Source organism: Pleurodeles waltl, chromosome 8 (genome assembly GCF_031143425.1).
Source record: "Pleurodeles waltl isolate 20211129_DDA chromosome 8, aPleWal1.hap1.20221129, whole genome shotgun sequence".
NCBI classification, from domain to species: Eukaryota; Metazoa; Chordata; class Amphibia; order Caudata; family Salamandridae; genus Pleurodeles; species Pleurodeles waltl.
The window spans coordinates 65,353,295-65,497,473 of NC_090447.1; the positions used below are offsets into that span (position 1 = coordinate 65,353,295).

The 144,179-nt window shown below is 45.8% G+C and overlaps 1 protein-coding gene and 1 pseudogene across 1 annotated transcript; both read right to left on the bottom strand.

Moving 5' to 3' along the window:
- Positions 1-5,070: 5,070 nt before the first annotated feature.
- LOC138249463 (olfactory receptor 52K1-like) lies at positions 5,071-6,021 on the bottom strand. Its single transcript, XM_069203422.1, has one exon. It carries the CDS (start codon positions 6,019-6,021, stop codon positions 5,071-5,073), a length of 951 nt encoding a protein of 316 aa, XP_069059523.1.
- Positions 6,022-6,211: 190 nt separating this feature from the next.
- LOC138249464 (olfactory receptor 52K1-like) lies at positions 6,212-85,880 on the bottom strand (annotated as a pseudogene).
- Between the last annotated feature and the right edge of the window lie 58,299 nt (positions 85,881-144,179).

Here is a 144,179-nt window from a genome sequence, read left to right on the forward strand (position 1 = left end):
ATCCCCGGGTACCACCACCTCCCTGGGGTTGAACATATTCTGTGTGCGGGGGCTGTGAGGCACTCCACAGCCCCGCGGACCACCACCTCCCTGGGCTTTAAAAAAAATGGATGCAGCCCCCCACAGCCTTAGGGACTACCACCTCCCTGTTGCAAAACATATTCTGTGTGCGGGGATCACCAACTCATAAAGGCTAGATTATGTTGGACGGGGTGCTGTGCGACTGCAGGGCCCTTGAGGCTTCCCTCATGGTCCTGTCACTCTCTCTCTCACTCTCTCTTCCATGCCATAAAGGGATGGAAGAGAGAGAGAGATTGTCATTACAATGGTCTCTCCATACAATGACTTCAAAGACTAAGACCAGCAAGATGTTTGGTACTAATGTTGTAGTTATGTTTGAATGCAGAGCAGAACAGAGTCACTTCTGGCCTCATAGTTGAGGTCTTCTACTATCACTCAGTAGGCTGAAGGTCCAAATCCTAGTATTGTTTGGCAGCATGTTTGTTTGTTTACTAGTGTTTTGACTGTTAAACCATCCTAGTGATGGAACATTCACTTTTCTTTCCAATCACATGTGTGGATTGACTGTCATAGGTATGTCTGGAAGTATCACAGTGAGGACTCATCTATGGCCTAAAGCTTAAGGTCACAGACTCTCACAATGAAAGTTGATGGTTCTCATCCATGTGTATCCGTAGTCATTATTTCTTCATCAATTTCTTTTAAACTTCAAAAGTTTAAGGTGCATACTGAAAGGTAATTTCACTCTTTTTAATTGACAAACACATTTTTCTTTTCAATTTGTCCAGAAATATCTCATTCTAAGTATATCATTCATCAACGCCTAAAAAGCTCTCTGTCTCTCGCCTTCTCACTCAATTTCTTTTTTTCAATCACTTTCTCCCAATCACACGCCCACTCAGACCCTTATGCATCTAAATACAGACCCACTCAGTCACACACCCACGTACAGACCCACTCAGATCTTTGTGCAGCCACACACAGCCCCACTAATACAGCTACTCACACATCCACTTACTCTTCCCATGCAGACACCCATATACCCAGTGACTAACCAATACAGCTACTCACACATCCACTCACTCTCCCATGAAGTCATGCTTAAACCCACTGATACATCCACTCACTCACCCGTACACTCACAGACTCACCCACTCACTCACTGATACAGTCATAAACACACTCCCTCAACGACCGATATAAGCACACACGCACACCCATACCCACTCACCTATACAACCACTCACTCTCCCACTCACACATCCATATAACCACTTATACTCACTGGAATTATGTAATCAGTGATGTCATTTGAGATGTCACCAGTGATGTCATCAGTGATGTCACCGACCATGTCATCAGTGATGTCACCGACCATGTCATGAGTGATGTAATATATGAGGTCATAAGCAGAGCATTACAGGGGCGCAAATTATAGTTAGGTGAGGTAACCATAAGTGCTGAATTTCACTGGTTTTGTGCGTGTGAAATGTGAGCCTAATTATAACGTACCTGTAACCTTTTGTTTTTTCAGTGAATATAGATGTAGATATAGTGCATATCTGTATCTAAATTCACTATCTATATATATCTGTGTGTGTGTATAAATAGATATATACATATATACTTACATATACATATATACATACATGCAAGGACTGTCAAAAACGCATTTCGGCACTCCCTGCGCCTTTGCCACAACATCGATGTTAGCCACAGACGTGATATTTAAACAAAACTCATTATTGCACTATATAACAAACATAAACAATGGACAAAAGCAAAATATAATACAGGCAGCCTTTGATAAAGACTCTCCCATCATAAATTAGAGACACTTTGGTGGAGGATTTGGTGAGACAGATATATTTATTCAAGTGCAATTACATATTGGTGTTCCCATATATATGTCTCCAAGTGATCCCTGTGATTATCTCACATGCAGTAGGAAAAGTGTGTAAGCAGTACATAGTGTGAGTTTCCATCACAGTTACTTTCATTCAAAGCTTCTCTAATAATTATTTATTTATGTATTTATTTATTTGTTTATTTATTTATTTTGATCATGTATTTATTTATCTTTTTGGGTGACTACAGGATAATAGTACATAGCTAAGCAGGCTCCAGGCCAGATCTAAAAATGGACAGGGAAGCAATGAATATCTTATCTAGACAAATGGACAATGAAGGACATATTAATGCAAGGGGTCTAATATAGGCCCTGCGGTGCAGGGGGACATCCCACCCTCCAATAGGCCCCCAAACATTCAGGGAGACCCCATTCAGCCCTAGGCCTATGTATGTCTGGGAGATATGGGAAACTTAGGGCCCCTGGTAACATTTTGCAGGATGGCCCATTTTGTTTTGTGTAATGCCACTGATTGATGCTTTATACCTGTGGTACCATTATCTGTGCAGCTTCAACACATCCCATGTTCTCTGCTTGCTCTTATAGTCTCGCCTACTCTAGGCCAAACTATCACAGCTCTTCACCGACTTGTTCCATTTTTTCCTGTAAATAAGATGACATTTCCCCCTACCTGCATGTGCTCGTGTAATGATGCAGCTATCAGCATCCACATCTCAGAATGAATGTGTAGAGGAGAGGTAGATAGCCCTTTGGCTCCTGCTTCTCCCTAAACCAGAGAGGGACACCAAGCAAGAATTTCATTGGGGCACGGTTGAATCTTTTAGAGAAGCTCTTATGATTCTTCTTCTGATAGAAAGTGTGATACATGTTTTAGGTATCTTGTCTCAGAGTCACTACAAAGCCTGTGTTGCTGGTGTTAAACTGGAATCTATGGAATGGGTCACTGGAAAAAAATATGAAAATGTATTGTGTTATACTACACTCCAGCATTTCTATGGTACTTTCCTATCCATGAAAGGTTCATAAACCACTTTCTGGCTGATCAAGTAATTAGTTACTCTACCTATTGTGCATGGTTGTTTAAGGCTGTTAGTTATGGTGTCCTCTATGAGCATGAGTGTTGGTGTTATGCATCGAGGTGTACTACACACTTGGTGCAGCATATGTAGCAGAGATTTGCCCGTGAAGCTGTATATGCAGGAAACCTGCAGGATAACTTCCATTAACAGTGCAACCTGTTGTCTCTGAGCTAGTTGAGTCCTACTTTCAGGAACAGCCAGGTTAGTATGATTTTCCTGAATTCACACCAGCTAATGCTGATCTCTCCTCGATTTGGGAAGTCTTGTACATCTGGGCAAAAGAGAACCTACCACTAATGGATGTTTGTGGAGATCAATTGAAAGGGTCTGTCAGGTCCCCAGAAATTACGGTATGGGAGACACAACTTAGGGGACATTATTGAGCTACCAAAATGCAAGGTTGCAGTTAACATGGGCCTCCTGGAATCACAGAAACAAGTTGACTCCTTTCCCTTCCCAACAATAGTTTTATATCTTACAATTGGCATGCCCTCCCTGCCACCACCAAATGATGGGCTTGCAAAAAGCAGCTGACCTATGTTTCAAAGAATAATCATCAATAAAGGGGAGTTTTCACAGTCCATAGAGGGCTTCTTAGCTCCTGATGTGCCCTTTGGGGAGTGAGATTCAAAGGCAGTGCTCACAAGCATAAAATACAATATTGCCTTTCTTTGTAGAGGAGATTTATGAGGAACTAGGGACATATTTGAGAGCCTCTAGTGTCACCAGAGCAACACTTTTAGTGATGTTCCTGTGCACTATGCACTGCACCATATTCACAAGGGGGCGTTAAGCCACTTTTTGTGGCTTAACTCCACTTTGCAAATACAGCTCCTTCACACGCAGCACTTTGCGTGGAAGGGGCGTGCAATGGATGTTGCGGTGTGCCACAGCAACACCCATTGCATTTTGATGCTGCCTCAGATTTACGAATTTTCGTAAACCTGAGGTGGCGCCAATATCTAACACCACCCCAGGGGGTGGCGTTAGCAGGGCTCAACGAGGAGAAATGCTTAAATTTCTCATCGTTTTTTGCTCGTTCTATGTGTGCTGCATTCTGCAGCATACATAGAAAGAGTAAATTGCCATTTAAGATTGTTTTCAGGCAGGAGGGTGTTCCTTACTGCACAAAAACAATCTCCCCCTCAACACACCCATCCTGCACAATGGTTCAAGCTGTTTGGAGCGCAGCAGCAAATTCAGCACCCATGCAGGGGGGATACACAGGGCTGCACCGCATTTGATTAAATACGATGTATCCCTGCGCTGTGTAATTGGCGGTGCACGACGCTGCCAAATTTGGCGCAGGACAGCGTCATTTTCCCTTAAATCTGGCCCTTAGTTTTTTTTGTTCAAGAAGTAACTCTGGATGAGTATGTATCTATGTATGTAGCATTTGTATTATTGGAACCTAGATGAGAGGTAGCATTGAACTATACAAGGCCAAAAGCAAATATACAGACACACTAACCCTTGGGTGCTAGTGTGGCTTTATATGAAAACAAAATTGTCGAGTGCACTAACTTTTGAGCAACACAAATTGTGCTCAACAATATTTGTCACTGTTTTCCAACCTAGACTAGATTCATTTGGATATGTCTTTACTTTTAAGTCTTTATTCTGTTGCTCTTCCAGGTCCCAGCATACAGGATACATACATATATACAAACAAATACATACATATCTAGATAGATAGATAGATAGATAGATGGATAGATAGATGGATAGATAGATGGATAGATAGATAGATAGATAGATAGATAGATAGATAGATAGATAGATAGATAGATAGATAGATAGATAGATAGATAGATAGATAGATAGATAGATAGATAGATAGATAGATAGATAGATAGATAGATAGATAGATAGATAGATAGATACACTCTGAATGTGGCACATCAGGTTTATAGCAATTTCGTACATGTCAGCAAGAGGATACAGGACAATTGTTTTTATTAATAGACAATTGCAATGAGATTCTGACATGTCTGCCAAAAAACTAGGAGTTACTCTCTTTCTCATAGGTATGATTTTTCAGCATCAACTATGTACATTTCAGATGTGGGTCTCATAGCAGCATATCAATAGAAGCAGGTGCTAGCAAAACTTCCTATTGCAATGGAACAACTTCAGCACACATATCCGTATCTGCTTTGTTTTGACCCCATAAATGATTGGATTGACCATGGATGGTCCCATAAGATAACAGTTAGCCAGCAATATGTGAATATGAAGAGGTACATTGTGACCAAACCTGTGTACTACAGATGTAAGTGACACTGGTACATAAAACGTTAAAATAGCACCAATATGTGCAGCACAAGTGCCAATCGCTAGCATGCGTTCTTCCCTAGATGCCAGGCTGAAGACAGCCCGAAGGATCATAATGTAGGACAGAATGATGAACAACAAGTCCAAACCAACTATAAGAGAGACTAGAGTCATGCCATAGATGTTATTGAAAGTAGTGTCAGCACAGGCTAGCTTTACCACAGCCATGTGTTCACAGTACGCATGGTGGATAAGGTTGGATCTGCAGAAAGGCATCTTCTTGAGAAGAAATGGAAGAGGAGATATAAAGGCCACAGGTCTAATTATAACAGCTAGACCTATTTTACAAATAAGAAGGTTGGTAAGAATTGATGTGTATCTCAACGGATTGCATATGGCAATATAGCGGTCAAAGGCCATGGCCAAAAGCACTGACGACTCCATGATGGCGAAGGAATGGAGAAAGAACATCTGGATAAGACAGGCATCAAAATAAATTTCTTTTGAGTTGAACCAAAGGATGCCCAGCATCTTTGGTATGGTAGATGTGGCCAGAACCAGATCAATGATGGACAGCATGCAGAGGAAGAAGTACATGGGCTCATGGAGGCTGCGCTCTACTTTAATAATGTAGAGTAGGGTGATATTTCCCACAAGTGCAATAGTGTATACTGAGCAGAAAGGAATGGCAATCCAGGGGTAGAACTCTTCAAGGCCTGGTATACCCATAAGAATAAACATGGAAGGTCTTACGATGCTGATGTTGGTGTCTGCCATGATCCCCTGCAGAAATCCTTTGTTTTGGTTGATTTCCAAAAGTAATGTTTCGTATTAAAATGAATCAGAAAAATACAATTAGTACATTTACAGACTTATCTATGACTAGGATGCTGTTAAATACTTAGGTAGTCATGGAAAAAGGACAACCTAATAGGATCCATACCAGTGAGATGTCTTTCATGTTGATTTATTCACTAAAGCTCCATTCAGATTTTTTTCTCCCAATTAGTATTTGGTGATTCTTCAACTTGATGATTGATTCATTAAGGCTATAGACAACATAGATCATACCTTTTACTGAGTGAGCTATCTTTGCTATTTCTATAAATTCATGATGGGTCAGCTTTGTATTTCCAATTTATGTTGGTTGTCCTGAGGATGGTCTTGTGGACTAGGAACAGTGGAGATCGAAATGTCGATGCCAAGTCCAGCTCCTTTCACGACGATCTACTGGATCTTCACCATTTTATTGTTTGCTCTCTGATGGTGTAAAAACAATGATATCAATCAGAATGGACTTTATAGACATTAATCTTTGTTCTCATCATTCAGGCATGGAACTTGATCTGACATACAAGGTAATGTATGTGTGGAATTGTATGATTTGTATCCCTAAATCAAATATATTGATAATAAGGAGTTATCCAATGTTTGTTTGTGCCTTTTCTTCAGAATTACTTCTTTTTGTTAATTATATACAGTGTTTGGTTGTGAGTTAGTCTCCACTGTCATTGTTATGCTAGACAATTTAAGAAAATGATCTCTAAATACTTTTTCTTAAATGATTCCCTTTTAGGCCCTCGATCTTTACTCATAATAAACGAATAGGGCTGTTTTATCAATATTTCATGCAACGCAATGCAGCAAGACAACTTGCTGCTCTGTGTTAAAGGGAGTGGGCCGGAATGGACCATGTTTACCCATACGTGGGACAGTCCTGCTCTCTGCCTGTCCGACCCACAATCTACTGCCTAATGCCAACACAGGTATCCTTGTGCAGTGGTGCAAGGGTGCCTGTGTTGTAGGCAGGATTGCTTTTGTGCAAAAAGGTTGACCTTTCTGGAAAACCCAATCCTTAGAGGATTCCTCTTCTTTCTAAGTGTGCTACAGATGCAGCACACTTAGTAAAAATACAAACAAGGAATAATAAAGATGTTTCTCCCCGTTTTGCCTCCCCTAGGGAGGCATAGCATTTTGATGCATTCCCAGCAAGTAAGTAAACAAGTAAGTAAGTTACTCTACGTGGGCTTACCATCCTCTGAGGGGTTGGACTCAGGGTTGATTAATGTGCAAGGTGTAGGGTTGGTGTTACGTATGACAATAAACAAATTATTTTCATTTCTAAAAAAAAACTAGAAATTCATTGAAAAAGCCTAGAGTTAAAGTGACATTATACTTAGGTATGTTAGTAATATCTTACTTTCCATGAAAAAAGATCTTAGAAATTCAGTGAAATAGCCAAAGGTTAAAGGGACGTTATAGTTATAGTTAGGTGGAAATGTCAGTTACAGCATACCATTTTAAATAAATGTTATTTAACACTTTTATGCATATTTATTTTTTAATTTAATGTTTAGTTTACTTTTTATTGTATTATTCTGTTATAATATATATCAATATACTTCACCACCCCTAACATTTGTTTAAACTTCAGTTATATTTTGAATTTCATCTTACAGAGAATCTTCTTCCGGTCCCCTCCTTGTATGCTGGGAGAGGCCCTGTCAATAACAAAAAATGTTTTAAAAAACTCACTTTTTCCATGTAATTCCACAAAAGATCTTACTACACTATTCTCAGTATCAATAGATTTTTTTTGCATGCATGTGTTCCATAACCCTCTTATGGACGGGAACCATGGTGCTGCCAATATACTATAACTTACTTGATCACTCAAAAATTTAAACCCAGAAATCTGAAATGCATTTAATCCCACAATTAACATTTGTTGTGCAAATGTTACAATGATTCATCTGGTGAAAACCTCCAAAGGTTGCAACCAAATATTATCTCAGTCATTGTATAGTTGTGAACCAATATTTAACAGACATCTGGTGTACTAATTTCGCTTCTGATTACATGATCGGCTTTGAGTATGTTTTGGCATTATGGTCCTCATTACAGCCCTGGTGGTAAATCCTGCTTCCCACCGTGCTGACGGCTGCCAAAATACCGCGGGTTCGGCGGAAATGCTCTACAGGTATTAGAACCCACATCTCGTAATCCGATACAATACAGACACCCACACCAAAGGTCAGTGATAAACTGGCGATAGTAAAACCTACACCATCACGCCAACAGGAATACGCCCACAGTATCACGACCCACGAATCTATGTGGCGGTCACTCAACTGCGGTAAACCATTGGCGGTACACACCGCTGCGCTCAAAATACACACACATTTACAAAACACAACCACATTGGACAATTCAAAATACACACACCTGATACACATACACACACTACACCCACACACCCACACCACTAGAAAACACACACCCACATTACCCACAACCCCTTACAAAGACATTTTTGGAAGAAGCAGAGAGAGAGAGAATAGCATAAACAACACCAGCATCCACAGGCACACAACACCATCACTCATACAACATCCACGTACCTCAAAGAACACACCCCAACACAACACATCACACAGCACAAAAAACATCACCTCACACATCACCCACTCCACATTATGGCACCTCAAAGACACCCCAGGTTTTCTGAGAAGGAGCTCAGGGTCATGGTGGAGGAAATCCTCTGGGTAGAGCCACAGCTATTCGGATCACAGGCCCAGCACACATCCATTGCAAGGAAGATGGAGCTATGGCGGAGAATTGTCGACAGGGTCAACGCAGTGGGACAGCATCCAAGAGCACGGGATGACATCAGGAAGAGGTGGAACGGCCCACGGGGGAAGGTGCGTTCCGTATTATCCAGACACCAGGTAGGCGTACAGAGGACTGGCAATGGGCCCCCACCTCCTCCCCCACAACTAACAACATGGGAGGAGTAAGTCTTGGAGATAATGCATCCTGAGGGCCTCGCAGGAGTAGCAGGAGGACTGGACTCTGGTAAGGCAAATCTTTACTACTTTACCCTTCCTGCATGCCAGCACAAACTCCTACCCCTTCCCTCACACCCATCACCCCAACACCTCACAGATACCCCACTAGCACAACCCACACATCCCAATACCAAGCCCTGCATGTAACACCAATGCATGGACACCCATCACAGACCTGCATGGACACCCATCACCAAAGCATGTCCAGTAGAGAGACTCACCCAGGCCACAAAATCACCACTCACACGAGGGCCAAGGCAATAATGCAAGCACAGGAGTAGAGGGAAACTCACAAATTGCACAGGATGGCACACACAGATACAATAACTATGCATTTACACCCCAACAGGACCCCTACCCAATGTCACCGGACAGGAGGTGCCAGGCATATCCAGTCCCCCCACAGAAGAGGCCTACAGTGACAACAGCAGCTCTGCACGCATGGATCAAGATGACCAGCCCGGCCCATTAGGGACTTCGGGACAGTCGGTTACCCTGCCACAGTCCCAAACCACCACTGAACCTCTCTCCTCAGGAAACACCACCACAGCACCCACCCAGCGGGCCCATGCCACTGTCCCCAGGACACGTCAATCAGGAGTGTGTCCACCACTACAGGGGCCCCAGGCAAACCCACAAACACAGGACGATCAGGGACCTTGGGTCAGTGGCAGTGGGCACATGGTTCAGGGGACAGAGGCACAGGACAACAGGGAAGCTGGGAGGACTGCTGTGCGACAGGGGGAGGACAGGCCCAGGGAACCCACTCTCCACGAGGCACTCTCCAACATCATGGGAGCATACCACCATTCCCAGGAGACCATGGGCACGGTACTGACCAAGTTTCAGGAGACCCAGTGGCTGCAGGAGGAACAGTACCTGGGGATCAGGGAGGACTTGAAGGCCATTAACACCACCCTGGTCACCATTGCAGGGGGGCTGGCAGACATGACCAACACCATAAGGGAGACAGTGGCACACCAACGGGCCCCTGACACTAGCCCGAACGATGAACAGCCCTCCACGTCCGCCGGCTCTAGTGGACAGGAGGTCCCGCCACAGGAACAACAGGCCACCAGCACCCCACCCCTTGCAGAAGGAGACCACCCCACAAATGGTCCCTGCGATCCAGGCACAAGACAGAGAACATTGCCAAGACCCCTGCCAGGAAATAAGGCTCTCCTGATTGTCACCGTCCTGACACACACTATGTCACCCTGACCACCTTGAACTGCCATTGCTCCACTTCCTATGCCCCCTTGGACAATGCACCTGTGATACAAACAGACTGGACTCTACCATGGACATTCCTCCACAATCACCCGAGCCCATTGCACATCACCCTCCACTGATTAGCACTTAAATTAACACCCTTGAATCACAAAACAATCTGGAGTCAGTCTGTACTTTCACAAATGTGTTATTACAACCTCTCTGACAAATATCAATGCCAATGTTCATTTGCACATGCCAATGTATGACAGTTGTTGGGCAGCAGTAAATATAGCAGAAGGCAGAATATGGTACCCAGATCTGTGAAAAGGAAAGCCAAAGTTAATTGTCAGGGTCCATGCACAGAGGTAAAAAGGCAGAATCATGCAATGTCCCACAGCAGTCTGATATGAGAGGAGCAGTGCCAGTCTCTTACCTGTGCCTCACTGGAAGTATTGCATGATGATGTTGTTTCGGTTGTCAATATCTTCTGCTTCTGCCTCCTCTTCTTCACTGTCCACAGGCTCCACAGCTGCCACAAGACCAAGATCAGTCCCATCCTCCTGCAGAAAAGGCACCTGGTGTCGCAAAGCCAGGTTGTGCAACATACAGCATGCCACAATGATCTGGCATGCCTTCTTCGGTGAGTAGTATAGGGAGCCACCTGTCAGATGGAGGCACAGGGAACCTGGCGTTCAGGAGGCTGAAAGTGCGCTCTATAATCCTCCTTGTACACCCATGTGCCTCATAGTAGCATTCCTACAATGAGGCACATTGTGGCTCGATCAAGTCTGTAGGTGATAATGATGTGTCTGTCTTCCATTGTCGACAGGTCCACCAGGGGTCTGTACACTGGAAGATGACGCCATCTCATCATCTGCCCCAGCGGATGTGCCCTAGGAGGAGAAAGGTGAGCAGAGGGTCATATACCACATAGGTTGCACAAGGGTGTTTTGCACTATTGTGATTTAATCGGTGTGTGGCGCTGTCTGTCCGTATTCCTGCCCACAAGTTCTGTGACGCAGTTAGGTGCCCTGCCATGTGCCCTGCCATGTGCCCCCCTGAAATGGCAGCTGCCTGACCTGTAAGGAGGAACAAGGGGAAATGAGGTAACTGCGCTAGCGTTGTGCAGTGGCGCGGTAGGCGTCGAAGACCGCTGCGCAATTTAGCATTGGTTATCATTGGGCCCTATGGGTTCCAGGAGCCAATGACGATGTACGCTGGCAGTGACGGTACTCACCGCTGCGGACGTGACCGTCATTTTCTATCTCTTCACTCACTTGATACCTGACCTTCAACAGGAGAGGACCTACACTGCAAGTGCTGCTGTGACCTGAGTCTGGAAGCGACAATGGCTACAGTGTCTGGGGAAAGGGCCCAGCCCTTCACCGCGGAGGAGTTGGACAACCTGGTGGATGGGGTCCTCCCCAGTACACTCTACTCTACGGTCCTCCAGACAAACAGGTGAGTACACAGTGTGCATGGTGGATGGGACATTAATGTATGGAGTGGCATGGATGGAAGATACATGGGGGGGCGGGGCTGTGCCCTGCATGTGAAGATGGTCAGTGTATGTGTTTCAGGGAATGGGTGGCAAGTTGGGGCCAATGAGTAAGAATAACCCGACGGGGAGTAAAATCCATTCTTACTTTACCTTTCCTGTAGGTCAGCGCCCACCAGAAGAAGGGTATTCGGTGTGCCATTGCCAAGGAAGTGCAGACCCTGGGGGTCTATCAGAGACGTAGCACCCAATGCCGCAAGAGATGGGAGGACCTGCGCCACTGGACCAAGAAGATGGCAGAGGCCCACCTGGGGATGGCCTCCCAACCTGGAAGGGGTGCCCATCACACCATGACCACCCTGATGTTCTGGATCCTGGCGGTGGCATATTCAGAGTTGGATGGGCGCTTGAGGGCATCACAGCAGCCACAAGGGGGTGAGTACAGTCTCATTCAGCAGGCTCTGCGCACTTTAGGAGGTGTCTGGGTGGGGGAAGAGGGCTGTGGGTTCCCCTAGGCCGGGGCGAACCTGCTAGCGTAGGTCCCTTGTTAGGCAGGCTCTGTGGCACTCCAACCCCAATAGTGGTAGTGGCCATCTACACCTAGTCAGGCTCCTGTGGGTTCCAGATGTGCAGCAAATGGGCTTAGGCATCATCACCCATGGGCAGGTGATTTTCCTAATAATTGTTAGTACATGGGCTAGTGCATAGGGCTGCTCCCTGTGTGTTGTGTCCGTCAACTGTGGTGTTGTTGCTGGCATTGACCATGTGTATCCTCTGTCTCCCCCCCTTTTTGTTTTGTCACCCTGTCCTTGTGTGCATTAGCATCATCTGGCGCAGGAGCAGTGGCACCGGAGCAGGAGGGAGCTGCAACACACATGGCCCAGGAGGGTGAATGTATGGAGTCTGAAGGCACCACTGGGACGGAGGCCGAGGGGAGCTCCACGACGGGGACAGGAGGGGACACCAGCGACAGCGACTCCTCCTCTGATGGGAGCTTCCTTGCGGTGGTGGGCCCCTCTGTACCCACCCCAACAACAGGTACAGCCGCCACCCCCCCTACCAGCACTGCCCTCCCAGCAGCCCCTCAGCGTGTTTCCTGTGCCCGCTCACCTAGGAGGGTGGGCATCTCCTTTGCCCAGGGCACCTCAGGCCCTGCCCCAGTCAACCCTGCTGCCCGCAATGAGGAGGCTATTGACCTCCTGAGATTCCTCACTGTTGGGAGGTCAACCACACTGAATGCCATCCAGGGTGTCGAGAGGCATTTGCAACAAACAAATGCATACCTGGAGGGCATTCATTCTGGCGTGGCGGCCCAACAGAGAGCATTTCAGGCTCTGGCCTCAGCACTGATGCCAGCCATTGTCCCTGTGTCCAGCCTCCCCCTTCCAACCTCCACTACCCCGACCCAATCCCCTCTACCTCAGCCTATCCCAAGCACATCATCAGACTAGCATGCACACTAATCAACACACAGTGTGCTACCTAGTGAGGCCAAGGACCACCCTATTCCGCCACCCGCCAAGGTAAAGAAGGGGCCTGCATGCCAAAGAGAAAAGCTGCACCAACCCCCCAGCAAGGCCTCTTCCAGAACCAAAGAGGACAGTGCCAAGGTCCCAGCAGCGACTTCCAAGGTGGGGAAGGGACCCAAGGGCAAAGGGAAGTCAGCTCAAGGCACGGAGCCTCCGGGTGAGGGACTGGTGTCACCCCTTCTGCAAGACAAACCAGCAACCTGTACGGCGGTGGGCACCGCCGCAACAACCGCCACCTACACCGCCACCTGCACGTCTGCTGTCTCTACTACAGTCAACAGCATCATCCCCAGTGGGCAGCCTTTCGAGACTGCAGGAGACGGCTTGGTGTCTCCCGCCACAAGTGAAGACACCTGCACCACCGGCAGCATCTCCGCCGCAGATACCGCTGCAGCCACTGCCACCTGCCCCGCGACATGCCCAGCCACTGCCACCACAGCGGACATTAGCAGCATCCCCAGTGGGCAGAGGTCCGAGGCTGCAGGAGACGTCCTGGACCCGGCACACACTACATGAGGCACCACAACCAGCACTGGCACTACCAGGAGTTTGCAGGCTAAGTCGCCGCAGGGTGGAGTGTGGCTCTGCCTCCATGGAGTATCATGCTACCTGTTCCCTAGAAATCTCGTAGTTCAGACACCCAGGTGAGGGAATGGGAACTGCCACACCCCAGGTGCTGCATCACGGGACACAATGCCCCCTCCAGAACCACTGGAGAACAGCATCCACTACCCCAGTCCTTGGCAGGATGAAGCACTCTGGGCACAAAGCCCCCTCCAGAACCAGTGGAGAAAGGCATCCATTTTGGAGAATGTGGCCTTGCACCCCCCAGGACCAAGCAGTGGGCAAACCACCCACTTGAGAGACTTGAGAGACTGTGGCTTTGCACTCCCCAGGATTGAACAGTGGGCAACTCCTCCACTTGTGAGACTTGAGAGACTGTGGCTTTGCACTCCCCAGGATTGAACAGTGGGCAACCCACCCACTTGTGAGACTTGAGAGACTGTGGCTTTGCACTCCCCAGGATTGAACAGTGGGAATGTGGCCCCCTCATGGATTTGATGTTGTGCACTCAAGCGGCTGAGGTGCCCCCCCTTTCCCTCCTCCTGACGTGCCTGTTTTGTTGCTCTCTGATGCCCCTGCAGTGTTCTCTCTGTCATGGTCGGGGATCTTGTGTGGGGCTCGCCCATACCGTGTGGTCCCAGTGTTCCACGGACTTTCTTTGTGCAGTACCTGGACTACTATGCCTGGTATTTCTTTTGTACATGGTGTATATATATATTTCTGCCTACTTGTTTTTAATATATTCCGATGGTTACACTTCATTTTCTTCTGGGGGGATTGGGGGGTGTAACTGTGATGTATTGACTTTGGGTGAAGGTGCATGCGCTGGAGGCTGTCGTGAGGTGGATGGCTGTTGGGTGGGTGTGTGCCTGCATTTGTGTATCTTGGGAGGGGGCTCACAGACACCCTGGGAGAGGACACAGGGGACGTTTGAATGGCAGTGGGGGTGGTGACTGCACGTGAGCGGGGTGTGCTGGGGGTATGCTGGTGAGGGACGTAGTGGCTGTAGAGGTAGTGCATGCAGGTGTGAGTGTAGACGAGACTGGGAGGGAGGAGGGAGACAATGAGGAGGGGGACACAGTGAAGGCAGTGGATGTTGGTTTGTCTGCATGTGTGTGTTGCTTGCGTGAGTGCCTGTGGGATGTGTGGTGCTAATGTTTGCCTGAGCTTCCCTTGTGTGTTGAGGTGTGTGCAGGCTGGTCTGATGGTGTGCTTGGGATAGGCAGAGGTACAGGGGATTGTGTCTGGGTGGAGGAAGTTGGAGGGGGAAGGCTAGAGACGGGGACAATGGCTGCCATCAGTGCTGAGGCCAGAGTCTGAAAAGCTCGCTGAAGGGCTGCCTGAGCAGAATGAATGCCCTCCAGGAATGCATTTGTTTGTTGCAACTGCCTTTCTACACCCTGGATGGCATTCAAAATGGTAGACTGCCCAATAGTGAAGGACCTGAGGAGGCCAATGGCCTCCTCACTGAGGGCAGCAGGGGTGACTGGGGCAGGGCCTGAGGTGCCTGGGGTGAAGGTGATGCCCACCCTCCTGGGTGAGCGGGCACAGGGCGAAGGCTGAGGGGCTGCTGGGAGGGCGGTGCTGGTAGAGGGGGTGGCGGCTGTACCTGTAGATGCGGGGGGCACAGATGTTGCCACAAGGGAGCTCCCATCAGAGGACGAGTCCGTGTCACTGGTGTCAGCTCCTGTTCCCGCCGTGGAGCTCCCCTCGCCCTCCGTCACACTGGTGAATTCCGAGTCCGTAGTCTTGCCCTCCAGGGCCATGTGGGATGCAGCTCCCTCGTGCTCCGGTGCCACTGCTCCTCCGCCTGATGATGCTAATGCACACAAGAACAGGGAGACCACAAAAAGGGGGGAGACGACAGAAGAAAGACATGTTGGGTGCATGGATTACCGCTACCGTTGGCGGACACGATAGACACAGAAGCCCCCTGCACTACGCCGCGCTCTTGGGCTCCACTGTTCAATTTCTGGGAAATGGCCTACAAGGCTATGTACAACATCTGCACACATAGATGACACAGGGGCATGAATAGCTGTACTTGGCACTCTACAGAGGTGGGCTGGGGTGCCACATGGCCTGCCTTACGGAGGGGCCTTGCTTACGGAACTCGCCCTGGCCTAGGGAAACCCACATCCCTCCTCCCCCCCCAGACAACTCCACTGCGCGCAAAGTCAGCAGAATGAGAGTGTACTCACCACATTGTGTCTGCTGTGATGCCCTCAAGTGCCCATCCAACTCCGGGTAGGCCACTGCCAGGATCTTAACCCTCAGGGGGGTCATTGTGCGACGGGCACCCCTCCAATGTTGGGAGGCCATCCCCCTCTGAGCCTCCGCCGTCTTCTTGCTCCAGCGGCGAATGTCCTCCCATCTTTTCCGGCAGTGGGTGCTCCGTCTGTGGTAGACCCCCAGGGTCCGGACGTCCTTGGCGATGGCACGCCAAATAACTTTCTTCTGGTGGGCGCTGACCTACATGAAATGTACAGGGGAAGAAGAGAAGTCATTACCAACTGCATCATCAAAGTGATTGGCCCCCATCCCTACCCTTGCCATGTGGCACATGCATTCAACGTCTTTCATGCACGCAGCACTCTGCCCTCTTCCTTCTCACATCCATCCCTCTCCACACAGGCATAGCCCATACAACATGCTCCCTGGGTACTTACCTGTTTGTCTGGAGGACCGTAGACTAAGTTGTACTGGGGGAGGGCCCCATCCACGAGTTTCTCCAACTCCTCCGATGTGAAGGCAGGGGCCCTTTCCCCAGACGCACAAGCCATTGTCTCTTCCAGACCGAGGTCACAGCAGCAATTGCAGTGTAGGTCCTCTCCTGTCGAAGATCAGGTATCGAGTGATTGAACAGATAGAAAAAAGCGGTCACATCCGCGGCGGTGCGTACCGTCACCGCCGGCGTACATCGTCATTGGCTCCTGGGACCCATAGGGTCCAATGTTAACCAATGCAGCATTGCGCCGCGATCTTCGACCGCCTACCGCGACGTTGTACAACGCCAGCGCAGTTACCTCACATCCCATTGTCCCACTTTAGAGGTCAGGCAGCCGTCATTTCAGGGGCCCACATGGCTTCATTTTCAAGTGCAACACACATACCTAGGCCTAGACTCAACACACATACAGGCCACCTTTTGTGTATGGATGGTGTTCTGTGTAAACTGTGGGTACGTACCTCTGAGTTGTTTGACTCTGTGCTCGCTGTTGTCCTTCATAGGCACCGTCCACTGGGACATGTGAGGAGATGGCGGCATCCTCCGGTGTACCGACCATTGGTGGACCTGTCGACAATGGAGAAGCGACATTTGATAATCACCTACAGGCTTGACCGTGCCACAATCCAGGAACTGTGTACCCAGTTGGAGCCAGACCTGATGTCAGCAATCCGCCATCCCACAGGAATCCCCCCTCAAGTGCAGGTGCTGTCAGTGCTCCATTTCCTTGCAAGTGGCTCTTTTCAAACAACTGTGGCCATGGCATCAGGGATGTCCCAGCCTATGTTTTCCAACGTATTGTCCAGAGTGTTTTCTGCCCTTCTGAAACATATGCAGAGCTACATCGTTTTCCCTCAGGTGGAGGATTTGCCTACAGTGAAAGGTGATTTCTATGCCCAGGGACATATCCCCAACATCATAGGTGCCATTGATGGGACCTGTTAGAAATGGGGTCTTTGGTTGACAGTCAGGTTACCCCCTGTTCAAGCAAGGACCCTCACTCTAGTTAGGATAAAAGAGAATCACCCTCAGCTAACCCCTGCTTACCCCCTTGGTAGCTTGGCAGAGCAGTAGGCTTAACCTCAGAGTGCTGGGCGTAAAGTATTTGTACCAACACACACAGTAACTTAATGAAAACACTACAAAATGACACAACACCAGTTTAGAAAAATAGGAAATATTTATCTAGACAAAACAAGACCAAAACGACAAAAATCCAACATACACAAGTCAAGTTATGATTTTTTAAAGGTTTAAAATAAAAAGAGTCTTTAGGTAGTTGTAACAACACACTAGCGCTGCTAGCGTGAAAATGTACCTGGTTTGCGGCAAAAATAACCCCGCACGGGCGGTGTGCGTCGAAAATAACCCTGCACGGGTATATGCGTCGAAAACAGCTCGGCACGGCGAGGCGCGTCGAAAAAGCCAGCCACGCGACGGTCCGAAAGTCCCGCGGCGCTGGTTGCGATCTCTCAGCCTTCGTCAGCGATGCTGCGCGTCGTTTCTCCTGCTCCGGGCGTCGATTCTCCGGTCGCGTTTCCTGCGGCGTCGTTTCTCAGCTGCGGAGCCGGCGTCGCGTCGTTTTCTCAGCCGCGATCGGGTTCGCGTCGATCTTTTCTCCGCACGGTGCTCGGTGCGTGTATTTTTGTCCTTAGGCTGCCAGCCTCTCCTTTCAGGGTCCCAGGAACTGGAAGGGCACCACAGAGCAGAGTAGGGGTCTCTCCAGAGACTCCAGGTGCTGGCAGGAAGAAGTCTTTGCTATCCCTGAGACTTCAACAACAGGAGGCAAGCTCTACATCAAGCCCTTGGAGATTTCTTCTTCAAGATGGAAGGCACACAAAGTCCAGTCTTTGCCCTCTTGCTCAGGCAGAAGCAGCACTGCAGGAAAGCTCCACAAAGCACAGTCACAGGCAGGGCAGCACTTGTTCCTCAGCGATCAGCTCTTCTCCAGGCAGAGGTTCCTCTTGGTTCCAGAAGTGTTTCTAAAGTTTGTAAGTTTGGGTGCCCTTTTTATACCCATTTTAGTCTTTGAAGTCACCTTTCTTCAAAGGGGACTCACACCTTCTTGTGAAATCCTGCCTTGCCCAGGCAAGGCCTCAGACACACACCAGGGGGCTGGAGACAGCATTGTCAGAGGCAGGCACAGTCCTTTCAGATGAGAGTGACCACTCCACCCCTCCCTCCTAGCAGAGATGGCTAATCAGGAAATGCAGATCACACCCCAGCTCCCTTTGTGTCACTGTCTGGTGTGAGGTGAAAAACAACCCAACTGTCAAACTGACCCAGACAGGGAATCCACAAACCAGGCAGAGTCACAGAATGGTTTAAGCAAGAAAATGCTCACTTTCTAAAAGTGGCATTTCCAAACTCACAATCTTAAAATCAACTTTACTAAAAGATGTATTTTTAAATTGTGAGTTCAGGGATCCCAAACTCCACATGTCCATCTACTCTCTAGGGGAATCTACACTTTAATCATATTTAAAGGTAGCCCCCATATTATCCTATGAGAGAGAGACAGACCTTGCAACAGTGAAAACGAAATTGGCAGTATTTCACTGTCAGGACATATAAACCACATTACTATATGTCCTACCTTATCCATACACTGCACCCTGCCCTTGGGGCTACCTAGGGCCTACCTTAGGGGTGCCTTACATGTAAGGAAAGGGAAGGTTTAGGCCTGGCAAGTGGGTACACTTGCCAAGTCGAATTTACAGTGTAAAAATACACATACAGACACTGCAGGGGCAGGTCTGAGACATGATTACAGAGCTACTTATGTGGGTGGCACAACCAGTGCTGCAGGCCCATTAGTAGCATTTGATTTACAGGCCCTGGCACCTCTAGTGCACCTTACTAGGGACTTACTAGTAAATCAAATATGCCAATCATGGATAAACCACTTACATACAATTTAAACAGGAGAGCATATGCACTTTAGCACTGGTTAGCAGTGGTAAAGTGCTCAGAGTTGAAAAGCCAACAGCAACATGTCAGAAAAAAATAGGAGGCAGGAGGCGAAAAAAGACTGGGGATGACCCTGCATAAGCAAAAGTCCAACACGACCCCCTACCAGCCTAAAGCCAGGGGAGAACAATCAATACCTTGATGTACTTCCCTGATTGGGGCGATAGAACAGGGACCCAGGCCCACAACAGCAGGGGCATGTTCCAGTTCTACGCCTTCCTGACTCCAGTTGGATCCCTCTGTCCATACTCTCAGGGCCCGCTAAGCTAACCCATGGGGAACCCTTCTCCACATCTACAGACACCATCTGTACAACACCTAACTTTACTTTGCTCACAGATGTATTGCAATGGGCAGATAGTACCACCAGGGCCAACACAGTGGTGTTGCCCACTCCACCCCCGGGGTGTGACTCTCGTCCTCCCCCCCCCAGGGGCAACTCTGTCCACCAGGACAGCAAGCCACAGTGGCCCCAGACAACTGTCAGGGATGAGAGCCCGACCTCAGGCCTCTCTAACCACTGTGACTGTGGAGAGGGGGGGGTGGTAGCCCCAGGTGCCTGGCACCCTTTGACCACTCTCTCTTCCACCAGGTCAGGGATGTTAACCTGACCCTGGTCCTCCCCTCTGGGGCTCTGTACCCTCCCCGCAGAAGCGGCACTCCCAGAGTCAAAAACTGTCAGGGTGCTTGTAGAAGCAGTCCTGCACAATTCTTCCATCAGTGCAGGGATGTTAACCTGCAACTGAGCCTCCAACCTGGGGTCTGTACCTTCAGGTTGGACCAGGGCCAGGGGTGAGGCTTCCCTCCCCCTGCCCTCTCTTCTGGGGTCCTGAACCACCCAACTAGGAGTGACCCCCCCAGAAGACAACATGGTAGGGGCACTGTTAGCAGTAGCCCCTTCCTCCAGGTCAGGGGGGACACCCTTAACCTGGCCTCCCAATCCAGGGTCTGTACCCACAGACTGGATCACTGCCTGGCAAACCAGGGCTTCCTGGGGGGCATACCTACCCCCTACCAGGTCAGAGTTTACCCTCTGAACCTGGTCATCCAACCCAGGGTCACCACCCTGCGGTTGAACCATTGCCTGGCACACCAGGACTTCCTTGGGAGCACACTTACCCCCCATCAGGTCAGAGTTTACCCCCTGAACCTGATCATTCAACCCAGAGTCACCACCCTGCGGTTGAACCATTGCCTGGCACACCAGGACTTCCAGGGGGGCACACTTACCCCCCTCAAGGGACACACTGTCCCGAAGGGCCACACAAGAGTCTGGCTGGCGCAGGTCTCCTGACCTCTGCCCATCTGACAGAGTCTGGATTCCCCCCAACCCAGAAATGGTCTCACCAGGGTCATTCATGGGGGCTCTGCTCTCAGAGCTGACCCCTGACCCTCCAGGTTCTCCACTGGGGTCCGCAACCCCCTCTCAACCCTCTGTCTGGACTTCTGCAACCCCTCACTAGGAGTGGTACGGCCAGACACCAGAACTGGTGGGACGCTGGCTACAGCCGCCCCCCCAAGTTCTCCTGACACTGTGGGGTCTCCCTCAACAGATGGCCCTATGGTACAGGCTAGGCTCCCCTCCTGGTGTTCCCGCAGGGAACCCTCCAGGACCTGGGACCGGATCTCGGGCACCTTGGGCCTCAACCAATCCCCATTCCCTCTCCTCTGAGACTGGACATGGGGTCCCTCACCCATCCCACTACACTGGGACCTACCTGGGACGCTACAATCCTTCCCTACCTCACCTGGTTGGGAACTACCTAGACCACTCCTCTCAGGAGCACCCCCAAATGCCTCTTCAGACTCTCTGGTACTCACCCAGAAGTCTGCCTCCATTGTAAGCTCCCTGGGGTCAGAGAACTCACACTCCACCTGGTGTTGGCATAGCTCTGGAAAATAAGGACTAGACATATGCTCTCCAGCAATTACATCACTCAGCCCCTCACATGAATTAACCAAAGTACCCTTCACCCAACCATCCAGTGACTCTGCTTTGACAAAGCACCCCACATCACCCTCCTGAGACTGGTGAGACAGTACCTGACTGTCCCTGACACTCAACCCACACTCTTCTGGGATGTCTTCACACTCCATAACCAGGACTTCTACCTGGGGGGAACCCCTCTCCCTGTCACTCTCAACTAGAGTCAGTAGAGTGTCCCTCCCACCAGTAGGAATATGACTCCCCATGCCAGTTCCCCAATCCACCTCAGGGACCCTGTGCATCACTGGAGCTACCTCATACCCCTGAACCTCCTGGCGTGTGTTAACTCCCTCCTTCAAGTAGGGCACCACCTCTCTGGGCATGTGCACTTCTGCAGCATCACTGGATATACAATTGTTGCTGCCACCATTCCAGCTGGACTCAGCCCTCATGACTTCCAGCTCTTTCAATTTAAGCTCGTAAGCATAAATCATTTTTTTAATCTCTAAGTCCCTCCTCCTTTCTTCCAGGACTAAGGCTCTCTTCTCCTCAGCCCTCTTAAGCTCTGCATCTAGCTCTTCCAGACTCCGGATTCGAGCTAGGAGCCAATCATCTCTTTCTGTTCCCTCCTCAGGGCCACTGCCCTCCTCTTTGGAGTAGTCCTCCTCCTCAGAGTAGTTATCCTCCTCAGACTCATTTGGTGGTGTTGCCTGACAACGTTTCAATTCATACTGAAACAGGGCTGACTCAAGATCCTCCCTTCTGGATTTCTTGTTCACAGCCAGTCCCCTTTCCATGCAGAATGCTTTAAGCTGCCACTTTTTATACATAAATAGGTGCCAGAAATTGACTTCCATTCTGCAAAGGCTTCACAACCAAAAAACAAAGTCCAAAAATATTAGCAATACTTCCAGGAGGACATCAGAGAACAAAAAGCAGAATCACAAGACAAGTAGTATGTGGTCACGTAGTGGTCTGAGCTCAAAACAGTAGTGTACACTTAATTACTGTATGTCAAGTACAAATACAAGTCCAAATCCCGACCGCTGGTCACCAATGTTAGAAATGGGGTCTTTGGTTGACAGTCAGGTTACCCCCTGTTCAAGCAAGGACCCTCACTCTAGTTAGGATAAAAGAGAATCACCCTCAGCTAACCCCTGCTTACCCCCTTGGTAGCTTGGCAGAGCAGTAGGCTTAACCTCAGAGTGCTGGGCGTAAAGTATTTGTACCAACACACACAGTAACTTAATGAAAACACTACAAAATGACACAACACCAGTTTAGAAAAATAGGAAATATTTATCTAGACAAAACAAGACCAAAACGACAAAAATCCAACATACACAAGTCAAGTTATGATTTTTTAAAGGTTTAAAATAAAAAGAGTCTTTAGGTAGTTGTAACAACACACTAGCGCTGCTAGCGTGAAAATGTACCTGGTTTGCGGCAAAAATAACCCCGCACGGGCGGTGTGCGTCGAAAATAACCCTGCACGGGTATATGCGTCGAAAACAGCTCGGCACGGCGAGGCGCGTCGAAAAAGCCAGCCACGCGACGGTCCGAAAGTCCCGCGGCGCTGGTTGCGATCTCTCAGCCTTCGTCAGCGATGCTGCGCGTCGTTTCTCCTGCTCCGGGCGTCGATTCTCCGGTCGCGTTTCCTGCGGCGTCGTTTCTCAGCTGCGGAGCCGGCGTCGCGTCGTTTTCTCAGCCGCGATCGGGTTCGCGTCGATCTTTTCTCCGCACGGTGCTCGGTGCGTGTATTTTTGTCCTTAGGCTGCCAGCCTCTCCTTTCAGGGTCCCAGGAACTGGAAGGGCACCACAGAGCAGAGTAGGGGTCTCTCCAGAGACTCCAGGTGCTGGCAGGAAGAAGTCTTTGCTATCCCTGAGACTTCAACAACAGGAGGCAAGCTCTACATCAAGCCCTTGGAGATTTCTTCTTCAAGATGGAAGGCACACAAAGTCCAGTCTTTGCCCTCTTGCTCAGGCAGAAGCAGCACTGCAGGAAAGCTCCACAAAGCACAGTCACAGGCAGGGCAGCACTTGTTCCTCAGCGATCAGCTCTTCTCCAGGCAGAGGTTCCTCTTGGTTCCAGAAGTGTTTCTAAAGTTTGTAAGTTTGGGTGCCCTTTTTATACCCATTTTAGTCTTTGAAGTCACCTTTCTTCAAAGGGGACTCACACCTTCTTGTGAAATCCTGCCTTGCCCAGGCAAGGCCTCAGACACACACCAGGGGGCTGGAGACAGCATTGTCAGAGGCAGGCACAGTCCTTTCAGATGAGAGTGACCACTCCACCCCTCCCTCCTAGCAGAGATGGCTAATCAGGAAATGCAGATCACACCCCAGCTCCCTTTGTGTCACTGTCTGGTGTGAGGTGAAAAACAACCCAACTGTCAAACTGACCCAGACAGGGAATCCACAAACCAGGCAGAGTCACAGAATGGTTTAAGCAAGAAAATGCTCACTTTCTAAAAGTGGCATTTCCAAACTCACAATCTTAAAATCAACTTTACTAAAAGATGTATTTTTAAATTGTGAGTTCAGGGATCCCAAACTCCACATGTCCATCTACTCTCTAGGGGAATCTACACTTTAATCATATTTAAAGGTAGCCCCCATATTATCCTATGAGAGAGAGACAGACCTTGCAACAGTGAAAACGAAATTGGCAGTATTTCACTGTCAGGACATATAAACCACATTACTATATGTCCTACCTTATCCATACACTGCACCCTGCCCTTGGGGCTACCTAGGGCCTACCTTAGGGGTGCCTTACATGTAAGGAAAGGGAAGGTTTAGGCCTGGCAAGTGGGTACACTTGCCAAGTCGAATTTACAGTGTAAAAATACACATACAGACACTGCAGGGGCAGGTCTGAGACATGATTACAGAGCTACTTATGTGGGTGGCACAACCAGTGCTGCAGGCCCATTAGTAGCATTTGATTTACAGGCCCTGGCACCTCTAGTGCACCTTACTAGGGACTTACTAGTAAATCAAATATGCCAATCATGGATAAACCACTTACATACAATTTAAACAGGAGAGCATATGCACTTTAGCACTGGTTAGCAGTGGTAAAGTGCTCAGAGTTGAAAAGCCAACAGCAACATGTCAGAAAAAAATAGGAGGCAGGAGGCGAAAAAAGACTGGGGATGACCCTGCATAAGCAAAAGTCCAACAGGACCCATGTGGCTTTGGTCCCCCCCACAGGAGTGAACAGGTGTACAGAAACCGGAAGAGTTACCATTCTATGAATGTACAGATGGTATGTTTGGCAGACCAGTACATCTCCCATGTGAATGCCATGTTCCCTGGCTCAGTGCATGACGCCTAAATCCTGCGGAATAGCAGCATCCCTTATGTGATGGGTCAACTCCAGAGGCACTGTGTGTGGCTATTAGGTGAGCACCTGGAAGCAAGTCATTGGGAATGGTTGTCTAGGTCTGGGGTTATCCCTACAGGTTAGTGTGTGTCTAACAGTTGTCCCTCGCCATTTGCAGGTGACTCTGGTTACCCCAACCTGTCATGGCTACTGACCCCAGTGAGGAATCCCAGGACCAGGGCAGAGGAACGCTACAATGAGGCCCATGGGCGAACTAGGAGGGTGATCGAGCGGACCTTCGGCCTCCTGAAGGCCAGGTTCAGGTACTTCCATATGACAGGTGGATCCCTATTTTACTCACCAAAGAAGGTATGCCAGATCATAGTGGCCTGCTGTATGCTTCACAACTTGGCTTTGCGACGCCAGGTGCCTTTTCTGCAGGAGGATGGTCCAGATGGCGGTGTTGTGGCAGCTGTGGAGCCTGTGGACAGCGATGAGGAGGAAGCAGAGGAAGAAGACATGCACAACAGGGACTCAGTGATCCTGCAATATTTCCAGTGAGACACAGGCAGGAATCCAAACCTGCCTACTACATGTACTTTGACACTACTACCTCTCTCCTGTCTGTCGTTTTCACCCAGTGTATGGTCACTGAGTTGTCACTTTTTCTTACGATTTCACAGATGTGGGTCCCACTGTGTGACAGCTGCTTAGATTCCTCATGGACTAGAGCTGTGTGACATAGGTATGTTGACATTACTATTTAAAAAACATTTTAGCACTGTAATTGCTAATACACTATTTCGAAATCACAGACAGACTCCAGATCGTTTTCTGCTTTAGGTGTGTTTATTTAAATGCTCACTATTGGAGGGGGTAGTTAAATGGTGAGGGGTGATGGCGGAGGAGTGTCCATGGCAGAGTCCAGTCTATTAGTCTCACAGGTGCATTGCCCATATGGGCATAGGAAGTGGAGCTGGGGCAGTTTAATTATGGACAGGGTGACAAAGTGGGACAGTAGGATGACAATCAGGGTTGTCTCATTTCTTGGCGGGGGTCTTGGCACCATGCTCTGTCTTTGTCCTGGATCTCAGGGACAGTTTGCGGGGTGGTTCTCTGTCTGCAGGGGGTGGGGTGCTGGTGTGGTGGTCCTGTGGCGGGGCGTCCTGTCCACTAGCGCCGGCGGAGGTGGTGGGCAGTTCATCGTCCATGCTAGTGTCAGGGGCCCCTTGTAGTGACACAGTGTTGAGTCGTTCCTTCAGCACCCCTACGATGGTGCCCAGGGTGGAGCTGATGGTTCTGAGTTCCTCCCTGAAGCCCATATACTGTTCCTCCTGCATGCGCTGGGTCTCCTGAAACTTGGCCAGTACCCTTGCCATCGTCTCCTGGGAGTGGTGGTAAGCTCCCATGATGGAGGAGAGGGCCACGTGGAGAGTGGGTTTCCTTGGCCTGTCCGCCCCCTGTCACACAGCAGCCCTCCCAGTTCCCCTGTGTTCCTGGGCCTCCGTCCCCTGGACCGTGTGCCCACTACCACTGCCCCCAGGTCCCTGTTGTTCTTGGGGTAGTGGGTTATCCTGGGTTCCCTGTAGTGGTGGACACACTGCTGATTGACGTGTCCTGGGGACAGAGGTATGGGCCCGCTGGGTGGGTGCTGTGCTGGTGTTTCCAGAGGGGGGAAGGTCTGTAGTGGCCTGTGCCTGTGTGAGGGGAACCGATGGTCCAGACGTCCCCGATGGTCCGGGCTGGTCATCTAGATCCAGTTGGACAGAGGTGCTGTCATCACTGTGGGCCTCTTCTGTTGGTGGTGTGGACCCTCCTGTCCGGTGACGTTGGGTAGGGGTCCTGCATGTGTATAAAAGGATGTTTATTAAATCTGTGTGTGTAATGGTGTGCAATGGGTGGGTGACCGTGTACCCCAGTGCTAGCATTCCTGTGTGGGAGCTTGTGTGATGATGTTTTCGGGGGGTGTATGGGTATGTGCAGTGGCCATGCATTGGTGATGAGTGTCCATGCTTTGTTGTTGCATGCAGGGCTTGGTGTTGGGATGTGTGGTTTGTGATTTTGGGACATATGTGAGGAGTTGGGGTGCTGGGGGTGAGGGTGAGAGTGGGGGTATGTGATAGCATGCAGGTAGGGTGGGGGATGTAATAGTAAAGGTTTGACTTACCAGAGCCCATTCCTCCACCTACTCCTGCGAGGCCCTCAGGATGCAGAATCGCCAAGACCTGGTCCTCCCATGTTGTTAGTTGTGGGGGAGGAGGTGGGGGTCCGCCACCAGTCCGATGAACCGCCAGGTGGTGTCTTAAGACCACGGAACGCACCTTCCCCCGTAGGTCGTTCCACCGCTTCATGATGTCCTCCGGATTTCTTGGGTGCTGTCCCACTGCGTTGACCCTGTCCACTATTCTTCGCCATAGCTCCATCTTCCTAGCTATGGAGGTGTGCTGCACCTGTGATCCGAATAGCTGTGGCTCTACCCGGACGATTTCCTCCACCATGACCCTCAGCTCCTCCTCCAAGAACCTGGGGTGTCTTTGCAGTGCCGTGGGGTGTTGTAGGCGATGTGTGGGGTGGAGTGTGTAGTGATAAGTGTGGTGATATGTAGTGGTGTGTTGTGTGAGGTGCGTGGATGTTGTGTGGGTGATGGTGTTGTGTGCCTGTGGATGCTGTTGTTCTTGCTGGTGGTGTCTCTCTCTGGCCTTCTTTCGGAATTTTTTGTCGTGGGGGTTTGTGGGTGATGTGGGTGTGTGTTTTATATAGTAATGGGTGTGTGGGAGTGGTGTGTGTATGTGTATCAGGTGTGTGTATTTTGAATTGTCCAATGTGGCTGTGTTTTGTAAGAGTGTGTGTATTTTGAGCGTGGAGGTGTGTACCGCCAATGGAATATGCGGATGAAAGACCACCGCGTGGATTCGTGTGTCGTGATAGTGTGGGCGTATTTCTGTTGGCGTGACGGTGGAGGTTTTGGTTTCGCCAGTTTATCATTGACCTTTGGAGTGGCGGACTTGTGTGGATGTCTGACTTTTGGCGGATTCCGAGATGTGGGTCATAATAGCTGTGGCGGATTTCCGCGGCCGCGGCGGTGTGTTGGCGGTCTTCTGCACGGCGGTAAGCGGCTTTTACTGCCAATGTTGTAATGACCGCCTTAGTGTTATTGATGTAGGATTACTATTGTGAGAGCAGGATGTTTGGCTCCAGCTGATGTAATGAATCGTTATTAGTTTGGATATTCAGCTTTGTTTAATGACATTTCCCTTTTTCCCATGGTGTCAGGGTTGTGGAGGGTCAACCGCTAAATGGCACAGTCTATTTTGGCTATGCATGGTTTGTAACAATTAGCTCAGATTAGGTCAAAAGCTTGTTACCTACAAGTTTATGACACCAATACACTGTGAGTTACATTTTGAATGTTTGAATGATACACATAAACACATATGACACGTCTAATTTCTCTTGTTGTCACTATATTATAAAAACAGATGGTGGAAGGAAGACATGAAAAAGAAAATACTACAATAAATGCAAAAACTGTCTTTGACAATGTGTTATTTTTATGTATTTTTATGTAAAATGAACTAATACCTCCCGCTCAGCCCTGCCCCCCCGCTCCCATTCGTCTCCCGCCTCCCGCCCCCAGCTGACCCCTCATCCCTCTTATGACGGCTGCTGCGCGGCAGAGTCAGCTACCCTTGACCCTAGGGTAGGTCGCTTCCCCTGCCGCTGCAGCTCCACCTGCCCAGGCTCCTGACACCTCCCAGCAAGACCAGCTAAACCGTAAGTACTCCCCCCGCCCAGCCCCTCGCTACTCACCTCTCTTTCCCTGAACTTCTGCCTTCTGCCTTCCGCTCTCTCCTCCAACCTTTCTCCGCACCACTGCTGTCCATTTCCCTTCGCTTTCTGCCCCTCCCTCTGGTAGCCATCTTCCTCCGCTCTCTGCTCCTCTTCTGCAGCCCACTTGCTGCGTGTTCTGATCTTCTCCTGTGTCCTTCTCTTCCTCCTCACCGCACTTTCCTCGTGTTCTGCCCTTCCTCTGTGTCCCGCTCCTCTTCCTCACCGCATTTTCTTCCTGCTCTGCTCGTCCTCTGTGGTCTTCTCTTCTTTTCTCTTCTTCCTCACCGCATTTTCTTCCTGCTCGGCTCTTCCTCTGTGTTCTTCTCCTCCTCTGCACCCCGTCCTGCGTGTTCTTTTCTTCTTCTGTGTTCTTCTGTGCTCTTCTCCTCTGCACCCGTCCTGCTTGTTCTTTTCTTCTTCTTCTTCTGTGTTCTTCTGTGCTCTTCTCCTCCTCTGCACCCCGTCCTGCGTGTTCTTTTCTTCTTCTGTACTCTTCTCTGCGTGTTCCTTCTCTTCTTCTGTACTCTACTCTGCGTGTTCCTTCTCTTCTTCTGTACTCTACTCTGCGTGTTCCTTCTCTTCTTCTGTACTCTTCTCTGCGTGTTCCTTCTCTTCTTCTGTGGCCTTCTCCTCATCTTCTGGACTCTTCCCTCCTCTGCTTCTCTGGTCTCTCCTCTTCTTCTGGACTCGTCTCTCCTCCTCTTCTGTGGTCTCGCCTCTTCTTCATGATTCTTCTCTCCTCCTCTTCTGTGGTCTTCTCTCCTTCCTCTTCTACTCCTCTCTTCTTTTCTTCCTGACTCCTCTCCTCCTCTGTAATCTCCCCTTCCCTATCTTTTTTCCCTTCCCCTCTATCCCCTCTATCTGACCCCCCTGCCCTATGCTTTCCCGCCGCCACCTCCCGCTCGGCCCCGCCCTCCCTGCTCCCATTTGTCAACCCGCCTCCCGCCACCAGCTGACCCCTCCTCCCCCCCTCCTCCCTCTTATGGCGGCCGCTGTGCCCGTCCGCGCCTGGACCGCGCCCAGCGCCACGACCCCTGGCCCCCAGCACTCCCAAACCCCACAGCACCGCTACGACCCCATCTCCCTCCACGCTCTCAACCCGGGACGCTCCAGAACCTGCTTCTAAGCCAACCCTAAACGCACCCATGGACCCTTCAGTTGCCTCACCTGCAAACACACCTTCCACCGCGACTGCCCCCCGCCCACCAGCCCAAGCGCCAATAACCACCTCAAATGCATCCTCATCAGCGCACGCTCCGTCCACAAGCACGCCATTGAACTATGGGACCTCCTGGACTCCACCGCACTGGACGTCGCCTTCATCACTGAGACCTGGATGAACGCCTCCTCGGCCCCCGACATCGCCATAGCCATCCCCGACGGCTACAAGATCACCAGGAGAGACCGCACCAACCAAGTCGGTGGAGGAATCGCCATCGTTTTCAAGGACTCGATCAACGTCACCCCCTCCACCGAAGACAACCCCCTCGCCGCAGAACACATACATTTCCAGATCCACACCGACCCCAGGACCACCCTCAGAGGAACTCTCATCTACAGACACCCTGGACCACGCGCCCTCTTCAGCGAATCCATCTCCCCGCACGCCCTAGCCTCGCCGGACTACATCCTCCTCGGAGACCTCAACTTCCACCTGGAGCAGAACAACGACCCCAACACCACCACCCTACTCGACAACCTCGCCAACCTCGGTCTCAAGCAACTGGTGAACACCCCCACCCACATCGCCGGACACACGCTCGACCCCATCTTCTCCGCCAGCAACCACATATCCTTCAGCCACTCCTCCGTAATACACTGGACCGACCACAGATGTGTCCACTTTACCTTCAGACGCAAGACTCCCCACCTCCACACACAACCCATCCCACGCAGACATTGGAACAAAATCCCCACGGAACAGCTTCTCTCCACTCTCAGCGACAACCAACCCACCTTCTCCACCGACCCCAACAACGCAGCCCTCAGCCTCACTCATTGGATCACCAACTGCGCGGACAACCTCGCACCCCTCAGACGCCTCCCAAGACAGACCAGCACCAGGAAACCTCAATGGTTCACAGACACCCTCAAGGAATCCAAAAAAAACTGCCGTACCCTCGAGAAAGCCTGGCGCAAAGACCACACAGCAGAAACCATGTCTGCCCTCAAAAACGCCACCCGCGAACACCATCAGCTGATCCGTACCACCAATAGAACTTCCTTCACAGACAGACTGGACAAGAACACTCACAACAGCAAAGAACTCTTCAACATCGTCAAAGAGCTCTCCAATCCTAACGCCAACTCCATTACGCCCTCACAAGACCTCTGCAACTCCCTCGCTACCTTCTTCCATCGTAAGATCACCGACCTACATGAAAGCTTCGGACACCAGACCCAGCCAACCACCACAGAACCTACAACCCCAGCCATCACCCTCAACGCCTGGACTCACATCAGCGCAGAGGAGATCAAAGCTACCATGAACTCCATCCACTCCGGTGCCCCCTCGGACCCCTGCCCACACTTCATCTTCAACAAAGCCGACGACATCATCGCCCCTCATCTCCAGACCATCATCAACAGCTCGCTTGCTTCTGCCACCTTCCCCGAGAGCTGGAAACACGCAGAAGTCAACCCCTCCTGAAGAAACCTACGGCGGACCCCTGCGACCTGAAGAACTTCCGCCCCATCTCGCTCCTTCCCTGCCAAAGTCATCGAGAAGACTGTCAACAAGCAACTGACCAACTTCCTTGAAGACAACAACCTACTCGACCCCACCCAGTCCAGATTCCGAGCCAACCACAGCACAGAAACCGCCCTCATCTCAGTCACAGACGACATCAGAACTCTGATGGACAACGGAGAAACAGTCGCCCTCATCCTCCTCGACCTCTTGGCTGCCTTCAACACCGTCTGCCACCGAACCCTAATATCCCGCCTGCGCTCCACCGGTATGCAAGGACTGGCCCTGGACTGGATCACTTCTTTCCTCTCTAACTGCTCCCAAAGAGTCTACCTCCCTCCGTTCCGCTCAGACCCCACCAAGATCATCTGCGGCGTCCCTCAAGGCTCCTCGCTCAGCCCGACTCTCTTCAATGTCTACATGAGCCCCCTCGCCGACATCGTACGCAAACACAACATCAACATCACCTCCTACGCCGACGACACTCAGCTGATACTTTCCCTCACCAAGGACCCCACCAGCGCCAAGACCAACCTGCAAGATGGAATGAAAGACGTCGCAGAATGGATGAAACTCAGCCGTCTGAAACTGAACTCAGAAAAAACGGAAGTCCTCATCCTCGGAAACACCCCGTCCGCCTGGGCCGACTCTTGGTGGCCCACGGCCCTTGGCACCGCAACAACCCCCTCAGACCACACACGCAACCTCAGATTCATCCTGGACCCAATTCTCACCATGACCAAACAAGTCAACGTCGTATCATCTTCCTGCTTCCTCACTCTTTGCATGCTCCGAAAGATCTTCCACTGGATCCCCGCCGACACCAGAAAAACTGTGACCCACACCCTCGTCACAAGCCGCCTGGACTACGGAAACACCCTATACGCAGGAACCACCGCTAAACTCCAGAAACATCTTCAGCGAATACAAACACCTCCGCCCGCCTCGTCCTCGACATACCCCGCAACAGCCACATCTCCGCTCACCTGAGACACCTGCACTGGCTTCCCGTCAACAAAAGGATCACCTTCCGGCTCCTCACCCACGCACACAAAGCCCTCCACAACAAGGAACCCGAATACCTCAACCGTCGCCTCAGTTTCTACACGCCCACCCGTCAACTTCGCTCCGCCAACCTCGCACTCGTCGCAGTCCCTCGCATACGCCGCACCACGGCAGGGGGGAAATCCTTCTCCTACCTGGTGGCCAAGACATGGAACTCCCTCCCCCCAACCTCAGGACCACCCTGCATTCCGGAGGCAGCTCAAAACCTGGCTCTTCGAGCAGCAGTAACCCCCTTCCCCTAGCGCCTTGAGACCCTCACGGGTGAGTAGCGCGCTTTATAAATGTTTTTGATTTGATTTTATTTGATTTTAAAATAAAACCAAGGAAACAAACTCATCTATCATGATGGGGGGCACAGGTGGAGGGACTGGAGTGGGTCGAGCACCCACCTGTTGTAGCAGGACCTCCCTGTCTGTGGCTGAGGTTGGTGTATTTGGTCCTGATGTTGAAGGACCACAGACAGGGGTTGATGGCCCAGGAAAAGCCCTGCACATATAGTGGTATAGGTCATACATCACCCCACTCAAGGAAAACAAATTGGAGTTCAGATTCTCCATTTGTACATTGTGCTCCCTCTGCGCCTGCTTAATGTCCCAGTGCTCTGTTTCTACATGGCTCATCACGTCTTGGGAGTTTGGAGTCCCCCAAGACTTGATCAATGGTGATATGGGTGACAGTGACACCAGAGGCCTTACTTTGGTGGCCCAAAGATTTCCTTCCATGACCCCTACTCCCACTACCCTGCGCTTTGGGGCAGTGTGGCCCATTCTACTGGGTCCTGGCAGAGCTAAAGGTAGTTTTGGTATTGTCTCAACAGCAGCCAGGAATGGGGGCCACAAGATTGTTGTTGTGTTCCTCTGGACACAGGATGTGGAGGTATCCTGAGGCTGAGATGCTGTTGCAGCTGGGATGGGAAGTGTAGATGTAGGCTGAGTGTGACCTACTGGAGCTGTCTGTCCAGACAGACCACATGATCCAGGCGCCTCCCCATCATCCGGACTTGTAGGAGTGGTGTCTTCCTTGAAGGTTTGATCCTGGTCTGGTGGTGGCTTCACTTGCAGATGGTGGTCCACTGGCTCGGGATGTTGACCATGAAATGAATTACAGACAATATGAAATTAAATGTCTTGATTGTAACTTAAATGTGTCTTCAGATACAAATGAGGTAACCCAAAATTACTAATTCACATTAGTAGTGATTTTCATTATTTTACACGTGTAGGCTTATTTACAAAGATGTAAACTCTAGTAATGATGTTGCAGAGCTGTTCTGAAATGGAAAATGTTCTTTATAATGTGTACATCACATGTACCAGACATTCAACCCAACACTGTAGTGACGAGAATTTAACACTAATCCATGCCAAGGCCTAGCAGACTGAAAAAAACAAAAAATATAGTACAACTTACTGGAAATAATGGGATTGGTGATCTTAAGGACACCGCAAAGTAAATTGTGTATCAGTACTACTTCTATTCAGCATGACACAAAACATTATATCAAATCTTGGGTTCAACAGACTATGCATTATGTGAGAAATTAAATCAATTCAATGTAGTAAAACGAATCTGTCAATATGCTTGATCAACACAACAAATTACATTGTCATACATAGCATCATAGCATTACATGGTGACTGAAAAACGCACAACATTTTGACATGTGTGCATATATGGGAGCCGAGGGACGTACAGCAACATTGCACTATTGTTTTACAGAGACAAAAACAGGACATCATGTAATTTGTAGTCATCTGTTCACACCATTGCCATTACTTGTTAGAAAGTGAGCTATATATACCTATTTCAATGACTATAGTGGAGCTGGAAACATATTTTTTATGTGTACACATGTGTATAATGTGAATAGGTGAAAATACCACTTACAAGCACTACACTTTCATGTGCAAATAGATGGAGTTTTTAGCCTATTTTTGGAGGAAAACAGCACACATTAAGAGAAAGCAGGGAGTTTGCAAGTGTAAGACATGCTACACAGGGAACACCACACATTCTGACAAAACATATTGCTCATTGTTAAAAAGAGAGATATAATTATGATGCTAATACTTGGGATAAAACAAGATATTTTGTGGACTAAAATTTGCATTTATATGTTGTGAAAAGGGTCTTGAAACATTCTAAATAGCTTTAACCAGCAGGATGCCTTGGACGAGATGATCTCGTCCAAGGCACCGGTTCCCGGGTGCCTTGGACGAGATCACCTCGTCCTGCACCCGGCCCACGGGGGGAGTGCTAGCGCTCCCTCTGTGGGCCCCCCACCCACACCCCCAGTCGTGGATGGAAGGGGAATCCCTTCCCTTTCTACCACCGACCCCCCCCCCCTCGGCAATCCGATGACGTCAGCGCGCTCACAGTGCGCCGACGTCATCAAATATTGCCGAAGGACGCACTACAAGCCATTTGCCTCCAGCGTGTCGGCGAGAGAGGACTCTCAGGTGAGTCCTTCCCTCTTTGGATGTTTGGGGGGGAACAGACACAGGGGGAAAGGAAAGAGTTTTTTATTTCCCCGTGCCTGTTTTCAGTGGATTCCTGCTCCACGATCTCGGGCGGGCCCGCAATCGTGGAACTGGAATCCCCACTAGGCAGCAGGGATTTTTTTTTGTTTGTTAGTTTTGGGAGAGACCCCTTGGGAAAGGGTTGCTCCCTTTGGGGGCTATTATCATCCTATTTCTGCCCCCGGGGGGCCGAAAAACCACTGAATTCCAGGGAAATTATATTTGGCATTTTTTTGGGACCGACCCCTTGGGCAAGGGTCGCTCCCATTGGGGGCTATTTTTTTCCCCTATTTCTGCCCCCCCCGGCGGCAGATTGGCTGATTTTTCGGCTGATCTGCACCTCGGGTGGGGAACAAAAACCACTAGACACCAGGGAAATTATTTTCTTTAATTTTCGGGCAGCGACCCCTTAGGCAAGGGTCGCTGCCCCGGGGGCAATAATTTTTCTTATATGTTTCTGCCCCCCCGGGGCTGTTCGGCCATGTTTTTGGCCGATCTGGCCCCCGGGGGGGCCGAAACCCACTAGGCGCCAGGGATTGTGTGGTGTGTGTGTGTTTTGTGTGTTTGGGGGCAACCCTTGGGCAAGGGTCGCCCCCCCAAAGGGGGGAAATTTCGTATTGGCCATCTCTGCCCCCTTTGGGGTCAGATGGGCCTATTTTTGTAGCCCATCTGCCCCCAAGGAGGGCAGAAACCACCAATACAGCAGGGACTTTTTTTTTGGTTCCCCTTTTTTTGTTTAGTGCTGGGGGTGCCACCTTTTGCCCCCTTTGGTAAGGGTTCCCCCCTAAAGGGGGCACAGAGCTGTTGGCCATTTTGGCCAATTTTGTTTATGACCATCTGCCCTCAAGGGGGGCAGAATCCACTTAGGCACCAGGGATCCTGTGTGTGTTTTGTGTGGGGGGGGCAGCACCTTTGGCAAGGGTCAACCCCCAAAGGGGACACGTTAGTGATGGACATTTCTGCTCACCTTGGAGGCAGATCAGCCTATTTCTTTTAGGCCCATCTGCCCCAAGGGGGGCAGAAGGCACCAAGCTGTCAGAGATTTTTTTTTTTGGTTCCCTTTGGTTTTTTTTGTGCTGGGGGCACACCCATTCACCCCCTTTGGCAAGGGCCGCCCTCCCAAACAGGGTACAGAGCTGTTGGCCATTTCTGCCCCACTTGGGGGCAGATCAGCCTATTTTTTTTTAGGCCCATCTGCCTCCTAGTGGGGCAGAAGCCACTTAGGCACCAGAGACAATTTCTATGTTCTTGGTGGCGGGGTGTTTGTCAACTGGCAAAGTATTTGTATTTGTGATTATAACAGTTTATTTCTTCTTTTTGTTCTAGTTCAAAGCTTTTGCTTCCTTTGCTGTGGATCCTTGCGGTTTTGGCAGTAGTTGTCCTGCGGTTTGCATAGTTGCATGTTTTAGGTAAGTGAAAGCAATTTACTCCAAAGGAGTATTGTTGACATGCACGAATGACATGTTTGTAGGTGGTGTACTAAATGCAGTATTGTGTGTGAAATTGTCCTTAGATTTGAGCACAATGATATTTTTGTTGTCATATGTCTAATTTGCTTTTTTGTTTTTTCTTTTTAGTGGGATATCATTGGTGATTGCTGTGTCTGTGCAGAGTAGTTGCTGGTGAGTAGCTTTTTCAGGCAAGTGAGTGGTATAGTTTTTTAGTACATAACTCTTTGTGATAAAGCTACACTTTATTACTTATTTTAGTTCTATTTGTTGTTGGCAATCCTTTTGTTGTTAGTGAGGATCATGGCTAGCCGCCGAGTGACCGCTCAGCAGGTTGTTCGCATGCTCTTTGAGTCGTCTTCAGACCATGATTACGAGACTGAATCTGCATCTGAGGCAGAGGAGGAAGTGAGAGATTCTGGCAGTGTGTTTTCTGTCCGAGAGTATTCCTCTGTTGAGGAAACTACTCTCAGTGCAGATGAAGGGCCTGTTTTAGAGGAGGACATTGATGTGCCAAGAGTGCAGCAGCCTGGGGCTGAAGGGTTTCCCATTAGAAGACCTGACACCTGGATTGCCCCAAACATGGAGCAGCCACAGTTACCTCTATTTACTGGTCTCCCAATGTGTAGAGTCAATACAGAAACCTTTTTGCCTGTCCATTTCTTTCACTTGTTTATGGACGATGTAATTTTGGAAGAGATTGTGGAGCAGACTAATTTGTATGCAGAGCACTATTTGAGGGGCAACGCTGCCAGACTTAGGCCTCAGTCTAGAGCTACTCAGTGGGTTCCCACATATCTGGAAGCGATGAAAAGGTTTTTAGGTTTGACTTTTTTGATGGGGTTGATCAGGAAGCCGCCACTGGCTTCTTATTGGCCTACTAGTCCCTTGATGGCAACAGCTATATTTCCTGCAATTATGACATGTAATCTCTATTTGCTTCTTCTTCGTATGCTGCATTTTGTAGACAATGCTTTAGCCTTGCTACGAGATCATCCTGATTGTGACCGTCTTTTTAAGATTAGGCCTGTCCTTGATCATTTTGTAGATCGGTTTTCAGAGTTCTATGTTCCAGGCAAAGAGATAAGTGTGGACGAGTCTTTGGGCCTTTTCAAGGGGCGTTTCGTTTTTCAGCAGTACATTCCTAGTAAGAGGGCACGGTATGGGTTTAAATTGTATATGCTGTCAGAAAGCAGAACAGGATATGTGTATATTTTCCGGGTCTACGCTGGTAGGGATTCAGTATTGACCATCCTGGTTGTCCGGCCACTTTTGGAGTCAGCGAAATAATTGTGTGGGAACTTGGTAGACGACTGTTTAACAAAGGTCACCATTTGTACGTGGATAATTTCTACACTGGAGTGCAGTTGTTCAAGGAGTTGTTTAGAGTGGACACTGTTGCTTGTGGCACAATCCCTTCTAACCGGAAAGGCTATCCGAGGGAGCTTGTCTGTAAACAAACTTGAGAGGGGACAGTGCAGTGCCTTGCGGAATAATGAGCTGCTAGCTCTGAAATTTCAGACAGGAGGGATGTGTACATGCTTCTACCATCCATGATGAGAGTACTTCCCCTGTGACTGTTTGGGGTCAGGTTGCGGAAGTGCGCAAACCTGCGTGCATTTTGGACTACAATAGGCACATGGGTGGTGTTGATATTATGTGCCCGGAGAGCAATCCGGAGGGAGAGCCGGATGTACTGCCCCGAATGCCTGGGCTGTGTGTGCCCGGCTGTTTTAGAAGTTAACACACTAGGAAAACATTTTGGGAAATACCGTGAGCGTAAACTGCCTGTTTTACATTTTCATATGTTCAGTTTTACGGTTGGCATTACTGTCATGTATTTAGTTAGAGCTTTTGTGTTGGTAGTTTTGTACTTATTTTATAATTAGTTAGTGGTTTCTTTGTTGTTTATAAAGAAGAAAAAAAGTGATGGCGGTGTGCGTGGGGTGGCGCTTGGTTGGCAGTGTGCGTGGGGTGGCACTTTGCTGGCGGTGTGCGTGGGGTGGCCCTTGGCTGGCGGTGTGCTTGGGGTGGCGCTTGGCTGGTGGTGTGCATGGGGTGGCGCTTGGCTGGCGGTGTGCGTGGGATGGCGCTTGACTGCCGGTGTGCATGGGGTGGCGCTTGGCTGGCGGTGTGCATGGGGTGGTGCTTGGCTGGCAGTGTGCTTGGGGTGGCACTTGGCTGGCGGTGTGCGTGGGGTGGCGCTTGGCTGGCGGAGTGCGTGGGGTGGTGCTTGGCTTGCAGTGTGCGTGGGGTGGCGTTTGGGTGGCGGTGTGTGTGGGGTGGCGCTTGGCTGGCGGTATGGGTGGGGTGGCGCTTGGCTAGCAGTGCCAGCCAAACGCCAGTCCACACACTCATCAGCTGGTGTGATTGCTGTATCAGGCATGTGGGCGTATGAAAGTGGTGGGACCTTGACTGGCGCTGTCTGTCGATGCAAGTGTTGTAATGTGCTGGGCCCGTGGCTGGCAGTGTGAATGGTCTTGTGCATGTCATGTATGAAAGGTGTGTGAATGGACTGTAAAGCGGTTGGTGCCTTGCCGTGGCTTTACAGCTCACGAGCTGTGAGTCATTGGTTCAGTTTTTTGGCCTTTCTTTTGGCCTTTATTACCAGTGCATTTCACTTTTGTGAAATCTCTTTTTAATAAAATTTGATCTACTGAACCATCACTCACCCTTGTGCCAAATCCAACCAGTATGTGTGGTAAAAATTAAAAAACCTGCTCTGCTGTAATCAGGTGTCGCAGCACACTTGTGACACGCTAAGTGTCTCAGGTGGGAACACGATGATGAAGCATGCCACCAACTTGGTTGGTGGGTGAGGGGTCTTTTTCACATAACCTAAGTGCGTTTCTTTTTACAATTTTAGTGTTTGGCACATCACAGACGTATGTGGACACATCAAAATGATATATTACAAAACTACCTGTGTTTGGGGGGGAGGAAGCACCTATGTTTTTGGTCCATGGTGCGGCCTTCATCTAGGGAAATCTACCAAACCCAGAATTTTTTTTAAACTAGACACCCCAACGAGTCCAGGGAGGTGTGGCTTGCGTGGATCCCCCAACATTTTCTTACCCAAACTCCTCTGCAAACCTCAAAATTTGCTTGAAAAAGCATATTTTCCTGACTTTCGTTTGTACGATCACCGCTCCAGCACAAAATTCCTACTCTCCATCGTTCCCCTCAGTCTCCCAAGTAAAATGACACCTCACTTGTGTGGGTCCCCAAAGCAGAGTCAGCCTAATGATGTATAAAAGAAGAATATGTGCTTATCAACTCGCTGTGCTATCCCCATAATCTCTACAAGTTTGTGGCCTTTTTCTGTTGCAGCACCTGGCCCACCAACACAAGTGAGGTATCATTTGTATCGGGAAACTTGGGGGAATGCTGGGTGGAAGGTAATTTGTGGCTCCTCTCAGATTTCAGAACTTTCTGTCACTGAAATTTGAGGAAAACTTGCTTTTTTAGCCAAATTTTGAGGTTTGCAAAGGATTCTGGGTAACAGAACCTGATCAAAGCCCCACAAGTCACCCAATCTTGGATTCCCCTAGGTCTCTAGTTTTAAAAAATGCACAGGTTTGGTGGGTTTCCCTAGGTGCCGGCTGAGCTAGAGGCCAAAATCTACAGGTAGGCACTTTGCAAAAAACACCTCTGTTTTCTTTCAAAAAATGGGATGTGTCCATGTTGTGTTTTGGGGCATTTCCTGTTGTGGGCGCTAGGCCTACCCACACAAGTGAGGTATCATTTTTATCTGGAGACTTGGGGGAATGCTGGGTGGAAGGAAATTTATGGCTCCTCTCAGATTCCAGAACTTTCTGTCACTGAAATTTGAGGAAAACTTGTTTTTTTAGCCAAATTTTGAGGTTTGCAAAGGATTCTGGTAAGAGAACCTGGTCACAGCCCCACAAGTCACCCCATCTTGGATTCCCCTAGGTCTCTAGTTTTAAAAAATGCACAGGTTTGGTAGGTTTCCCTAGGTGCCGGCTGAGCTAGAGGCCAAAATCTACAGGTTGGCACTTTGCAAAAAACACCTCTGTTTTCTGTCAAAAAATGGGAAGTGTCCACGTTGTGTATTGGGGCATTTCCTGTCATGGGCACTAGGCCTACCCACACAAGTGAGGTATCATTTTTATCGGGAGACTTGGGGGAATGCTGGGTGGAAGGAAATTTTTGGCTCCTCTCAGATTCCAGAACTTTCTGGCACTGAAATTTGAGGAAAACTTGCTTTTTTAGCCAAATTTTGAGGTTTGCAAAGGATTCTGGGTAACATAACCTGGTCAAAGCCCCACAAGTCACCCCATCTTGGATTCCCCTAGGTCTCTAGTTTAAGAAAATGCACAGGTCTGGTAGGTTTTCCTAGGTGCCGGCTGAGCTAGAGGCCAAAATCTACAGGTAGGCACTTTGCAAAAAACACCTCTGTTTTCTGTCAAAAAATGGGATGTGTCCACGTTTTGTTTTGGGGCATTTCCTGCCGCTGGCGCTAGGCCTACCCACACAAGTGAGGTATCATTTTTATCAGGAGACTTGGGGGAACATAGAATAGCAAAACAAGTGTTATTGCCCCTTGTCTTTCGCTACATTTTTTCCTTTCAAAATATAAGAGAGTGTGTAAAAAAGACGTCTATTTGAGAAATGCCCTGTGATTCACATGCTATTATGGGCACCCCGGAATTCAGAGATGTGCAAATAACCACTGCTCCTCAACACCTTATCCTGTGCCCATTTTGGAAATACAAAGGTTTTCTTGATAGCAATTTTTCACTCTTTATATTTCAGCAAATGAATTGCTGTATACCCGGTATAGAATGAAAACCCACTGCAGGGTGCAGCTCATTTATTGGCTCTGGGTACCTAGGGTTCTATATATCCCCGCAACCAGAAGAGTTCAGCAGACGTAACGGTATAGTGATTTCAAAAATCTGACATTGCAGGAAAAAGTTACAGAGTAAAACGTAGAGAAAAATTGCTGTTTTTTTACCTCAATTTCACTTTTTTTTTTTCAGTTGTTATTTTCTGTAGGAAACCCTTGTAGGATGTTACCCCTTGCTGAATTCAGAATTTTGTCTACTTTTCAGAAATGTTTAGGTTTCTGGGATCCAGCATTGGTTTCATGCCCATTTCTGTCACTGACTGGAAGGAGGATGAAAGCACAAAAAATCGTAAAAATGTGGTGTGTCCCAGTAAAATGCCAAAATTGTGTTGTAAAATTGGGTTTTCTGATTCAAGTCTGCCTGTTCCTGAAAGCTGGGAAAACGGTGATTTTAGCACTGCAAACCCTTTGTTGATGCCATTTTCAGGGAAAAAACCACAAGCCTTCTTCTGCAGCCTCTTTTTCCCATTTTTTGAACAAAAATACATTTTCACTGTATTTTGGCTAATTTCTTGGCCTAATTCAGGGGAACCTACAAAGTCTGGGTGCCTCTAGAATCCCTAGGATGTTGGAAAAAAGGACGCAAATTTGGCGTGGGTAGCTTATTTGGACAAAAAGTTATGAGGGCCTAAGCAAGAACTATTCTAATAGGCAAAAAAGGCCTAGAACAGGAGGGGGAAAAGGCCTGGCAGCGAAGGGGTTAATACTTAGGGGCTAGAACACCTTTTGTGACTATTGAGACATTGCTAATTACAATTTACCAGTCTCCAATCCACGAGGGATTGCTGTCAAGCCTTCAGAATGTAGGATCTGTAAGACCTTCTCCTCCTAGGTTAATAGTTGTAAGGGGGTCCTGGAAGAACAACCACTGGTCTTCTGGGCCTCTAGGTGACACTGGGAGGTTTAGGGAATGCACTCTCCCCTGCAGGTCAAACCACCTCTTCCTAATTTCTTCCTGTGTGCGCAGGTTGTTAGCTACAACATTCATTCTGTTGACTATTGTGGTCCACATTACTCTTTTCTGAGATATGTTTGTGTTTTCTACCTGTGCTCGAAACAAGTGTGGCTGTACTCTAATAATTTCTTCCACCATAACTTCCAATTATCCCTTTGTGAAATGTGGAATCCTCCTCCCTGCCATAGTGAATTAGTGAAAAATACATCTAGTGAACAAAAAAGTAAATGGAAAGTCAAAAAATAAAGGTAACAAATTGAACAGAGGGAGAATAATACAGAAAAAACACCTGGGGCCAGATGTAGGTAGGTTTAAAATTGCGACTTGAAATTTGCGATTCCGTGTGACTCGCAAATTGCAAGTCGCAATTTGCTATGCAGAAAGGTATCTCAGACACCTTCTGCAACTCGCAATGGGGTCGGAAAGACCCACCTCATTAATATTAATGAGGTGGGTCGCAGTTTGCGACCCCATTGCGAGTATGGGCACTCACGGGGATGGTGGCCTGCTGGAGACAGCAGACCACCATGTCTGTGACTGCTTTTTAATAAAGCAGTTTTTTTTTTCTATCTGCAGCCCGTTTTCCATGAAGGAAAACGAGCTGCACTTAGAAAAAAATACCGAAACCTTTAGTTTCGTTTTTTTTCAGAGCAGGCAGTGGTCCATTGGACCACTGCCTGCTCTGAAAAAATATTTTTGTATCCATTCACAAAGGGGAAGGGGTCCCATGGGGACCCCTTCCCGTTTGCGACTGGGTTACCATCCACTTCAAGTGGATGGTAACTGCGATTTCATTTGCGACCGCTTTCGCGGTCGCAAATGAAATTGCATAGCATTGCGAGTCGCAAATAGGAAGGGAACACCCCTTCCTATTTGCGAGTCGGAAATGCACTTTGCGAGTCGGATCCGACTCACAAAATGCATTTCTGCATAGCAGAGAGGCTTTTGCGCCTCGCAAACGGCGTTTTTTGACGTTTGTGAGTCGCAAAACCCTTCTTACATCTGGCCCCTGATTCCTTGTGTGGCAATTGCAGCTGGAAAATTATGTTCTGCAGTGGAATGGCAAAGGATCATGGTCTGAAAAGGGCTGTGTTTTATAGTGTGTTTTGCAGGTGTTTACAATTGTCCAATATACATCAGGTGTGGGCTGCTAGCATCCAACCAATAGCCACAGTCATAGTATAATGCTGAAAGGGAGGGTTCCGTGAAGGACTCCCGCTGTCATTGGACCACCACTGATACAGGACCAGCATGGTGGAATCCTGCTGTCTCGATGGCAAAGGAGTAATATTCACCAGGATTGGAGTCCGCCACATCGTCTGCAAGACACAGCTTGCCCAACAGAGTACACTACATTGACGCTGATGGAGGCTGAATCGCCATAAATATAAATATGGTGAGTAGACTGCCATCAGTTTGGTGGAGTACTTGGGACTGCTGCAGCAGATTGGCGATCATACCATCAAGATCTGAATCAGGCCCCAAGTCTTAAGGTTGAAAACTTTACTGGGGGAAGAAGCCAAAAGCATCTGACCAGCAGCAGGACTTACTTGAGCACAAAATATGAATTTCTCTCACTCTGAACTTCCTTAGGATCTCATCCGATGCTTATATGATGTTATGGAGCCCTCTTTTGATCCAGCTAGGTGACTTGCCCCACTGAAGGATTCTGTCTTCCAGAAAAAAGACTAAGTTCAAAGTAAAACCTCCAACCAGTCGAACCTTGTTGGCCTATTCAACCCACACTTCATCGCAGTTGGCCTGAAATCGCACATATATCCTACTATGACCATTGACAACCATTGGCACTTTGTGCTTTTTGGTTCTCTTCTTTTGTTTTTACAAATTTATATCTCGATTCCCATTATGGACTTTTGTAATGTTGGCGTCATTTTGCTAATTAAATTATTCTCTATTTTTATTGGCTTGTATTTTCAACTTTTTGGTACTTCTAATTGCTTTACACATTTTTTTAATTTGAATCTGTCAACTCTGTGCCAGAGTTACCAGGGCTTGAGCTCATGTTTAAGTTACTAAAACCTTTAACAGTACCTCAAAAGACAGTGACCCTATTACTTGTGGTGGGCGACTACTGACCCCAATTAATATTTTAAAATATCACAATATATATGTGTCTATTTATAAAAAATATGTATATAGATTATTATTATTTTTTAAGTAATTTACTGCTAATAATGACTCCTGAGGCAAATGTAGCAAAACGCATTTGCTGTTTAATGACGCCCAATGAACTCTCTGTAGCATACGGGGGATATCACAATGTAGGAAAGGAACACTCCGATGCAATGGGCCACCCAGTCTCATGGGTGAGTAATTGGTCACTAGATCCTCACTTAGGATCATCCCTTTTGGCATAACGTAAATCAACACACAGCATTATAGAGCAAAAATATGCCACAGGTGCAAGGGAAAGTGCCAACTTCAAACGATGTGATTAACAATATGCATATAACATATAGCATAGATTAATTAACATAAGGCCTGATTTAGATCTCAGTGGAGGGGTTACTCCGTCACAAACGTGACGGATATCACATCTGCTGTTTTACAATCTCCATATGTTTTAAAGGGATTATAATACAGTGGACAGGATATCCATCACATTTGTGATGGAGTATTCCCTTCCACCAAGATCTAAATCAGGCCCATATTTAGGCAATTTAAATAGCAGGATCACACTCCTGTCTACAAAGTTTCCAGAAATGTGCTTTGAACTTTGCTCAGTCGTCATCATCAGTAAATAGTATATTTATAAAGAAGATAAGATATGTTGAACATAGACAAACTAGGTGCCACCTGTTGTATTTAAATGTCTCGTAATCTAGTAAATATGATTAAAAATTATGTGTGACATAAAAAAATAAAATTAGTAATGATTGATATATCAATTTAGAAGCCTATAGTTTTCCACAGTTTTGGCCAGATATAACAAATGTTTAATAGATAAAATTTGCAATCTGGGTCTATGCTCAGAAAGCATAAAGCATTTTCCAAACTATTTAATACTACTAGATAATAAACTATGGGCCAGATGTATCAATGTCTTGCATTGCCCTTGGGTGAAGCATGGTGTTGCAAGGGCACTGCAATACTTAAGTCAGATTTACCAAGCAAGCCAAGGCCACTTTGTGTGCCCCTCTGTTGCTTGGTAATTCTGGAGTAAAGCAAGGTAGGGCAAGTTGCTTCCTTGAGTTACTGTGCCTTGGGAAGGCTCTCTCTGGGTGGAGCACAGGCGTTCCCACTGATCCACTCATCATTTTTGGTGCACTTCTCGATTTACCAAGACTCACTCACTAACTTAGAGTGTGTGTGTCCAAACCTGCACTGCTGACTAACTCTCCCCTGTTTGTGCCTGAGCCATGGGTACCAGAGGGGAAGTTTGAACACAGGATCTGAGTTTCATTTTAAGTAAGGCAGACCTACTGACTTTGTCAAAGGATGAAAACACCAAAGTATAAAAAGTGGGCTGAATTAATTTATGAAGAAGTTAGTATATAATTATATATAAAAGCACATGTATTATCTTTCTTAAAAAATGACCAATAAGGACAATGTAATGTATTTTCAACATTTCACACGGTACAATGTTTAATAAAAGGGATTGTCATAAAAATGTAATAAGTTCAATTAAAATGCACACACCAATATGTATTTGAGTCTTTTTTGTATCGTTTTTTTAAGCTGCGAACTGCAGCCATAGAACACACCACATGAGTGCTCTGCACTCCAGCTGAAGAGCATGCAGCTGCAGCTAAGAATGCTTTAAAAATATAATAAGCTGTCCTGGGGTCATTGATTTATTGACCTAGGAGACTTACAGTTGTTTTAATGTTGCTGGGGGATTTCCAGAACATTTAAAACATGCTTGGTAATGCCCCTGCCCTTTCTAAGGACATCACTAAATTCCACAAACAAGTTTGAAGAGCCCTCACAGGGTATTCTGGGAAACTCCTTCAAGGAGCAGTGAGTCATAAATGTGAGGCAGCTGCTGCTCATTTATTATATATATTTTTTATTTTGTGTATCCTGGTACCCACCTGGGACACCAATATCCTTCTTTTTAGCTTTGTGCTGTGGGAGGAGGCCTAAGGGCTACAAACCCTGCATGCTCCCCTGCCAGCACCAATTCTGGGTGCGGAAGCGAGCTGTCAAATCTTTAATATTCTTTTTTTATAATTATTGGTAACTGGAGCCTGTGGTCCCCTTCTTAAGCCTTCATAGGGCCCAGGACCCCCTCCCCCATGACCATATTAATTTATTACGGGGAGGTGGCACGAGGGCCCCTTCCCCAAGCCTTAAATGGCCTCAGGGACAACATCCTCCAGGGCTCTTCTGGTTTGTAAGGGAGGGTGTGCATTGCTCCCTACCCCCCACCTGAGTCAATCCTGACCTCGGGCACTGCAGCTCCAGACATCTAAGGTAGGTGTTTTTATGCCCACATGGGTCACCCACAACATTTAATTTTGAGGGCTGAGGGGCCTTCCTGGGAACAGTGTGACCCAGCTTTGCTTCCGCTCGAGGGGAGCAGGTTTTTTTCTCTGATCCAGCTAGGTGAGAAAAATCTCAGTTTCCCTGCCCGCAAGAGCACGGGCAGGGATGCGAAAGTCTGCTCCCATCCAGTGGGAGCATTTTTGCAGCTCCGGCCAGGTGGGAGATGACATGATTTCCATGCTCTTGTGGGCATGGAAACAATGTTGAGGCTCGGGGGGAGGAGTTGCATGCCCTGTTCTTGTTTTCACGAATTTCAGAACCAGGGCATGCTGTCACTAGGGCCTTTGGATGCTCAAGAAAGGGAGCTGCATGCCTCTCTCTCCTTTAATTTCATATTAGCCCCAGGGGATGGGGTCCTGGGCCTCAGAGAGGCTCAGGGAGGGGGTCCACATGCACCCCTCAGCTTTATTTCACAATCAGCTCCAGGGTATTGGGGCTACCTGGGATCTCAGAGAGGCTCTATTACCTGTTTCTGTCACCCCCTTGACCCCTGGTCCATCTTAAGGGGTTAATGTATTTAAAATGCAGATTTGTTTCAGCGATCCCAGGGCTGGAGTCATGTGCTTGCATTCATTATGGTCATGTGATACACTAGGGTTGTAAGTCAGACTATTGACAACAAAAAACTGCTTGAAAAATATACTGCTTTAAAAATATTTAGAGCAAACTTATATTGATATTCTATTCCTAAAAAGTAATACTCCAAAGAATCAACTACCAAAATACTAACAGTAAAAATATAATAGGTCCAAGATATTAAAAAATAGAGTACATAATATATATTTAGGAAAATGAATAAAGTTGATTACATATTTGAAGATTCCTTTAATTCCTTCAGTTGTGATTACAACGTAGTGGGTTTTATTTACTTTTTAAAATGTATTTACATATACAAATGTATTACAATTTGATTTTGTGGGGTCTCATCCTCACAAAAACTATACTGAAAGACAAGTTCCTATTGGAATGCAGTTCACATGCAAAGAGGATATAACTGAGCAGATCTAAACGTATTTTTTCTTGCTTTGCAATCCTTAGGGGTTTTGCAAGATTTTGAAAAATTGAGACTCAAAATGTATGTATATTTCATGTGGCGGTTCCACTGCAGGCCCACTGCAGCTGATGTGTGGATACACAAACACAAGCATGTGTTGTGGTTTACCTTTGTGCTTCAGGCCCCAATGATCTGATTTAGAATCACTTTGTTTGGGATTTGTGTGCTTTTTTTAATGCAGAGTCGATGCAAAGAGTTGAGTTGGTATTTACAATCCAATACAAGTCATCATTTCTGTTGGATTGTGACCCAAGGAAGCACAATGTGCTGCTTGCTTTACTTTGTGTCAAGGAGGCATTACATGGTCTGTGCATGGGCATTCCATACTGTAACCCAACATAGGCAGAATTATCTTTAATGATCAAAAGGCTTGTATTCTGTGCATCTAAGACAATTGGCAAAACAGAATTGTACAATAAACGAAAACATTTTTATTAATTTCTCCCCTGGAAAGAATTTTTTCAAAATAAATCAGAACTCGGACAAAGCAGCAATGGAACAGTGGGAATCGATAATAGTAAAAAGAAACAAAATTCAAAATGGATCCTAGAAACAAGGCACTTCCTAAAACTGGGCAGCCTATACCTGGGCCAATACAGTACAATTTTCAGATGCAATTTCACACCTAGCATCCTTGTCGAACAAATCAAATAGTCTCATAACTTTACAGCAATGAAGAGGATCACCATCAGGTCACTGAATGAAAATTACAAGTTCACAATTAAACCAGCAGACAAGGAACAAACATGTGTCATAAAAAATAACAAATATACACACCCAACTTGTAGATCTAACATACTACACCAATGTGCAGGAGATCCAACAAAAGAAAAAGAAAATGGAATGTTACATGCTTATACATCACTCCTGAATGACACTAGTCAGCTCATTGAAAGCCTACTACCACAAATTCCAGCATTTGGCAGATTTTATATGTTCTCCAAGATACACAAAAAGAACAACTCTAGACAGCTGATATGACCCAAGGTCGAATCGGAAACCAAGCAGATAACTACAAGCAGTGCCTAATTTGTAAATTAATGTGTGTTGTTGCCCAAACCTCTTCTCAGAAGCTTGCAGCCTCTGCATTTTAATTTCACTGCATTGAAAAGCAAGTCTATCTTCTATTCACCGCAGCCTCTTTGCACTACCACATTCTCCCTTTCCCTTTATCTCACGATTGCAGGTTCCTACTTTCTACTTTTTTTTAGTCTTTATCTTCCTCAATCATTCCCCTTTGTGTGTTTTTTCTTCCCTTGGTATTGGTAAATGTCTGATGCGGACAAATACGTGCTAGTCCCTAAAAATATGTGTCAGTGGCTCCCGTGGCAACCACTGGCTCAAACTCTGGCCACAAGCCTCCATGAAGCTTAGGACTCTTGACATCTGAAGACATCACAAGAATTCCAAACAAGAGCAAGTGGAAACAGGGGAAGTGAATGGGAATATGGAGGAAGTGGAAGGTAACATGGTGTCTCTCAGGGCCGGGCTGGCCGTAGAGGGCATCAGGCGTTTCCCTGGGAGGCTGGAGTTGTGGGGGCCAGAATAATCCACTCACTCTCGCTCCCAGCCTCCGTGCGGGGCTGGTCTGACAAAATTGCCAGGGTTGCTTTAGGTTCCCAGTCTGGCCCGGGTGTCTCTGGCTACTTGGAAGATGGAGGTTGGGGATCTGTGATTTCAGGTCTCTACATTGTAACCATTCGTAAATAGTGGTTGGACTCTGTTGTAGCCAATATAGGCGCTGAATGATGATGCAATAACAGCCCAGTTTTGTTCTTAGAAATCTGCTGCCCTGCAATCAAGTTTTGACCGAGTCTTTGCATTTCACCATGTACAGTGCTCCTTTGACTTCTGACATACATACGTGCATGCACGCAAACATACAACTGGCTTCAACACCACTGCTTAAAGCAAACCAACAGACTCAATGAGCAATCTGAAGATGGGTCGAGGATTCAACCTGAAATGCTCAAACACATCATAGCTGGATGGAAATATAAGGAATTTCAAATCTAACTTTATAAACCATAGGAACCACCACATAATTGTGAATAGCAAAACCCACAGACCATCCAGGATCCTTTGCAACAACATCTTGGAATAAAGAACAGATATGGTTCCTTTTATCATCAAGTACGACCCTCATTCAGAATTCCAGGTGGCCCGAGAATTACAACCCATTTTATAGCAAGATGAACAACTGCAAAGCGTCTTCCCGGATATGCCCCTAAAAGCATTCTGCTAACACCCAATCTTAAAAGAGTTATGGTAGAAAGCAAATTAAATGTATATACACTGGAGAATGGAATAATTTCATGCCAGATCAAGAGGTGCTTAACTTGTCAGCGCTTCCTATGTCTCATGAAATCAAGATACCTTCCAAAGAGAAAGACTGTAAAATAAATGCCTCTAAGAATGTGATATATTTAATCACGTACATGAAATGCTCAGCTAGTGGTTTGGCGAAACTAAGGAAGCGCCATATAACCAAATCAATCACCTCGAGCAGAGTCTCACGGAAGCGGACGAAAACGTTCTTTGCTTTTTTCAGGACCTCTTTGGAGTAAGATTGCAGTACTCAAAGGTGATTTGAGACAGCAAGGGTCGGGAAGACGTGTCCTCATGGGTGCACGGAACAGTTCCATCCACTATTCAATACACTACCGGGAACCTCTTGAATGGTTTGTATACAACTCAGATTAATCAAAATAAAGGGAAACCTTAGCGTGTTGTCAAAATAAACCAACATTAATCCCCTTACTGTCTCAATGAAGTTTATGGAGCGCGGGCTTGTGGCTGCTGGGGCACAATGAGAGGGAGGGGAGGGCGCAGCCTGGCTCACACTGATTCTGAGGTGAAATATAAGCCGAGCCAGAAGGAAAGCATAGCGCCTAGAAGTTGCTGTTATTTAAGGTCCCTGCTTCCACTTAGTCGGCGACCTTTACCGTCTCTCACGTTTATGTTCTTTTCCTATTTCCGGTTCCGCTTGGGGAGGGTCCCTTTACGCTCTGCATTTGTTTGACTCCTCTTACCTTTGTTAGCTCCCAGAAGGCTCGTGTCACTTTACCTGAGTACTGAGATATTTGCTTCTTACTTAGAGTTTGTCACCTCCTTCTTTCTGTGTTATGGTTGGTAATTTGCAGTTTTAGATTATTTGATTTACCTTGTATTTCTTTTATTGTTGTCAAGGTCTCTGCTGGTTCTGTCACACCCCATAAGTCTGAAGTTGCTGCTATGACCTTGCAGTTTTCATTTGATGTTCAGCTGCCAAGGAGGACCTGAGGTCCCTTACTCCTTACCAAGCAGGTGTGTTCTATTCATCTCCCCGCCTCTCCCCTCATCTGTCACCACGTTCTTGGGTTATTATTGGTGTGGAGGCCTGCCGCGCTCATCTGAGCTCCACCTTACACTGAGAGGTGGTTTGAACAGACCAGCTTTCCAAGCCACCGCCTTAACTGACAAATGTCCCAGCTCTTATCCTCTACTCTCAGAGGTGAATGCCCAGCACCCTCCCTCATCCTTCTAGTCAGTAATATCCACAGAGGCCGCCCAGCTCCCCACATCCACTCACGCTTCAGGCTCACCACCGGCAATCTTCAATAACCTGGATCTTTCATTACTCACCAGAAATCTTTTATTAACTTGAATCTTAAAGCTCTTATCTCAAATAAATTGAGGATTCATCAAACCTCAAATCACCCAATGATTTCTGTGGTTTCAGATCAAAGATATTTTGGAGCAAATTGAATAGAACGTCAAAGTTGCTGCGCTGTGTGAGAGGGAGTACAGCGCCATGTCTACAACGATTTGTTATTCCTCTACCTCCAGGCTGCATGCGTCAGGCACAAACCATGCAGGGCAAGGGTGAGTGTGCGATGCTTGCAGTTAGTTTTGGACTGGAGCGGTATACTTTCAGGAACAAAAACATGCTTAGGCATAGTTTAACACTGTCCCTACTTGCATATGTGGTGTTCCGTACAGAACACTTGCAAAGTTGAAATGTTTTGAGAAACTAAGGCCCAGATTTAAGAGGGCCTAGCACCTCCTTGCGCCACATTAGCGTCATTTATTACGCTAATGTGGCCCAACAGGGCCAAAATCGCTGCGCCAGATTTACAAAGTGGCATAATGCATGCATTGTGACACTTTGTATCTCTTTGCTCTACATTATTCCTATGACAGGGATAATGTATGCAAGGGGGGCATTCCCCCATTAGGGGAGCCAAACAAATGGTACAAAGAATTCTAAAATATTTCTTTGCACCATTTTTTTGGGCATTTTTTATGCCTGCTCAGATTGCTTACAATGGGCCCCTCTAAACTGTTCAGGGTTAGCGCCAACATTTTTACACTAACCCTGAACAGTACATCAAAAGTGTCAAACATTCTGATGCTTTTGCCCCCCACCTTATGCCATGGTGTGCTGTATTTTAAATACGGCGCACACATGATGGAGGTAGTGGGGTGCTAAGGGGAGTAAGAATGCAGCACCACTTTTCTTAAATCTGTAGATAAAAGCGTTCTCACATGTTACGCCTGCCTCAAAGAGGTGCAATACTCTGCCTACATTTTTTAGTAGGGATTTGCATCACAATTCATGGGTCGCTGTATAGGAGCACCATTGTGCTACCCATGGCAAGCCCCCTTGATACAAAATAGCGCAAAGGAGCATAAAGTAAAGCACAGTGCTACCTTACATTACTTTAAGCTACTTTTGTGGTGTAAAGCAAGTTTTTCGCTGGAAACCAGAGAACAAACCAAATATCAGTTTTTGCCCTTTTGTGTCACTTTTGTGATGCAAACCTGGAGTCAAGTGTTAGTAAATCTGCCCCTTGGTTTGCTCAGGTTTATTCACAGCTAGTCTTCTAACCCATGACAGAATTAAAGTGCGGCTTACTGCTATGTTGTAGTATATTCCCTCAACGGGACTTCCAGGCATAGGTTGAATGATCCCTTCTCTCCCTAAACTCATATAAACTAGTGATAGCTTTAAACATAAAATACGTTTTTTACTTTATATTTTTCTTTCTTGTCCAATTTTGTGTTGCCTATTATTTTTACATGCACTTTTTCCCAATAAATTTAAATGTACACATTTTCCTTCTAATCTAATCTAAAATTAGAAAACACTAAATTCTAAATAAAATTGTAAAGTACAGGTCAACATTTATACTGTATCCTACATAGCTGTAATTTATATAAATTGAAACCTACTTGCACTTGAATGCGTGCACATATTTGTACTACTTATTCGCATGATGATGATTATTATTATTATTATTATGATAATTATTATTATTATCATTTTTATATTGTGACAAAGCATAGCATTTACTCTCAAGGAGAGGTTTGGTACAGTAACTAAATTCATAAATCTGCAAATAGGTACATAAGGCCTGCAATTAAGATATTTTAATAAGTGTGAACAAGATTTGAACAAGATTTGAAAATCCACTCACAGATGTGCAACTCACCGAAAATTACCTTAGAGAGGAAAGTACAATACAGTGCAAATGACTTCTGACCTGCATCCGACTGATGCTTGGCTAGCGCAGGAGTATTTATTATATCGCAGATGAGAAATCCTAACCGGACCAGTGACGTTTTCTAGATAGGAAACTCTCAGGGGTGTCAGCCCTACACTGCTTATGCTAATTAATGAGCGTGGGGAATACCATGAGCATAGTGCAGAATTGTACCGATAAGTGAAAGATTATGTACAGAGGACAACATTTTATTTGTTTTTATTCATTTATTTATATATTTATTTGCACAGCTTCAGGGTGTCAGAGCGCTGTAGAAGTAGCTGTCAGGTCATACAAAAAGGAGAAAATGCAAATCACAATAATAAATATACGTACAATATATCAAAGCCATTTGGAAGATCCACAATCCCGCGGAGTCCACAAGAAAAACATCCGCCTGAATGACTATATATCAGTAGAGAAGGAACCTATTCATCAAAATCATCTTTACTTAATTTTTGAAGTGGGTATAGGAGGGGTTTGTCCTAGTTTTTGGAGGTGGCGTGTTCCATATTCTAGGGGCTAGGCCAGAGCAGGAGCGGTCTTTTTTTTTTAATGTCTGTGGCTTAAGCAGTAGTGAGTTAGAACTTCTTGAGGAATGACTGCATCCTGATAGTTAAAGTTTGTTGGCCAGGTAGACAAGTGTGTTGTGATCAAGGACATTTTTTGTCATACAAGCTATCTTCAGTTGGATTCTGGCTTCAAACAGGAGCCACTTTACATGGCTGAGGTCAGATGTATTGTGTTTGAATCTTCTGGGCCCTGTGATGGCCCTGGCTCTCAGAGGAGCCAGCTTTACTTTGGGTAAACCAGCTAGAGCATAAGCCAAAAAGGAGATAACCAGGGATTGGACTGCTAACTGTTGGTCTGCCTGGGGCTAGAAAGGCTTGATTTTCCTTAAGAAGCTTAGATGATAGTTGGCTCCCCTAGTAGTGGCACTGATACGGTTTTGCATTTACAAGTGCTTTTCCAAAGTTATACCCGGTGATCGTGTGCAATATATCATGTGAGGGGAGCAGCTGAGAGCAGTGAGTTGCTTTAAACATTCTTTTATGGGGGCAGAATGAATGCACAGAGTGATCAAGAGGAATTCAGTTTTGAGGGCATTGAGCAAAAGGTGATTGCATGTCAGCCATTGCTGGGTTTTCTGTTGGCTGCAGTTGAGCAGTTTGATGTCATCAAGGGAGGAGATTTTCAAATACAGTTTCTCAGCATACATGTGTTAGTTAATTTTAGAGAGTCTCAATAACAGTTGGGCAGGATATAATTCTTGAATAACACAAATAATGCCATTTCTTTGTTCACACTCAATGTGTGCCTTCATTGCATCAAGCACCCCATCAGAACTCAGCTATGCCTAAAAAAATATATTTGAGCTGAAACCCATTAAGCAACATAATACTGTTCTGACATATGCAGCACCCGATAAAACAATTAAATAATTCCAAATTGATGGATAGAAACATTTATTTTATTCTAGACCACTGAAAATTAATCTGGCTAAAGTGATGGATATTAAAAGACTTAACACGTGAGAAGAGGGCTGTATGTGTTAGAACTTTTGTTTACTGACTACAATTTCCATACATTCTGAAGATATATGAAACACTGCAAGTGAATATCCAAACAGATGCATATGTTATTGGTCCTCCCTGGGACGGCCCAGTGCACTTCACATCTTTGGGTTTTGCCCAGTAAGATTCACCCACTCTTTTAGTATTAGGCGCTAATAGTATAGGCTCCTCCTCTGGTTTCTCTGGTCAATGATGGCCTGCAGTGTGAAAGCGCCTTGCTCGTGCCCGCCCACAATCTCTCCCCAAGCCTCAGCATCTCAGTCAACTCCAGGTGGCTGCTTTATGGACAAGGGACATGCATGGAGATTAGCGGAGGTAACGACTCCCCTTCCCTCCATCACAATGCTGGCATATGAAACCTTTGATGTCCCTGAGACTTCTTAACAGGGGGCAAGCCGAGTCCAAGCCCTTGGAGAAGCTTTGAAAGCAGGATGTAGAAAGGCAAGTCCAGTACTTTCACTCCCAGGACAGACGCAGCAAGCAGCAAAGCCAGCAGAACAGAGTAACCGGCACAGTGGCAGTCCCTCCTACAGCATTCAGCTCTTCGTCCTTGCAAAATGTCCCCTTTCCAGAAGGATTATAACTATGTGGTATCAAAGGTCCCATACTTACACCCCTTTCTGTCTTTGAAGTAAACAAACTTAAAAGAGAAGTCTTTCCCTTCCCTGGCCACAGACACATTCCAGGGCGTTAGAGACTATTTTGTGTGAGGACAGGCACAGCCCTATTCAGGTGCAGGTGTCAGCTCTTCCCACCACTCTAGCGCAGGAAGACCCATCAGCTCGGTGATGGGCCATCACGATATGCTGGTCACGCCTCAGCTCCCTTCATGTGACTGTCTAGACTGAATGCACAAACAGTCCAACTGTCATCCTGACCCATATGTGTATTCAACAAACAGGCAGAGAATGTTTAGGCAAGAAAATGCACACTTTCTAAAAGTGGCATTTTCAAACTTACAATTCAAAAACCAACTTCTCCAAAAGATGTATTTTTAAGTTGTGAGTTCAGAGGCCCCAAACTATTTCTATCTGCTCCCAATGGGAACTTATACTTAAAAGATATTTCAAGGAAATCCCCATGTCACCCTATGGGAGAGATTGGCCTTGCAATTGTGAAAATTACATTTTGCAGTATTTCACTATCACAACAAGTAAACCATCCCAGTACATGTCCTACCTGCAGTATCACTGCACCCTGCCCATGGGGCTGCCTTGGGGCTACCTTAGGGGTGACCTACAGTTAATAAAAGGGAAGGTTTGGGACTGACAAGTGGGTGCACCTACCAGGTCGACATGGCAGTTTAAAACTGCACACACAGTCCCTGCAATGGCAGGCCTGAGACATGTTTACAGGGCTACTCATGTGGGTGGCAAAATCAGTCCAGAGACCCACTAGTAGCACTTGATTTACAGGCCCTGGGCACATCTAGTGCACTATACTAGGGCGCACTAGTAAATCAAATATGCCAAACGGATAAACCAATCACCAATACCATTTAGACAGAGAGCCTATGCACATTAGCACTGATTAACAATGGTAAAGTGGCCAGAGTTCTAAATCCAACAAAAACAGGTTGAATAAAATAGGAGAAAGGAGGCAAAACATTTGTGGATAACCTTGCAAAAAGGGCCAACGTAATGAGGGCCTTAGTGGCTAAATGGTTAGCTGAAACCACGGGTTGTTGACATTATCACAGACACATTTACACAAATTGCCTTCGGTTTGCCCCATACTTACTTGATAACTTTAGTGTGATTTGTATCAGTGTATGGGATGTTAGGGCTCGTGGGAGGATGTGAGCCTCCATCAGCATGTTTGTATCTACAGAGGGCATGAAAAAGTAGTCTATTCTGGATGAGGTCCTGTGGGAGTAGGAGTAAAATGTGAACTCTTTAGTGGTCAGTTGCAAACGTCGCCATGTGTCAGAAAGAGAAAATGGTCGGGCCCATGTGCCTATTGCAATGGACCTCCATGGTTGGGCATTCTCTGTATCTGCTTTTTAATCCGTGACCGAGGTAAAATCCCCCCTATGACTGTGTTCCCTGCTTCGGAGTGAAGTTGTACAGTAGTGAGTTTTTGAAGCATATCTTCAGTGAGGGTAGGGAGAACACAGACCTACACTAAGGACTAGTAGTCCTCATCTAGTTTCCCCTCCACCAATACAAATCTGCCCTGAACATCATAATGTATTCCTGTGACCTGTAGTGGGAAGCGATTGTGCAGTCAGATAGCTGTACCTCTAGAGGTAGCGGTATATGCAGAGTGGTACACCCTAGTGTAGCAGCCTCAAGAAAGAACAGGACAGTGGTCACCAAGTGGACACCTTTCTTTTAGGATGAGTAGGGTTGGGATATATCTTTTAAGATATAGGAATGCGGCCCCCATCTTGATTTTATTATTTAAACCATTCACATTCTAAGATAGTATGTCCAAGATGTCACATGTGTCAGTCATGGGGGCTTATAGTATGCAGTATGCAATGGGAAGGAGACTTATGTGCTGCTGCACAGAATAAAGATGACTGGAACACAAACTAAACTACATAAAAATCCAACTCCCCCTCACTAAACTTCTAAGTGTAAAGCATCTGTTGTCCATTCCCAACTAAGGCATTATTTATTGCAGGGTGGGTGGTGCCAGAAGTACTCCAAGCGTTAGTCTTAGAATATTGCGATGTTTACAAAGTTAATTCTTCATGATGTTTTATAAGGTTGTGAAGTTTAGAAAACTTTCCCTGTGATTGATAATGCCTGCAAAAAAGGTTTGTGGAAGAAATTCTTTTTAATTTAGTTTTTTCCTTACTCGGGTGCTCTGTATCAAATGGACACCCATGGCACTGTTCCTTGTGGAACTGTGGGGGAATCCTACAGCCCCTGTGGCCCCTGCTCGCTCCCTTGCATCTAGCAGTCTCTTCAGAGCCTTGACCCTCCCCAGGGAGCTCTTAATGTTTACCAAGGGGGACACACATGCATCTCTACCCAGCAGTCCTCTGAGGGGGACAAGCAGTAGCTGCTTTAAATGCTTGCTGGTGTGCCAGCCTGGAAGCGGTAGGTGACCTGCCAGGTAGGTTCTCCATGAAGTGCCATAACAATTGCAGATGTCTCTGGCTTCCCTAAACCAATATGAGTGAATTTGGTCTCATTTTGCTCCTAGCAACTAGCTCTAGCCACAGGAAGGTTCTTCAGGCCTCTTGGTCTGCATAGCTTTGTAACTTTCTACGAGCTATTTGCTTCACTTCTTCCCCTCTGAGGAGAGAAACTGAGATTGCGGAGCACTAATTAAGTTAAAATGAATTCTCTCAGAATGCCATTGCTCTTGATTTAGAAATTCTGCAGTCAGTTCAGAAGTATATAATGTAATTGAGCCTAAAGTCAAAAGGCTCCCATCAACTGATATTTCCTTATTAATAGAGGGTAGTTGTAGTCTTTTTGCTATTTCAGCATCCGCAAGTTTTTGGTGGCTCCAGAACTGATTATTAAAATTATGGGGTTTCTTTGATTGCCCATTAAAACCAACTTAATTTCCATCTTGCAATGGGATGAATAGTCTCATGATTGAGAACTAAGGGCCAGATGTATAGAGCGATTTTGCATTCGCAAACGGTGCGAATCGCAAAATTCGGCCATTTGCGAATGCAAAAATGCCTTTCATAAAGTATGAAAGGCATTCGCAGTGCAATTTTAAGGAATCGCTAAAATAGCGATTCCTTAAAATTGCGACCCCATCCTTATTTGCGATTTCTTAAGCACATGTATCAAGCATTTCCTAAATGCGAATTGGGCATTTAGGAAATGCAATTACCACCAACAAAAGTTTGGTGGTAACCGTGTGGAAATTTTAAAAATGCATTTTAAATGCATTTTTAAAATTGACATGTAGCGCACACATGCCCCTAAGGCATGTGTGTGCTTCACATGTCCGTAAAAATATTTTTGGGGTGCAGCAGAGGGGCCCTTAGGCCCCCAGCACCCTGGAATTAGCATTTCCTAAATTGCGAATTCCTAACTGGAATTCACAATTTAGGAAATGCAAAACCATTCGCAGCAGGCCCATAGGTGCAAATGGAGTTGGATTCTCTATTTGCGATTGGGTAATAGCATTTGCGAATTTTAAGAAATCGCTATTACCGAATCGCAAAAATCACACATACCATTTTCCATTTCTTAAATAGCGATTTCTTAAAATTCGCTGTTTAAGAAATGCAATTTGTTTTTTTTATACATCTGGCCCCAAGTGAAGGGATGCTTCAAGAGCTCAAAAAGACCTATTTTTCTCTTCCTGAGCCTTCGAGCTTTCCATAGGGATTTCCACCACACTTACTGAGTTATTACTTGCTCCTTGTAGTATAAACAATTTATTCTTAAGTTTATTTTGGCATTCATTTAAATAGTGTTCTTTATTCATACTGTAAAGGCTTTGTTCACGCTAACGTCTCAGTTGTTTAACTTCTTTAGTTAGAGACAAGAGAATAGAACCTACTTCCATAGGTTTACCAGGAGAGTTCAGAGCAGAATGTTGAATTACATTATTAGATCTTTCAAATTGTGGGTCATATAACTCATTACATCACCGATCACCTTTGCATCCTGAAAGCCTGTGATTTGGTCAGAGGGTTAAGTTAAATAATTCTCTACATGTCTTGGACTAAGGGTCAATTTCAGCTAAACATATTTGAAATCTTCTTTCAAGCATTGATAGTAAACTACTGCTCGGCCTGTTCCCTTGGGATTGCACAGACAGGCCCCAGGGGATGGGGTCCCCGAGGCCTAAATTGGCCCAGGAGGGGGGTGCCGCATAGCCATGCAGGGTCCCCTCTTCCTATTATATTAATAAGTACACCCCCGAGACCTCACCCAGCCAGGGTCATATAGAAAACAAGTGTAGCAGCCCACTGTTGTTTTTTTAACTTTTGATGTGAATTCACGACAATACGTTTAAAAAAAAAAACTTTTGGGGCATCCGACAGGGTCCCTGTGGCCTCTGTGTACCCTGTCCCCTTCTGTTCTTTTTTTTTGTTTGTTTTGTTTTTTTGCTTTTTACTTGGGACTGGAGTCCGAGTCCTAAGATGGCGGCAGCCAATCAGATCCCTCCATGAGATCTGTCGGATCCACAGAACCTCAGCATCCCTTTATATATATATATATATATATATATATATATATATATATATATATATTTATTTTTTCTTGGTTGGGACTCAGTTAGTGAGATTCACTCACCGCATAAGTCTATAAACCGGGTAATCCGCAAAGAAAAGAAAAATTGAGATAGATTTGGTGAATTGCCTAAATGATACAAAGCTCACTTTTAGTTGTTTCTTTGTTAATGGAGAAAGCCCAGTTTAATTTAAGAACTAACCTTAATTCAGAGGTTAGAAAATGTGTATCGGATTTGTTAATTTGGGAAAATACACAAAGGATATAATGTTTGGCTACTTGGCGAGGATGGAAAGAAGCACCTGTGTTATTAGTTTGTTCTTCCGAAATCCAAGACTATAAGCATACTTTTTTAATTCATCTAAGGCCTTTAACTCATCAACAATGGTACTTACAACCCATAAATAGATATCTATGACAGATAGGGGGTCACCATTTTTCACATATGAGGACCATTTTTTGATACCTCAAAGGCTGTACTTAGGCCCTGGTTACAAGTTGCATGGAACAGAGAGGGATGTATACTACACCCAGCAAATTGCATTACTCCACAATGATTTCTGTAACATGTGGGAAAAACAGAGGGCTTGATTTTCAGTTTGGTGGACGTGTTACTCCACCATAAAGTTGAAAAATATCCTGTCTGCCTTATTACAATTTCCATAGGTTATTATAGAATTGTAATACGGCGGATGGAATATCCGTCACATTTGTGATGGAGTGCCCCCAGCAACCAAACTCTAGATCAGGCCCTGAGTTTTGTAACTTGAAAATGATAAAAAAAAAATCTGCATTAGCATACTAAATTGTGGATCTTTTGCCTTTTTTTCCAGCCTTTCAATCTGATAAATTATGACAGATTAGGCATGCCAGAATCTGTCAGGGGAAAATTCCATGGGTATGGTAATAGCCACACAACTTGTAAATCCATTCCATGCGAAAACTCCAAACTGATTGATAATCCATAACAGTTGCTACAGTCCAGAAATATCTCACTTTGTTGTGCAGCTGACACCAAAACTCTCACCTATGCCATGACATGGAAAACAACAATCTTTATTTTCCTAATGGCCCTGAAGCACAGAGATGAAATGTTACCTTGTAGAAGCCATCAGTAAACAGACAATTGGAAAGTGAATGGGCAAGTTATTGGCCATTATACTGGAGTGAAGAATCAGACTCAGGTTCACCACAGTGGAGCAGTAAAGACTGGAGTAAACAATAAATAGCTAATTCTACTTAGAAGCAATGAGACTAGGACTATCAGGTTGACCTTCAAGGGACTCCACCCCTGATGCAGGACTAGGGTGATATGATTGTGGAGCATCCAGTCACTGTTTCAAAAGTTATCTAGTGTGACAATTAGCTACTGAGTCATTTCACCCAGGACTGTGTTTCATCCAGAAAGTGATTTGTGTTGGTAATAGTACTAGAATTCTCTCACAATATCAGCCACAGCCTTGAAGAGTGGCCCATGGTCATTTACATTACTAACAGTGTCAACCCTAAAAGCATTGTCAGATAATCATACTTCTGCAAAATTTAGGTAAATGGAGCCCTCCAGAATAGTCCCCTTCCCAGTCATGGTTATGTCTCTAACACATGCGCCACTGTAGTCTTAGCCCCTATCTCACTCACTGGTTAGATCTGGCAGAGGTCAAATGCTGTCATTGCATTCCAGCTCTGAATGTGGGGCATCTACCAGAGTACCTCCTTTCTAGCATCAGCTTCAAGGAAAATGGTGATTCATATGTTAAAGACCACAGCCAAGTTAGGAGCACTTGAATCATTTGAAGACCCAGCAGTATAGATGGCCCAGGAGCCTGACCTGTAGTGAAGGAGACAAAAAACCTACAGCCCATGTATGATCCCTCAAGGAGAGATAACGAGTCTCAGGAGTCCCTGGATTTTGGAGATTTTTGATAAACAGTGCTTTAGCTGAGAAATCAATTTTCTACTGAGTAACAGATGACCTGGTTTCGCTAGAAAGAAAGGTGAAAACAGCCGCCCAGGGGGAAGCAATATAAGACATGTACTGGACAATCATGGGTAGCTCAAAGCATGATGAGTGTCATGATGGCAAAACATCATAAGGATATTATGTGGATCTTGCAAGCACCACATTCTGCAAACATACCAGAATCCAGTAAAATAAGAAGTCTGTCTTGGAGACTTACTCCGGTCCGGTAAACAAACTGGACCCGATCGGGTCTCCAAACAAGAAGTTACAGACTGGCATGGGAAACAACCAGTGAGGAAGGGATCTGTACATGGAATTGTGAAGAAGGAAAGTGCACATGCAGAAGTGTAGGGAATATAATACAGAAACATACAAAATCATAGTATCAGGCTATTGGAGACAGGTCAGATTCTTCTTGTGACCTGGGGGTGACCTAACACAAGGCCCTAAAAATCTGACATATGAAGGTAATCTGGTTTCTGTACAAACCCTGGTTCACTCTCAATAACTTTGCACAAGCAGTAAAGTATTACAAAGAGGATGGGTGTAACTGTGCAACAGCAAGCCAAATAACTTTATAGGTTTAAACAAAGTTAATTAAAAGGGTCAATATTTAATAAACAATAATGTAATAACAATGAAGGTAATAAGGTCTAAGTATGAAATTTCATAAGAAAAGAAACGTTTAGTCATTCGGAAGCTTGAAAAAAGACATTCAATGTTGTTTCATCAGAAATGCAAAACATAATTAGAAAATAATTGAAAGTGTCTTACATGTGACTGGCTGCACAGAGGCACTCTTTGTGGCTGAACACAAGAGACCACTGCTGAGTCAATGTTGAGATGGATCCCAGTAAAATATTTTATATGGACTTATGAAAATTTCCAGAGGCTGAAAATCTTCAGTGAGTCAAGCCTGGAAGTTGCAGTTGAAACAGACTTCAAGAGGTCAGATAAGCACATTGATCTTCATGGTGGTAGTCTCACACTTCCCCCAAAATGCAGTAAACATGCTAGATTGAAGCTACAAATGGCATACCTTTGTCACATAGGCTTGGCAGGTTTTCACAGTCCACCAGGGGTGACAGTTTTTAGTCCCAATTTTTGGTCAGTTCTGATTGCATTGATTCCTTGAAGGAAGGTATTCAGATATTCTGGAAGGCCCAGTTCCTCGTGGTCCACTGGAATTCTTCCAGGCAGTCACCATTTCTCAAGGGCATTAAGAGAAATGTCCAGTTCAATTTGGTCCACTCAAATTGTTCCAGGCAGTTAGCATCCTCCTGCTCCCTCCAGCTGCGGGAACAATATTCCACAGGCTCAGTAGGCTTCTCTGGTATGCATTGAGCCCTTTAGCCCTCTATGTCAGCAGAAGAGTCGTACACCAGTCATGTAGCAAAAGCTGGAGCAGTAGTATTACATTTAAAACATCTATAAATTACAATAGAGCATACACCTAAGGAAGGCTTTTTGTGACGTGAAATCTTTATATCTTGGACTTAAGGCTGTACTAAAATACTCTATATCTGTCATTCTCACTTTCCATTAGAATAAAAGAATAACAAACTTGATGATTGTTCTGAAATAATATGTTTCAATATTATTTTAAAGCAGTCTTTTCTTTGTAGGCTTCTCAAAGGCAGACAGCAGTACATCTGCATTTTGCTTTATTATAATACTTTGGAAGGGTTTGAAGATAAATAATGTCTGCTTGTCATTGAGAAACATTGACCATCACTATTACTTCTTCATCAAAGTTCTCCAAACATGCTGTTTTTCATTCTGACCTTTCCAAGTGAAGCTGAATGGCTCCCCAAATAGCCAACCCCTCTATTATCTTAATAAATCTGTCTTAACACCATATTTACTATTTTATTGTTTTTGAAATTAAACAAATTGAAATACCTTTGCTTTAATTATTACCATTGTGTTAAAAGGTTTGCAGATTCGCCAGATTTTGCTACATGTTGGGCTACGATTTGAATTGCCATCCCTCTCACCACATCTATAACTTTACACACAGTAGTACATTTCCTTCAGTGTTGATAGTATGCGATCAAATGTTGTATGGCATGTTACATTCCAAACCAAGGAGGTAAAGACAGGAGCTCTGTATGGTGATAATATTAATCCATTATTAGTAACAGTGTGGATATATATATGGGTAAAACATATTTACACTTTTACACTGTGGAGCGTCTACACACAAACTTTCAGAAAGATCAAAGTTGTCTGGTGTATTACTGCTTATCTTTCTTTAAGCAGTCTGTGCAACTTTTTTTAAGCATGTGCATCTAAGAGATATTTTAGAATCGTGATGTAAAATGTGGTGGTGGAACATTTCAAAGAAATAAGTAATCCAACATAATATACATCAATATTTAGGCACACAAAAAAAAAAAACAGCCTTTACCGGTTAACATTACCTACATTTGTATTTTGTTAACGGCCACAGACTCTTAATTCAATGACATATTGAATAACAGTCAATCATTATGATGGTATATTTGACTCTTCACCTAAACAAACATAAAGTCCAGCAATAACCACACAAATCCTCTCTCATTCTATGTGAAATTCAGTAGGCGCCAAACACGATTTTCTAACTGTCTGTGCCTTATGACTTGATGTACAGAAGTAAAACTCCTAGTCTCTGTCAACTTGGCACGCCATACCTGGCCACTAACATTTACATCCAGCTTTCCCTTTCATTTCTGACTTTACACAGTGGAATGCACATACAATCCATAAAAACAGTGACTATGCTAAGGTACCTGCACATCCAAAAGTACCTACTCGAGTATAGGTTAAAGCTTAGAAAATGACTCTTGTACATGCATATAGGAACACTAGATACAGGTGCAAATCTGGTAACAAGCACAATGCCAAATAAGGTGAGAAAAATCAGGCCAGGCTAATCCAGGTCAGAAAAACAATATTAATATAAAGTAGAGCACACTGTATGAGTATTAAGACAAGTCCAACAGTCAATTGTTCATGGCTCATCAAAGTGCTGATTTATTATTCAAATTAAAGTTTCACAATACCTTCAACATACCAGCAGTCGTTCTTACACAGTGTGCTATGGTAAATGCAAACACAGTGGAATGCAGTAAGTTTATGTACCTTTTATCTAAACCTTTAATCACCACCAGCTTCATTCTTTCTTTTAATTATCATCTCATCCTTCAATGATGTCTTGTAGTTCTCCAACACACATTCATTTCAAAGGTTCTATTGCCAGCACTTAAATATACAGCTCCCAACTTTGTGTAACTCCTAATTCTGCTCCGAACATATTAACTACATTATGCTCCTTTAAAATTGCCTCTGGCAATTGGAATGTGGGCATCACACCCTGCAAGACCTTGAATAACTCAAATATTCTACATCCTGTGCCACAAAGAATGAAAACCATCAAGCATGTCTTTCTCAGTTTTCCTAATTATCCTCAAAAACATCTAAATTTCTATCTTTCTGCATAGTTCTGCTCTGACAACAACACTTGATCGGGGTAAATAGGACTTAGTCTGAAGATCAACCGTTTATGTTTTCTTCTCCCCAGCAATAATCCACACCCTTTTTTCTCAGTTTGTCTTTAGACATCACCTCCCATTCTCAAATATCCACTTTTATTGAATCACACACCACAATAACTCTCATACAGTATCTTTAATCCTATGTCCCTAAATCATTCCACAGTTACCAAATTAGTATGAGTATATGTTGACCCCGAATATGCCAACATGAACCTCTAGTCATGTATGTTAATCACACACCATGAAGAGGCAAATTGTTCTATAACTGTTTCTCTCTCTTCTTTGGAAATTAGTCTTTTTTCTCCTTGCTTTCATGAATTCCTTCTATCAATACCCCATCCTCATCAACCTAATCCAAAGTCACAGACTGCACATTAGTGACTCTGTTCTTGTTCACATTCTGCACAGTCTTGCACGTTTGAGAAAAATGTCCTACTTTTCCAGAATTATGTCAGTTCACCTTTATAACTGGGCAACTCCTTTAACTGAGTAGATGTCTCTCAGAGTCACAATGATTAAAATGCAACGTTCTATTTTTTTAAATTTTGCTTTGCTCCATCTTTTCTCCACTTATATATTTTGATTTCAGTTTTTTCCTTGGTTCCTTTGCCACAATCATAGATGCAGTTCTCTTAAACGTGTTCAATTTGTTTAGTAATATACATGGCCTTTGCCAGCATCAACTCTTTCACAAATAACCTTTTTAAAGTTTTGAAATTGCTTGTTCTAGTAAACATTTGGGGGCTGATTTAGAGTTTGGCAGATGAGGTTACTGCATTGCAAAGGTGATGGATATCCCATTCGCCGTATTACAATCCCATTATGTCCTATGGCAATCATAATACAGTGGACAGGATGCTTGTCACTTTTGTAATGGAGTAACCCATCCACCAAAATCTAAATCAGGCCCTTAATCGTTTGTATCTCCTCACCTTTAGCTACCAGTGTACACAATGTCTAACCAAACCTCAGCACTCTGTTAAAAAGTCATATTTCTACCACCACATTCATTCTCATTCACATTCATTGTTATTCCAAAACAACCATCCAGTGCCCTGAATGTATATGTTCACTCCTCATCCTCCTAATCCTCAACATCCATATTGTCACTCTCATTGATCTCCCTTCTGGGGAAAGGCAAATGTTCAGTGGGATAACATTAGCCTCTGCAGCCCCCATGGTAGGCTGTGGGGGCTGAGTTCCAGGGGTTCCACTCAGCACAGTACCCTGGCCTGAGAGCTCCTTAGTCTGGTTGGAGGTCCCTCCATGTACTCTGTAGGAGGCCCAGTGTAATGCTATCTGTGTTTAACCACTGGCTTCATCTTGACCACTAACTTTTGCACTTAACCTAGCTTCAAATGCCGTCATATTTTTCCACGCACATCTTGTTAAGCTGTTTTCACTCTTACCACCAGGGAAAGGAATAAAACATGGGGGATAAATGTAGATAAGAAGATACCAGGCTGAGAATATTTATGGAAGAGCATGGTACAGCTCGGTCTTCGAAAAACACTGTGAGATTTGGCCAGTCTGATGCACGTTGCATTTTCTTAACACTGACCCGATACAGACAACCCATGAATTTCACAACTTACTCAAAGGGAGGAGGTTTCTAGAACTTTTCTCTTAAGTTTGTTTAAAGAATGGAAGGTGGGGCAACTTGGCAGCTGAAACAGAAGGAACGCATTTATGGGAATGAATGCATTGCTAAAAAAATAATCCCATTGAGGGTGGTCTCCTTTCTTCAGGTTGTGAAGGGTCCCTCAACCTAACATTGGCAGGCAAAGGATTATGTTGGATTCAAGCCCCATGGTGATGTATTTTAAATTTTTACTATTTTGTTTTGCTGTGTGCATGCATCAATACGTAGTTACTGCATATGTATAAATATATATTCATTGTTTGTTGATGTATTGCATATTCTTTAATCAGTATTATTCGGCTGCTGTGATTATTTTAAGAGTTGCACTTGTATTGCTGCATTCACATTAAGTGCTCAAGTTATTATCTTCATGTAACCTGGGAAATGCCTTAATAAATTCATTGCTCAGACTAAGAGTGCTGCATTCTTTGTATTCTTTTCACTTTGTTCCCTCGCAGTCTGAAGCAGAGAAGAACACCCCCTGGAGTTGTGGGTCTCTACTGCAAATGTTTCAACGTCCTTAGGTCTTTATCCACTGATTATAATTGGATATGGCTAACCTCGCCTTTGATAAGAAATGCATACCCCTTGTATCCCCAGGTACGTTTCAAATGCTTCCTTCCAATTTTGTGCATTTGGTTCACTGTGATTCTGAAAAAAGGTAGGAGGGAGAGTTACTGGTTGCAGTATTAAGAAACATGCACATTTACACACATATTATAGTATTTATATTGGTGTATTTGCACAGAGTGAAGACTTCAGAGAGGACACAATGGATATTGTGAGAGAAACAAAAATGAATCAACTTTTGCAGGAGGGATCCCTCCCAGCCTTAAATATAGTTCAACACAGTTCTGAATTCAGAAAGCTCAGAAATTCAGAAAGATAAAAAAAACATAAATTGTGCCAAATCGAACATCTGAAACTTCCTGCAGCATTCTGACACCACTCTGTAACAGCTGAAGTGCATAAGCAACCACCTGTGGTTGCAACCATTATTCTGTCAGCATGAGGCATATGGGGCAAACTGTAAGCAATCTGTGTAAATGTGTCTGTGTTAATGTCAACAACCCTTGGTTTCAGCTAACCATTTAGCCACTAAGGCTCTCATTACGTTGGCAGCGGTCAGAACAACGGGCCACCAATATGACAGTGTTGAGCTAGCCTCCAAGCCAGCGGCCTTCCCATCATCTTATTACAATATTTCTGCCAGAGTGGCCTGCGGAAACAGTTCAACGGCATTGGAGTCACCTCTTAGAGAGAGCCGAGGCCAATGCTGCCACACACAGCCCACTCAGAATGTGCACTATCTGCATTGGCAGACAGTGGGCATTTTGAGTGTGCTGACAGGGGGGCTCCTGCACTGGCAAGGGTGTGGCGGTTGGACCACCACCACAAGTACAGAGGTCCAAGGGACTACCGTACCCATAATTGGAACCTGAGTCTAGCACTAAAGGGAGTTTGTTCTCAGCTCCAGGAAGTGATTTGGTTATTCTATGTGTGTTATTCAAACAGTCATAAACATAAAACTGATACTGTGTCTAACATATAAATGACATATGCATTGCTTTTTGTCTTCTCTCCGATCATTTATCCATCATATTTGAACAGAAGTACAGGGTTGTAGCCAGCTCCCACCTTGGGTGACAGCAATGATTTCAAATCAGTTCTAAAATACTTTATTTAAAACACACTTTGAATAGACAAGAATTGTAGAAAGAGTCTTTAAAAACATTTAGAAATTATTACATTTTTTTTTCTTTTAAAGTCACATCAAATTAGAGGTGGCTGGCAGCCAGACCGCAATAAGACAGAGTATTTAGAGGGTGAAATTCATATTAGGGTTTGCAGGACACGTGAGATTGTTCCCGTTTTAAATCGATCAGGATGTGAACACAAGGTCCAGCTCTGAGCTAAGGTAAGGAAATTATACTTTCATGATGCAAACAATGAAACAATTTGATGCAGTGAAATTAATGTGAGTGGTTAGATTGTTACAAATGATAGAGGCTGATCCAAATCTATGACTATTCACTTCAAAAAAGAGAACTTGTTATTTCCTCATTGAATTACATTTGGTTTTATTTACAAATCTATGGTTTATCTGGTCAGGGAGCTGAGATGCAAGTGAGGGGGCAACAGATGAAAGATTGTTTTTGGAAAAAAACATGCCCACACAAACACACATAGACGCACACAAACAGGCACACACACACACACAACACAAACACAAGCAAGATATATTTTATGTGGACAAATAGGCACTGAAATATTGGATATTTGGATCTCTTGGGCCATTATCTGAGCATTAATTCTGGTCAGGCCTTTCACAACTCTTCCATATCTCTGAAGTCTTCAGTGTCCTTGTCGTGCAGGTCAAACCATTCATCTGCCATCCCCACATGTGATCAGGTCAGCCATCCATCTACATGGATGCTTGGCCCTTCACACACCCTTCCCCTCCAGACATTTCTCCTGATTCTGCTCCAGAGTGGAAGAAGACAGGAATTTCAGACAGGTTGTGCACAGAAGCAGTATATGGACAGGAAACCATAGAAATGATACTCCAGAAAAGTCTCATGGTAGTGGAGTTGCGTGTCTCAGTGAAACTCTGGGTCTCATTTACAAGGTCTGTAGTGTAGGATGCGACGCAGCAAGTTACTTGGTGTAATACCCTGTGCCACAGGGAAAGGGAAGAAATGCGAGCATCTACAAGATATGACACATGTCTGTCCTCTCCCCCTGCACTGATGCACAAATTGCTGCCATGCACCAGCACATCTACCCTTTCACCATGCTGCAAAGGTGCCTGCATTGTGGGGATGATTGTATTTGTCAGGAAGGGACACCTTGCTGCACAAAAATTTCACAAAAGGTGTTTCCTCTTTAAAAGGTGTGCTGCAGAATGCATCACCCTAGCCACACCTGAGGTGCTGTTGGAATTTGACGCATTCTCAGATTTGTACATCAGGGATTGCATAAGATTCCTTCAGGTTCTAGGGGTGTTGCATTGGACCCCTAGCAACACCCATGGAATGCCTATTTCACACAGTGTTATGCCTGAAAGGGGTTGATACTAACACGGTCATGAAAAGCCATGCAAGGTGGCTTTGTGTGGCCTATAAATATGAGCTGGCACACTGTGCCACTAGAGCATCAAGAAAAGTCATGTTCTGGTTGTGCAGTGTGCCACTAGGGCCTCGTAAATGAGGCCCTCTATCTGCTGATGGAAAGCTCACCAATGTCACAGTTTTTTTACATTCTGCGCCAGCGACAGCCTAAACTTGCTGTACGAGTGTAAACTTGCTATCAAAGTTGGGAATAAGTGGTGGGAGGTATATGGAACGTTCTCCTGTTTTTCTGTCATTTTAAAATGGAGCTGGCAGAAATGGTATTATGGTACCGTCCAGCTATGTGTCACAAGTGAATCATAATATAGCAAGAAACAGAGATTACAGCTGTTGGAAAACCTGAGTCCTAGCTTGGTCAGTGAAGTTTGGGGATGTGAGCTTCAGATATTCTGATACTCAGACTGACATATAATGCTCAAACATATTATACGACAAGCAGAGAGTGTGGGAGGGGCCTAAGGGGCAGTGCAAAGCAAGAGGAATGTGGAATGGTAGGGGAAGCAAGTGAGGGAAAACACAATATTTTGTAAAATTACCAATATTTTTGATGACCTTAAAACTGCGAGGGAAAATGTGTGTGTGTGTTTTTGTCTGAATGTATGTACAAATTCCTGCTGAAATCTGGCAGACATTTCACCATACCTGACTGAAAGCATCTCTACCCAACTATTTATCAGAAGATACATTTATTAGGGGGGTGTAACACCCCCCCCCACCCGAAGCAACGCCCCTGTAGAAAACATCTGTCCATATATTCCTCAAATGGCTCCTTATTGCCATTTGTGGAATGTTATCCAAATGCACAGTGCTAATAGTTGAACCTATTGAAAAACCTTCTATTTGAGTGCTTAAGCAGTATTCCTGTCTGAGCACCCTGACATTATTATGGTTTGATATGAAAATGGAGCTCACAGTTTAAAAGAATATTGGGCATAATGCCTTTTACTCCACAATTTCTGTCAATATGTTTACATCTAAGTGAGGTCTGTTTTGCTGTTTTCACTCCTAGGAATGTGTCCTTTTGCTTTCCATAGGGTTTGCCATTTTCCCATAGCCCAGGATACATAGGGCCAGATATACGCCTCAAGTGCGTAATGTTTTGTGACGCTCTGGTGTCGCTGAGGAGTGCACCGTATTTACAAGGTAGCGTAAGCTACTTTTTGTGGCTTAACGCCACCTTGAAAATTCAGCCCTACACATGCAGCACTTTGCGTGAAAGGAGCGTGCAATGGGTGTTGTTGTGGGCGTTTCACAGCAAAACCCATTGCATTTTGATGCTGCCCCAGATTTACGAGATTTTGTAAATCTGAGGCAGCGCCAAAATCTAACACCACCCCAGGGGTGGCATTTTAGATGGGGCAACAAGGAGAAATGTGTACCTTCCTGCACAAAAACAATCTCCCCTTCAATGCAGGTATCCTTGCACTATAGCACAAGGGTGGCTGCTTCGGCGCTCTGCAGCATCATTAGCACCAGGGGCAAACACAGGGGTGCACCGTATTATTGTACATATGGCACACCCCTGCATTTCCAAACTGGTGCAGTGCTGTTAATTTTGGTGCAGCACTATGCTGCCCCAGTTTATTGTGAATCTGGCCCAGAGTACCGCTGATAAGACTCCAAGTCTATTATAATTTCACAGAGCTCAGGAAAAGAACAGAATGCAATTGTGATTTTTTACAACAATTGACACATGCATGATGAAAAACCATTTGCATTCGCTGCTTGATAAACATGATATCAGCTTACAAAAGAACTACATTTCTTTGCACAGGTGAAGGTTCATACTCAACTTTTGGACTCCAGGCAGAATATAGTGCTAATTTATAGTTTGATGAAAAGTGTACTCTGTCACAACGCCAAACTCTGGGTCTTGCCTGCTCAATGCAGAGTTGGGCGGACCACAGGTTTATGCTCACAGAGTAAAACTTACAGTGTCAACTTAAACCTTTCTCCGGTGGTCTGTGCAGTGTCGGCCATCTAAAGTAAGCCATCCAACCGTCCACCTTATTTAGAGCGCGGGTCAGACTTTATTCTTTTTACTAATATCCTTGCTGTGTGGGACAGTACATTTTTTTTAAATTACCCCCACATCATAGGCAAAAACCCACTTGTTGTCCAGACCATCAGATTTAACTTTTCAAAAAAATCCTCATACTTTGGTAGTTTGTTTTAGAAAAACAAACTACTGTAAAAAGTTTGTCTTAAGCATCCATCACCAATGATGGATGCACACCAAACTTTGAAATTGATTTGTATGAACTGCTAGAGAATTCAACACAGGCTTGAACTCTAAATTTGGCAGGTGGTGTGATGGAAGTGTAGTGGATGTGAAGCCTTCTACCATCCTAACTATCTTTACGCAAACAGACTCTATCCAAAATGTTTGGGTGAAATGGAACAGCTTCTGCACACCTTCTCGCAGTTGCTTTGTTTTGACCCCATAAATGATTGGATTGAGCATGGGTGGCCCCATCAAAAAATCATTGGTCATCAATATGTGTATATGAAAATGGATATTGTGAGTAAATCTGAGTTGTACAGTTGTTAGTGAGACCGGGGCATAAAATGTTAACTTCACCCCAATATGTGAGCCACAAGTGCCAATCACCATCAGACATTCTTCATTGATGCTAGGCTGAAGACAGCCCAAAGGATCATAATGTAGGACAGAATTCTGAACACAAGTCCACACCAACTGTAAGTGAAAGAATAGTCATGCCACAAATATTATTGAGGGTGGTGTCAGCACAGGGCAGTTTTACCACGGCCATGTGTTCACAGTGTGTTCAATGGATGAAATTGATTGGCAGAAATGCAGCCTCTTAACCCCTTCGCTGCCAGGCCTTTTCCCCCTCCTGTGCCAGGCCTTTTTTTGCCTATTTGGGGCAGTTCGCGCTTAGGCCCTCATAACTTTTTGTCCACATAAGCTAACCAAGCCAAATTTGCGTCCTTTTTTTCCAACATCCTAGGGATTCTAGAGGTACCCAGACTTTGTGGGTTCCCTTGAAGGAGGCCAAGAAATTGGCCAAAATACAGTGAAAATTTCGTTTTTTTTTTAAAAATGGAAAAAGTGGCTGCAGAAGAAGGCTTGTGGATTTCCCCCTGAAAATGGCATCAACAAAGGGTTTGTAGTGCTAAACTCAGCAGCTTCCTAGCTTTCAGGAACAGGCAGACTTGATTCAGAAAACCCAATTTTTCAACACAATTTTGGCATTTTACTGGGGCATACCCCATTTTTGCAATTTTTTGTGCTTTCAGCCTCCTTCCAGTCAGTGACAGGAATGGGCATGAAACCAATGCTGGATCCCAGAAACCTAACCATTTCTGAAAAGTAGACAAAATTCTGAATTCAGCAAGGGGTCATTTGTGTAGATCCTACAAGGGTTTCCTACAGAAAATAACAGCTGAAAAAGAAAAATATTGAAATTGAGGTGAAAAAAACATCAATTTTTCTCTACGTTTTACTGTGTAACTTTTCCCTGCAATGTCAGATTATGGAAAGCAATATACCGTTACGTCTGCTGGACTCCTCTGGTTGCGGGGATATATAGGGCTTGTAGGTTCATCAAGAACCCGAGGAACCCAGAGCCAATAAATGAGCTGCACCCTGCAGTGCGTTTTCATTCTATACCGGGTATACAGCAATTCATTTGCTGAAATATAAAGAGTAAAAAATTGCTATCAAGAAAACCTTTGCATTTCCAAAAAGGGCACAAGATAAGGTGCTGAGGAGCAGTGGTTATTTGCACATCTCTGAATTCCGGGGTGACCATACAAGCATGTGAATTATAGGGAATTTCTCAAATAGATGTCTTTTTTACACACTCTCCTATATTTGGAAGGAAAAAATGTAGAGAAAGACAAGGGGCAATAGCACTTGTTTTGCTAATCTATGTTCCCCCAAGTCTCCCGATAAAAATGATACCTCACTTGCGTGGGTAGGCCTAGCGCCGGCGACAGGAAACACCCCAAAGCGCAACGTGGACACATCCTAAATTTTGGAAAAAACAGAGGTGTTTTTTGCGAAGTGCCTACCTGTAGATTTTGGCCTCTAGCTCAGCCGGCACCTAGGGAAACCTACCAAACCTGTGCATTTCTGAAAACTAGAGACCTAGGGGAATCCAAGGAGGGGTGACTTGCGGGGCTCGGACCAGGTTCTGTTACCCAGAATCCTTTGCAAACCTCAAAATTTGGCTAAAAAACACATGTCCCTCACATTTCTGTAGCAGAAAGTTCTGGAATCGGAGAGGAGCTACAAATTTCCTTCCACCCAGCGTTCCCCCAAGTCTCCCGATAAAAATGATACCTCACTTGCGTGGGTAGGCCTAGCGCCGGCGACAGGAAACACCCCAAAGCGCAACGTGGACACATCTTAAATTTTGGAAAAAAACAGAGGTGTTTTTTGCGAAGTGCCTACCTGTAGATTTTGGCCTCTAGCTCAGCCGGCACCTAGGGAAACCTACCAAACCTGTGCATTTCTGAAAACTAGAGACCTAGGGGAATCCAACGAGGGGTGACTTGCGGGGCTCGGACCAGGTTCTGTTACCCAGAATCCTTTGCAAACCTCAAAATTTGGCTAAAAAAACACATGTCCCTCACATTTCTGTGGCAGAAAGTTCTGGAATCTGAGAGGAGCTACAAATTTCCTTCTACCCAGCGTTCCCCCAAGTCTCCCGATAAAAATGATACCTCACTTGCGTGGGTAGGCCTAGCGCCGACGACAGGAAACAACCCAAAGCGCAACGTGGACACATCCTAAATTTTGGAAAAAAACAGAGGTGTTTTTTGCGAAGTGCCTACCTGTAGATTTTGGCCTCTAGCTCAGCCGGCACCTAGGGAAACCTACCAAACCTGTGCATTTCTGAAAACTAGAGACCTAGGGGAATCCAAGGAGGGGTGACTTGCGGGGCTCGGACCAGGTTCAGTTACCCAGAATCCTTTGCAAACCTCAAAATTTGGCTAAAAAAACACATGTCCCTCACATTTCTGTGGCAGAAAGTTCTGGAATCTGAGAGGAGCTACAAATTTCCTTCCACCCAGCGTTCCCCCAAGTCTCCCGATAAAAATGATACCTCACTTGCGTGGGTAGGCCTAGCGCCGGCGACAGGAAACACCCCAAAGCGCAACGTGGACACATCCTAAATTTTGGAAAAAAACAGAGGTGTTTTTTGCGAAGTGCCTACCTGTAGATTTTGGCCTGTAGCTCAGCCGGCACCTAGGTAAACCTACCAAACCTGTGCATTTCTGAAAACTAGAGACCTAGGGGAATCCAAGGAGGGGTGACTTGCGGGGCTCGGACCAGGTTCTGTTACCCAGAATCCTTTGCAAACCTCAAAATTTGGCTAAAAAAACACATGTCCCTCACATTTCTGTGGCAGAAAGTTCTGGAATCTGAGAGGAGCTACAAATTTCCTTCCACCCAGCGTTCCCCCAAGTCTCCCGATAAAAATGATACCTCACTTGCGTGGGTAGGCCTAGCGCCGGCGACAGGAAACACCCCAAAGCGCAACGTGGACACATCCTAAATTTTGGAAAAAAACAGAGGTGTTTTTTGCGAAGTGCCTACCTGTAGATTTTGGCCTCTAGCTCAGCCGGCACCTAGGGAAACCTACCGAACCTGTGCATTTCTGAAAACTAGAGACCTAGGGGAATCCAAGGAGGGGTGACTTGCGGGGCTCGGACCAGGTTCTGTTACCCAGAATCCTTTGCAAACCTCAAAATTTGGCTAAAAAAACACATGTCCCTCACATTTCTGTGGCAGAAAGTTCTGGAATCTGAGAGGAGCTACAAATTTCCTTCCACCCAGCGTTCCCCCAAGTCTCCCGATAAAAATGATACCTCACTTGCGTGGGTAGGCCTAGCGCCGGCGACAGGAAACACCCCAAAGCGCAACGTGGACACATCCTAAATTTTGGAAAAAAACAGAGGTGTTTTTTGCGAAGTGCCTACCTGTAGATTTTGGCCTCTAGCTCAGCCGGCACCTAGGGAAACCTACCAAACCTGTGCATTTCTGAAAACTAGAGACCTAGGGGAATCCAACGAGGGGTGACTTGCGGGGCTCGGACCAGGTTCTGTTACCCAGAATCCTTTGCAAACCTCAAAATTTGGCTAACAAAAACCCATGTCCCTCACATTTCTGTGGCAGAAAGTTCTGGAATCTGAGAGGAGCTACAAATTTTCTTCCACCCAGCGTTCCCCCAAGTCTCCCGATAAAAATGATACCTCACTTGCGTGGGTAGGCCTAGCGCTGGCGACAGGAAACACCCCAAAGCGCAATGAGACACATCATAAATTTTGGAAAAAAACAGAGGTGTTTTTTGCGAAGTGCCTACCTGTAGATTTTGGCCTCTAGCTCAGCCGGCACCTAGGGAAACCTACCAAACCTGTGCATTTCTGAAAACTAGAGACCTAGGGGAATCCAACGAGGGGTGACTTGCGGGGCTCGGAGCAGGTTCTGTTACCCAGAATCCTTTGCAAACCTCAAAATTTGGCTAAAAAAAAACATGTCCCTCACATTTCTGTGGCAGAAAGTTCTGGAATCTGAGACGAGCTACAAATTTCCTTCCACCCAGCGTTCCCCCAAGTCTCCCGATAAAAATGATACCTCACTTGCGTGGGTAGGCCTAGCGCCGGCGACAGGAAACACCCCAAAGCGCAACGTGGACACATCCTAAATTTTGGAAAAAAACAGAGGTGTTTTTTGCGAAGTGCCTACCTGTAGATTTTGGCCTCTAGCTCAGCCGGCACCTAGGGAAACCTACCAAACCTGTGCATTTCTGAAAACTAGAGACCTAGGGGAATCCAAGGAGGGGTGACTTGCGGGGCTCTGACCAGGTTCTGTTACCCAGAATCCTTTGCAAACCTCAAAATTTGGCTAAAAAAACACATGTCCCTCACATTTCTGTGGCAGAAAGTTCTGGAATCTGAGAGGAGCTACAAATTTCCTTCCACCCAGCGTTCCCCCAAGTCTCCCGATAAAAATGATACCTCACTTGCGTGGGTAGGCCTAGCGCCGGCGACAGGAAACACCCCAAAGCGCAACGTAGACACATCCTGAATTTTGGAAAAAAACAGAGGTGTTTTTTGCGAAGTGTCTACCTGCAGATTTTGGCCTCTAGCTCAGCCGGCACCTAGGGAAACCTACCAAACCTGTGCATTTCTGAAAACTAGAGACCTAGGGGAATCCAAGGAGGGGTGACTTGCGGGGATCGGACCAGGTTCTGTTACCCAGAATCCTTTGCAAACCTCAAAATTTGGCTAAAAAAACACATGTCCCTCACATTTCTGTGGCAGAAAGTTCTGGAATCTGAGAGGAGCTACAAATTTCCTTCCACCCAGCGTTCCCCCAAGTCTCCCGATAAAAATGATACCTCACTTGCGTGGGTAGGCCTAGCGCCGGCGACAGGAAACACCCCAAAGCGCAACGTGGACACATCCTAAATTTTGGAAAAAAACAGAGGTGTTTTTTGCGAAGTGCCTACCTGTAGATTTTGGCCTGTAGCTCAGCCGGCACCTAGGTAAACCTACCAAACCTGTGCATTTCTGAAAACTAGAGACCTAGGGGAATCCAAGGAGGGGTGACTTGCGGGGCTCGGACCAGGTTCTGTTACCCAGAATCCTTTGCAAACCTCAAAATTTGGCTAACAAAAACCCATGTCCCTCACATTTCTGTGGCAGAAAGTTCTGGAATCTGAGAGGAGCTACAAATTTTCTTCCACCCAGCGTTCCCCCAAGTCTCCCGATAAAAATGATACCTCACTTGCGTGGGTAGGCCTAGCGCCGGCGACAGGAAACACCCCAAAGCGCAACGTGGACACATCCTAAATTTTGGAAAAAAACAGAGGTGTTTTTTGCGAAGTGCCTACCTTTAGATTTTGGCCTCTAGCTCAGCCGGCACCTAGGGAAACCTACCAAACCTGTGCATTTCTGAAAACTAGAGACCTAGGGGAATCCAAGGAGGGGTGACTTGCGGGGCTCGGACCAGGTTCTGTTACCCAGAATCCTTTGCAAACCTCAAAATTTGGCTAAAAATACACATGTTACTCACATTTCTGTGGCAGAAAGTTCTGGAATCTGAGAGGAGCCACAAATTTCCTTCTACCCAGCGTTCCCCCAAGTCTCCCGATAAAAATGATACCTCACTTGCGTGGGTAGGCCTAGCGCCGGCGACAGGAAACACCCCAAAGCGCAACGTGGACACATCCTAAATTTTGGAAAAAAACAGAGGTGTTTTTTGCGAAGTGCCTACCTGTAGATTTTGGCCTGTAGCTCAGCCGGCACCTAGGGAAACCTACCAAACCTGTGCATTTCTGAAAACTAGAGACCTAGGGGAGTCCAAGGAGGGGTGACTTGCGGGGCTCGGACCAGGTTCTGTTACCCAGAATCCTTTGCAAACCTCAAAATTTGGCTAAAAAAACACATGTCCCTCACATTTCTGTGGCAGAAAGTTCTGGAATCTGAGAGGAGCTACAAATTTCCTTCCACCCAGCGTTCCCCCAAGTCTCCCGATAAAAATGATACCTCACTTGCGTGGGTAGGCCTAGCGCCGGCGACAGGAAACACCCCAAAGCGCAACGTGGACACATCCTAAATTTTGGAAAAAAACAGAGGTGTTTTTTGCGAAGTGCCTACCTGTAGATTTTGGCCTGTAGCTCAGCCGGCACCTAGGTAAACCTACCAAACCTGTGCATTTCTGAAAACTAGAGACCTAGGGGAATCCAAGGAGGGGTGACTTGCGGGGCTCGGACCAGGTTCTGTTACCCAGAATCCTTTGCAAACCTCAAAATTTGGCTAAAAAAACACATGTCCCTCACATTTCTGTGGCAGAAAGTTCTGGAATCTGAGAGGAGCTACAAATTTCCTTCCACCCAGCGTTCCCCCAAGTCTCCCGATAAAAATGATACCTCACTTGCGTGGGTAGGCCTAGCGCCGGCGACAGGAAACACCCCAAAGCGCAACGTGGACACATCCTTAATTTTGGAAAAAAACAGAGGTGTTTTTTGCGAAGTGCCTACCTGTAGATTTTGGCCTCTAGCTCAGCCGGCACCTAGGGAAACCTACCGAACCTGTGCATTTCTGAAAACTAGAGACCTAGGGGAATCCAAGGAGGGGTGACTTGCAGGGCTCGGACCAGGTTCTGTTACCCAGAATCCTTTGCAAACCTCAAAATTTGGCTAAAAAAACACATGTCCCTCATATTTCTGTGGCAGAAAGTTCTGGAATCTGAGAGGAGCTACAAATTTCCTTCCACCCAGCGTTCCCCCAAGTCTCCCGATAAAAATGATACCTCACTTGCGTGGGTAGGCCTAGCGACGGCGACAGGAAACACCCCAAAGCGCAATGTGGACACATCCTAAATTTTGGAAAAAAACAGAGGTGTTTTTTGCGAAGTGCCTACCTGTAGATTTTGGCCTCTAGCTCAGCCAGCACCTAGGGAAACCTACTGAACCTGTGCATTTCTGAAAACTAGAGACCTAGGGGAATCCAAGGAGGGGTGACTTGCGGGGCTCGGACCAGGTTCTGTTGCCCAGAATCCTTTGCAAACCTCAAAATTTGGCTAACAAAAACCCATGTCCCTCACATTTCTGTGGCAGAAAGTTCTGGAATCTGAGAGGAGCTACAAATTTTCTTCCACCCAGCGTTCCCTCAAGTCTCCCGATAAAAATGATACCTCACTTGCGTGGGTAGGCCTAGCGCTGGCGACAGGAAACACCCCAAAGCGCAACGTGGACACATCCTAAATTTTGGAAAAAAACAGAGGTGTTTTTTGCGAAGTGCCTACCTGTAGATTTTGGCCTCTAGCTCAGCCGGCACCTAGGGAAACCTACCAAACCTGTGCATTTCTGAAAACTAGAGACCTAGGGGAATCCAAGGAGGGGTGACTTGCGGGGCTCGGACCAGGTTCTGTTACCCAGAATCCTTTGCAAACCTCAAAATTTGGCTAAAAAAACACATGTCCCTCACATTTCTGTGGCAGAAAGTTCTGGAATCTGAGACGAGCTACAAATTTCCTTCCACCCAGCGTTCCCCCAAGTCTTCCGATAAAAATGATACCTCACTTGCGTGGGTAGGCCTAGCGCCGACGACAGGAAACACCCCAAAGCGCAACGTGGACACATCCTAAATTTTGGAAAAAAACAGAGGTGTTTTTTGCGAAGTGCCTACCTGTAGATTTTGGCCTCTAGCTCAGCCGGCACCTAGGGAAACCTACCAAACCTGTGCATTTCTGAAAACTAGAGACCTAGGGGAATCCAAGGAGGGGTGACTTGCGGGGCTCTGACCAGGTTCTGTTACCCAGAATCCTTTGCAAACCTCAAAATTTGGCTAAAAAAACACATGTCCCTCACATTTCTGTGGCAGAAAGTTCTGGAATCTGAGAGGAGCTACAAATTACCTTCCACCCAGCGTTCCTCCAAGTCTCCCGATAAAAATGATACCTCACTTGCGTGGGTAGGCCTAGCGCCGGCGACAGGAAACACCCCAAAGCGCAACGTGGACACATCCTAAATTTTGGAAAAAAACAGAGGTGTTTTTTGCGAAGTGCCTACCTTTAGATTTTGGCCTCTAGCTCAACCGGCACCTAGGGAAACCTACCAAACCTGTGCATTTCTGAAAACTAGAGACCTAGGGGAATCCAAGGAGGGGTGACTTGCGGGGCTCGGACCAGGTTCTGTTACCCAGAATCCTTTGCAAACCTCAAAATTTGGCTAAAAATACACATGTTACTCACATTTCTGTGGCAGAAAGTTCTGGAATCTGAGAGGAGCCACAAATTTCCTTCTACCCAGCGTTTCCCCAAGTCTCCCGATAAAAATGATACCTCACTTGTGTGGGTAGGACTAGCGCCCACGAAAGGAAAGGGCCCAAAACACAACGTGGACACATCACATTTTTTTATAAAAAGCAGTGCCTACCTGTGGATTTTGGCCTGTAGCTCAGCCGACACCTGAGGAAACTTAGCAAACCAGTGCATTTTTGAAAACTAGAAACCCAGGGGAATCCAAGATGGGGTGACTTGCGGGGCTCTGACCAGGTTATGTTACCCAGAATCCTTTGCAAACATCAAAATTTGGCCCAAAAAACACTTTTTCCTCTCATTTCGGTGACAGAAAATTGTGGAATCTGAGAGGAGCCACAAATTTCCTTCCACCCAGCGTTCCCCTAAGTCTCTCGATAAAAATGGTACCTCACTTCTGTGGGTAGGCCTAGCGCCCACAAAAAGAAATGGCCCAAAACACAACGTGGACACAACATATTTTTTCACAGAAAACAGAGGTGTTTTTTGCAAGGTGCCTACCTGTGGTGTTTGGCCTGTAGCTCAGCCGGCCCGGGGGGGGGGGCAGAAATGCGCAAAAATAAATTTGCCCCCCCAACCCCCACCCTCCCCGGGAGCGACCCTTGCCTACGGGGTCGCTCCCCCTGCGTGACATTGGCACCAAAAAACAAATCCCCGGTGCCTAGTGGTTTCTGCCCCCTTGGGGGCAGGTTGACCTAAACTCAGCCAATCTGCCCCCAAGGGGGGCAGAAATGGCCTAAATACAATTTGTCCCCCAGGGCAGCGACTTTTGCCTGATGGGTCGCTCCCCATCTCTAAGAAAAAAAACAAGAAAAAAAAAAAGAAAAAAAAAAATTCCCCTGGCGCCTAGAGGTTTCTGCCCCCCCCCCCCCCCGGGGGCAGATCGCCCTAATAATAGGCAGGAATGGCCTAAAATAAATTTCTCTCCCCCCAACCCCCACCCACCCCTTCGGGAGCGACCCTTGCCTACGGGGTCGCTCCCCCTGTGTGACATTGGCGGCAAAAAACAAATCCCCGGTGCCTAGTGGTTTCTGCCCCCTTGGGGGCAGGTTGACCTAAACTCAGCCAATCTGCCCCCAGGGGGGCAGAAATGGTCTAAATACAATTTGTCCCCCAGGGGAGCGACCCTTGCCTGATGGGTCGCTCCCCATCTCTAAAAAAAGAAACAACAACAAAAAAAAAACACACAAAAAAAAATTGCCCTGGCGTCTAGAGGGTTCTGCCCCCCCTGGGGGCAGTTCGGCCTAATAATAGGCCGATCTGTCCCCCGGGGGGGGCACAAATGGCCTAAAATAAATTTGCCCCCCCAACCCCCACCCCCCCAGGGAGCGACCCTTGCCTACGGGGTCGCTCCCCCTGCGTGACATTGGCGCCAAAAAACAAATCCCCGGTGCCTAGTGGTTTCTGCCTCCTTGGGGGCAGATTGACCTAAAATTGGCCAATCTGCCCCCAGGGGGGCAGAAATGGTCTAAATACAATTTGCCCCCCCCCAGGGGAGCGACCCTTGCCTGATGGGTCGCTCCCCATCTCTAAAAAAAGACACAACAAAAAACAAAAACACAAAAAAAAAAATTGCCCTGGCGCCTAGAGGGTTCTGCCCCCCCCTGGGGGCAGTTCGGCCTAATAATAGGCCGATCTGTCCCCCGGGGGGGGCAGAAATGGCCTAAAATAAATTTGCCCCCCTAACCCCCACCCCCCCCCCGGGAGCGACCCTTGCCTACGGGGTCGCTCCCCCTGCGTGACATTGGCACCAAAAAACAAATCCCCTGTGCCTAGTGGTTTCTGCCCCCTTGGGGGCAGATTGACCTAAAATTGGCCAATCTGCCCCCAGGGGGGCAGAAATGGTCTAAATACAATTTGCCCCCCCCAGGGGAGCGACCCTTGCCTGATGGGTCGCTCCCCATCTCTAAAAAAAGAAACAACAACAAAAAAAAAAAAAAAAAAAAAAAAAATTGCCCTGGCGCCTAGAGGGTTCTGCCCCCCCCGGGGGCAGTTCGGCCTAATAATAGGCCGATCTGTCCCCCGGGGGGGCAGAAATGGCCTAAAATAAATTTGCCCCCCCAACCCCCACCCCCCCCGGGAGCGACCCTTGCCTACGGGGTCGCTCCCCCTGCGTGACATTGGCGCCAAAAAACAAATCCCCGGTGCCTAGTGGTTTCTGCTCCCTTGGGGGCAGATTGACCTAAAATTGGCCAATCTGCCCCCAGGGGGGCAGAAATGGTCTAAATACAATTTGCCCCCCCCAGGGGAGCGACCCTTGCCTGATGGGTCGCTCCCCATCTCTAAAAAAAGAAACAACAAAAAAAAAAAACACAAAAAAAAAAATTGCCCTGGCGCCTAGAGGGTTCTGCCCCCCCCCCTGGGGGCAGTTCGGCCTAATATTAGGCCGATCTGTCCCCCGGGGGGGGCAGAAATGGCCTATAATCAATTTGCCCCCCCAACCCCCCCCCCCGGGAGCGACCCTTGCCTACGGGGTCGCTCCCCCTGCGTGACATTGGCGCCAAAAAACAAATCCCCGGTGCCTAGTGGTTTCTGCCCCCTTGGGGGCAGATTGACCTAAAATTGGCCAATCTGCCCCCAGGGGGGCAGAAATGGTCTAAATACAATTTGCCCCCCCAGGGGAGCGACCCTTGCCTGATGGGTCGCTCTCCATCTCTAAAAAAAGAAACAACAAAAAAAAAAAAACACAAAAAAAAAAATTGCCCTGGCGCCTAGAGGGTTCTGCCCCCCCCTGGGGGCAGTTCGGCCTAATAATAGGCCAATCTGTCCCCCGGGGGGGGGGGCAGAAATGGCCTAAAATAAATGTGCCCCCCCAACCCTCACCCCCCCTCGGGAGCGACCCTTGCCTACGGGGTCGCTCCCCCTGCGTGACATTGGCGCCAAAAAACAAATCCCCGGTGCCTAGTGGTTTCTGCCCCCTTGGGGCAGATTGACCTAAAATTGGCCAATCTGCCCCCAGGGGGGCAGAAATGGTCTAAATACAATTTGCCCCCCCAGGGGAGCGACCCTTGCCTGATGGGTTGCTCCCCATCTCTAAAAAAAGAAACAACAAAAAAAAAAACAAAAAAAAAAATTGCCCTGGCGCCTAGAGGGTTCTGCCCCCCCCTGGGGGCAGTTCGGCCTAATAATAGGCCGATCTGTCCCCCGGGGGGGGCAGAAATAGCCTAAAATAAATTTGCCCCCCCAACCCCAACCACGCAAAGAAAAAACTCCCTGGTGTCTAGTGGTTTCTACCCCCCTTGGGGGCAGATTGGCCTCATCAAAATAGGCCAATCTGCCCCCAAGGGGGGCAGAAATGGCCAAAATATAATTTTCCCCCAAGGGGAGCGACCCTTGCCTAAGGGGTCGCTCCCCACCAAAAAAAAAATACATAACACAAAAAACAAAAAAAAAGGTCCCTGGTGCCTAGAGGTTTCTGCCCCCGGGGTGGCAGAAAAGGCCTTCCCGAAAATATGCCCCCCCTGGGAGCGACCCTTGCCCAAGGGGTCGCTCCCTTTTGTCAATAACAATAAAAAAAAAAAAAATCCCTGGTGTCTAGTGGTTTCTACCCCCCTTGGGGGCAGATTGGCCTCATCAAAATAGGCCAATCTGCCCCCAAGGGGGGCAGAAATGGCCAAAATATAATTTCCCCCCAAGGGGAGCGACCCCTTAGGCAAAAAAAAAAAAAATGGAAAAAAAAAAAAAAAAAAATGGTCCCTGGTGCCTAGAGGTTTCTGCCCCCAGGGGGGGCAGAAAAGGCCTTCTCAAAAAAATGCCCCCCCTGGGAGCGACCCTTGCCCAAGGGGTCGCTCCCTTTTGTCACTTTCAATAAAAAAAAAAAAAATCCCTGGTGTCTAGTGGGGTTTCAAAAGCCGGCATTTGAAACCCTCGGAGGGACTTCAAAGGGAAGGAAATACTTTTCCTTCCCTTTGAAGCCCCTCCGGGCCTCCCAGTGATTGAAAAAGAAATGCTTTTGCATTTCTTTTTCAATCGCGCTGGAAGCAGAGCTTCCAGCGCGACTAGGGAGGCCCCTGTGACACATCAGCGCGCACGCGTGCGCTGACGTCACAGGGGGGGATGGGGAGGGGTCGGGTGTGTAAGGGGAAGGTCTTCCCCTTCCATCCCCGACTTGGGGGGGGAGGGGGGTGCACAGGGGGCGCGCTAGCGCGCCCCCAAGTTCCCCTGTGCCTAGGACGAGATGATCTCGTCCAAGGCACAGGGGAACTGTAGCCTTGGACGAGATCATCTCGTCCAAGGCACAGAAGGGGTTAAGGAGAAAGGGAACAGGTCATATTAAAACCACAGCTTTAGTTATGACAATAAGTGCTATTTTAATTATAAGAAGGTGGGTGACAATGAGTGTGTATCTCAATTGATTGCCAATGGCAATATAGTCGTCAAAGGCCATGGCCAAAAGAACTGATGACTCTATCATAGCAAACAAATAGATAAGTAACATTTGGATAAGGCAAGTATCGAAGTAAACGTCTCTGGGATAAAACTAAAGGATGGCCAGCATTTTTGGCATGGTAGACCTGGCAAGAACCAAATCAATGATGGACACAATGCACATAAACAGGTACATAGACTCATGGAGGCTGCACTCTACTTTGATAACAAAAAGAAGGATGATATTTCCCTCACGTGCAATGATGAGGCTGAGCAGAACGGAATAGCAATCCAAAGGAAGAACGCTTCAAGACCTAGTAATCCCAGCAGAACATATGTGGAAGGTCTTGATACACTAATGTTGGTATCAGCCAAAATCTCATGGGGAAGTCCCATATTGGTCAGTTTCCAGGAACCTATTACCTATTAAACTGAGTAAGAAGAATAAAATGACCATATGTATATACAGGCTAATACATGAATGACATGATACTAAATACACTGTCTATTATATAGTAGGATAGCTCATTCAGTTAAACGGTAGGTGTTCACAACTGGGAGCTACCAATTATGGGTTCTTTTGATCTGAATGGCATATGTTAGTTGTTGTTGGTAGGTGAGATTATGTACTTGAAATGTTCTTCATGCTTCCTGGGCATGGCTTAAGAATGTAATTGGTATTGATTGCACACCTCTAGTACCAAATCATAGGCCTGCAAAGTGTTGTGTCTTAGCCATTTTCTTACTTTATTATGTAACATTATTGTTGAACCATGTTTTATGAATAAAGTGTCAATGGCTACCAGCAGGTGTCAGGGACAGTGGTGTTGTCTAGTACCCATCCTCTTCTTTATAAAAGTATCTAGTAGTAACCCCTGAGAATGAATGTTGTACTGTATTTCATTTAGTTGTGCTCAAAGTGTCCTGGACAGTCCAGTGACCTTCTACTGACCCACATGACTAGGTCAGTTCTGTGTCAGACTTCTCCTTGCTCTTGTGATGATGTCCTTCCTGTCTCTGGGATAATGTGGCCCTGATCCCATTTGTGTATGTTCACGTCAGAATAGCCATTTCTTCTCACCCTCTTTGTCCACTAAATCTTTACCTAAATGACTTTTGGCCATTTGATTTATATTTCTCCCAACGGTTGGCCCATACAAAAATGAGCCTTACTTGGAAGTTCTTAGCTTTGTGCCATGGATAACTCCAAAATAGTGAAGATTAATTTTGCCTTTGACTTCAGTACACATCCAGTGCATTGTGGGGTATATTTATCAGGACATTGCACTGCTGGAACATTACTTTTTGTGGTACTCCAGCAGCGAATACTACAAAATCATGTCTTAGAGGCCACACAAAGCCACTTTGCGTGGCCTTGAATGGCCTTGTAGATATGGAGTAAGGCAAGGCAGTGCAAATCACTGAGTTGCCTTCCTCTGCGATTGGGAGGCATTCTATGGGCGTTGCGGTGGGTGTTCCCATTCAACACCCATGGAATTTGATGCTTTCCCATATTTACAAAATCATGTAAACCTGATGATGCTCCAAAGCCTTTTGCCTCCTGAGGTGAGGCATAACGAGGTTAAATACCTTTACTTTTCCTTGTTTATCCTCTTTCCTTGTGTGCTGCATTCTGCAGCACAAATAGGAGGAAAACGCCTCTCAGGATTGTTTTTGTGCAGGGAGGTTCCCTTTCCTGAATATAAACAATCCTGCCAAAAAAACGGGCTCCCTTGCACCAAATGCCTGGGTGCCTTCATTGGTGCTTGGCTGCCAAAACAGGGCAGCACGGAGGGAAAGGTCAGGAATGCACTGCATTGCATAAATACATTGCATTCCTTCCCTTTCACTTTAGCGTAGGGCAGCACACCAAGGTGGCCTGCTGTGCTGCTCAACACTAAAACCCCTATAGACGAGGTCCCATATTTTCCTTTCTAGCAATGTGTTGAAGTATTTTTCATCCTAGAGAGTTAATTAGCCTGAGTTGTTATCCTTTACTCCTATTATCTCCCACTGTTTTAATTGCCCCTTGTCTTCTCCACCATTTCTAAGATATATATATGTCTTATATTCAGACAGTTTATTTAGGGCCATGCCCCTGTACATGTGTCTGTATTTCCCGACTCTATTGTGCTGGCCATTGTGTTTTGATGTTGTTCTTTTGTGGTCAAGACCAGACTTTTCTAACTCAGTGTCTTCTTGTTCGAAAGTACATTTTTCTCACATCTCAATCCATAAGTGCCATGATCATTTGTCTCCGTGGCATGGCAAGAAAATATCATAGCCTAAATAGTGTCTAATAAAAATAACTATCTTTTACAAAAATATTACCTCATTGTGGTCAATAATTGAAGTGTACAACCAATGGAATAATATTTAAGACGCAACTGGGTGATTTGCTAACATTTAGCACTGTGTTTGCTTCATAAAAGTGACATAAAACAGCTCAAATTTTTTTTAAATTTACTTTCCAGCCCAAACTGCACTGGTTTGCGTTTCTTAGCATAAAGGGGGTGTTACATGGATGTTCCCTCGTTGACTCAAACCCTACATACCAAAAATGGTTTTGTGTAAAAAAATAACGCCTTTTGAAACCAGGCATTGAAAAGAGAAATAAAAAGTAGTCTCAGAACTTATTCCATCACAAATGCATTGTTACAAACTTCTTTCTTTTCACTCTTCTATATATGTTGCTACTAGAAAACAGCAGAAACAGCCAACATATGTTTTGAGACATATTCTCTGCTTCAGGGATGTTAGACACAGAAAATAAAATATATATTTAATATGAGCATTGGAACAATTTCTATAGAATGCATTGTATAAATTCTTGGTTGAATAAGAGGACATATTTCTCCATGCTATTATGTACCCTAAATAGTTCTAGTGCTACATGCTGTACTGCAGAATATATCCCCAAAATCAAACAAATCTAACCTATTATCAATATAGAAACATAAAAACAAAATGCAGAGAAATGGAAAAAAATAGAAATAATTTAGCCTAACCTGATCCAGGATAGGCTTGCCCCCCAGGCTTCATCCCATAGTATATTACATTTATGTTACGCTACCACAGAACTACACTACATGATACAGGAATCTATGATAAAACAAAATTGAATACAATAGTATGCTGGTTGGGTAGCAGTGTTCTGATAATTAGCACTGGGCAATTGCCTGATACCCAAATTGATTGTGAAGTTAAAAGTTGATATGTTTTCATTTCTTCTTTCTTTTCTGACTTTGCTGTGCAGCACACATACAAAGTAGGGCAAGTTTTAAAAGTTGTCAAGGCTTAGTACTTTGCACTGGATCAGAATTCTTCTAGTAGAAACCTATGCTAGACACTAGCACACACCCTTGCACTATGGCGCATGGGTGTGTGTTTGGCGCATGTAACCCACATTCTGCACCATGCTAGGAAGCGGAGACAGGAGAGCACCATATCTCCGTAGATATGGTGCTCTCCTGATCCCCCTTGTCATACAAATCAAAGTAGCACAGAGATGTAGCTTTAGATGTTTTCGCTTGCATTTGTCTGCTATTATGGAGATTGCTAGGATATTTGAATTTGTGCCAAGCCGTTTTTGAAATCCAGTCTGGGTAAGCAGAATAAGTTTGTTCTTGTCTGCCCACTCTTAAGATCTTCTAGAAGTAGTGACACATAGGCGCTCATTACAACCCTGGTGGACGGCGCAAAAAGGTAAGAACGCAAACAGGCCGGCGGTCATTACCGTCCTATTATGACATTGGCAGTATGGCATATACCATACCGCCATTGTCTCGCACCGTCTGCCACGGTGGTAACGACCACCAGGCTGGAGACCACAGTCACCAGCCCGGCGGCCATCACTAGACCGCCGGTGGTATCAGGACCCCGCATACCGCCATGGATTTCGTGGGTTTTGAACCGCCATGAAATCCATGGCGGTAGGCACTATCAGTGACAGGGAATTTGTTCCCTGGCACTTATTGGGGTCTTGCCCTCCCCCCACCCCCTCCCCTGAGTCCTCCCCCAACACCCACAACCCCCCTACCACCCGCCAAAGGTAGTAGGACCCCCGTCCCCACCCCACCACCTCTCCCCTACACATACCCCCACACCCCCTACACGAACGCTCACACCACTCACACACATACACGCGCACATACATGCACACATGCACACATACATACAAGTTACATTTCCACCACACACATTACACCCCCGCATGCATACACGCACTCACACAACCCCTCTACACACTCACACGCACACCCGCATGCACGCACACAACACACAACACCCCCCCTCCCCTAACGGACAATCACCTTACCTGTTCCGGTGATCCTCCAGGAGGGAATGGGATCCATGGGGGCTGCTCCACCGCCAGCACCCGTCACCAGAACACCGCCTCGCCGACTGACGAGTTGTATTACGGTGGGCGGTGTTCTGAAGATGTAGCGATGACATTGGAGCAGCCTCCACTTCACCGCCGACCGCCAGTATGGCTGCTGGCGGCCCTCTGTTCAAAAAAGGGAAGAGGATTGCCATCAGTCATAATATGGTTGGCGGTCTTCTGCCCGGCAGTACCTCAGCGGTCTCTGGAAGAGACCGCCAAGATTGAAATGAGGGCCATAGTATTTTGCTTCTGTATCTATTAGTGCAATTATCCTATAGTTTGCTGGATTTGTACTGTCTCCACCTTTATATATAGGGTTTATGATAGAACCACACCAGCTTAGTGGAATACAGCTTTTCAACTCTACCTCTTTAAATAAGGTCAATAGTGGGCATGACCAGTATTCCAGATCACATTTAAAGCTGGTCTGGGGGATTCTATTGGAGCCTGGAGCTCCGTCTCTTCTGCCTTTAATTACAATTGCTTTGACTCTGTCCTGGAAATAGATTGAGTGTGTTCACTGCTGCAGGCTAGAAGTTATTTCATTTTCTACAGAGCCTGGCCCTAGTTCAGGACTAATAATGCCAATCCTTGTACTTCTCCTGCGCTATGCCCTGTTGCAGGCGTTAAGTCCGACGTGGGGCTGCCCTCAAACATGTTTGCCAAGTAGTCAACCCAAACTGCTTCCTGAACATTTGAGCTGCTTTGTGACTTCCCTGGCCTATTCAGGCCATTCACCATCTCCCAGAATGGCCTAGAATTGGGTTGGTTTGTGGTGTAGATTACTTTTTGTCCAGAATGCTTCTTTCCTTGCATTCCTGTCATCCCATAGCTGTTTTTATAATCCTTCTTCAATCTCCGTACTTTGTCCCATGTAGCAGGATGGGTGGCTGTAGATATTAGCTCCCTAACAGCCTATTTTAGCTCCCTTTTCAAAAGTCAGCATTTTTGTGAATGTTTTGTAACCTTGTTGCTGACTGCCCAGTTTCTATCTTTGCTTGATTTAGAATGTAATATCCGTTCTGTGTAAAAATTTATCCAAGCAATTATTTGGTTATTACCACAGATGTACTTTCCTCTACCAGTTATTTTGCCATGTCTTGCAGGTCCAGTAAGGAGGTGTTTGACCATCTCAAGTGCTTGTGCTTTGTAGATGTTAAAAACCCAGGATCTGGTAAACTGTGGTATGTTTCATGGGGCTATCCTTAGTGCAATCCTTTGTTGGCAATGGTCACTGGCTGTGGTAAATTTAATTGAATAGTTGACTAGGTATGGAATTAAGGAGAGAGATATAATTGTGTAATCCATGTTGACGGCATTTTTGACCCATAATAGGTGAATTATGTGGGGGTAATATCCCACATTCTTCCGTTAGTAACTCTCATACCCAGATACTCAAGAGTTGTTACTAAGGTTTGTCCTTGGTGATCGATGTGCTTAGATGGCAAGTTGTACTGCAACTTCACGTTCCAGAGAATGTTTTCTGATGTTAAGTTTTCATCTTCATCTGGAGAATAAATTAAATTGTCGTGCTTTGTTGATCCATGCTTTGCCTTCTACCTCGGGCACTCCTCTGGACTGAGTAAGCTGGGTTCATTTACAGACACTTTTTTGACGATGATTTTGGTAGAAATGGTTGCGGGTAGCATGGTTTCTCCTTTTTTAGTAATGTTATGCTCCATGCTTCAAAATGTTTCTTGGAGCTCAAAATGAGAAGCACAATCTCATCCGATCCCCATGTGGTTAAAGTTTGTTCAGAAAACGTGTTTTTTTCTTTAAGGATAAACTTCACTGACAAGAGGCCTGAGAATTTTATATGGTGTAATCCCTGTGTTTCAGCAAAGAGTCTTAATATATTGCCTCTATTAAGGATCTTGTGCAGACCTTGTGAATCATATTCAGGCATGAAAAGTATTTGTGAAGATGTATCATCCTTTCCTGCCATAGCCTTCTGCCCCTGGCAATTTCTGAGATTTACCAGTGACTTTTCCTTATGAGGTCTTAGGTAAATTGTTAACTCCACTGCCACCGTGGAACTATGTCATGTTATGTTAATCCCTTGGAGTCTCTGAACCTGTTCAGGCACTAATGATGTAGGTAATCATTGTAGGACTAGACACCATAGTACCAATCACATGCAATCAATGTAGACTGTTCAGGATCCGTATGCACCAGTGCATAAATTAGAGCCTTGAGCTCTGCAGGTTGTACTGTGCAGTCTCCTAGGTTCTGCGTGTAGGCATGTGGAGGGTGGAATGTACTATCCCTCATTACCCCGCTAACCGCTGCGCTAGCGGGGGAGTATTGATGTTTAGTACCTACAGCTGGTTGTGCTGAACCATAGGTGTAAATAATTGTTTTGTATTGATCAAAAGGCAAGATATTAGATGGCAAAGAGTACTCAAGTTCATATTGAAGAAATTATTGGGTCTGTAGTTTGGGGTCAAAAACATAATCAACATCAGGGACGTTTCCCATTGAATCCATTGTGAATGTAATGCTTTTGCATTTGTATGCTAGCTTTGGTGACTGCCTCAAGGGCTGATTCCAGGGTAACAACAGTAATACATTTCCTTTGGACAAGTGGCCTCTCCTTATTGACAGCCATCTGTACAGCAGTCAGTATTTTCTCTGATGGTGCAAATCATTGTTATGCATTAGAGTACAAATGTGTTTTGTATGCTATGGGTACTGTGGTACCCTCACTGAATGTGACATTGGTGAACCCGATGGCACCAGGAATACTTCTGATGACCAAATTTGTTTTGTTGTCATGTGTGTGGAAATGTTGTGCTTCTAGCATGTCCTTTTGTAATGATCTGAGTATGCATGTATGTTCTGCTGCCCAAAGTTTACATGAGAAATCTGGATGGTTTGAATTACGGGTTATCCAACGCAAAGACTCAGGATTCTATTACTCCCTGGCACTCAAGTTGTGTGAGAATCTCTCTAATGGGTGGTATGGCTTCATGTTTAATTGTATATTGCGGCTGTATCTACATAGTTGATCTAATAGTTATTACATGGTAGAGGGAAATTTTATCCGACCCTACCTGGTTTCAATACAGCAAAGGAGCCTGTGCGGCATCCCAATCAGCAGCATAGGCTTCATTTACTACGTCTGGAACTAGGACTGAGAAAGCAGACATAATGACATCTTCCCCTTTTGGAAGCATGTGGACAAATTCAGGTGACCAATCTTTTTCTGCTAATAAAATATCATAATTTAGTGTTAATGTTCTCCAGAACATTACTTTAAAAGTGCACTCCATGTCTCCCTCAATCTGAATATTTAATCACTATACCCTGTTGGGTGGGGAGATGCACCAGTCTGCTGTTTCAGCTTCAAGAAAGTTGTTAGTCAGTGTCATATCCAGAAGATCTATAAGACTCTGGCGACATATTGTGACCTCTGCCACGCTGTCTGGCAGAGTCACTGCCTACTATCAGTTCCTCCACAAAGTTCTCAATATGAGTGACGTCCTTGACTGGAATTGCTGCCTCCTTTTTCTTTTTAAATTGGGGTTTTTGCTGTGGAAGTTTCTCTTCCTTTTTTGTGAAAGTTTCTGAGGAATGTTGTGAGTCCTTTTTCGACCTCACCTAGTCACTTCAGTTTTCTGACTGCCCTCCTTTGTCACTCCATTTTTCCTGTGTATCCTGGAATGAACAAGATGGGTGACTGTCAGAAGATTTATATATATCCGGAGTTTTTAAAGTTTCCCTTTTTATAAGGTTGTATTGTTTCTCTGAGATCTGCGGTTAGCAGTGATTCTCCTCTTTGCGTTTTTCTATCTTTATTTTGTTTTGTTTATCCCAGCGTTTGTTAGAGTTCACTTGTGCTTGATTGGTACCCTCCTTAGTGGTAGCACTCTGTAATTGAGGTTTAATTGGTCTGGTCCCCAGGCTATCCCAACCCGAGAGCAGTCAAGTGTCATAGAGTGTAGTGGCATTTCATAAAAGATAGCGGAGTGGAGTGTAGTAGAGTGGAATGGCATAGCATATAGTTGGGTAAAGTGTAATTAATTGGTGCACCGTGTCATAAAGAAAAGTACATTGCCATACTGTGTGGCAGAGTGGATTGGCATTCAGTGTTATTGAATCAAATGGCATATAGTGGCGTAGAATAGAGTGGCATACTGTGGAGTAGTGAAGTAGAGTGAAGTACTGTGTCATACAGTAGAGTAGATTGACGTGGAATGCCATACAAAGAGTTGTGTACATTGTTGTAGAGTGGACAAAATATCGTAGAGCGACATAGAGAGGAGTTGAGTGTCAACCAGTGGCTTACAGTGTAAAAGAGTGCTCTTCAGTGAAGTGTAGGGATGTAAAGTGGAGTAAAGTGTCAGAAGTGTCAAGCAGCATAGTAGAGTGTTTTAGAGTGGAGTTGCATACAATACAGTAGGGTGTCGTACAGTTAAGCTGAGCAGATTGGACTGTTGTACTGTGGTGTTAGAGTAAGGTAAAGTTACAGTACAGTGGAGAATAGTTGAGTGGAGTGGCCTAACGTAGTGTGGAGTAAAGCATAACAGAGTGAATTGGTATGTCATGGAGTACAGTGGCATGGAGTAGAGTGGAGTGGCACAGCATAGATTCAAGTAAACTGTCATAAATTGGAGTGTTGCGTACAGTAGAGTGTTGTGTCATACACTGTTTGAAAGCCTCGTACAGTGTAGTAGAATGCTGTAGAATGGAGTGCACGGAGAGAAAGTGGAGCACAGAGTTGGACAGCAGAGTGTAGGTGATATAGTGGAGTAGAGTGTCATATAGTGGCATAGAGTGTTCTAGAGTTTTGTAGAGTGGAGGTGCATAGAGAGGAGTAGGGTATCATTCAATTGGAGCAGTGTAGAGTGGAGTGGGGCACACTGGAGTGGCATAGAGTAGATTAGTATTCAGCAGAGTGGTATATAGTGGAATATCCAAGATTGGAATGGCATACATTAGGATAGGATGGACTGAAGTGTCACTCAGTGGAGTGTCATAGAGTGGAATAGCGTAGAGTGGAATAGTGTAAAGTGGCATGGAATAAAGTGGAGTGGCAGAGGCAGGAGTGGCATAAGGTGTAGTGTGGTAGATGGAATAGCATACCATGGACTGGTGTACAGTGGAGTGACTTCCAATGTAATAGGGTAGAAACAAGTTGTGTAGGGTTGAGTGGTGTACACTGGAGTGGTATAAAGTGGAGTAATGTACAATGGAGTGGCATAAAGTGGAATGGCATGGAGTGGTGTGGCATACAGTGGAGTTCAGGGGGTGACATAGAGTGGAGTATCATACAGTGGGGTAGCATACAGTGGAGTGTTATAGAGTGGAGTAGCATAGATTGGAGTGTTGTAAAATGGAAGGGGTTAGAGTGGAATTGCACAGAATGAAGTGACATATACTGTGGAGTGCCATGCAATGGACTAGTGTAGAACTGAGTGCCATAGAGTGGAGTGCATAGTGTGGAGCATCATACAGTGGAGTGGCATGAAGTGGGACAGTGTACAGTAGAGTGTCATCCAGGGGAGTGTCATCCAGTGGAATACAGTAATGTGGAGTCCCGTACAGTGGAGTGGCTTAGGATGGAATAGCATAATGTAGAGTAGCATGTCGTAGAGTGAAGTGTCATCCAGTAGAATAGAATAGAATGGAGCTGTGTAGAATGAAGTGCCATACACTAGAGTGACAGAGTGGAGTAGCATATAGTGGTGTGGAATACATTGGAATAGCTTACATTGCAGTATTGCAGAGTGTAGTGGCATACAGTGGAATAGCATACAGTAGAGTGGCATACAGTAAAGTGGTATAAAGTGTAATAGGGTATACCGCAGTAGCGTACAGTGGATTGGCGCACAGTGGAGTGACGTAGACTAGAGGGTCATACACTGGAGGGGAACAGAGTGGAAGTGCGGGCAGTGAAATGGAATACTGTGAATAACGTACAGCAAAGTGTCATAGAGTAGAGTAGCATGCAGTGGAATATTGTAGAGTGAAGTGGGGTACAGTGGAGTGGTGCAAAGTTGAATAGCTTACGGTGGAATAGCATACAGTGCAGGGCAAACAGGGGAGTGGTGTAGACTAAGGTAACATACAGTAGAGCAGTGGTAGAGTGGAATACCATACAGTGGAGTGGCATCCAATGGTAGAGCATAAAATTGAGTGGTGTAAAGTGGAGTGGGGTACAGTGGAGTGCTTAGAGTGGAGTAACATACACTGCAGTGGCATACAGTGGAACAGCATACAGTGGAGTGTTGTAGAGTGAAGGGGCATAGAGTGGAATAGCATATAGTTAAGTAACATACAGTGGATTGGCATACACTGGAGTGGGTTAAAGTGGAATTCCATACAGTGGAGTGCTGTAGAGTGGAATTTGATACAGTATCATAGCAAAGAGTGGAGTGGCGTACAGTGGAATGACAGAGTGGAGTGGTGTACATTGGTTTGTCATATAGTGGAATAGCATACATTGGAGTGGCATACAGTGGAGTTCGATAAAGAGTGGAGTACCATAGAGTGCAGTGGTGTACAATAGAGCTGCATAGAGTGGAGTGCTGTACGGATGTAGGTGATATTTGTTAGGAATGTAGATTATGGTGTGCACAATGACCTAAAACAGTGAATTGCACTGACTTCCATTTCTCTATATGTACTAAGCAGCGCAGGGCCACACATGGGGGCTTTGCACTGCTTTGTAAATGTGACGTACATATTTTGTTGCCCATGCAATACCAAGCACTATACAAGGGTAAAGCAATTCAACAATACAGCTAGCTTTTAGTTATATTTTGTGCCACAGTATTTCGTGGTACATAGCAATGACAAGCCAGTATATGATTGGATAATGTCTCCTTTTACAAAATTAAAAGGCAGCCATATTGTTGTGACTAACCTTAGGTTATGTTCTGGTTTAGGGCTTTAGGATTAGGTAATTAGTAGGTCTTGTTGTTGTTCCCTACATATTACTACTTTATTAAAGGGATAATAGGTAGTGAAATTCATTTTTATGGTCTACTGCACTAATAGCAAGCAAGTACTGTATTTTTATCAGATGTAACTTTTTAAAATTGTTTTTGAGTTGTGCTGTATTTTTTTTGGTATTTCCGCAGTACTCTGTACATTTATTCACATAATTAAATGTGTAAAAAATTCTAAATATAGTGTAGTACACTATGGCCCTCATTATGACATTGTCGGTAAGTCCCGCTTACTACCATGCCGACTGCTGCCAATATACTGCGGCGATATACCACTACCCATATTATGACCCACACATAGCAATCCGTCACTATGTGGACACAAACACAAGTCTGCCAGCTCAAAGGTCAGTGATAAAATGGCAGTAGCAAAACCCACACTGTTACGCCAACAGAACTACGCCCACAGCATTATGACCCATGAATCACCGCGGCAGACATTCAACCTCGGTAAACCATTGGCGGTACATACCGCTGCACTCAAAACACACACAACCTAACAAAACAATACTACATTGGACAATTTAAAGTACACACACCTGACACTCCTACACACACCACACCCACACACCCACACCACTATAAAACACCCACCCACACTACCCACATCCCTTTACGACTCAAAGAAATTGACAACTGAGAGAGAGACACACCAAGAGCACCCACAGAACCAGAGCCACAGAACAGCATCACACATACACTATCCACGCACCTCACAGCACACACCCTAACACATCACCCCACACACCCTCACACACTCCACACACATTACACCCATGGCACCACAAAGACACCCCAGGTTCTCAGAGGAGGAGCTAAGGGCCATGGTGGAGGAAATCATCCGAGTAGAGCCACAACTATTCAGATCACAGGTGCAGCAGACATCCATTGCAAGGAAGATGGAGCTATAAAGCAGAATCGTGGACAGGGTAAATGCTGTGGGACAGCACCCAAGAACAAGGGATGACATCAGAAAGAAGTGGAACGACCTACAGGGGAATGTGCGTTCTGTGGTTGCAAGACACCAGATAGCTGTACAGAATACTGGCGGTGGACCCCCACCTCGTCCCCCACAACTAAGAGCAAGACTTGGCAATACTGCATCCTGAGGGCCTGGCAGGAACAGCAGGAGGACTGGACTCTGGTAAGTCAAATCTTTACTACTTTAACCCCCCTACCTGCATGCCATCACATACCCCCACCCTCACCCTCAATCCCATCACTCCACCACCTCCTACACACACCATCATCACAACCCACCCATCCCAGTACCCAGCACTGCATGCACCACCAATGCATACACACCACTTACAGCCCTGCATGGACACCCATCACCACAGCATGCACACTAGAGAGAATTACCTAGCCCACAAAATAACTACTCACACAAGGCAAAGCTGACAGGGCACTCACAACCATAGAGGCCAACACACCCATGCACAAGATGTCACACGCAGAAACAATAACACTGCATTTACATCCCCACAGGTCCCCCACACAACATCACCAGAGAAGAGGTGCCAGCAACATCCAGTCCCCCCACAGAAGAGGCCCACAGTGATGACAGCAGCTCTGCTGGCCTGGATCAGGATGACCAACCTGGCCCATCAGGGACCTCTGGACAGTCGGTTACCCAGGCACAGTCCCATACCACCACAGAGCCTCCCCCCTCAGGAAAAACCACCACAGCACCCACCCAGTGGGCCCATCCCTCTGTCCCCAGGACACATTAGTCAGCAGTGTGTCAACTACTACAGGAACCCCAGGCAACCCCGCAAACACAGGACGATCAGGGACCTGGGGTCAGTGGGCACACAGTTCAGGAGGCAGAGGCACAGGACAACAGGCAAGCTGGGAGGACTGCTGTGCGACAGGGGGAGGACCAGCCCAGGTAACCAACTCTCCAGGAGGCACTCACCAACATCCTGGGAGCATACCATCATTCTCAGGAGACGATGGGCCAGAGACTGGCCAGGTTGCAGGACACCCAGTGGCTGCAGGAGGAATAGTACCTGGGGATCAGGGAGGACCTGAGGAACATCCACACCACCCTGGCCACCATTTCAGGGGTGCTGGCAGACATGGCCAACACCATGAGGGAGGCAGTGGCACACCAACGGTCCCCTGAAACTAGCCACACCGATGAACAGCCCTCCACCTCCACTGACGCTAGTGGACCTGTGATACAAAGAGACTGGACTCTATCCTGGAATCTCCTCCACCATCACCCAAGCCCACTGCACATGCCCATTACATTTTCAGCAATTAAATAAAAACCCTTTGAAAAATACAAGTATGTAGTATGTCAAATGATTTAAGTATGTATTCCTTTAACAATCTGTAGACATTGCAAGTAGACTGTACAGTAATGTATACTTAGGTATGACCTGTATTGTGCTGCAGTCAATACACCAGGAGCCAGAGTAGGGCACAAATATGTGTGAATAGACATGTCAAAGGGTACAGTAAGTGGCCATAGTAGTGGGAACAGCAGCCTGCCAGTGAAAATTTACAACACAAAACTGCAATGGAAAGTGAAGATACAGTGTCTTACCTCTGTTTCTCTGGAAGTACTGTCGAATGATAGATGTTCTGTTGTCTACATCCTCATCCTCTGCCTCCTCTTCGTCACTGTCCACAGGCTCCACCACTGCCACATGCCCATCTCCAGCCTTATCCTCCTGCAGAAAAGGCACCTAGCGTCTCAAAGCAAGGTTGTGCAACATGCAACATGCCACGATGATCTGGCACACCTTCTTGGGTGAGTAGCACAGGGATCCACCTGTTAGATGGAGGCACTGAAACCTAGCCATCAGGACGCCAAAGGTTCTCTCTATAAATCGTCTTTTTCGCCCATGTGCCGCATTGTAACATTCCTCTTCCCTTGTCCTGGGATTCCTCACTGGGGTCAGTAGCCATGAGAGGTTGGTGTATCCAGAGTCACTTGTAAATATCCAGGGATACTTGTTAGCCAGACACTCACCCTTAGGGCCAACTCTACACCCATATAACAACATGCACTGGGTGGGGACCATGGGCTCACCTATTAGCCACACCCTGTGCCTCTGGCGTTCAGCCATCACATATGGGATGCTGCTATTCCTCAGGATATAAGCATCATGCACAGACCCAGGATACTTTGCATTCACATGGGAGATGTACTGGTCCGCCAGGCACACTATCTGCACATTCATAGAGTGAAAGCTCTTTCGATTTCTGAATACCTGTTCATTTCTCTGGGGGGGGACAAAGGCAATATGTGTACCATCAATTGCCCCAGCAATGTTGGGGATATGTCCCATTGCATAGAAGTCAGCTTTCACCGTGGCCAAATCCTCAACCTGGGGGAAAACAATGTAGCTGCGCATGTGTTTCATCAGGGCAGAAAACACTCTGGTCAGCACGCTTGAGAACATTGGCTGGGACATTCCTGCTGCCATGGCCACTGTCACTTGGAAGGAGCCACTTGCCAAGAAATGGAGCACAGATAGGACTTGCACAAGAGAGGGGATAATAGTGGGCTGACGGATAGATGAGATCAGGACTGGCTCCAATTGGGCACACAGCCCTTGGATTGTGGCCCTATCAGTTCTGTAGGTGAGGATAATGTGCCTGTCCTCCATTGTTGCCAAGTCCACCAGGGGCCTGTACATGGGGGTTGTCTCCATCTCCTATTCATCCTCAGCGGTTGTACTCAAGGGGGCAAAACGATGAGCATCTGGTCAGTTTTCAACATTTCCTCATTGTACAATGCATTGCATTTTGTGACAGAAACAGTATGTTTATGTTTATTCCCAAAATGTGCTTATGTCAGCTGTGACGCAGTTAGGTGCCATGGCCTACCCCCCCCCCACTGAAATGGCGGATGCCTGGCCTGTGCGGAGGGACAGGTGGAAATGAGGTAATGCCGCGGACGTTGTGCGTCGTTGCGGGAGGCGGTTGAGTACTGCCGTGCAACTCCTCCTTGGTTATTATTGGGCCCTATGGGTTACAATAGCCAATGGTGATGTACGCTGGTGGTGACACTAAGCACCGCCCCGGACGTGACCGCCATTTTCTATCTGTTCACTCACTTGCTACCTAACCGTCAACAGGAGAGGACCTACACTGCTAGTGCTGCTGTGACCTGTGTCTGGAAGCGACCATGACTCGAGTCACTGAAGAAGGGGCCCCTGCCTTCACCGCTGCGGAGTTGGAGAGACTGGTGGATGGGGTCCTACCCCAGTACCAAATGCTTTATGGGCCTCCAGACCAACAGCTGAGTACACTGTAGGCATAATGCATGGGGCATGAATGCATGGTGTGATGTGTGTGAAGTCCTAGTGTAAGGGAGGGTTGGTGGAGGGGTCCTGGGCAGCATGCAGCATGTATGGTGGGCAATGTATGTGCGTAAGGGGATTGGAGGGACATGGTGGGCCATGGGAGTAACAGGCCGGACGGTATGACTGATTCCTTTTCATTTTTCATTTTTCTGCAGGTCAGCGCCCATCAGAAAAAGGGTATATGGAGTGCCATCGCCAAGGACGTGCGGACCCTGTGGATCTACGGCAGGCAGAGCACCCACTGTCGCAAACCGTGGGAGGACCTGAGATGCAAGGAAGACGGTGGAGGCCCAGCTGGGGATGGCCTCCCAACGAGGAAGGGCTGCCCATCGAACCCTGACCCCCCTGATGTTCCGCATACTGGCGGAGGCCTATCCGGAGCTGGATGGGCGCTTGAGGGCATCACAGCAGCCACAAGGGGATGAGTAGAGTTTCAGATTCTGCAAATTGAGCGTGGTGGGGTGGTCTCTGGGTGGGGGATGTGGGCCTGTGGGTGCCCCTAGGCCAGGTCAAACATTGCAGGGTAGGTTCCATGTTGGGCAGGGGCTGATGCACTCCACCCCCAAACATGCTAGTGGGCATCTACTACTGGGCAGGGATCTGTGGGTCTCAGGTATGCTGCTATTGGAGTTAGGTACTACTGTCCATGGCCTGGTGACTAGCATTGTGAGTGGTAGTGCATCACCTAGTGCGTAGGGCTGTCCCCTGTGTGTCGTGTACACCAACGGTGGTGTTGTTGCTGGCATTGACCATGTTTATCCTCTGTGTCTCCCCCCCCTTTTGTTTTGTCACCTTGTCCTTATGTGCATTAGCATCATCTGGCGGAGGAGCAGAGGCACCGGTGATGGAGGGAGCTGCATCCCACATGGCCCTGGAGGCCGAATCTACAGACCGTGAGGGCACCAGTGGGACGAAGGGCAAGGCGAGCACCACGGCGGAGACAGGAATGGACAGTTCTGACAGTGATACCTCCTCCGATGGAAGCTCCCTGCTGGTGGCGGACACCTCTGTGCCCACCTCAACTACAGGTACAGCCACCACCCCCGTATCATCACCACCCTCCCAGCAGCCCCTCAGCGAGATTCCTGTGCCCGCTCACCCAGGAGGTTGGGCATCTCCTTTGCCCCAGGCACCTCAGGACATCGCAGAGAGCAGTGGCGTTGTACCATCTTCCGGCTGAGGTGCCCCCCTTCCCCTCCCCTCTGAGGTGCCTGTGTATTATCAACCTGAAGCCCCAGTAGTGTTCTCTCCGTATTTAGGCAGGAGTCAAGTGGGGCCTTGGCCTATGTGTTATGGTCCTGTGGCCCACGGACATTATGGACTGGGCAGTGTCCCTTCATTTGTACATCTGTAAATACTTTTTTTTTATTTTTGAGGACATATTTCTAGTATTTTATCTTATTACACTCACTTTCTTCAAATAATTTTGTCCTTGCATTATTCCTGAGGGGTAGGGGGTAAATATGTAATGTTACTGCATCTGTTTGTGTGTATGTTGTTGGGGGTGGGGGTGCTGCGTGTTGTGTGTGTGTGTCACTCTCTTTTTCCTCCCCCCTCCCCTGTGTGCTAGGTGGCAGTACTCACCGTGGTCGTCGTCGCCGGTGTTGGTATTCCTGGTGTAGGAGGAGGTATACAATCATGGGAAATACAGTATGTGCAACTCGGGCTCCATTGCATCGTGGTTCTTCCTTGAGTGTCCAGAGGTGAGTCCTTTGCCTTCTGTGTACTGTTTCCGCCACGCTTTTGATGGCGTTGCCAGTTATAATATTGTGGGTGGTACATTGTCTTCCGCCTGGCTGTTGGCGGTTACCGCCGGGGTGCTTGTTGCTACCGCCGTGGCGGTCGGTGTGTTAAAGTGGCTGTATGTGTTGGCTGTTTCCACTGTGGTCATAATTGTATTTTTTTTACCGCCGGCCTGTTGGCTGTATTACCCCCGACCGCCAGGGTTGTAATGAGGGCCTATATTTGTGAAATATAGTGCATTACAGCATTTTTTCAAATTTTGTACATATTTATTTTTTTAAACTTTTTTTAGGTATTGAGGGACTTCCTAGCTAGTACGGTGGGACGTCGTAATTTTTTTTTTAAATATATAAAAACTTTTAAATAATTTTCCCTACCTGTTATCACTTTGCTAAAGTGGTACTAGGTAGGGAAAATAATAATACCTAACACTTACCTAGATCTAAAACGAGAGATGAAAATGTTATTAAAACAATGTAGCTGCCTTTAACCTTTGTAAAGGCAGTCATTAGCCAATCATATACTGTAATGACTTGTGATTGCCAGGTATCGAAGTTAAATTCAACTTGTTTTAAATGGTCTAGATGAAACCCTTTTCAGAATGATATGTTTGTTAATGTTAAAATGCCCTCTGCAAAAAGAGATGCAATCATTTAACAAATTACCAAGGACACCAATTAAGCAAGGATAGCAAGAATCTTTTTGGAATGTAAGGGATGTAGGATAGAGACTGTTTCACCTACATCACTTAGATAAACATGGAAAACGTGCAATCCTTTATGTTGGGAAAACTGATCCTCATTCACAAGTTTGGCAGTTAGCATTAGCTGGTCACAGCAATTATTTCCCTGAAGTGATTGATCTTCTGATGAAAGAGATTACCAACTTAATCCCAACATGTTTTAGAATACCGATGCTCTGCAAGAGCAGAAGAAACAGTTGCCATTTTAACCCCTAAGGTGCCCGGTGTGAACTGGTCTCACCCTCGGCCATGGTTGCCGTGTGCCGAGGATGAGACCAGCTCGTCCTGCACCCGGCTCGTTCTCCCATGAGCCTCCCACCCAGCCCCCCAGGGCATGGATGGAAGGGGAATCGCTTCCCCTCCCACCCCTGCCCCCCCGCCCTTCCAATGACGTCTGATGAAATCAACATGCGATTGTGTGCTGACCTCACTAGAGGTCACCTCCCATCGCGCTGAATCCGTACGGGGGCAGGGAAAGTCAGGGAGGCATGAATAGGGAAGGAAAGGCCACTAAACACCAGGGATTTTTGTTTGTCTAATTTCTTTGGCAAGGGTTGCTCTCAGGGGGCAGTTATGTAATTAGACACCAGGGTTTTTTTTGTTGTTTACATTCATAAGGGGAGCGACCCCTTAGGCAAGGGTCACTCCTGGGAGCAGATCAGCCTATATTAATTAGGCCGATCTGCCCCCAGGGGGGGCAGAAGCCACTAGACACCAGGGATTTTTTGTTGTTGTTTACATTTATAAGGGGGGGCGACCCCTTAGGCAAGGGTCGCTCCCCTGGGGGGAACATTGTTTTTAGGCCATTTCTGCCCCCCATAGGGACAGAGCAGCCTATTTTTATTAGGCCAATCTACCCCAAAGGGGGCAGAAACCACTACGCACCAAGGATATTTTTTTTGCAACAATTTCAAAAAAGGGAAGCGACTCCTTAGGCAAGGGTCACTCCCCTGGGGGACAAATTTATTTTAGGCCATTTCTGCCCCTCATGGTGGCAGATCGGCCTATTTTAATTAGGCTGATCTGACCCAAGGGGGGCAAAAACCACTAGACACCAGGTATTTTTTTTTGCGCCAATTTCACACTAGGGTCGTTCCCTTAGGGGGGATTTATTTTAGGCCCAAGGGGGACAGAAAGCCCACCAGACACCAGGGAAGATTTTTTTTTAGACAAAAAGAGGGGTATGGCCATACCCCCACCCCAAATAAATGGTGACAAAGTTGTTCTGCCCACCAGTGGGCAGATGCAGCAATTACCCCCGATCCACTACACAAGGGGGGGGGGCAGAAAGCCTACTAGATGCCAGGGAATTTAAAACAATTATAATAATAGTGGGGTGGTGGCTACCAACCACTATGGGCCAACTGAAGGGGGTAACAGTCTTCAGCTCTCTCCGCACACTAAAACATCTTGTTACATGACAAGCAAGAGGACCTTTGATTAATTTGGGTTTTGGTTTTACATTTGGGCCATGAGAGCTTGTTTAACTCTCAAAATTGTCCCACTTGGAATGGTGGGGGGTGCACTTTTTGGACTTTGGGATGCTACCATGTACAAAAATCTACGAGACCCAGACACATCTGAAAAGTAAACATCAGGTTGAGCCCAGGGTGGTGTGCTTCAAAAGCACCTCGCAACATTTTCTTACCCACAATGCCCTGCAAACCTCCAACTTTGCTGGACATCACAAATGTTTCCCACATTTTTGTGATGGAACCTTCCGGAATCTGCAGGAATCCACAAAATTCCTACCTCCCAGCATTGTTGCATCTATACTGATAAAAATTCTGCCCCACTTGTCAGCCTAAAAACTGCCCCTTTTAACCCGCTTTGGTTCCCCCTCATTTTTTACATGTTTTTGGCTCTTCCCTGTCACAGGCCCTTGGCCCTCCTACACAAGTAAATTATCATTTTTACCCGGTCAGATTGAGGGGAACATTGGGTGGTAGGAAATTTGAGTTTGTGCGGTGAGCCCACAAAGAAATATGGGAAAAATGAGATTTTTTAGATAAATTTGAGGTTTGCTGAGGATTCCGGGTAAGAAAACACTGGGGGATCTATGCAAGTCACACCTCCCTGAACTCCCTCAGGTGTCCAGTTTTCAGAAATGTTTGGGTTTGGTAGGTTTCCCTAGATAGCTGCTGAGCCCAGGATCAAAACCACAGGTGCTCCCCCCTGCCAAAACAGGTAGTTTTGTATCTGATAATTTTGATTTGTCCAGATAGTGTTTTGGGGCATTTCCTTTCGCGGTCACTAGGCCTACCCACACAATTGAGGTACCATTTTTATTAAGAGACCTGGGGGAATTCTGGTTAGATGGAAGTTTGTTTCCCCCTACCGCAGATTCCATAACTTTGCAGCACAGAATGTGAGGAAAAAGTATTTTTTGCCACATTTTGAGGTTTGCTAAGGATTCTGGGTAACAGACCTGGTGAGAGCACAAAAAGTTACCTCATCCTGGGTTTCCCTAGGTGTCTAGTTTTTAGAAATGTCCAGGATTGCTAGGTGTTCCTAGGTGCTGGCTGGGCTAGAGACCAAAATCCACAGCTAGGCACTTTGCAAAACACAGGTCAGTTTTCTTTGGGAAAATGTGATGTGTCCATGTTGTGTTTTGGGGCATTTCCTGTTGCGGGCGCTAGGCCTACCCACACAAGTGAGCTACCATTGTTATCGGAAAACTTAGGGGAATGCTGGGTGGAAGGAAATTTATAGCTTCTCTCAGATTCCAGAACTTTCTGTCACTGAAGTATTTGGAAAAAGTGTTTTTTTTTCTCCACATTTTGAGGTTTGCAAAGGATTCTGGGTAACAGAACCTGGTGGAGCCCCACAAGTCACCCCATCTTGGATTCCCCTAGGTGTCTATGTTTAAAAAATGCACAGGTTTGCTAGGTTTCCCTAGGTGCCAGCTGAGCTAGAGGCCAAAATCCACAGCTAGGCAGTTTACAAAAAACAGCTCTGTTTTCTTTGGGAAAATGCGATGTGTCCATGTTGTGTTTTGGGGCATTTCCTGTCGCGGGCACTAGGCCTACCCACACAAGTGAGGTACCATTTGTATCGGGAGACTTGGGGGAACGCTGGGTGTAAGGGCATTTGTGGCTCCTCTTAAACTCCAGAACCTTCTGTCACCCAAAATGTTTGAAAAAGTTTTTTTTGCAAACGTTTGAGGATTGCAAAGGATTCTGGGTAACAGAACCTGGTGAGAGCCCCACAAGTCACCCCATCTTGGATTTCCCTAGGTGTCTTGTTTTCACAAATGCACATGTTTGGTAGGTTTCCCTAGGTGCCGGCTGAGCTAGAAGCCAAAATCCACAGCTAGGCACTTTCCAGAAAATATGTCAGATTTCATTGTAAAAATGTTATGTGTCCATGTTGCATTTCCTGTCGCAGGCACTAGGCCTACCCACACAAGTGAGGTACCATTTTTATCAGGAGACTTGGGAGAACAAAGAATAGAAGAACAAGTGGTATTGCCCCTTGTCTTTCTCTACATTTTTTCCTTCCAAAAGTAAGACAGTGCGTAAAAAAGATGTCTATTTGAGAAATGCCCTGTAATTCACATGCTAGTATGGGCACCCCGGAATTCAGAAGTGTGCAAATAACCACTGCTTCTCAACACCTTATCTTGTGTACATTTTGGATATGCAAAGGTTTCTCTGATACCTATATATTTCACCAAATGTATTGCTCTATACCCGGAAAACCCATTGCAAGGTGCAGCTCCTTTATTGGCTCTGGGTACCTAGGGTTCTTGTTGAACCTGCAAGCCTTATATATCCCCTCAACCAGAAGGGTACAGCAGACGTAACGGTATATTGCTTTTGAAAATCTGACATTGCAGGGAAAAGCTACTGAGTAAAATGTGGAGAAAAATTGCTGTTTTTTTTCACCTCAATTTCAATATTTCTTTATTTCAGCTGTGTTTTTCTGTAAGAAAACCTTGTAGGATATACACAAATGACCCCTTGCTGAAATCAGAATTTTGTCTAACTTTTAGAAACGTTTAGCTGTCTAGGATCCAGCATTGCTCTCATACCAATTTATGTCATTAACTAGAAGGAGGCTAAAAGCACACAAAATAGTACAAATGGGGTATGTCCCAGTAAAATGCCAACATTTTGTTGAAAAATGTGGTTTTCTGATTCACGTCTGCCTGTTCCTGAAAGCTGGGAAGATGGTGATTTTAGCACCACAACCTTTTGTTGGTGCCATTTTCAGGGTAAAAACAACATGCCTTCGTCTGCAGCCCTTTTTCCCATTTTTGTTTTTTAAAACGAAATTTTTGCTGTATTTTGGCTAATTTCTCGGTCTCCTTCAGGGGAACCCACAAACTCTGGGTTCTTCTGGAATCCCTAGGATGTTGGGAATAAAGGACGCAAATTTGGCCTGGGTAGCTTATGTGGACAAAAAAGTTATGAGGGCCTAAGCGCAAACTGCCCCAAATAGCCAAACAAAAGGCCTGGCACCTGAGGGGGAAAAGGTCTGGCAGCGAAGGGGTTAAGATAAATCTTGAAAAATACCTGTGAGGAGTTCTTTGAGTTGACAGTGCAAGAAAGACAGACCTATATAGTTTTAGTTTTTTTCTATATTCAGCAGTAAAGTTTACATTCCCTAGTATTGCCATCTGATCTAATTTTCTGCCATTTTCTTACAATTTGTCACCTCCTTTCTTTCAAGCTTTTCAACTCATCCATAAACCACGGATTTGCCTCTGCCAAATATTTTCAATCATTTTCTTTTTTGAATGGGTTCCTATAGCTAATGCTCTTTAACAATAAGGGCCTTATTACAACCGTGGCCGATGGGGTATTCCGTCACAAATGTGACGATATATAGCCCACCATTTTACAAGTTCCTTAGGATATAATGGAACTTGTAATACAGCAGGTGGGATACTTGTCACGTTTGTGACGGAATATCCCATCCGCCAAGGTTGTGCTCAGGCCCTAAGTCTGAGAAGTGTACATCAACTGCTAAGATATAATTCCTGAACTATAGGGGTCAAGGCGGAAAAAAGTGCTTCAGCAAGATTATCCTAGGTAGATTTGTAATTGTGCATACATTTAGTGTATTTTGAACTTTTTTTCACACCCTGTGGTTTCAATGTTGTCTCACTATATATAATGTGATGATGGTGTGATCAGAACATGAAAGTGCTATAGTGTGTCGATCACTAGGGAGACAGTTAAAAGCCAATGCAAGTTCTAAAATATGGTATTTACCTATGTCGGGCCATCCATATCTTAAACAAAAGCCTAGCATCTCTAAAAGATCTAAGAAAAATCCCTGGCCAACACAAATAATTTTCGGCTTTAAGTCAAAGTTACCTAACAACAAACATAACCTTTTTGAAGAGGGAACCGAGGTCCTTATAAAATTCTAGAAACTCTGGTGGTGTAATGGTGACTCACATATTTAGCTGTATAAGGGAGAAATAAGATATAGGATTTAAAATGCGATCAGGATTTTCAGAAAACAATGTTCCATATGTACAAACATTTTTACGAATTGTAAGCATGCCAAATCCCATTTTAGGAAGTTTTAGGAATTGAGACTTGATACCAATTCAGGATTTGGTAGACACTAAGGGCCTGATTTAGATATTGGCAGACGGGTTACTGCGTCACAACGGTGACAGATATCCCATTGACTGAAATCTAGGAAATGATGGGATTAGGATTTCCACAGACAGGATATACGTCTCTGTTGTGATGGAGTAACCCATCCGCCAATATCTAAATCAGGCCCTAAATCAGCATTCCAATATAGAATCAGTTTACAACCACAATTCTGATATCAAACCGCTAGAAAGTTGCTGATTCCAAAGTTGGGGTGGTAACTTGTTTTGCCCCTTCCCTTTTCATTATTTTTTCTAAAGGTTTCATGGGCAATAGTGCAGTGGAACACTGTCATCTTTCAATGAAAGCCACCCTCTTACATTTACTGAAAACTATCTGCTTTGAAAAGAAATCCTTATCTAAAATCAGTTACAGGCATGGTGGTTTCCTGACCCTAGCAGGCTACCATCCTGCTGATTTTGCCCAATCAGGCTGAGTGACAATTTGCGTTCTACCTCATGGATATTAATTACCCAGATCAAACTTTGACTTGCTGTGAATAGGATTTTTTCTCAGACTGGCCTGTAAGTACATGAAAATTCAACACTGGCCTCAAAATGACTGATCACCACTGTAACTACTGTTCATTTATAACTGGAACATGCATGAAACCATCTGGTACATGCTGAGTATTTTATAACAACCAAGCAGGCATTTAGAAGGGAATCCCAGGATAAATGATCATCATATTAAAAGCAATACCTAAAGTAATATAAAACTATAAGAATTAAAAGTTCCCCTGCCCACCATGGACAACATCAAACACCAATGGAGCCCTTAATAGTCATGATCCCAGGTGATGGACGTGCTTAAATCCAAGAGGAAGGCATTTCCAGGGATTGCTCCTTCAACAGCAAAAGCAACAAACCACCCTCAATCACAGGCTAGGGAGGGGCTAGTCCTCTGACTTGAGTGTCCTGCTAGACCACCGCTTGTTCCTCTCTCACAGATGCCCATTCTTAGACTGAAATAACATGGTGTGGAGAAAATACAGATGGAGTGCAGTAAAGCTGTCTTTTAAAGGACGTTTTGGACACCTCAGATAATCTCGATAGTCCCCCTGCACCCCTCCCCCCAGTGCCAGCTTGCAATCACTCAAAAGAAGAGCCAGGAGAAAGACGTGAACATTTATCATCATTCTCTTGAAGTAGTGTGGGAAATACTTACCAAGTCTCACTGTCTTCGGCAGTGGTCCAGAGCCTTGCATACACCAATGGAGAGTGAAAAAGTGTACTTAACAACAACTTTGGAGGTTGTCTAATCTGTGAAGGTTATCTGACCACTTGTTCTCTTTAGCATTTTCTGGGAGCTGCAGGTCCAACGTCTGGATCTTGGCAAAGCTGGGTCAGTGTTCTGTCCTTCAGAAGCTGTTAAATACTACTATTTAATTCAGCAGTGCCATGATATGACGTGCTATAGAAATAAAAAAGTATTACATCCTCTGTTCTAGCTCCCTCCTTTCTCTTCATGAGGAGCAGTTTCGTCCTCCAAAATGTGGGTAATAGAACTCTCTCTATTGGAATACCAATATTGTCAAGGCACATTTTTGCGCAGGACAGCACCGCAAGCCTTTTTGCTGCGCCGCACTGCATCAAAACAAAAGAGCAGGAATGCACCATATTGATAAGATACAGCGCATTCCTGTCTTTGTACCCTGTGCTGGCACACATATTACTGCCTAGCACCATGGTGCAAGGGTGCCTGCGTTGCAGGGGTGACTGTTTATGTACAGGAAGGGACATCTTCCTGCACATAAGCAATCATTATTGCCATTTTCTTCATTCCCTGCAGCGCACATAGATAGAGGAAGAAACGGGGAGAAATAATGCTATTTCTCCCTGTTGCGCCATTTTAACACCACCCCTGGGATGGAGTAGGAATCTGACGCATTCCCAGACTTGTAAATCTGGGAATGCGTCAGATTCCATCTGATTCCATGGGTGTTGCTTGGGAACACCCACAATAACACCCATGGAACGCTCCTTTCACTCAGTGTTTATGCATGAAAGGGGTCCATATTTACAAGACCATGAAAAGCTACGCAAGGTGGCTTTGCATGACCTTGTAAATATGGGCTGGCACACTGTGCCAACGGAGCATTAAAAAAATCATGCTCCGGTGAGGCAGTGTGCTGCTAGGGCCTTGTAAAAGAGACTCTGAATGCATAAAAACAATCTTTTTTTCAGAGTAGTGACCAGTCTGGAGACCATCAAAGGTATTCTGCATCAATTAATTGCAATCAATCGATCAATCAATAACCAATACATAGTAAAACGATCTTTGCTGAAGATCATTGCATATATGTTTTCCTACACCATTGCTTGTGCACTGTACATGTTCTGCATGTGTCCGCATGTGTGTAGAAGTTGTCCTTTTGTTCTGTTAGCAGACATACTCACTGTGCATCTATCTTGCATCCTGGCAGGGTTAAGCTTTAGAAATAACACTCACGTGCAGTGCCCTTTTAAAGAGTATTTTTGTCCTTAAAAACGCAGAGCATTGTTCACCTGATTGAAAAACAAGGGCTAAGGAATGTCGAATATTTATTCCTATGTCTTTTATCATAAATTCTGGGTATATTTCCTACTTTTTCTCAATGATGAAGTATTCGCTACTTTCCAGCTTGTCCTGATTGCCTGAGGAAGGAAAGACCCTTTGCAGTAGTTGTGGTGCCTGCGAACCGAGCTCAAACTTAGTCATAGACAATACAAGACACATTAGACTGTGCTTTTTTTTCTTCAGGACAGGAAAGAGGCAGCTATGCTTCTTGCAAAATAAATGCTTTCTTGTGTCCTAGCAGAGAACCTTGCCCTGCAATGCGCTTTTTCGCAGTCGACGTGGGTTCCGTTTCTCTTATGACTGGTAGCAGACCTTAGTCATGAGAACATGATCATAGCGACATCTACCCTGGCTGCGGGAGAGCGAGCTGCTCCCACTGTCCAAGATAAGGAGACAGTAATGGCACTGGAGGTGGCCTTCCACTGGACCCGGTGCACGAGACGGAGACAGCGTCAAACCAATGTGGGTTATTCCGAACCTGACTCGATGCTGGTCTACAATGCTCCCACCGACATCAATCGTGCAAAAAATCAGCTTCCATCACACGATGCTACAGAAGTTCCTGCCTCTGCAACAAATGAAGCACAGTGCAGAGTGTCATGGCTCGGATTCAGTTTCGGTGTTTACTTTGCTATAACAGCCTACATTAAATCCCAACTCCGAAATATAGGGGAATATTTATGAGAGGCTTGCGCCACCAGACTGTCACTTCTTTTGACGCTCCAGCGGCCTCATAGATATGGAGTAAGGCAAAGCAGTGCAATTCGCTGCATATCCTTACTCTGCACCAGGGGGCATTTCATGAGTATTCTGGTGGGTTTTGCCATGCAACACTCATGGATTCTTATGCTCCCCCAAATTTTCTTATTAATGTAAACCTGGAGTAGCGCCAAAATCTTTTGCCTCCTCACAGCAGGCCTAACGAAGAGAAATATTTGTATTTCTCCTTGTTTTTCCTCATTCTGTTATTTGCTGCATTCTGCAGCATCCTGCAGCAAGCAGAGGAAGAGGAAAACGCATCTCCAGATTGATTTTTTGCAGGAAGGTCTCCATTCCTGTACAAAAACTCTCCTGCATGCAATGCTGACACCCTTGCACTATTGTACAAGGGTGTTTGCATTGGCACTAGAAGCAAATTGTATGTCAGTGCAGGGGGAAAGGACAGGAATGCACTGTATGGCGCAGGGCAGCACAGCAAGAAGACTTGTGGCACTGCCTGATGCAAAATCCCCATAAATATGGGCCATGGAATGTAGTGGGCAAAATAAGGATAGCCAGGGTGGGTGGAGAAAAAACAGACCAATGCCAAAGGCAGTTAATTTTAAGACCATTGTGAGGACCTGGGCAATGTATTTACCTTAATTAATTGCCTTAAAGTAAATATATTGATGAGACTCCTGACAGTGTTCTTGAAATCAACTTTGCCATCAGGTCCTGTGTGCCACATCTTCCATCAGGGTCCTCCCTACTCCAGGACTTATTTGCTAAACAGTAGCTTCCATGCTGCTTTTATTTACTTTCAGTGGCAGGGTGCCATGATTAACTTAATGCACTTACCTTTATAGTAATTACATTGCCCGGCCCCTTTCAGTACTGTTTTGGCAAGTATTCTGCATTTCCCACTGCATAGAACAAGGAATTTTTGTGCTACAGGGTAGTCTACCTTCACTCTGCCTTTTCTCAAAATCTGGGGCAAGTGGATGCTAAATCAGCTGAAACACCTGGAATCAGTGGTGCTGGAACAATTTTCAGAGTATGGGTGTTGCCATCAGTGTTATGTCTTTGAACTCACAAGGACTGTGACAAATCCAAGCGTCACATAAAAAACTAATGTAGCAAATGGGCCAAAAACATTTATCAAGAACGCAGTAAGGGAATAGTATGTATCTTGTGGTGCATTTTGGAGCAATCTGTCATAAATATATTACTGAACAGTTGTGTGGCAGAATATTTTATTTTACTGAGAGTGCATCTCCATTAAAATAGCCACTAATTTTGCACAGACATACAGTTTTAGTGATACAAATACATAGCACACAAACAATAATGTGTGGAAAATCGGTTTAATTGACTATTTGTCATTTGTGCATCACCAAATGAAGTGTATTTATGTGTTGCATCACACTTCAGAATAACAAAAAATACACTTTATTTTTAATTTCCAAACAGCTGATATACTTTAAAATATTTGTACAGTTCATCTATAGGTGTATAAATGTTGTTGTACAATTAGGAAAGAATGACATCCTACAGCCTTTTCATTCACTCCAGCAAGGTTGTCAGTTTAACTTTATAAACTCCTGCCACTTTGTAGTCACAGAAGGAAAAGTAAACACCAATATCCATATTAAATAAGCAGGCATTTGTCAGAAGACATTGCCTGCCATTTGACCACTGTCTTAGAATGCACAGAACATTTGACAAGATAAAAAGAGATGTTAAAGGCATCTTTATTGCTCATTCACCATTAGAACTCCAGCATGGGGATTTTAAGGGTGCTACAGCACCCCCTGCACCCAGACTTTCAGTGCATATGTGTGAAATGGCCCGAAATTTCACATCTGAGGACTGTGGATGGAAAGGAACAAATTTCATTCACCCCTATCTGAGACTGCAGAATGTGAATCTGTGACTTTAACCAGCCTTATCAATACTGCAGTGGCAGCCTGGAGGAGATGAGGAGGCGTGTGGCCAGGCAAATGAAGGAGCTGTGACCAGTCATTTGGAGAAGATGAGTGCGTCTCTTGGGCTGGTTCTCCTATCCACAGCATGATATACACTGTCCCACTGAGGACTCATTAGTATAAAGACTGCTATTTGTACCTATTAAACTTTGGGTGTCCTTGCATAGTGATAAAACAGTGATAAAATAGGGTGGCAGAAGCTAATCCAATTACTGGCTAGTTCTCATGGAATCAGAATCTATAAGTACCATTATGTTTTATTGATTTGCATAGTATTTTGGCTGTTTTTGTTAAGAAAAAGTTCTTCCTCTTACTAAGCTGAAGCACTGGAAAGACAATTATATTATTGGAAGATATTTTGTGAGTTGATGAGTTCCTAGGGGCCTATTTATGAGATTGCTTGCATCACTCTTGCACCACACTATGCGGTGCAAGAGCGATGCAAACCTTAAGACAGATTTTTTAAGCCACTTAAAGCCACTTTGCGTGGCTCTTAATGGCTCCAAAAATCTGTAGTAATGCAACAGAGCACAAATTGCTGCTTTGCGTTATTCTGGCCTGGGAAGGCATTGCATGGATTTTGATGTATCCCTAGATTTACAAGAACCGGTAAACCTGGGGATGCACCAAAATCGTACACCACCGAGAGGGAAGAGGTAACAAGGAAAATTGTATCTATAAATATCCTTTATTCCACCTATGTGTGCTGATTTATGCAGCACACATGGAAAGAGGTACATGCCTCCCATGACTGTTTTTGTGCAGGAAGGTGTTCTTTCTTGCACTAAACCAATCCTGCATACAATGTATGCACCCTTGCACAATGGTGCAACAGTACCTGCATTGGTGCCAGGCAGTCCATTGTGCGCCAGTTCATGGGAAATGAGAGGAATGCACCATTTTGCATTAAATACAGTGCATTACTGCCCCTTTCTTGTCACACAGTGCAGCAAGGTGACTTGTTGTGCTGCACCGTGTGACTTCCTCATAAATGAGGCCCATAGTGGCCTATTTATGAGGCTGTTTGCCTCATGCAAGGCAGATTTTTGAAGCCACACAGAGCCACTTTGCGTGGCTCTGAGTGGCTCCCAAAGTCTGGAGAGATGCAACACAGTGCAAATCACTACATATCATTACTCTGCCCTGGGAAGATGTTTCATGTGCGTTATGTGGGTGTTCCCACACAATTCCCATGGATTTTGAGGCTTACCCAGATTTACAAGAATTTGCAAATCTGAGGATGGGCCAAAGTCTTACAGCTTTCCCAGGGAGGTGTAACAAGTAGAAATATTCCCCTCGTCTCTACCTCTTTCTATGGGTGCTGCATTGTGCAGCACACATAGAAATAAGAATACGCCTGCCAGGATTGTTTTTGTGCAGGAAGGTGTGCCAGCACATGGGAAAGAACAGGAAAGCAATGTATTGCCTTACATACTGCACATTCCTGCTGTTTTCCTGTTACGCAGTGCAGTGCAGCAAGGTGACTTGCTGCGTTGCACTGTGTGACCTCCTCACAAATGAGGCCCCTAGTCTCTAATACTGCACCAGGTCCCTGAATATACTTTGTACTGATCAATCCACTGCCCTAAGAGTAAACTAATGAAGTTGTGTATTTGGTGCTCAGTTTTTAGGGCCCAACTAATTTAGCCCTAGCACACCAGGGATAAGGGGATAAGCTGACTCAATCGCCTCAATAGACAATTAGTAACCACTAAGAACTCCAGTGTCTCTTGGTGGAACAAAGGATAACATGTAAATGCCTTGGATGGGAACAGTCAAGAGTTTGAATGAAAACTAGTCCTAATAAAACATCCTAAGCAACAGCCTCATGTCAGGAAGGTCCCAAATTCAAGAGTAAGAATCACAAAGGAAAAAACATAAAGAATTAATAGTGCAGAAAGCTCAACTGGACACCAAACCAAAAAGATTTTCAAGAAAATCAAATTCAAGCAGACCTTTCTTGACACACAAATTGAAAAAAAGAACATTCTGTTCTCACAGGTCCTGAAGAAGGGACCTGTCACCACATTCTTGTCCCAGAATCGCTGCCTAAGACGTATGAAGAAAATTAATCAAGCAATGTGCTATCTAGCTGCCCCTCAAATTAACATTCTGAAATTCTGACCACCCACCACTGCAAATTGATCGATGGCCACAAAGTTAAGGGACACAAAGCTCTTGATTGATGAATTACTGAATAGTTTAAGGATTCTTTTAAATTTGATCTAGTCCTTTTTCAAAAGGAGTGGGCTTCTAAGTAGGAATAATTTGAGTTTGTTGTAGAGATCTATCTGTAACATTCACTTATTTTTAGAAAGTAGCTTTCTCCATCCCAAAGGTAGTAGACATCCTGTGAACAAGACTTTTTATACTCCTTCTTAAACGACTACTTGAATCTTTCGGCAAAAGCAGCCACAGTCCTACTTCAAAATTAAGAATCTCAAACATGTTTTTCAAGCTTGTGAACACATAATATGGTTGATATAGGCTCAGTTTAATAATATAGCATTTTCCTTGTAACAGTGGGTTACCCACCTATCAAAACAATTTCCTCTAGTAGGGTACAAAGGGATAACCTTTGCTGTCCAAATGTAGGTTCACAAAGAGGTGTTTTTGAAATCTGACAAAGCCGCCTATACTTAACATTGACAATTCTGAAAAAGTGTTTTTGCGGGTACACTAGGTAAAAAGGCAGATGGCTTACCATGTCCTAACCCCCTACCCTTTAACTCATCCACCTCACCAAAGTGATTTTTTCATGTAAAAAACAAACCAGTCATATTTGGAAATGTAGACATACATTCAGTTGTGCCAAAGAGTCAGATTTTCTGGTGGCAGCTGCGGTTTATATGACCAGGCTAGCCCACTGGGTGTGCCCAGTGAGGAAGGAGCTGATTCATTGGTGTTGGGTGCAGAGATTCTGTGATGGGGTGACAGACATTGAGCTGGCAGCTGGGGAGATGAAGTTATCATTATGGTGAAAATTATTTTTGAGTCATTGGAACTGTTCTTAATTTGTCCAGTCAGGGCTGAGTGTTTGGTGAAACTCAGTCCCCGGCAGTGGAGCCAGAGGATGGATCTAGAGGTGCTGCTGTCATATACATTATGCGTGTGTCTTCATCAGTGCTCTAGTTGCTTGCAATGCGGTTTGGACAGTTGCGGTTCTTCTGTGTACCAGCTCACTTGCTATTCAGTCCTTGGCAGTGGTGATAATCTTGAGTGCTGGCAGGGTACTTGCACAGAAGATGATTCAGGCACGGGAGCTGGTGATGGACTAGCAGAGGTCTCCTAGGTGTAGTGGGCAGCTAGTTTGGAGCCTGTCCATGAGTCTTTGTTTTAACATTGTTTTAATAGTACATTTTCTAAGCTGAAAATGTTAAAGAAGACTCAGAGATATATTGTTTTTTGTTTATTTTTTTAAATAAATCCAACATGTCTCTGAGATTTTCTTTCAACATTTTTCAGCCCACAAAATGCTTACCCAGCCATATCCAAATCAGTCTTGACCCTGTTCCCCATAGGAACAATCCAGTCAGAACTGTTTGGCCAAGTCCTTCCTGAACCGGAAACAAGTCTGACTGATGAGGGGTGATATCACAAATCCATCTTGTGCCCTGTGTTGGGCTCATGTCACCCTTCCCCTGTGGCACCTCCCTATCCAAAGCACTCCAAGTCATCCTTCCGTTGTGGTGCCTTCCAGTCTCGAGTCCTCCATGATTTAGCTCCCAGGAAGCCTGAACCACTCACACCCCATTCTGTTGCTACACAAGTTAGATTGTTGTGCACCTGCCGATTTCTAGGTGTCCTTTTAGGATGAGCATTCTGAACTGAATCACCATGCATTGGGGTTCCATTATGCTTGTTAATTTTTCCCATTTTCCATTTGCACCCACAAGGCCTCATATCCATTGTTCGTAACACATGATTTTCCCTGGGTTCACTGGAAGTTCCACGCTGCCATGTGGAACACGTGCTTTCTAGAACACTTTTCTTCCAGCATAAATACCCACCTTTCAACCTGCATAGGTGCTTGGCCTCGTCCCCGCACAGCGCAATCATCATCACTGCACTCACCTCCTGAGTCGCCCAGATCTTCCAGTGTTCCAGTCCTGCGCAAGCGTTGTCCCTGCCCTCACCTCCTGAGTCGCCCGTAGCTTCCAGCACTCTAGTCTTCCGAGTCTTCCTGATGATTCTGTGATCCTGGCTTCTGAAACACTTCCTGTGTCTTCCTTCAGGAGCTACGATTATGCCAACTCTTCAGCTTCTTTTACTGAGCCTTCTGTCGTCTTCAGATTCCACTTAAAGTACTAATCTAGGCTAAGTACTTTCCCTCAGGTTAGTGTGCACTAGTCCTCTTGTAATAGTAAGCAGGCATAACTATCAGCCTATTCAAGGATCATGCTGGGCTTCATTTCCTTCTCTGTAATTTTTCTTCAGCACTCCTTGCTTGTTATTACTCCAGAGACTCTCTCCAACCTTGGAGTTTGAACTGTTTGTTCATTGACCAAAGACCTAATTCTGCTTTTATCTATTGAACAGAAGTGTCAAGAGGAATGCTCTTTTAGAAGCACTTAATATTTGTATGAACCTTTCTAAGAAATGGGGTCTCTGGTTGGCAGTCAATTTCCACTCTGTCTAAGCAGGGACCCTCACTCTAGTCATGGTAAAGGAGAAACACACTTGGATAACCCCTGCTCACCCCCTTGGTAGCTTGGCACAGGCAGTCAGGCTTATCTCAAAGACAATGTGTAAAGTACTTGTATCAAACACAGTAATACAGTGAAAACACTACACAATGGACACCACATCAGTTTAGAAAAATAGCCAATATTTATCTAAATCAAACAAGACTAAAACAACAAAGATCCAACATACACAACTCAAGTTATGAATTTTTAAAATAAAGAGTCTTACTCCATAGAAAACAATAGAAACGTTGTTTTAGACAAATTACCTGGTTTGCGTTAAAAATAAAGCGGCACGGACGATCGATCGGCGGAAACGCCAGCAAATCCTCGATTCCTTACTCGCAAGGGAGGCCGTGCGTCATGTCTTCTCCAGTCGGGTAGGCAATGTGTTGTTTTTCTCTCCTGCAAGAGAGCAATGCATGGATTTCCAGATGGGGCACCTCAGATCTGCACAGGTTCACAATGATTTTGATGTCCAATGACGATGCATGTCAAATCCGGCTGCACAGTGATGGAAAAACCACTGTGCAAGCAGTTTGCATCGATTTTACAGCCACGTTCCAGGTGGTGCGCCGAAACGTTCCTCGCACGGCTTCCTGTGCGTGGATTTCAGCCCTTTTTCTACCAGCTTCACCTTTCAAGGGCCCAGGGACTGGATAGGGCACCACTTGACAGGGCAGGAGTCCCAGCAGAGAGCTCAAGTGCTGTCAGAGGAAGTCTTTAATGCCCCTGTGACTTCAAAACAGGAGGCAAGCTCAGTCCAAGCCATTGGAGACACTTCACAAGCAGGAATAAATCACAAAGTCCAGTCTTTGTCCTCTTTCAGGCAGAAGCAACAACTGCTGGCCAACCCAGCAAAGCACAGTCACTGGCAAAGGGGCAGTACTACTCCTCCAGCTCCTCACCTTTTCTCCTTGGCAGAGGTTCCTTTAGGTTGCAGAAGTAATCTGAAAATCTGGGGTTTTGGGTCCACTACTTATACCCCTTTCTGCCTTTGAAGTAGGAAAACTTCAAAGGAAAGTCTCTGTTGTTCACAAGATCCTGCCTTGACCAGACCTGGATCCAGACTTACACCAAGGGGATGGAGACTACATTGTGTGAGAGCAGGCACAGCCTATTCAGGTTTAAGTGACCACTCCTCCCTCCACTCTAGCCCAGATGGCCCATCAGGATATGCAGGCTACACCGCAGCTCCCTAAGTGTCACTGTCTAGTGGATATTCACACACAGCCCAACTTTCAGTCTGACCCAGACAGGCAATACACAAGCACACAGAGTCACAGAATGGTTTAAGCAAGAAAATGTCCACTTTCTAAAAGTGGCATTTTCAAACTGACAATTTTGAAACCAGCTTTACCAAAAGATATATTTTTAAATTGTGAGTTCAGAGACCCCAAACGTCATATCTCATATCTGCTCCCAAAGGGAAACTGCACTTAAAAGTTATTAAAAGGCAGCCCTCATGATAAGCCATGAGAGAGCTAGGCCTTGCAACAGTGAAAAACAAATATTTCACTGTTAGGACATGCAAAACACATCAGTACATGTCCCACCTTTAACGGACACTGCACCCTGCCCATGGGGCTACTTAGGGCCTACCTTAGGGGTGCCTTACATCTATGAAAAGAGAAGGGTTCGGCCTGACAAGTGGGTACACTTGCCAGGTCGAATTGGCAAGTTACAACTGCAGTGACAGGTCTGAACCATGTTTACAGGGCTACTCATGTGGGTGGAACAACTAGTGCTTCAGGCCTACTAGTAGCATTTGATTTACAGGCCCTGGGCACTTCTAGTGCACTTTACTAGGGACGTACTAATAAGTCAGTATGCCAATCATGGAAAAGCCAATTACACATAATATTTACCCAGAGAACACTTGCAATTTGGCACTGGTCAGCAGTGGTAAAGTGCCCAGAATAACAAAAACAGCAAAAATAGAGTCCAGCACACAGTCAAAACATGGGAGGCAGATGCAAAAAAGACAATGGAGACCACACCAAGGATGCCAGGTCTAACAACCTTGTAACCTCCAATCAGTGTTTCTAGCATTCCTTTGGAGTGACAGTAACTCCAACCTATGTATCAAGTGTAACCTTGGGTGTGCCATTAACTCCAACCTATGTACCAAGTATAGCCATGGGAGTGTCAGTAACTCCAACCTATGTATGTAGTGTAACCTTGGGAGTGTCAGTAACTCCAACCTATGTATTGATTAAAACCATTGAAATGTCAATAACTCAAACCTATGCACCTAGTGTAACCCTGGGAGTATTAATAACTCCAACCTAGGTACTGAGTATAACCTTGGGAGTGCCAGTATCTCCAACCTTGTTTCAAGTGTTACCTTGGGAGCAGTAACTCCAACCCTTATTCCGAGTATACCCTGGGTGTGTCCCTAACTCTTATCCTTTTTCCAAGTAAGGCCTTGGTTGTGTCCTTGACTTCAACCTCTTTCTGAGTGTACCTTGGGGGTGCAGTAAATCCAATCCTTGTTCTCAGTTCTCAGTATAAACCTGAGAGTGTCCGAGGCTCCAGTCAGTATTTATAGTCTTCCCTTGAGAGTCTCAGAGATTCTTATCCAAGAACTTGATTATCCTGCTCTCATGTCATGATTTTGAAGAAATCTGTAAGTGTTAGTTACAAAAGTAAATGCTATGTCAATGTAAGTAGAGTCATGCTAGTGTATTTTGTTAATTGCATCTTCTTGTTGTTCCCAGTGTATTGTGTCTTCACAAAATCAGAGGTTCTGGTCCTGTAAATGTCCACCTTCGCACACACAGAAGGTCTTAGGAGCAATGCATCCTGTTAAGTGATGTTTGTGTCATTGCTGAGCAGAACCTATACTGCAAGTTTCTTTCTCTTATGTCTTGTTTTGTCTCAGCCCCACTTCCCCTTTGGGATGGTGGGGGATTTAGGAGACGTTTCCCTGGATCTGGAATCATCCTGCGAGGAATGGGGTGTGTAGCATCGGCTCCAGTGTCATCTCCGAGGTTGGGACTTGTGAGTGCGTAACAGGTGAAACCGGTTGCAGGATGCTTGTTTCTGGTCCAGGGAGGTCATGGCCTCGCAGTTTGGGCTGGACTGTTCACATGGGGAGCAGGGCAACACTGATTTATATATGGCTGGGCAAAACCAGGTCTGTAACGAGGGTTGAATGTTTCACATTGTTCAGGATTCCATCTGTCATCTGTTCTTTTTACATTTGTTGGTCTCTAGCGGGCACGCATGCCCAACTCCTGAAATATTTCATGACCAATGGGCCCTGGCTTACCCTGGGGGTCAAATTCATAAAATAAAAAAATACTGGTCACCTTTATTTTTAATGCCACATTGTTGCTGGAGTTACGTGAGAGTCCCTTGGGATTGTTGCATTCATTCTTTATTTGTTTTTGTCCATGGAGAGAACCAAGAGCTAGTGGGGACAGTTTTCCTTAATCTGCCCCCTTATATCTTGTTTTTTAAAGTAGTCTTAGGACAAGGGACTAAGTCCCAGATGTCCTGTAGTGGCTGCCTGCAACATAATTATTTTATTTTGCAGGCAGCCACCCCCACTGGAGCCTTAATGTTGTAGGAGCAAGATGGCCCAAGGGAAAAAGCTTCCTTGGCCTATCACAGGGATGTATCTTTTTCAATTGGATCTGAGGGAATCTTGTGAGAGTTGCTTGAACCCATATTTATACTCTGTTTGCGCTGAAATAGCGTAATTTTTTTAACTCTGTTTCAGCACAAACTTAACTCCATATTTATATTTTGACGCTAGACCTGTCTAGCGTCAAAATATTGGAGTCAACGTAATTTTTTGCCTGCGGAAAACTATCTCGCGTCAAGGTAGGCGTTCCCGGGAAAAAATTACTCTAAGGCCTTTGCACCTTATTTATCCTCCTGTGCAAAAATTGTGCAAGGGAGGGAGGCGGTACTAAATAATGGCGCTAAGCTTGCTTAGCACCATTATTTAACGCTTGGGTCAGGGCAGGCGTTAGGGAACCTGCGTGGTCCACAGGTACCCGACCCAGGCCCCAGGGACACCCACACCAGAGGGACAGCAGAGGATGGGGGACCCCATCCCAGGTAAGTATAGGTAAGTAAAGGTAAGTAAGGGCCCCCAGACATGGCACAGGGTGCAATGGCCATGCCCAGAGGACCCTTGTACCCTGTGCTGGCCTCTGGGGTGGTGGGCATGACTCCTGTCTTTTCTAAGGCAGGAGTCATGTGGCATGGTAGGTTTAGAGCCATAAAATCATCATCAGAAATGTCAGTTTTGATAGGTGTGCCTTAGTCTCCCGCTCCATCTCAAAACTAATTCAATACCCCGCCTTGCAGACAGTATTTAATATGTAAAAAAAAGAAGTACCAGGGTCCTTGGCAGGAGGCCACTGCAGCTTGCACTTCCCACTAGGGCTATCAGTGACAGTACTGTCACTACTCATACAAGTGTGATAATTCAGACTTTAAATATACATTAAAACGACTAACACATGCCACGCAACTATTGTTATATCTTTTGGTGGAAGGTGTTAGTCAGTTTGATGTATATTTAATTATTACATAAGAGCTGTTGTGCTCCTCCAAAAATAAGATGGACAGCGCCACTATGTGGAAGCCTTTCATAAGTGCCGGTGCTGACAATAAAGAGTCAGTGCCGAGCACTGAAAACCACCAGCTCAAATTAAGCACTGTTTACAGAGCAATTAATGCAAGAGCAATCAATTAAACACCGCGCTGTTACAAATATGCCCTAGGGAAAAAAACATGGCATTTCTAAGGATCACCCAATACGCTTCAATACAATTAAATAAATAGCGTATTATACCTCAAAGAAACACAATCAAAGACCATAGTAAGCATAATAACAAATGGAGAAAATACTAGCAAATCTGATCTGGACTGCCGAGCAGCAAGGAAAGATGCAGCAAGATGGCGTCATTCGTTATTGGAATGTACTTGGTAGTTAGTGGATGGTGTTTATGATGTTTAAGAGCATATTTATGCTCTGTTTGCGCTGAATTAGTGTCATTTTTTTCACACTAATTCAGCACAAACTCAATGACATATTTATATTTTGATGCTAGACCCGTGTAGCATCAAAATATTGGAGTTAACATCATTTTTCGAATGTGTGAAACCTCCTTGCTTCAATGACATGCAAGGTAGGCGTTCCCGTCCAAAAAATGACTCTAACCCACTAGTGCCATATTTATCCACCTGGGCAAAAAAGATGCACAGGTGGGAGGTGGACCCAAAAAATGATGTTAACTCCGATTTGCGTCAAAATGTAACGTCTGGGTCAGGGCAGGCGTTAAAATCAGGCAAACTAATCACTACTTATGGAAAACACACAGAAGCAACATTGCCAAGCCACAGGAGAAGATGGAGGTGATACTGATCCAGCTTGCGAGACGACGCAGAGGACAGCAACAACTACAGCAATCACCACCACCACAAAGCGGCCCACAAAGGCAATGCAGAAGGCAGGAGAGGGTCTTTAGAACCAGGACAACCCTCCTTGGCCTCAGGGACCAGGACATAATGAGGACCTACAGACTGAACCAGCAAGCCATACTACACCTGCTGCACCACATTGAGTCACAAATCACAGCCACCCTGCAGATCCCTCACAACATACCATCTGTGACAAAGCTGCTAGCTGTTCTGCACATGCTGGCAAGTGGCTCCTTCCAAACAACAGGTGCCCTGGTAGCTGGTGTCTCACAGCTGTCATTCTCTGCGTTCCTGCCAAAGGTGTTAGACACTATAATCTCCCTGACATCCGCCACATCAGCTTCCCCAACACCCAGCAAAAGCAGCAGGAGACAAAATAGGGTTCCAAATCCATGGCTTCCCGCATGTGCTCAGTGCAATTGACTGCACCCATGTCCGGCTCGTACCACCTGCAGCAACCGAGCACTTATACCGGAATTGCAAGCACACGCATCGCAGTAATATGCAGGGCATGGTGGACCACTGGGGAACATTCATAAACATTTTGGCCACGTATCCTGGGAGTGTCCATGGCGCCTTCATATTCTGGCTCAGCAGGATCAATGAACAATTCCAGGATGGACAATATGGAAATGGCCTATTTGTGGGTAAGTCAACAAACCTAGCAATATACACACCAACCCGGTAGGGCACACAAGTCATACACCACTACATTAACACATGGCCAGGGTAACACAGATGTGCATGTAACAACACATATGCACCATGCTGTAGTACAGCACATTCAGTGCACACCACAAACACATACACCCACATGTATGTAACACACCAACTACTTGACAGGCACACCACGTGAAGGACAGGTGCAGATATGTACCCTTTGCTAACAGAAGAACTACACAGACCACTACAAGTGCTCACGGGTTGCCTACTACATACACTTCACACACAATACACCAAAGAATAGCACAGCCATGTCAATGGCATACACCATGCTCATGTTAAGTAAGTTCCATATATGCACAGATCCCTCAAATCATGCCCTGCAAGTCACTCCCAGAACAAACATCAAATGCCGGACAAACTGCTGCCTATACCAACTACATCTCATCAACACATTCCTGACTTTCCTGTAGTGTGCATAGACATCTGCCTGATGCATTGGCTCACACACATAGGAATACAAGGCCAATGCCCATCACATACCATGTGCCAGATGTGTGGTAAGTGGCACCACACCTACTGTAATGCCACCTCACATGAACCACTTACTGACCCACAACACCATCATGTCTGTACCAGATAAAATAAATGGCCCACTCTGGGGATGCCATAGTGGGACCCTATAGGAGAATACTGGACATCACTGACCTCACATGCTCTGTCCCAAGGGACACATTTGCTAAGTAGCTGAGCTCCATCCCATAGCTTGCACTGTGCATGTGTTGCCAGTATAAATGCTGAATCATGTGTTGGAAGATAGGAGAGACACTGGTAGTTATGTTGATCATCCTGAAACAATGGGATACACACCCCTGGACACCTGATAGTTGCCACAAACATTAGCTGCCACTCTGGATCACCAAGGGATCTATGTAAAAACCCACAGTGCCATTGTCATGGCCTGCACTGTATGTACACCTAGACAGATGACCATTTTTAGTGAATTGAAGCCATGTTGTAAATCGGCCACCCTCCCATGCAGTATGTAGCGTGAAAGGGGCGTACAATGTGTGTTGCTGCAGGTCTGTCACCACACCATACATAGCATGATGATGCTGACTCATATGTTGGTGTCACCTAAAACCTGGGGCAGTGCCAACATCAAACAGCACCCCAGGGGTGCCGTTTGTAGGTTGCAATAAGGAAGTAGACTGTGCTTTGAACTCATATGAATGTGCCACCAATGCATGCTACATACTGCTGCACACACAGAAAGAGCCAATTGTCCATAAAAACAGCATATGTATAGGGCGGTGTCCCTTCCTGCACAGATACATCCACCTCCACAGGGCAGCTAGCCAAGTGCCCTGGTGCAAGGTTGGTAGTGTAGGTGCACAGCTGCACATGAGCTACTGGCGCAGGGGACAACAAAGGGTTGCCTAGTAACATGTCATACATGGGTCATTCTTGCATTGTCAAAATGTTGCAGGACAGTGCTGCCAATGTTGGTGACGTGTTGTGCATTGTCACTTACCCATTTCAGTGGGCCTAAGTGTCGCACATCATATGCAATGACACATGTCAAAATGGATGGGATGTTCAGGCTCTGTAGTGCTACCATGTTGCCACCACATCTGACCCCATTGTGTTGTGAGGATGTGTCATGTCCCCTCTAGTGATAGCACACTGATACAAAGGTGCACTACACAACACATGGTACATACACACTGACCATTAGTTAGGAATCCAACTCATATGTCCCAGGTCCTTGAGGCAAACTCAAGAGTGTCATGTCCAACAACCCGGTGCTGAGAAGACCTTACACAAAGCCAGGAACTCACACCATACCACAAACACATATGAGTCACAACCAATTCAAAATATCAACTGCTATGCTACATGACGAACCTGTTGCAAGCCTTAACAACAACTCACTCCTTCAATCTTTTGCAGCAGATCTGGGTTATGGCATACAGCCATGGATAATGACCCCATTTCCCAACCCAAGCACAGCAGCAGAACATGCATATAATGAGGGACATCGGAGGACGCAGAATATTGTGGAGATGACATTTGGCATCCAGAAGTCAAGATTAAGGTGCCTGGACATCACAGGAGGCAGCTCCTATGTGTCCCACACATCATCTGCAAGATCATAATGACGTGCTATCCTGCACAACATGTGTGTGCGGATGAACTTCCCCTTGTATGAGCAGGTTGATGACCTGCCTGAGGAGGAGGAGGAGGAGGATGGTGGTGAAGGAAATGAGGGGGAACTGCACAACACAGCTGCTGGGATACACCACAGACTGCATATAGTTGATAAGTTCTTCACTTAAAAATCTCTTAACTCACCTTGTACATTTTGTCAATAAACACCCAACTTATTCAAACAATCGTTCTTTGGTCTCTTCCATCTCCACAACATATACCTTAGGATTGTGAGTCTAACCTCAGGGAGCATGTTACAAATACTAATCTGAAAAGTACTGTTGCAACATCACATGTGATGCAGAAGATTGTACTGCTACCATCAAACACATCACAAATAGCCTCATCACTTGAATGTGACAACTAAGGACACAATCTATGGAACACAACATATGAATTACATCCACGTTGCCATCTTGTTCAGCAATACCTCATCACGCACAGCTACAACATGTCCAACTAGGAGGTAAACAAGGGACCCATACTTGAGGCAGTGGATGTCAAAATTTAGAAAGACAGTAATGTTGGAACAGACCACTGTCACAACTCAGTGTGAGAGTTGCAATGGCTGCATGAAGCATGTGTGACAAGGAGGGGACATCATTGGTAACAATGGTGATCATGATTAGCCTAGGTATGATGAGCAATGGAAGAATTTGGGCCTGTGCAGTACATCCATGGTAATCAGTCCTGCCACTGTCATGGGGCCCAGTCCTGACACAGGGTACACATGACCTCACACATTGCACGGACACGTCTGTGGAATGCACTCCAGTATGGATGAGAACATAAGCAGCTAGGGCTGCAAGTCCACCACACAAAGCCAACAACCATTGCTAAATGAAATGAGTTTAATCAAACATTTTTGGTCAAAACAGAATCAGGGTGGAATGTAGGCAGAGTATGTTATACGCAGTATGTACCAAAGATGTGCACATGTCAGACATATGTATAGGCCACACACATGTCACCATGAACTCAAAATCTACATACGGAGGCAGTTGTCGGGTAACATTTCCTAGGTAGCATTGGTTCAGCCATCATCAACAATGCCTGAGCTGTGTATATTGTCTTAAATGTTATGCTCTGTAAGACTACTACACACATCTCATAAGTAAACACAATTCAAATCACAAACGAGAACTATTGCATTTTACTGACTGCCATACATATGCGGATACACTGTTGTCACACATGCATACATATGCACGACGTGCAACTATTTGCATGCTGTAGATGCTGTAACACACATATCGGTGTCACAGACCAATCACACCCTCATCACATTGTTGCATGGACTACCACATGTGGCCATACACAATATGCAACACTGCAGCACAGCCCATTTCATTTGTATGTTGATACAGGGTGCATCCATAGACAATGCAACAAAATTACGCAATCAGGATTTGAGTCAAAAAAATGTACGCAAATGCGTCTAAAACATCTGCAAACGCAAAGTATATGACACATGGGCCCTTAGCATGAATTCCACCTTCACACTCTTCTCAATGCTGATTTTCAGTGAATTCGATGCAATAAGGTAATGCGTCAATAAAAACGACGCAGGTAAGTCATGCGTCCAAAAGTGATGTAATAGGATATCCTGTTTACAAGCGTGGTACAGTGGGTGTATTTCACTTTCTCTTTACAGTCTGCACCTCTTTTTACTGTGTGGTTGTGTTCTGGAGCTGGTGGTGTGATTTTCCTGCGTCTTTTATCCTGTGGTGTCCCTCCTGTCGTGTTATTACTATTTTTGCCCGTACTTAGTCCCAGTGTCTGTAAATGTGTGTGTTTTTTTGTGTATATTTGTACTTGTACTGTGGGGTGTCTGTCTGGGATAGTTGATATGTTGGGTTAGTTGGGTTTAGTTATTGGGCCTTAAGTTTCGTTTATATTCTTTTTATTTTATCACTTTCATACTTTTGGTCAACCTGTACTTGGTTAATATGTCTGGTAGGGGGAGGTTGACTAGGATAGGAGAGGAGGAGTTGGGTGGCTTTGTGTGGCTGGTAGCCCACTACCTGCCATTGATGTTGGAGATGGGAGGCTGGGTAATTCAAGGTTACCGGACAGATGTGAGGTGGCTGCGGTGGGGCAAGGTGCCCCACCACCTGAAGAAGATATTTTGTAGCACCAGGAATGAGCACCAGCTGAAGCGTCGCTGGGCAGATCTGGTGGCCAGGGAGCAGGATCTGCTTGATCATCTTAGTGTGGTGATCGGTGGCCCTGTTGGTGAATCTCTAATGGCATACTATTTACTGTTCAGCGCTCTTGAATGACAGTAGCAGATGTGTTAGAGTGCTGCAGGCAATGCTTGTGGACAGGTTGCATGCAACCAGAATGAAGTGTAATTGCGCCAGTCTAGACATGAAGTTCACATGTCCTACCATTATACCAATGCAGGTCAGATGTCTGGTGAGCCATGCATATTTCAGGGGCCATGGTGACACCTGTGCCTTGGTTTAGTGTCATGTATGATATGCCAAGACACCGCCAGCCTCCATATTTAACTGGATTGTGTCAACAAAGTAGGGCAATGCATGTATAGTGCAACACTGTCATAATTTCACACACATTATACTTGCCAACATGTTAGCAAAGGGGGCTTACCCGCCTTAGGCTGCAATGTAAATGGAGCATTTGATACCATCAGACAACTTTGCCACATCAGTCATGGTTTACTCTACGCATGATCATTGCAGGCAAGTAATTGAGCCGCATGTCCATCACAAAGTGCCTCTGGGTGTCTTGAAGGACAAGCCTGAATGAGTCAATTGTCTTGCAAAGCACCAGGGTAGTGTCAAGTATTTGTCACCCAACTCCCACCCACCCAACTCTCACTCATACCATGGAGTTCAATCTTCTATAGATTGGCCACTTCTGGTTGTTGCAGGGTGCAGCACTACATGAGTCTCAGGCCCAGTGTAAGTTTGCAGATGTGTGGCTCTCACTTACCTGAGTGTCAGTGTCATCGCGAGTTTGCAATGGTGTGTCTGTTGCACTGTTTTATACCTAGATACCTTACTCATTCCTCTAAAATAGTACTCACTGTCATATGTTGTCCACTAATAGTGACAGTGATATGACACTAAGCATGGTTTTCAATCCATAACTTACAGTTGGACCTGCCCCTTACACCTTCGGCAAAGTGGCAAGATGTGAGGACCCAGATGTATCCAGTAAGTGTGATAATGTATGTCCTGTGAGGTAATACAGTGTTTGGTGTTAGTGAGTCATGTGTGTGGCACACAATGCTAGATGTGATAAGCTGTCAAATGATCAGATATCAAAGTAGGCTGGATGGTGACATTGTGTCCCATTCAAAGGTTCCCCATGCACAAGCAGAGAGTCATATCTTGTGAGGCTTGTGGTGCTCAATGGGCAGCATTGTATAAACAAGGTGATGACAAGCCACATGTAGGGCCATATGTGACTAAGAAGTGCAATGCTGTGAGAATATTGGCACTGGGACACTCCATCATTTTCACATCATAGTGAGGCACCATTTTGAACCCAAATTGGTGCATCCCTGTATTGTAATGTATATGTCGGTCTGCGTGGGCAAATGTCTCCCAGCATGGCGCTCCATATTTTTCACTACATTTACGTAACACTTATGTGGAATGCATGCAGGTCAAGGCCAGGCTTGTGCTGGCATGGATATGGGTGTGTAAGGAATTGTATTGGCAGATCAGGTATTGATGGGTGTCTACACCTGGACACATGAATGTAGATGTGATAGACCTATGGATACCAGCTTCCTACTTGGCAGCACTCCTAATATATGGCCCACTCCCTGACTCCATGTATGAGTGGGCATGCCTTGGTGGATGATCAGGATAGTTGAGATGATGGATTGCATGGCTATCCCCCCTTAGGCACAGGGGGAGAGGAACAACAAATTTGTAGGTAGATGTCATGCTCACAGTGTAGGTGACAGTCATATTGATCAGGCTTGCATGTGTACCTATCAATACTGACCCCTTATGGCTACCAACTGCATCTCATACTCCCAATAACGTATTCAAGTTACTGGTGATGTATGGTTGAAAATTGACACAGGTGATGAGGAATTTTGGGCTTGACCTATGTTAAGTTGATGCTGTCTTTGCATTATTACACATGGCACAAAATCAATGCACACCTAATTTGGTTTATTTCCTAATCTTGTTGTGCGTCGCTTTGGTGTCAATGAAATGATGCTAAGGCAGCGTTGTTGTTTCATTTATCAGTGCCATTGTCCTGAATGTGAGTCGGAGTGCATGTGCAATTAGATGTAGAGTGCAAGCTAATAATCTGTACATACTCCACAAAATGCTGACACTGATGGTTGCCTGTCACAATTTAACATCTGCCAACTTAATCAATGAGGAACTGCAAGCATTCTAGATGATTGTAGTCCGCTATAGATACATCCTGGCAGTGGAATCTGGGTCCCAGAGGATGGCACGCCACTATTGCAGGGAGAGAGCTACCAGGGAATGGTGGGCATTCACCCAAGGGGGTCCCACACTGCCAGCAGCCACACAGAGTAGACCAAGCTCCACAGCTGTGCCTGCCACCACCACTACCACCCCAGCTGTAACACCACCCATGCCTGTACTACAGCCCACACCACCAGAGACTGATCCAAGATCTACGGAGAGATGTGACACTGGTCCTGAAAAGGTTGGACAGTTTGGAGAAGGAGGTGGCAGCAGACACGAAAAGACTTAAGTTCATTAAAAAAAAAACCTCAAGAGGGCAAAGCTATAATTGGCTTTGAAATTGTCACCCTGGTTCTGTCACCTCCCGTTTCATTTGTTTCAATGTTTTATAGTGGGTTTTATGGGGTTAGTGTCAGGTTAGATTAGGTTAGTAGTTGAGCTAGGATAAGTCGGTTTGTGGGGTGGGTTTTCTACTTTTCACATGTTACTTTGTGGGTGGGTGTATGGGGTAATGTTGGGGTATTTATGTGTTGAAAAAAAAGAATAAAAAAATTATCTATCTATCTATCTATCTATCTATCTATCTATCTATCTATCTATCTATCTATATATATATATATATATATATATATATATATATATATATATATATGTATATAAAAAATAGAATTAAAAAAATACCCCAAAAATATATATTTGTTTAGATATAGGTAGTATATGTCTAGTTTAGTATATGTTGTCCTGCATGTGTAATGTAAAGGGGGTGGGGTGGCAATGTTTAGAGTGTGTTGTTAAATGTGTTAGGTAAGTTTGGCATAGGGTAGTTAGGGTAAGTATAGCTAGGATAGGTTAGGTTAGGTTAGGATATGTTTTCTTCATTCTTATTAGTTTATTTTCATTCTTATTTAAAATCTGTTGGTACTCCCTTACTTCATGTGTTATATGCTTGGGTCTCAGGGTTTTCCCACGAGTGAACAGTGAAAATTGTGTGTTGGCCTAGGGATTCCGTCCTGCCTCCAAAACCCTCTCTTGACATGTTCATTACCTGTTTACAACTGAGCTGTCACATTGGCATCTACAACACATTTACTTGTCTAAGCATCTGCCATCCAGTGTACCCACCAATCAAGGTGACTTTGTTAACTTTGTATTGGACAGGTAGGTGTGGTAATTCAGCTGTCATTGTTTGGGACCTGTGTAGGAATGTTGGGCACTGTGGGACATCTGGCAACAGCCTACATATATATATACATATATATATATATATATATATATATATATATTAGATCTATCATGCTAAACTGACCAGTGTCAATTACAGATGAGGTTAAGTATCTCTGTATCACACCAATGTGTTCTACTGGTACTCCCAGCTGACGATATTTCCCGAGAACTGTTTCACAGCCATTCCTGTCCTATGTAGTGGGTGAAGCATACATGTGTTCAACATTTTTGACATACTTAGTGAATTGCTTGTAGGGGATGAGACCAGCATTGTCGTTCATCATGTATGTACTTTGTGCATAGATATGTGCCACCATATTTCTGCACTCTTGTACTGACACTCTGTAACTAAAGACATGTTACACACATCACAATTCCTAAGATGTGTCACAATACACAAAGATATGCTGATTGTGTAGGTGGTGTTTATTTACAAGTGTTGTAGTGCAATATTTACAATGTCCGGGGCTGTGACCCCAATAGTGAAATTCATACAATTGTGACACAACACACATCTGGGGTTGAGGGACATGTCATTGGACATGCTGGGTAAAGTGTTGTTCAGTGCAGGGGTGCATGAATTGCCAATTGAAAAGTGAGAAACAATTGCAGTCCATAGCAGAAAGGTCAACAGTGTGTCGGTGAAGAGTACATATCTCCAACTGTGCTAACACTGGCATGATGTCAAGTGCAGGACAAAGGAAAACACTGCCCATGTAGCAGGGCTGGTGCGACCGGGAACTCCTACGGGTGAAGATGATCTGTTCCACAACTTCATCCTCCGATGTGTGTGGTGTCTCCTTTGCCCTTGATGGTGGTAGTGGGGAGGTACATACACCCTTCGGTGCTGAGACCTTGCACCACCCCAGAGATGGTATTGCCAGGACACTATGCTCTTGTTACCATTGATGGCTCCTCATGTTGATGTTTGTGTATGTGTGCTACATTGCATAGAACTCATGGACCTAGCAGAGTTCAATTTCATCTTCTGTCTGTGCAGGTGGGTTCGCCTTCCTACATACCTATGTCCTCCCCCTCAATGCAGCCCTCCTTGCACTATGATACATGAGTGCAGCATGGTGGCAGTGCAGCTAATTTGACACAGGCACAGGGTTAGACCCAAGGATGGCCAGCATGGGTATGACATTTTTGCTGTGTACATCATTATGTATGTGACAGTGCCTGATGGTAAATAAGTCTATGGCCGTAGCCAATTAACAGGAGTTGAACTTAGGTCAGGGCCTGAAGCTAGTTTGATGGTGATTCTGCAGGTAGTCATACTGGTCCCTCATTTCAAATGCGTCAGTCCTATGGGCACCTGACTGCCATTGTCTATTTGACCACCCTCAACAGCATAGGTGGTAGTGGCAACTGTTGTCAATGGGGAATGCCCCATGGGCCAATGGCCTGGCACTGGCGGGTTTCCAGCAGCTTACAGACTGGCAATGCCAGCTGTCCTGTGACACCAGACTAGTATTATGTCCAATGCTACCCTCCAGGTCTGTTTCTGCATTTCCACCAGCCTTTGCATGTCAGTGAAATACCCAGGCAAAGGTTGGTGGTGATGTGGTTTGGAGTGCCCCTGGGCACCCCTGCACAGCTCATGCATCTGGCATGGGCAGTGCAGGGGGTCCCATGCTCTGGCCCTTTGCCCTTTCCACTGGCTGATTTGCAGGGCTAAGTGCAGCATGTCCTGTCACAACTAATGCACTCCAAAACTGGCACTGACTCTATTTGATCCATCAACAATGTTGTACTAATTGCCCCTCAGGGGTACCATGAGCATACAGACTTTCACCCGCCATCCCAAAGTGTGACTCATACTGCCAACCTCAAATGGTACTGGCAGTTTTACCAACACCGGACTTGCCCATGTACCACCCCGCGTGTCAATGTGGAATTATATGACATTATGTTCACAGTCACACCCCAAGTGTACGTGTGTGTTTATTTCCTTATTCATATGTGTCCCACATGGTTGTGTCAGAGTAGTTGTGGGCTTAGCCTGTGACTGTTGTGACCTACTGTTTGATATATGTGGTACATATTTTCTGTAGTGGCACCTTTCTGTTCAGCATCAAGATGTGTGGTTCAACACTACATCAGTTTAGTTGGTCTGGGTAGTGGCATGTTACCAAAGATACAGGACCAGCCTGCTATTCTCCCAGCGCCTATTCAGTTCATTGTTTCCTGCACCTGGGGGGCATCATCCCGACTGCATGATGGAGTGGTGGCTGTCTTATGTGGATGTGTTGTCAATGTGCAGGGTGGTGGTGTTACTGGCACATGTCTGGGTACTGTTGGGACAGTTGCAATGACTTGTTTGCTGTCAGATGCAGCACACATGTGTTTGAGCAATGAGGCAAGGCAGTTCCAAGGTGTTACTCCAAGGGACACCACCATTACATTACCCCAGGAATGGTTTTGACTGACTACCTAGTCTCTGAAGTCTTGGTCGTGTTGGTAGGGTTGATATGACTATATACTAGAGGTGTTACAATGACACAACCAGAGGCATTGTGATTATACATACCATCCATCCCATGTGCTTCATATGTACATGTAGGTATTTAGGCCTGGTGATTGACATATGTCCAGATTGTGTATGTGTTATGGTGCATGGCACTACCAAGGCGTAGGTACATGTGTAGCTTACGTCAGCATGGTACAACTTGCTTAATGTGCAATGTATCCCTCTGCACTCCTTTGACATGCATTGTGTGAGTCCTATGTGCCTCCCCCTTCTTGCACTATAGATTTTAGCATAAATGTCCCCCATGCAACTTACCCTGCATTAGTAGTGTTTCCTGGTAGTCTGCGCTGTCCTGTCCTGTGATTCCTGTGACGAGTTCCTCCAGAATGACCACTGCAACCATCTCCTCCATCTCGTCCAAGTCCTCTTGTGGTGCTGGACTCCTACCTCCAGTTTGCAGTGCTGCCTTCCTGTTCCTTGCCATTTTTTCCTTTGTCCTTCACTTGCAGTCATGCCTGCGTTTCTTGCACTCTGTTACGGTTCTCCTGACCTCTGCCACACTGTTAATCTTGTCTAATATCTGCTACTCCTTCCAATTGGCAATTTTGAGGAGACAAAGAGATGATTTTGATTCTCTGTCACCTCTTTCACCAGTATTTCATGCTCCTCCGCACTGAAACAACACTCTCTTTTTCTTCTCCGTCCCCTAGGTCTTGTCTGTGTCCTCCTGGCTGGTTCCTGGTTGATTGGGGTCTCCCTGGGGTCTCTCCTGGCTTTCTGGGTCCATTTTTCCTCACCTTTGCACTGTTTTCTCCGTTAGCGTCTGTATTTGATGCTAATGTGGGCAAAAATTGTCCCTTTTTTGTTTTGCAACATGTTTACGTGTCGTAAAACGGGTTAGAGTCATTTTTCTTGCGTTAACGTCATTTTGCCTTATCACAAGGCACAATGGTTAATGTTGAGAAAAATGACTCTAAACAATTTTTTGCGCCACCCATCGTCATAGTATAAATATGACACCCTGGTGGTGTTAAAAAATGGTGCTAGTCAAGACAGTTTTAGTGCAGTTTTGCGTCAAGAAGTATAAATCAGAGCCTTAATGTGTTCATGGGAAGTGGAGTTTTTACTGTAAATGAGTTTCACCCGCTGCTGTATTTGTGTCTGGTAATCAACACTAGAGTTGGCACCAGATGCCACCTCTGGGCTCCAAGTGAAATAAATAGTACTACAATTATGTTCTGTATTCCAGGGCATGTCCGGGTCGAGGGGCTCACCACACTGCACACAACAGCTCCCTGGAGAGAGGTGTGCAATGGACATGTGGTGGTTGAAGACTTCTTGCTTCTTAGAACTTGTCTCTTCCATTTATGCACAATTCTGTCAAAATTCTGTCACGCTCAATGCCTGCCAGTCTAACTACTCAAGGTCTGCCCTTTGAACTGACCTGAAATTTGCCCCGCACAGCATATCAATATTCTTATTAAAGGGTGGAGGCTGCCAGAGTGTTATGGCTGTCTCAGTGCCAGACCTAAACGGGAAGGCTGAGGGCTTAATTCACAAAGGTAATGTTTTTTTTTTTAATGAGTCTACACTTTTAGTAGGTTTACTACTTTTTGGTATTCACAAACTGAATGTCCGACCTGGCCCTTTCTACAGGGTCATTCCCCAAACTTTTTGCCTTCTCCTCATAATTATTTTGACCCTTTTTGGCTGACGTTATGACTGGTCACTTTATCACTGCTACTCAGTGCTAAAATGCATGTTCTCTCCTCTGTAAAGTTGGTATGATTGGCTTAGACCTGATTGGCACATTTAATTTACCTGTAAGTCCCTTGTACAGTGGTATCCCCATACCCAGGGCCTGTAAATTAAATGCTACCAGTGGGCCTGCAGCACAGCTTGCGCCACCCACAGAAGTAGCCTTTCAAACCTGTCTCAGGCCTGTTAGTGCAGGAACTGTGTGCGCAGTTTCCTGCCACAGGGACATGGCATCTAAATCTACTTGCCAGGCCCAGAACTTCCCTTTCACTGCATGTAAGTAACCCCTAAGGTAGGCCCGGGCTAGCCCTAAGGGCAGGGTGCTATGTATGTAAAAGGCAAGACATGTGCCTAGTAGCATGGCCTGTCCTGGTAGTAACAAACAGCCTATTTGGTTTCTCACTGCTGTGAGTGCTGTGTTCTCATAGGACTGCATTAGAAATGCCCTGCCTTATGTCTAGGGGTTATTGTCCGATTTATGAGGGGTAGTGTAGGCACGTTTGGTAAGGTTGTGATGATAGTGGGAAATGGTGCTTACTGGTGTAGGTAGATTTCTTATTATCATTACAGAAATGCCACTTCTTGAAAGTGAGCATTTCTCTGTGTTTATGAGCCTGTGCTGGAGGAGAGAGGGGACACTCCTAGAACCAGTTGTAACCTCCTGTTATCCTCATTGAAAATGCTTTGCCAAACTGAATATAAGTACAGGGGATTTTTCCCCCAAAGACAGACAAGAAACCTACTTGGGACTGGACACAGAATGCTGTTGGAGGGACTCACCAGGAATCTACATGGACTGCTGCTGTTGGGCTGACCTGTGACCTATTGGGTCACTACGAGGAACTGCCACGGTCTGCAACTCTTGTGCTGGACTGTTTGTTGAGCATTGCAGGCCTGTGCCCCCCGTTTCTGTCTCCAGAGGCTGGGTGCTGTGGCCCCTGCTCCTACTTGTCTCTAAGCAACGGAGTGCTTTGCCCTGGATTTCCTGTGAGCGCCAAGGAGAGTGCTTTAATTTAGGAGCAGGCACCCCGACAGTGCTATTTTTCTTAAAGCGTTTGGTGCGCGCTGTCCTGCCGTCATTGGAGAAGGAAGAAACAGGCGCTGACGGAGAGGAATGACGCCGGCCAAAGCGTGCTCATGAAAGTACCCCCAGGGCATCGTAAAGCTTCTGGTGGTGACCCCGGGGCACGAGCTGGAACTATTTTCCCAGAGGATCACCGCTGCAGCCCGGGTGGGAAGGAAGAACGTCTCCCCTTGTGGGGGGAAACCCGTCAACCCTGGGCTACATTGAGCCAGGAGAGGGGCCGTGCTGTCTCAGAGCCCCTGGCAGGCTCAGTACACACTCCAGGAGGAGTGCCCCAACACCGGGGACCGCTGCCCCTGGCGGAGGTAAGCGACCACGTTGGAGGGGCATTAAGGAACGGCTCGCGGGATGAGAGGGAAGCCTCATCCGGGGTCCCGTTCCTGCCAAGCCTTTTGTGGTTTTACCGCATTCCCCTGGAGGGTTTAGGGCAGAATGTCTGTGTTAGACCTGACAGCCTTAGGGTGGTCACCCCTAACTTTTTGCCTGCCTCCCTCCACTTTTTGGACACTGTTTTTGCTGGTTTTTAGACTCTGCGCACTTTACCACTGCTAACCTAACCAGTGCTACAGTGCATATGCTCTCTCCCTTCAAAACATGGTAACATTGGATCATGCCCACTTGGACTATTTAATTTATTTATAAGTCCCTAGTACTGTGCACTATATGTGCCTAGGGCCTGTAGATTAAATGCTACTAGTGGGCCTGCTGCACTGGTTGTGCCACCCACTTAAGTAGCCCCTTAACCTTGTCTCAGGCCTGCCATTGCAAGGCCTGTGTGTGCAGTTTCACTGCCACCTCAACTTGGCATTTAAACGTACCTGCCAAGCCTAAAACTCCCCTTTTTCTACATATAAGACACCCCTAAGATATGCCCTAGGTAACCCATAGAGCAGGGTGCTGTGTAGACAAAAGGCAGGACATGTACCTATGTAGTTTACATGTCCTGGTAGTGTAAAACTCCAAAATTCGTTTTTACACTGCTGTGAGGCCTGCTCCCTTCATAGGCTAACATTGGGGCTGTCCATATATATTGTTTGAGTGGTAGCTGCTGATCTGAAAGGAGTAGGAAGGTCATATTTAGTATGGCCAGAATGGTAATATAAAATCCTGCTGACTGGTGAAGTTGGATTTAATATTACTATTTTAGAAATATCACTTTTAGAAAGTGAGCATTCCTCTGCACTTAAATCTTTCTGTACCTTACAATCCACATCTGGCTGGGTTTAGATGACAGCTCCTTGTGCATTCACTCAGACACACCCCAAACAAAGGATACTCAGCCTCAATTGCATACATCTGCATTTTGAACGGGTCTTCCTGGGCTGGGAGGGTGGAGGGCCTGCTCTCACACAAAGGACTGCCACACCCCCTACTGGGACCCCGGCAGACAGGATTGAACTGAAAGGGGACCTGGTGCACTTCTAAGCCACTCTTTGAAGTCTCCCGCACTTCAAAGGCACACTTGGGTATATAAACAGGGCCTCTGCCCCTTCCAACAAACACTTCCTGGAGAAGAAACTTGTAACCAGAACCTGCATCCTGCCCAGAAGAACTGCCTGGCTGCCCAGAGTACTCACCTGATTGCTTTCTGTGAAGGACTGCTGCCTTGCTGTTGGCCTGCTGCCTTGCTGCTCTCTGGCTGTGGTGAAGAGGTGTTCTCCAAGGGCTTGGATAGAGCTTGCCTCCTGTTTCCTGAAGTCTCAGGACCAAAAAGACTTATCTCTTGCAACTGGACTCCTTGTGCTGCAAAAATTCGACGCACAGCTTGCTAAAACCGACGGACAGTCTGTCCCGCAGTGAGAAATTCACCGCACACTGAACCGGAACGACGCAGCCCGACTTCACAATGAAAAGATCAACACGGCGCTTGCGTTGCGACCGGAACTTCAACGCACGGCCCACCGGATCGACGCACAGCCGACCTGGGACGACGCAGCCCGACTTCCAGAGGGGAAATCGACGCAGCGCCTGCCGTGTGGGAGAAACTTCCTCGCAACGCCCACCGGAACGACGCAGAGCTTGTGACTTCGCTCCACAAGCCCAGGATTCCACGCACAGACCCTGGGGTGTCTGAAACCTCCACAACCCGAAGAGGATCCACGACCGAGCACTGGAAATCGATGCACAGCCGTCCCTGTGTGGAAACTAAATTACGCAGCGCCGTGTGCGCCCCGAGAAATTGACGCACACACCTTTGTTTCCACGCATCTCCTCCTCTGCAGCCCTTTGCGGAGATTTTTCACGGGAACCAGGTACTTTGTGCTTGAAAGAGACTGTTTGCTTTTAAAAGACTTAAGACACTTTATACCACTTTTCAGTTACATCTCTACATTTACTTATTGCATCTTTGATCATTTTGACCTGCAAATATCCAGATAAATATTATATATTTTTCTAAACACTGTGTGGTGTATTTTTGTGGTGCTATATTGTGTTATTGTATGATTTATTGCACAAATACTCTACACATTGCCTTCTAAGTTAAGCTTGACTGCTCAGTGCCAAGCTACCAGAGGGTAGGCACTGGATAATTTGGATTGTGTGTGACTTACCCTGACTAGAGTGAGGGTCCTTGCTTGGACAGGGGGTATTCCTATGATCATTCACCTGTGTGCTTCTCCTATTTTTTCAGACCTGGGTTAGTTTGTACCTTGTACTGCCCAGTTGGGGTGACGTGCCTATCAGCAGGATCTGCTGGGTATACAGTGAGAGGGGGGTAATGCCTTACATGACTTGCCATATGTGTTCTAATGTTTGTGGTATGGGCATTTATTATACTTTCATGACAAGTGCTTCTCTATAGTTATGTTTTCCTGACTACTGCTTATGTTGCAGAATAATAAGTAACCTGTGTGTTATGTGTGACTACTACTGGTTCCTGCAGAGTAACAGTATTATGTAATGTTCTGACAACTGCTTGGGTGGCAGGGTATTACTGACATGTTGTGTTTGGTCTAATTATGTTTCATTCACTACAGTTTATTTTTACATAACTAGGAGCTGTCCTTCCTTTGGGATGTACATATTGTGTCCTGTGTGTTCTGTGTGTTGTGGAAACGTTAGCACATTGTCTCCGGGCTAGGCCTGACTGCTCGTGCCAAGCTACCAATGGGGTGAGCAGGAGTTATCTTGGATGTGTAACTCCCTTGCCTTGACTAGAGTGGGTGGGTTCTGTTGGCTTAGGTACATACCCTAGCCAACCAGAAACCCAATTTCTAACATTGGTGGTCAGCAGTGAGGATAAGACTTGCGCTTGCACAATACCGTTGTGACTCATTGTTGCACCAAAAATTGCACTTAGACCATTACATGTTCTAGTTCTCTCTTTAAAAAAAAATATTCTCCAGTTCTCTCGAATCAGTCATTTTGATTTATTACTCCTGTGTCACATGCTTGCACTTGGGACACTTGTTGTTTTACACCTGTGTTTGCTCTCATCAAAATGGAAATTACCTTTGACATGGACGAGTTGTGGGAATACACTCCAGAGGGATTCTGCAGGGAGGGGGGTATACCTGTATGTGGAGAATCCAATATGGGAGACCTTAGAAGAGCCCTGATTAATTTTGAGGAGTTGCACCGGATAGCAACAATAAATGAGGGCCAAGAGGGGGATTGTTCTGAGGGTGACCCTGAAGAGAACCATGAGAGTTGTAAGGACTCTGAGTGGGAGGGTCCCCATTCCACACCACAGGGGGACAGTGATCCCAGAGTGTTTGACACAGAGGGAGAAGATGACAGGCCAGGGATGCCAGTAGACAGAGAGGACCCATTAGATAGGGAGTCCCTTACCGAGTCCTTGCCTAGCTACAGTGCCACCTCCCATTCCCTGTCACCTGAGGAGCTCAGAGATAGGCGGTAACAGAGGGACCTGAGGCTTCAGCTAGCCCAGCTAGCTGTAAAAGAGAGAAGGGCTGAGGCAGAGAAGGCCTTAGTCCAGGAGAGGATGGCAGAGGATGAAAGGGCCTTTGCCAGGGAAAGACTCACTCTAGAGCTTAGTCTGACAAATCTGGAGTGACCAGCACTGCAGGTGGAGTCAAGTGGTGGCAGCATTGAATGTAGTGTTCGGCACAATCCCTGCCTACCCACAGACCTGGTGCCTGGGTTCAAAAAGGGGCGGGGCTGGGCGTAGATCAGTTGCTCAGGGAGTATAAAGAAGCTCTGGTTGCGCGCAGGATCCCTGAGAAGGATTTGGGGACTGGCCTGGGGAGCTATATTCCTGAGAAAGGGAGGAATGACCTATTGGCTCTAGAAGGGAGTGACAGGCAGAAGTATCCCCTAATCAAAGAGGCCCTGATACAAAGGTATGATCACACCCCTGAAGACTACTGTTGCGCCGCGTGGTGCGGCGCGAGCCGAGCATTCGGCTCGCGCCGCGCAGCGCGTTCTCAGGACGCGGCGCGCCCCGAGTCTTCTTTGTACAGCGCGAGGCCCCAGATATTATTTTGGGCCTCGCTCTGCCTTCTGTGGTGTCCCTGTTCTCCCCTGACCCCTCCTTACCTGTTTCTTTTTCTTTCTTCTTCTTCTTTTTCTTCTTTACTTTTTCAAGGCATTTTTTGTCCTTTCTTTATGTCTTTCCCCCTTCCCATGTTACCTTTTTCTTCCCAGCATTCCTTGGTCCCTATTTTCTATGGTTCCTGTTCTATTCTATCCTATGTACTTTTTCCCTATCTAAAATGGTGTCTTTTTACTTCCTGTTGGTCACTTCCTGTTTCTTGGTATATAAGGGCTCTGTTTTCTCCCTTTCCTTGCGCTGCATCACTTTCTGCTCAGATTGTGTCTTCGCTCCTGATTCTTAGCCTTCGGTTCTGAATCTTTTCAATTTTGCATTTACCTGCATTTTGTTCCTGTTTGATTCCTGGTTTTGTTTTCGTTTCAGGAATCCATTTTTTGGAGGTTTTTTCCCCTTTATTGGGGATTTTTCCCTCTGGCACTAATTCTAAAGGGCACGGTCTGTTCTTGGCGTTTCCACTGCCTGCAGCACCGTGGCTACTAGAAAGAGTCGCCCCTTTCTAGGCCAAAGCTGAACTCTCAAGACCTACGCCACTAGATCTGCGGTTTCCAGGCGCCAGCAGCACGTGAGTCGTGACAGAATGCAGCGCCAAACCATTCCGACATCTTCTGATACTATGGATGACACAGTGGCGGCGGCTGCAGATCCTGATTCGTCTTTTTTGACTACTATTCAACAACAAGCTCAGGAATTGCAACAATTGCGCAACGAGAATGCGGTCTTACGACAGGCTTTGGCCCTCCGCAGTGGCGATGTTCCGACTATCTCCGCCTCAACGCCTCGCTTCTCTGGTGAACCAACTAAACTGCGTGAATTCCTGGATGCATTAACGGTTTACTTCGCCTTCAGACCTAGCCAATTCTCTCATGACAGGACAAAGGTGGGATATCTTATTAGTGCATTATCCGGTCCTGCCTTGGCCTGGGCAACCCCGATGGTGTCATCCAACGATCCAGTATTGTCGGACTATTCTGCCTTCGTGACCCGCTTCAAACAAATGTTTAGTCGCCCAGGATTGGAAGCCTCGGCAGAGGAAGCATTATGTGATATCCAGCAAGGTTCCCAGGATGTCCTCCGATATATTACACGTTTCCGTCAATTAGCGGCAGAGACCACTTGGGTGGAGCGTACCCTGGTAACTTTGTTTCGCAGAGGACTTAAGGAAGAAATTAAGGATGAATTAGTACATTCCACCAGAGTTGAAGATCTT

What these genes read in the sequence shown, in the direction of transcription:
- LOC138249463 (XM_069203422.1), bottom strand. Translation starts at nt 6,021, where the DNA reads ATGGCAGACACCAACATCAGCATCGTAAGACCTTCCATGTTTATTCTT.